Source organism: Notolepis coatsorum (genome assembly GCF_963971535.1).
Source record: "Notolepis coatsorum genome assembly, chromosome: 13".
Taxonomy (NCBI): domain Eukaryota; kingdom Metazoa; phylum Chordata; class Actinopteri; order Aulopiformes; family Paralepididae; genus Notolepis; species Notolepis coatsorum.
Window position 1 is genome coordinate 26,765,972 of NC_140177.1, and position 144,179 is coordinate 26,910,150.

The 144,179-nt window shown below is 44.1% G+C and overlaps 2 protein-coding genes and 1 pseudogene across 3 annotated transcripts in view; all 3 read left to right on the forward strand.

Annotated features, from left to right (window-relative positions):
* The window catches only part of LOC311239301 (small ribosomal subunit protein eS8-like), a 16,346-nt pseudogene extending 14,735 nt beyond the window's left edge, over window positions 1-1,611 (forward strand). Inside the window, exon 6 of the transcript XR_014621099.1 lies at window positions 1,421-1,611. The product of XR_014621099.1 is annotated as a small ribosomal subunit protein eS8-like (transcript). The remainder of the gene's footprint in view (window positions 1-1,420) is intronic.
* A 4,925-nt stretch (window positions 1,612-6,536) lies between these two features.
* acadm (acyl-CoA dehydrogenase medium chain) lies at window positions 6,537-34,859 on the forward strand. The gene is made up of 12 exons (XM_084328005.1): window positions 6,537-6,618; window positions 9,324-9,429; window positions 9,519-9,616; window positions 11,917-11,986; window positions 20,847-20,947; window positions 23,683-23,763; window positions 23,875-24,005; window positions 26,997-27,105; window positions 31,387-31,527; window positions 31,622-31,717; window positions 33,687-33,935; window positions 34,463-34,859. The coding sequence occupies exons 1-12, from the start codon at window positions 6,604-6,606 to the stop codon at window positions 34,532-34,534; spliced, it is 1,269 nt and encodes a 422-aa protein (XP_084184131.1). The 5' UTR covers window positions 6,537-6,603; the 3' UTR covers window positions 34,535-34,859.
* A 914-nt stretch (window positions 34,860-35,773) lies between these two features.
* On the forward strand, window positions 35,774-69,242 carry rabggtb (Rab geranylgeranyltransferase subunit beta). Its single transcript, XM_084328084.1, has 9 exons — window positions 35,774-35,829; window positions 36,179-36,286; window positions 36,482-36,679; window positions 59,371-59,476; window positions 65,977-66,029; window positions 66,184-66,294; window positions 67,008-67,133; window positions 67,504-67,653; window positions 68,321-69,242. The coding sequence occupies exons 1-9, from the start codon at window positions 35,827-35,829 to the stop codon at window positions 68,459-68,461; spliced, it is 996 nt and encodes a 331-aa protein (XP_084184210.1). The 5' UTR covers window positions 35,774-35,826; the 3' UTR covers window positions 68,462-69,242.
* Window positions 69,243-144,179: the final 74,937 nt, after the last annotated feature.

Consider the following 144,179-nt stretch of genomic DNA (forward strand, 5'->3'; position numbering starts at 1 on the left):
GAGGGAGAGGTAACAAATTAACAAACATAGTGGACAGACACAACATATACATATAAAGTGAGAGTTAGTGGTTGAAGGCCAGGTTGAAGAGGTGGGTTTTGAGCAGTTTTTTTTAAATGAGTCCAGAGTTGGGGCGGTGCAGAGTTCTGCGGGGAGGGAGTTCCAGAGGGTGGGAGCTGCCACACTGAAAGCTCTGTCCCCGAACGTCCGTAGTCTGGTTCGGGGGATGGAGAGCTGACCAGTGTCCGTGGATCGCAGGGACCGTGACTGAGTGTAGGGGTGGAGGAGGTCAGTGAGGTGCCAGGGCGTGAAGGGATTTGTAGGTGATGCGGGATTTGATGGGGAGCCAGTGGAGGTGGATGAGGATGGGGGTGATGTGCTGCCAGGGTTTGGTGCGGGTTAGAACCCTGGCAGCTGAATTTTGAACATACTGGAGCCTGTCCAGGCTTTTGCTTGGGACCCCGGACAGGACCCCGTTGCAGTAGTCCAGGCGGGAGGTGACGAAGGCGTGGATGAGTGTCTCGGCTGTGGTGTCGGAAAGTGATGGTCGGAGTCTGGAAATGTTTCGGAGGTGAAAGAAGGCGGATTTGGTGAGGGAATTGACATGGGATTGATAGGAAAGGGTGGAGTCCAGGATAACGCCCAGGTTGCGGACCTTAGGGGATGGGGAGATGGAGCAGCCGTCGATGTTGAGGGTGAGATCCCCAACCTTCCGGAGCAGGGCCTTGGGTGCCACAACCATGAGCTTGGTTTTATTGTTGTTGAGCTTGAGGAGATTAGATGACATCCAGGTTTTTATTTCGTGAAGGCAGTTGATAAGTGAGTGTGGGGGGAGATGGGTGGATGGTTTGGTGGAGAGGTAGAGTGTCGTCGGCATAGGAGTGGAAGCTGAGGCCATGGCGGCGGATGATCTGACCGAGGGGGAGCATGTAGATGGTGAATAGGATTGGGCCAAGTACGGAGCCTTGGGCGACGCCTTGGTTGACTGGGGCCGGGGAGGAACTGCAGTCGCCGATGGTGATATACTGTGTCCGGGTGGCTCTTGCTTGTCAGTATTTACTCGCCATACTAAGGCTAATATGCTATGCTGAATTACAGCTCTCGTTCAGTGTAGCTGCGTGGAATGAACAAACAACATCCGGTTAGTTGTGCACGTTATATTGGGGCCGGGGGGGGGGGGATTTAAGTTCCGCAAAAAAAGGTTCCATACCGTTGCAATCGCTCGGTGCACAGCGCATACTGTACAGAGGACCACATTGAGGCGGTACAGTACGTATCCGCGTACCGTTGCACCCCTAGTAGCCATGCATTATAAAAGTGTAGACTATGGAAATGCAGCCTGTTATATGGAGTGACTTTACTGCAGATGTTTTTCTGGTTACTTTATTAATTTAAATGTTCCCTCTCCCCCACCTTGCAGCCTGCATTGCCTCCAGACCTGGTCAGTGTGGCAGAGCAGACGGCTACGTCCTTGAGGATAAAGAGCTGGAGTTCTACCTGAGGAAGATCAAGGCCAAGAAAGGCAAATGGATGTACAGCTGTTTGATACGTCAATAAAACTCAAACGTCCCAGATCTGTGTGCTGTCCTCTCTTTTAGCCTCTTGTTGTTTATTGGTGTTGGGTCTTCAATGATGTACAACTTTGGCCAAAGGTGTTCTGGTGACTACGGTCACTGCACTGTCACTGTGACTGGTCTGCCCATCTGTGGCTTTCAAGTCTTATTCCAGTGCTACAAAAACCTCCGTCAGCAGAAGGGCTGAGCTATATCAATGGCTCCTCCCTTTCGAAGGCTGAGAACAAATTGTGAAATTCTATTTGATCCTTTTTTTTTTCACAGGGGAAAGTGTATAAAAATAAATGTATTAAAATGAACTGGGTGTTGGGTCTTCATTGATGGCCAAATGTGTTTGGGTGACTACACTCACTGTTGTGTCCGGACTGCCCTTCCCCTGGCTATATGGTCTCATTCCAGTGCTACAACAACCTCTGTCAGCAGAAGGGCTCAGAACAAAATGGAAATTATATTTTACATGATCAATGAAACACACTGCAGGGAATCTTGGTGTAAAAGTTATTGCTGTGGGTTGAAATGGTAACACTTCCTCGTTGCTGAGGGTCAAGTTAGGTTGTGGGTATAATGACTCATCTAGAATTGAAAATGCTGATGGCACCTTCTACTATTGCAGCTTTAGTTGCCTCAATCTAGGTATACAATATATCTGCAGATCGCCATTAATTGGATCACTTCAAGTATCATCTGAATATTCCATCTGCAAAACATTAGCAGGACATTGTTATTTGGCATGTAACAATTATGGCCTTTTGATGTATTTATACAAATGTATTATTGGCTCAAATGTAATTTATTAAATATAAGTTGTCATACAGCATATGGAGATGCACTATAAACTGATGTCAAAATTTAACCTAGCACTGTAAATTAATTTATAAGGGCAACCGAACAACAAAGATACCAGTGAGGGATATGGTACGAAGCTCTTTCCAACGCGTGGTGCTGGTTGATAGTAAATCAGGTCTTCTCTTTTGAAAAGTTTTATTTTTGCTTGCAGGGTGGATAAAGCATAACATAACTGTTTAAAATCAAATTGTTGCAAAATAAACCTGAAACTAACTCATCAACTGAAAACAAACCAGCTAATTGTCGGTCTCAATGCCTTCACAATAACAGCACCTTCATAGAATAAAGTAACCGTGGTAAAATCATCAAATTGGCTACAACACATTACATGACTATCAATAAAGCCACATATGAAGTGAACTTGTCATGTGTTGTGCTGTTTTTGGAAGTGACGGGAGTATTGAGTGGCCGTTTGTCACCGATAGACGTGACCCTTGTATTGTGTCACCTCCAGAGACCGGCCATATAAAACCATGTATTACTCTGGTACCATTTAATACCATGCAGTACCCTGTATTATGCACCTTATAGTTGTAATAATTAATTTAGTATTTGGTCAGATTTGACTGGAAACACCACAGATGGACAGTTTGAATAAAACATTTAAAATGTAATTGCATTCAGATGACTCGTGAGGATTTCCAGGAGCCCTGGCTGGGTCAATCATTTGAAAGAAACTCATGTTTTTGGTGGAGGGAGGTTGTACGGGTATGGGCATGGTGTAAATACAGGCCATACAATTATAGTACAGTAAAATAAGCAGTGTAAACTATAATTAACTTTAATCTAAATATATTATCTATATTATACTACGTATGTACTATGAAGCAGGACTACTGAATATGAAGTAGCCAGTTATGCTGAAATTACACCAGTATTGGTAGGTAATGAGCAGTACTACGAAGTAATGCTTTGTTGCTTTGCACCACTGACACACTGTGGTAAACCTGTATATGGAAGTCGTTGTGTGCCTATATTTATTGTAACTTATAATATAACCGATATGGCATACAGACCCTCATCTGCACCTTTGTTTACACTTTATTTTTCTAATATATTCAGTTAATTATATTGTTTACACTTTCTCATATTTCTATATTCAATTATCTATCAAATTTTTTATCTAATTGTATTGCCTATATTTATGTCTTTCTACTATTACCCTGCCCATACCTCCCCTCCCCCATGCTGTGATGATGCCCGAATTCCCCCAATGGGATCAATAAAGGAATATCTTATTTTCATTTTAGATAACTTTACTTTTACTCCATTTCAAAGGAAATTGTGTACTTTTTACTTCACTACATTTATCTGAACCCATCAGTTACTTTGAAGAAAAAGATTTTGCATAGAAAACGTGACAAAAATGTATGAAGTTTGTGTACTTTAACATTTGAAGCCTGCCAACTTCAAGAGGATGTAATCAGAGCAGCATAACTGGACCACATACCACTTTAACATAATCTTTAATCAGAGCAGCATAATTGGACCACATAACACTTTAACATAATCTTTAATCAGAGCAGCATAACTGGACCACATACTACTTTAACATAATCTTTAATCAGAGCAGCATAACTGGACCAGGTACCATTTTAAGAACATAACCTTTAGAGGTAAATGGTTTGAGGATTGGACGCTTCTCTAGCACTGGAATAAACACAAACATGTAGAATGTGTACTTTTACTTTTGATACTTAAGTACATCCAATATGGAATACTTCTGTACTTTTAGTTCAAGTTTCTTTATTAGTTGTCATACAGAAGTACAGAATACTTTTATACAAAATGCTTCTTTCTGTTACGCTCCAGAGACTGTGCTAGACAAAAATAGATAAGTACAAAATAAAATAAGTATAGCAAGTAAAAAATAGAAGTCACGTACGTGGACACAAGTGTTCAGTATGTACATATGTACAATGTTCAATGCAGAGTAGAAGTAACTGAGTTACCATACAATATACTAATAAACAATATACTATATAGTGCAAAGCAGAAATGGGATGAGGTACAATTTACAGTAAGGTGTAATGAGGTATGGGTTGTAGTGCAAATTCTTGACCAATAAATATAAAGTGTGTTTAGGTATTCTAAAGTGTGTAAAGTGGGTGCTGCAGTGAGTTGTTTGTTTAAGTGAGTGTGTGCTGTGAGTGCATTTGATGGTTCTTGCATAGTGTTATTGTTTGTTGAGCATCCTGATCAGGGACGTGCACAGGACTTTAGAGGGGCGGGTGCTCAAAGGCTGAAAAGGGCACTACACTTGTGTGTATATATTAACCGAGCGCGCGTAGCGCGCGAGCACGATTTTTAAGGGCCCTTTTCGGGCGGGGGGCCTCCTTTTTATGCTTTTTTGGGGGGTTTTGGTGATCAAATATTGAATATTGAACTATAATAATCAGTGCAGGAGCTCACTTATCCTTGAAAGACACTTGTATCACTGACTTAAAAGGCCCATACATCTCCATAAATGTCCAGGGGGGAGGGAATAAGTGCCCTACAGCCCCAAGAAGTGCTGTATATTCTGTATTGTTTAATATAAATGCATTTTTTATTCCAATCCCGATTTGTATTTGAGATTCCCAAATCCCATCGGACTTGACTTCTTCGTGTCCCTCAATGAGTGTAATACCAGCATTCAACTGTATGCGCCACAGCGGTTTCTATCATCATCATCATCATCACCACCCACGCTATGCATAAAATATATAGGTCCGCGGAGGAGGCCGTGCAAACTGCAATGGAATATGGGGCATCTCTCTCTCTGTCCCTAATATTTTGATTCTATCCTGACATTTTTCAGTTGGTGCGTAACGGTAAAAAAAAAAAAAAAACATTATTATTATTTTTTTCTCAAAAAGGGCACTTTTTTGATGAGGCTCAAAAAGGCAGGTGCTCAGGCACCCCTTGGCCTCTATGTGTGCACGTGCCTGATCCTGATGGCCTGGGGATAGAAGCTTGAGTCTTTCTGTGCTTGCCATGAGACTCCGGTATCGCTTGCCTGACTGCAGCAGTTCAAAGAGGCAGTTGTTTGGGTGGCTGGAGTACCAGAGTACTATTCTATCTGGGTATTTCTACTTTCACTTAAGCAAAGCAACTGTGTACATATCCCACCACTGCAGAGTCTAAAGTGGAGAACAGAGAATGGGATGATATGGAAAATAAGCTACTTTTTTAACCCAGGTTTGTAAATCAGAATATAGATATATTTTATTCCAGTGTTCACAAACATTTTACAGCCACAAGAGATGCAACAAATACAGTTAATAACTCGTCTAGTGTAGTCCTTGTATCAAGAGCTCATTCAAAAACAAAAACATCTCCATTGATTGATTGATTGATTGGAAACTTTATTAACAGATTGCAGAATGGGTACAAAGAATACAGTACAGCTCAATACACACAATTGTTAAGGGGGTGCAGACCAGAGAAATACTTTCGTCTTGTTTACATCAGGGTCCCCCATTTTCAATTCATCAGGACATTTATGACATACGACATACATAACATTTATGGCATAGGGACATACATGACATACAGGTATTTAGTACTGTTACATTTGTGACATACGATATGCAAATATACAGTACTGTTACCCATAGATCCTGACAGAGTATATACATATGATGGGGAGGGGACTGTACATTAGGAGGGCTTTATTTTAATGTATGTATTTGATAAATGTGAAACATCTCTGATTCATTCATTCATCCATTGAGTCTGAATGAATGAATGAAAACTTTATTAACAGATTGCAGAATGGGTACAGTACAGTACAGCTCAATACATAGAATTGTTAAGGGGATGCAGACCAGAGAAATCTGGGTCAGGGTCCCCCATTTTCAATTCATCATAACATGACATACTACATGACATACAGATAGACAGTACTGCTATATCTATACATTTATGACATACCAGATTTGCAAATACAGTACTGTTTGTGATACGAAAAGAGTCCAGAAAAAAAAGTATATACATTTGACGTAGAAACTGTACATTGGAGGAGGTTGGGTAAAGGTTAACTTGACTTTAGCTCAGAAAGTGGGGCAAAAGTCAACTCCCGGATGACACGTAACACCACGTGGTTGAATTGACTCCTGTGATTGGTTGGAAAAATCTAGGACAAAAGCTGGTAGTGGCGTTCGCGCATTTCACCACAGCGTCTTCTGTAACGTTAACAACAATGCTCTTTAATAAGGTAAATATGAACGAAATCTGCAAACATATTTCACATTCTTAAATATATATATATTCGGTGTCCTAACATTATCTTTTGGGCTTATTTCTCCTTTGACTGCGTGCTAATCAAGATAATGCTGTTAGCGACGTCAGTGTGTTGGCTCAGTAGGCTAACTGTTACCTGCTGACGCGGATTGTGACCCAGAAGCAATGACACTTGACAGCATTGCAATTCTAGACAGTTCTACAATAACTCGTCGTTACTTTATTCACTACCGCCAACACCCGTTATGCAGTTCAAAAACGTTGTTAGCGATATAGCTGCTGTCAGGTAAACAATAATTAGCGTGTAGTGTCGAAGAATGATGTCTTGTACTTTACATTTTTATGTAACCCCTTTCGTGACTGTGATGCACGCAACAGGGTTATTCAGGGTTATTACCACAGTCACGAAAGGGGCTACATTTTATGTTCTATGTTTGATGTGTAGGAATTACTGACTGTCTCAAAATGTTTCTGTCTGCTGTAATGTTCCCTGAAGCTGTTTTGATTGATTGATTGATTGAAAACTTTATTAACAGATTGCAGAATGGATACAATACAGTACAGCTCAATACAAACAATTGTTAAGGGGGATGCAGACTAGAGAAAGACTTTCGTCTTGTTTACATCGGGGTGTATTGTGTAAATTGTGCAACCAGCCCAGCCCTAGAATGGCTGATATGCCATACATTCTATCATCTGTGTATTCCATATACAGCCATAGGACGGTTCATGCAATTTGTTGTTGGGGAATTCTAATTTGTGAATCCTCTCACCCAATAATTAATTGCTAAGACTCTGTCACCTCTTGTCACATAGAATGAAATTCCTTTGAAAGTTCTGGCAAAAAACATATCTACATTTCCACGAGATTCACACGGACCACATTCTGTGTAACGCGACGGGATGAAAGCAATTGGTTTTGATAGTTCATCAGTGAGCTGGATGCAATCCTACCTGGAGGGGAGAGAACGGATGGTAGAGGTAAACGCCCCTCCCAGTGAGCTGTGGTGTTCCACAAGGAAGCATACTAGGACCGTTACTGTTCCTAATTTATGCAAATTACATGTCATCAGCTTGTGACTGCAACTTGTTCCTGGTCTCTGACAAGTTGCAGGTTGAAAAAGCCCTCGGCTCTGAACTTGGCAGAATCTGCACCTGGCTCGCTGATAACAAACTATCATTACACCTGGGTAAAACAGAGTCCATTCTCTTTGGATCAAATAACAAACTCGGCAAGACCGACGGCTTCTCTGTTACAGTGGGTGACAATATTGTCACAAGGAAAGATGAAATACCTGGGTTCCATCCTAGAGGCAAATCTTTCCTGTGACAAAATGGCAACCAATGTAATCAAAAAAGTCAACCAACGAACAAGATTCTTCTACCGGATCTCCTCTGATTCCAGAATACATTGAAGACTCTAACAGGAGGACTCATTCAAGGGTAATACGACTATGCTTGCACGTCATGGTACCAAAGCACCACAAAGGCCCTAAAACAAGACTACAAACATCACAAAACAAACTGGTCAGGCTATTGCTCGACCTTACTCTTAAAACCCACCTCACCCCTGCCCATTTTGACAACCTATGATGGCTTAGAGTAGACGACAGAGTACAGCAACTATTGCAATGGGCCTGGTCTACAAGATGCACTACACCACTAGGTTACCCATGTACATGTCGAAATACTCCCCAAAGGTCAGTGAATACCACGATCACAACACCAGAGGGACTTCCACAAATCATGTTCAACCCAGATTAGGCTCAAACAAGGGACTAAACACGTTTAGCAATTATGCCACAACAATGTGGAACGACCTACCCACAGCCGTAAAATAATGTGAATCCCTTCCCTACCCTCCTTCAAAACGGCTCTCAAAGAGCACCTACGAGAGGCTGCAATTCGAAACTGGCCCCGGTAAATGGCCAACCCCCCCCCCCCCCCCCCCCCCCCCCACCATCCACCCACCCAACCCCCTCCAATGTACACTTTCTTTCCCCTCAAATGTATATATTTTCTTTTATAATCTGTCTCTTAAACAGTACTGTATATTTGTATATGTTGTATGTCATAAATGTCTGGAATGGATGTAACAGTACTGTATATCTGTATGTCATAAATGTCATGATGAATTGAAAATGGGGGACCCTGATGTAAGTAAAGACGAAAGTCTTTCTCTGGTCTGCATCCCCTTAACAATTGTGTGTATTGAGCCGTACTGTATTGTACCCATTCTGCAATCTGTTAATAAAGTTTTCAATCAATCAATGACAAACACAGCAGCACCAAACCAATCACATGAAAACCTCCGTTGATGAGCCAGGTGCATTTACAATATTTGTGATTAACGGAAGTTTTCATGTGATAATTGTTTGCCATCCTGTCCTGTACACAGAATGGACAACAAGTGGATATATTTGACTAAATATACCTTTCTGTCATAACTTTCAAAGGAATGACGAGAGCTTACCCTAAATCTCGCCAATTAAATGAGTTAATTATTACACAAATTGGAATGCAAATTACATGGAGCGTTCTATGGCTGTATATGGAATCCATGCAATGCATGGAATATCATCCATTCTAAGGCTAGCCCTGCTGTTTGTGACCCTGTCACTTGAAGGTCAGGCATAGGATAGTTATTGATTTGCTCTTTTCTTACTCTTCCTCCTCAAGGTGCTGAGAGCCGGCGTGCAGACTGGCATCAGGCTCCAGAGTTCCGCTGCAACCAGTGCGAAGGCAGCTGCCAGCACCCAGAAATCATCACAGGGCTTCTGCTTTGGTGAGTACTAGGCTGCGAAGCATCAAAACCTGCATGTTATTTTTAGACCGAGGGAGAGACTCACAGGGCCTCACTGCTGTTGTCAACAGAGCTGACTGATCAACAGAAAGAGTTTCAGGAGCTGGCGAGGAAGTTTGCCCGTGAGGAGATAGTTCCCGCTGCCGCGGCCTACGACAGGAGTGGTGAAGTGAGTTATTGCAGCCGCGGGGGGAGACACGACGTATCTTTTGTATATAGAGCTCGACCGATTAATAGACTCGGCAGCAATGTCTGCATGAGTCTCATAGCAAATGGACTGCATTTATATAGTTATTTTATCCAAAGAGCTTTTCAACTTATACCTCACATTCACCCATTCACTCACATATTCATATGCCGACTGCAGAGGTAACCATGTAACGTGCCAACCTGCTCATCGGGAGCAGTTAGGAGGTTAAGCTAGATCCACAAAGAATGGATTGCACGGAGCAAGTTGCACCCTTAAGGTGCTCCCATAGTCGAGCAGACTGTACACAGAGCAGACTCCGCGGAGGTCCGCGCGGCTCTTTGAGCTTTCATAGTCGAGCAGATCTCAGCGGACGTCCGCGGTCTATTTCCTACATTTCTCGCACCAGTTTTACTACATTTCCCACAAAAAAAGTTTTACGCACTTGAATAACAGGTATATAGGCAGCGAGATGCAATGTACCGTATAGGCTTGAGGTGGACAGCGCGTGGTGCTGAAATGAAACACTCATTGCATGAAATAAAAGCACCAGTTTTATTTAAAAATATTGGTCCGTTTCCAATATTTCGAAATAAAACTGGCAATTTTACACACTTCATTTAGAAAAGCCATTCAAACATCTCTCTTGGCACGGAGCGAGTGGTCAGAGTAAAATGCAGATCGGCGTCACATTAAATGCAGTTTGATGTCAACCAAAACGCCGAGCAGCGTTTTGTGTGACACCAAGTCAGCGGCGCGGATGTCCGCGCGTCAGAAAATAGTAGCTTCGCACCTGTGGGTCTGCTGTCCGCTGAGATCAAAGCTCAAAGAGCCGCGCGGACCTCCGCGGAGTCTGCTCTGTGTACAGTCTGCTCGACTATGGGAGCGCCTTTACTTACAATTCATTATTAATTGAAAATGGGGGACCCTGATGTAAACAAGACGAAAGTCTTTCTCTGGTCTGCATCCCCTTAACAATTGTGTGTATTGAGCCGTACTGTATTGTACCCATTCTGCAATCTGTTAATAACATTTTCATTCAATCAATCACCGTGCAGATTGATTGATTGAATGGAAGTTTTATTAACAGATTGCAGAATGGGTACAATACAGTACGGCTCAATACACACAATTGTTAAGGGGATGCAGACCAGAGAAAGACTTTCGTCTTGTTTACATCAGGGTCCCCCATTTTCAATTCATAATTAATTGTAAGTAAGGGTGCAACTTGCTCTGTGCAATCCATTCTTTGTGGATCTAGTAAGTGTCTTGCTCAAGGAGTCAGGACACTTCGACACGTTGCCGGGAGGAGACGGAATCGAACTGGGAACCTTCAGATTACCAGGCGACTGCTCTACCTCCTGAGCCACTGTCACCCCTAGCTTGATAGAGTTGATAATAATGTGGTTTAAAGTTAGTAGAGAGGACATCAGACATCTAGCTTGATAGAGTAGAGAATATGTGGTTTAAAGCTATTGGGAGAGGACATCAGAGATCTATCTTGATAGAGTAGAGAATATGTAGTTTAAAGTTAGTAGAGGACATCAGAGATCTAGCTTGATAGAGTAGAGAATATGTGGTTTAAAGTTAGTAGAGGACATCAGACATCTAGCTTGATAGCGTAGAGAATACATGGTTTAAAGTTAGTAGAGGACATCAGAGATCTAGCTTGATAGCATAGAGAATATGTGGTTTAAAGTTAGTAGAGGACATCGACATATAGCTTGATATAGCATAGAGAATACATGGTTTAAAGTTAGTAGAGAGGACATCAGATGTTTTGCTAGAGACATTCATTACAATCTGTTACCTAAATATAAAGATAAATTCATCATTAGTGAACATTAAGCTATTTAAAATAGAATATAGAATATAACATGCAATGCAAACTATTTGTTTCCATGTTTCCAGCTCAAATCTTTCAGTTAATTTCTCACCCTTTTTATTTATTTATATATATATATATATATATATATATATATATATATATATATATATATATATATATATATATATTATGGATGACTGAGGGTGGAAGGGGTAAAGTGTGGGACTACATTTATAATAAGTAAATAGAATCAATATTGGAATATTTTACTATATTACGGCATCAGTGCTTAAAATCAGTTGGGCTCTAGTTTTCTAGTGGTCTAGGTAAAAAATAGCTTGACGGATGAACATTGTTGGAAATGGAATGCCTTAGTAATGGATTTCTATATGGGGAACTGTCCGTGACCTAGCATCGACAAATGGATCTAGAATTAACTGTATTTTTATTGCAGTATCCCTTCCCCATCATCACGAAAGCATGGGAGCTCGGCCTGATGAACTCTCATATTCCAGAGGAATACGGTACGTCTTTTGCCTCGCTCAATTCCCAATGGGCTTTTTCACATGACCTGTTACCTGTACATTAAGATTGGTCCCTTGGGGGAAATTCAGGCATCATAGCAGTGTGGGGAGGTACAGGTATGGCCAGGGTAATAATAGATGATAATAGTGTAAACAATATAATTAACTCTGTGTAACTGAGGGGTACAATTCCCTGACTGTATTACTAGATATGATACTTACTACCACTACCTTTGTACTTAATATTCGGCCACCCAGTACACGGCATAAATATATTATCATGAACACTCTCACGTAGATGAAACGGATCCAACACAAATGTACGAATTAGAAACAGGTCTTTATTTCCTACACAACGATGGTGTGTAGAATAAGCACTTAATCACTTAATTACATTTATGAATTGAAATAGTATGCTCTTTTATGGCAAGGAGTATTCGTCGGTATATCAATAGATAATGTCCAATCTCTGAAGGCGCAGGTGGTAAATATACGACCTGGAATAGTTAAGGAATAACAGCAATGATACTTTAATGATTATAGGCTGGATACACTAGAGGGGGTTAATCCGGTCGCTTGTAAGCCGACAGGAGTAGGAGGGGGGGGGGGTAGAATCCAGCTGCCTCGTCCGGCCAAGGGTATCCCAGGAGAACCCACTGTAGTGCCGTTCAATGCGCCGGCGATCCTTGGACCACAGATGAAAGCAGGTGGACTCTTTGTGGGCCGGCTCTCTCCGGTCCACGGGGGAGAGATGTGGAGAGACCTCGTCTTGCAGAGCGTCTCCTCACCTTGCGTCCTCTCCAGGGGGGGGGGTTCCAACACACGGTAGTGTCGGGGGTCTTTATCCATAGAATAATCAAAGTATCCAAAGCATAATCCGTGCCTGGGAAGGCGGGCTGTCGTCGGTAGAATAATCCGGTATACAGGTCCACTCGCTCGTCGGCTCTGGGGCTCCTCGGGTGCAGCTTCACATAGGGTCAACCACCCTGGGTAAGCAGCCAGTTCTCTGCCCGAAACGATGGGGTACTGACTACGGTAGTATTCTCACCGCACGAAGCACTATATATTAACAGACTATTATTAGCTTAATAGACTACGTCCAACTCGACGATATAGTGCCAAATATGACTATTCAAATATTAATATACACGATGTCTCAATACCGATGGTAGGTCGAACTTGGCCTTACTCCCACACGTGGCATCGCGGGGAGGCTTTACGTCTGTGACTCTATTGGAGGGTAAGAAACTGGACTGAAAAGAAAGTCCTACTTTAGTAGCGCAGTATATATACGCACTATGAACAAATAGTCCCATTAGTGGTGCGGTAGCCAAATTCCTACGCGGAACTAGGACTTGTTCGTACATGTCGAGCGGTACGTTTGAACTGGGTCTGAGGGGTATGGCAGCCTGGCACCAAGGTCTCGACCAATAGTAGAATGGAGACTATTATGGGATGTTCAGTAGGCTAGAATGGATATTCAATGCATATTGTACAAGGAATATACAAGGGATATCAGGGAATATTAGAGAATATACAAATACAATTAAATATATATATATAAATAAATATATATATTCGGTTTAATCTGGCCCTTCACAACAGCCACCCCCTGAATAGGTCCCAGACCTAATCAGTTAAACGGAGACAGATTAATCGCGTTGTCTATTTACACATAAGGGTTTGCTGTAGGGGTCAGTCAACTTCACAAAGTCATAGGGTTGTAGGGTCATGGTCATCATCGATTGTGTCTGGGAGTCGAGGCAGTTCTATGAGCCTTGCCACGGGACGGGTGTAAGTGCGACCCTGGACGAGCACTTCAGCTGCTCGGACCTTGCCGTCGGCACCGGTGATCACTTTGCTTACGCGGCCGGCCGGCCACATAGCTCTGGGCAGTGATTGATCAATAATCATGACGACTGTTCCTTCTGTCAAATTGTCTCTCTCCTTTACCCACTTCTGGCGGGTCTGTAGAGACGGTAGGTAGTGCAGTAGGAAACTGTTCCAAAACTTGTCGGCTAATACTTGGCTGTACCTCCACATTCGTCGGCCGTTCGCTTCTTCAGGCCGGTACATTGTCTGGGGTAATGTGGGATCTAGCCGCCCCATCAGGAGTGTGTTGGGGGTAACTGGGTCGATATCCGCCACATCACTGGAGACATATCCGAGGGGCTTCGAGTTAAGTACTCCCTCAATCTCCGTGAGGACTGTCATTAGGACTTCTTCCGCCACAGTCTGGGCCCCAAGTACTGCGTACAGGGCTGTCTTTATGGAGCGCACTTCTCGTTCCCAAGTGCCACCGAAGTGGGGTGCGTTTGGGGGGTTGAATTGGAAATCAACCTGTGCTGGAGCGAGGTGGGTCTTAAGTTCTGGGCCCATAGCTTGGAAGCTCTCTCTCAGCTCTCTTTCGCCGCCTTTAAAGTTTGTCCCATGATCGGACAATAGGGTAGACGGTCTTCCTTTCCGTGATATGAATCTACGGAAGGCCATAAGGAATGAGTCTGTGCTCATGGTCGGGAGAAGCTCGATGTGTATCGCTCTGGTGGTCATGCATTTGAATACAATACCCCACCGCTTCTCGGTTCCTCTTCCTTTCTTTATGTGCAGCGGGCCAAAGCAGTCCATACCCGTTGAGTGGAATGGCTTGTCACCGATTCGGAGGCGACATGGAGGAAGGTCAGCCATCCTTGGTATGCTGGGCTGCGCGCGCCACTTGCGGCAGTCTAGACATGTTCGTTGGAAGCGTCGTACCGCCTCTCTTCCTTGTAGGATCCAGTAACGACGTCTGATTTCCGCGAAGACTCTTTCTGCTCCTGCGTGATGTACATCCTCATCGTATTTCTTTATAATCAGCTCTGTGACCTTGTGTCGGCTGTTCAATACGATCGGGTATTTAATGTCATCCGGTAGATTGGGGGCTCTGCGTAGGCGACCACCCACTCTGATGAGGGTGTGAGCGTCGCTCTCGGGGGCCAGGTGAATTAATCTGCTGTCGGATGGGACGGGCTTTCCTCCCTGTAGACAGGCCAATTCATCGGGGAACGAGTCTCTCTGGGCTCGCTGTAGTAGAAGCAATTCTGCTTCCTCGTAGTTAGCTGCTGACATATCAGCGGGGGACTTGCACTCCGGGTGGTACCGCAGGAATGTTCTTTGTTGTGCACTCTCTATGGACGTGCAATCGTTTATGTTAGGGTCGGTGGAGGCTACGGTGCTCAATCCACAGAACACAGACTTCTTAATTTCCACCTCCTCTGGACTTGCTTCCCTCGGGATAGGCATGGGCCACTGTCCTTCCGGGAGTCTTAGGAATGCGGGGCCGTCACTGTAGACATTGCGACGGGTGAGGTCATCCAGGGGCATCCCCCGGGTGATGACGTCAGCTGGGTTCTGTTTTGTATCAACGTAGCGCCACTCTGTTTCTCCGGTTAACTCTTCGGTTAAGTCTTGAATCTCGGTGACTCTGACTCCCACGAAGACTTTGTACTTGCATGAGTCCGATTTGATCCAGGCGAGTACCGTCGTGGAATCTGACCACAGGATTGTTCTAGACACCGGTATGGTGAGCTCACGTTGGATGAGCGTGGCTAGGTGCGCTCCGGCTAGGGCTGCGCAGAGCTCTAGACGTGGGATAGATTGTTGCTTGCGTGGGGCTATTCTCGAGCGGGCGAGGACAAATGCTGTGTAGATCTCTTCGTCCGCTGCTGGGTCCTCTGCTACATGTTTCTGTAGTGCAAATGTCGCACAGCAGGGGCTGCACGTCGTTCCGAAGGGGAGGACTTCCCATTGGTAGATGGCTGGGTGCTCATCTCCTGGCTTCTCTCTCCATAGGAACCGTAACAGGGGCTTGTCCGCCTCTACTAATCTCACCTGCAGGAACATTCCTTTAATGTCCCCGCTGATGGCCACCTTTTCCTGGCGGAAGCGGAGTAGAACGCCGAGTAGGGAGGGGCCGAGTGTGGGACCGGGCAGTAACTCTTTATTCAGATTTTGGGATCCGATCTGGTAGCTGCAGTTAAATACTATGCGGTCTTTACCGTTGTGATGGACCTTGTGGTGGGGCACGTACCACGATTCAGTGGTCTGGTCAGCCTCTTTAATGTCCATCTTTGTGACGTGTCCCGCTGTGATGAGCTTCTCAATCTCAGCGCGGTATACACTCTCTTGGGCGGGGTTCTTGGCTAAGCGCCGCTCCGTGTTCAGCAGGTACCGTTCTATGGCGTCTGTCTTGGCGTGGAAAGTAGGCATTCCTTCTCGCCGCAGGAGTGGCGTGGCGTATCTCAACACGCCGTTGACCGGGACTCTCTTGGTCCCTGTCTCGAGGAGGTGAATGGCGTAAATGTCATCTTTAGAGCGAATGTCTTTCTTTCCATTCTTAAAGGGCATTTGTTCCAAGCTCCATAGCCGCTCTACGTGTTGCAGGAGTGCGGTTTCTCCCTCTGTGACTCGGGAGTGGAGACATCTAGTGGCTGTACTTCGGTTGAGAGATTTGGCGAGCGGGCCTTGGAGAGTCCATCCCAAACGGGTCTCGACTGCTGCAGGACAGCCTCGGGGTCCGGTATGAACCCGGTCTATCGGGACAATGAGGTCTGCATGGTCGGAGCCTATTAACAGGGTCGGCATAGCATTGTCTATGAGCGGGATCGGTAACTTGCGCAGATGTGCATATTTCTCCATCAGCTTGGCGACGGGGTATGTGTACCGCGACAGTCCTATTTCTTGGCTGGTGAAAGCGTCTGCAATCTGGTACCGTCGCTCAGGCTGGCCGCTTGCTGCGATAGAGAATGAGACATTCTCGCCCTTTATCGTCTTCAAATCTCGTCTTATTGTCCGAATTGTCATTTGGGTTTCGCTTCCCCGCAGCCCTAGCTGGGCCGCAGCGGAGGCGAGCAGCAGGGTCTTCTCTGACCCGTCATCGAGGACGGCGTAAGTGTCCAGGACTTTATTCTGGTAGCTTAGTGTCACACGCACTACTTTTAGGAGTACTCGGGCTCCACTGCTGCTGGCGGGATCGATGTACATGACGCTCGCTTTGCGGCTGGATGGTGCAGGTGAAGGGCGCCGTCTGTTACTGTTGTGAAGTATGTCCAGATGGGCTCCATCGCACTTGGTGCACCTTTTCTTTAAGCGGCATTCGGCTGCCATGTGTGAGCGCGCACAGCGAAAACAGCGCTTGTTGGACTTTATCCATTGACCTGCTTCCTCCGCGTTCAGCTTGGGGAAGGAGTCACATTGCGCTAGCCAGTGTTCTTTCTCACAGTAGGGGCACACTATCTTCCACTTCTCCGTTCTGGAGGGGGTACTGTGGCTCCTGCTGCTCGGTACTGACTCCGATTGGTGCATCACAGTCACCGATCTTCTTCCATCATTTAGTCGTCTGGTTCCTTCTCTGGAGCCAGGGGTGCTCCGTCCGAATGTATCTAGCCGTAGGCTGCTGACTTCTCTCGCCAGGAAGTCTGCTAGATCGAGGAGGTTCGGTTCGGGGCCATTCGGGTCTCTGTGGTCCCTCTGCCGCCTAAAGCGCTCCTGACGAGCGGGCGGCAGCTTCTCCAGGATCCTTTCCACATTTGAGTTGGCGTAAAGTTCATACTTCCCCTTCTCTCTTTGCGCTCCCAACATCCCTACCAGGGACTGCACTCTGATGGACAGGTCGTCCAGTGCTCGATTGTCTATTGCTGGGGGTAAGCGGTCGATGTGTCGGATCTCCTGGATCACGTAATCCCATATGCGCCCATACCTCTGGTCCAATGCTACCAGCGCTGCTGTGTATGGGGTGGTGGAAGTCGCGTAGGCGAGCGCTATATTATGTGCGCGGGGCACCTTTAAGTGCTGCAGTAGGATGGCGTATTTGTGGCGTTCATCCAATACATCCACCAACATGGTCTCCAGACACATGCGGAGTTCTGTATACTGGGCCCGGTTCTCTTGGGTGAAGTCGGGTACCATAGGCGTGCCAATGTATGACGCTGACTGTGGATACATCGGCGAGCGTTGGGGGGGAGGCCTCCTAGGCGAGTCTCCTCCCGCTCCTTGGTATGGGCTGGTACCGGCAGTGTACCATGGCCCGCTTGTCCAGGTGCTGTTCCTCGGTGCGGGTCGTGCGTCGTGCTCACCCGTGTATAGAGTCGGGGGTCTGTAGCGCAGCTCCGCGGGAGTATAGCCTGGGCTGTACCGGACCTCCTGGTCCGGTAGAGTACTGTGCTGTCTTCGGGCGCGGTTCTCCTCCTCTTCCTCTTCGTCTTCAGTTAGGTCATCCAGTGCTTGTAGTCTCTGGTTTAGCCTCTCCACAGGATATGCTGCTCCTTCCCGGTTGCTAGGTCTCGCTTGGACCGGTGGGGGGAGGTGGTCTGTGGGGGGTATAGACCTCGTCTGTTGGTCAAGTTCAGGGTTGTTTACTCGGCTAGGGGATGCCGCCCTGGAGGTGTGTCTAGACGAGTTCCTGGAGCCTCTGGCGGAGGGAGAGGGTGTTGTCCGTCTGATCAGCTGTTCTATTAGTTGCGCTTGCTGTCTGTTGCGCGCTGCGTCCCGTTGAGCACCGGCTCGTTCTCGGGCCACATTCTCTTCCATCTGAATGCGTCTTATTTCTAGACGTATCTGCTCGTGTTCGCTTCGCTGCTGGATCTGCAGTCGGTCGCGTTCAGCAGCGGCGTTCAGGCTGATGAGGAAGGCCTGCTGTAGGGTCCTCTCTGCCTCGCTGGGAGAAGGCGGTTGTATAGGGGAGCCTTCCCTCGGGGTACTCCTTGCGGAGCCTTGGAGCTCTATCTCCACGGTGCTCTCCCCGTCTTCTTCCGTGCCGAGTTCTCTCTCGGTAGCGTTGTATTCCTCCCGGGACTCATCGGGGACTACTTCTTCAGTACTGGCGGGGTGTGAAGTCATGTCTGGTTCCCACTGGTCCCCACCGTGAACTTGGTCAGTTACATTAGAGCCCGTAGGGGCCTCTATGGTCGGGGTAGTCTGGGCGTTGGGGTTAGACATACTTTTACTTTCTAGTTTTACCGCGTTTACTGTTAGTAGAAGACTAGGTTGTTGACTGACAGCGTAAGCCTCTAAGTACTGAGGGAGCCGTCGTTCGCGCTGCGGGCGTTGGTTAGGAGGATCGTTTCGTGGAGTGTTCATCATAGGCCATTTCAATATTAATAACACTATATTAATATTACACTAATTACCATCCGGCTCGAAGGACCAATTGAGCACCGGGGTGTACAATTCCCTGACTGTATTACTAGATATGATACTTACTACCACTACCTTTGTACTTAATATTCGGCCACCCAGTACACGGCATAAATATATTATCATGAACACTCTCACGTAGATGAAACGGATCCAACACAAATGTACGAATTAGAAACAGGTCTTTATTTCCTACACAACGATGGTGTGTAGAATAAGCACTTAATCACTTAATTACATTTATGAATTGAAATAGTATGCTCTTTTATGGCAAGGAGTATTCGTCGGTATATCAATAGATAATGTCCAATCTCTGAAGGCGCAGGTGGTAAATATACGACCTGGAATAGTTAAGGAATAACAGCAATGATACTTTAATGATTATAGGCTGGATACACTAGAGGGGGTTAATCCGGTCGCTTGTAAGCCGACAGGAGTAGGAGGGGGGGGGGGTAGAATCCAGCTGCCTCGTCCGGCCAAGGGTATCCCAGGAGAACCCACTGTAGTGCCGTTCAATGCGCCGGCGATCCTTGGACCACAGATGAAAGCAGGTGGACTCTTTGTGGGCCGGCTCTCTCCGGTCCACGGGGGAGAGATGTGGAGAGACCTCGTCTTGCAGAGCGTCTCCTCACCTTGCGTCCTCTCCAGGGGGGGGGGTTCCAACACACGGTAGTGTCGGGGGTCTTTATCCATAGAATAATCAAAGTATCCAAAGCATAATCCGTGCCTGGGAAGGCGGGCTGTCGTCGGTAGAATAATCCGGTATACAGGTCCACTCGCTCGTCGGCTCTGGGGCTCCTCGGGTGCAGCTTCACATAGGGTCAACCACCCTGGGTAAGCAGCCAGTTCTCTGCCCGAAACGATGGGGTACTGACTACGGTAGTATTCTCACCGCACGAAGCACTATATATTAACAGACTATTATTAGCTTAATAGACTACGTCCAACTCGACGATATAGTGCCAAATATGACTATTCAAATATTAATATACACGATGTCTCAATACCGATGGTAGGTCGAACTTGGCCTTACTCCCACACGTGGCATCGCGGGGAGGCTTTACGTCTGTGACTCTATTGGAGGGTAAGAAACTGGACTGAAAAGAAAGTCCTACTTTAGTAGCGCAGTATATATACGCACTATGAACAAATAGTCCCATTAGTGGTGCGGTAGCCAAATTCCTACGCGGAACTAGGACTTGTTCGTACATGTCGAGCGGTACGTTTGAACTGGGTCTGAGGGGTATGGCAGCCTGGCACCAAGGTCTCGACCAATAGTAGAATGGAGACTATTATGGGATGTTCAGTAGGCTAGAATGGATATTCAATGCATATTGTACAAGGAATATACAAGGGATATCAGGGAATATTAGAGAATATACAAATACAATTAAATATATATATATATAAATAAATATATATATTCGGTTTAATCTGGCCCTTCACAACACTCTGAATATAGAAAAATAAACAATGTAATGTTACAATAAATATAGGCAATAAAGAATTTGAATCTGAACATATCCTATGAGTGTTGTGTGGCGTAACCCTTTATTGCTCTTGTGTTCAGGTGGAATGGGGGCGTAACCCTTTATTGCTCTTGTGTTCAGGTGGAATGGGGGAGTAACCCTTTATTGCTCTTGTGTTCAGGTGGAATGGGGGAGTAACCCTTTATTGCTCTTGTGTTCAGGTGGAATGGGGCTGTCCATCTTCGACGCCTGCCTCATCACAGAGGAGCTGGCCTACGGCTGTACAGGAGTCCAGACAGCCATTGAGGCCAACTCTCTTGGCGTGAGTTAAAGTTGCTCGTCAGGGTTACGTTGAAATCCTAAAAATGCATTGTATTATTTGACTTTCTTTGCAATTTGTGCCATGTCTCAGGATAGGAAAAAAGTGTTTGATGTTTTTCAAAAGAATGATGTTTAGAAAATGGGCTAGAATGATATTCGATTAAAATGTATTGGCATTATATTGGCAAAAGTACAGTACAATGGAAAGAGGTTTGGCATCCAACCAGAGTGCAAATGTAGCAGTAAAGTGCAGTAGTACTATACAATGTACAGGTGATTTAAACTGGGTATAAAATATATAAATTGGTACTACTGAGTAATAGTGCTAATCAGATGTATGTACAGAATTGTAGTATTAATATGTACAGTGATACAGGTATAAAGACATTCGTAGTAAGTAGACACTATGGTATTGGTATGACAAGGATGAAACACCCAGTGTTCTCATGGAAGAAACACTAGGACACAACAGACAATTGACTATATTCGCACAGCATTTTGCTCTTATGCCTTGTTCAGGTTAGGTTCCTTTCCAAGCGACCCAACCTGAGCATGACATAAGAGCAAAATGGCCACTGTGTGAATATAGTCACTGTCATTCCTTGCAGTGTGATCTGTTTCCCAGTGGTGGGAAACAGAATCCATCTTTGAGTTCTGACCTCACTGACCTATCCGGGTCTTATCATTCAATGTTAAAGGTCAGATTGTGGCATAACTGATAAATCCTATGTGGCTGAAAGCCAAAGCCAACATAGTCAGTGGAAGGTGTTGATTTAGTAGAGCCATACGTCATAATGATGCATATCTCTCTACGCTCACTCATTTTAGAAGAATTACAATGAGCAGGTAATATGAATGTCCTGAAACCTCAATAGCCTGTTTCGATCAGCTTCTACGCCTGGTAACAGGAGTAACCAGAAGTAAACGTTCAGCCCCTCCCCTCCTTGTGTGTGTTTGGTATGAGTGCAATCTCCCTTTTTAACAAGCTATTTCTTGAGAGAATCTGAAGAATAGATTTACACATGCAGAATACAGGAGTCTGGGTGGCAGGTTGTAGCCTTTAAACAGCCTTGATCAAATATATTCTTTATTTTTAAATGTATTTTTTTTATCTTTTCCCCCCTCCTTTTTCCTCAGTTTTTCTCCCATCCCAATGTTAGTCGTTATGCCAATTCCCAATCCCCTTCCTGGTCGCTGCGCACCTACCCCCTACGGTCGGTCTGGGAGAGTGGAGGCTATCGCATGCTTCCTCCGACACATGTGTAGCCAATCAACCGCTTCTTTTCACCTGGCAGCGCGGACTCTCACTGAGAGGGTGTAACGTGTGGAAGGATCACACTACCCCCCTTAGATCCTTTCCTCGCTGAGCAGGCGCCCCGACCGAACTGTAGGAGTCGCTGTTTACAACGACCAGGACCCACCCACCAGCTTTCCCACCCCTAACAATTGTGTTAGTATGAACGACCAGCCAAGCTGGTAGCAATGCCGAGAGCTGGGCTCGAACCCAGCATCTCCTGCACTAGTGGTGAGCGCCTTGCCCACTGCGCCACTTAGCCGCCCCTGATCAAATATATTCTAACAATACAGGCACCGGATTTAAATTCTTTAACCAGACAAGTTGACTAAGGTACGTCCTATTTGAATAAAATATTTAGGGGAAGAGTTGTCGATACATTCACACTAGTGGTCTGCAAGGGCCTTGAAATAAAGCCCGAGCCCTGCCCGAGCCCGTGAACTTCAGGCCCTGCCCGAAAATAAGCCTGTCTGTAAATAATATTTTAAGCCCTAGCCCGCGTGAAAACCCGAAAAAAATTATTATTATTATTAAAATATAATTTTTTTTGTATTTGTTTTAAATATTCGAAACACTGTTTTATATGAACGTAATAAATAAACAAAACTAAGAAGCATTTACATAGCCTGTTTCGCAATGCCGTCTCTCCCAGTGCTCGCTTATAGACTGACTCGCACATCAGCCTCGTAAAACGTATTGAAGGCTATAGAATCTTCTTTGACACACACACACACACACACACACACACACACACACACACACACACACACACACGACACACAATAGCCTACTCAGTCAAACAAACAAACAGAAAACAGAAATCAGATTTCGAGCAGAGCAACGTAATGAAAAGCACAACAAAACAGGTAGCGAGTCGACCCAGCAAATAATAAACATCACTCACCACGACGTCAGCAACGCGTTGAACACCGTTAACAAGACTTCGCCAACCGGCTACATACATCCCAAGAACAAATTAAAACGTTCGCCAACTGGCTATATTCCAACACAACCAATCGAGTTGAACTTGTCCCCTGAGTTCTCCCTGCGCGCTGCGGTAATTACATCCAAATGTTTCTCTGGCGCAAAAGAGAACGCTAATCTTAAAACGAAGGTTATCCTATAACCCTAGTTACATGAAAAAAAAAAAAAAAAACGCATTAAAAAATTAAAAACGCCGGTGCCCGGGCCCGGCCGAGCCCGAATTATTTATTAAAAAAAAAGCCCTACCCAGCCCGAACCCGCCGGGCCGGGCCCCGTCGGGCCTGGGCAAGGTTGCAGTGCACTAATTCACACCAGGAAGCCATATTGCAATATGCAGTCATATCCATGTTCCTAGTCTCCAGATGATGCCTCCTCAACACCACATGTGCACGTTCATACCATGGTTATAGTGGTCCATATTTTGTTTTGATTAAGTGTTTACATCTTTGTTCTTACAGCAAATGCCGGTTATTATAGCTGCCAACGATGCACAGAAGGCAAAGTACTTGGGGAGAATGACAGAGGAGCCACTGATGTGTGTAAGTATTTACTCAGCAGCACAACGTCACCTTGTCTTTTCTTAATTCCTTTTAACAAGTCATCCTGTATCAGATGGGCGAGGTGTGAACTCTGTGTGTGTCTCATGGCAGGCATATGCTGTAACGGAACCAGGGGCAGGCTCAGACGTGGCCGGCCTCAAGACCCGCGCCGTGAAGATGGGGGACGAGTACGTCGTTAACGGACAGAAGATGTGGATCACAAACGGCGGGAAAGCCAACTGGTGTGTAGACTCACGTACTGCTACAAACCACAAGCTGTCACTGCTCTGTGTACCAACCACAAGCTGTCACTGCTCTGTGTACAGACCACAAGCCATCACTGCTCTGTGTACAGACCACAAGCCATCACTGCTCTGTGTACAGACCACAAGCCATCACTGCTCTGTGTACTAACCACAAGCCGTCACTGCTCTGTGTACAGACCACAAGCTGTCACTGCTCTGTGTACAGACAAGCTGTCACTGCTCTGTGTACAGACAAGCTGTCACTGCTCTGTGTACAGACCACAAGCCATCACTGCTCTGTGTACAGACCACAAGCCATCACTGCTCTGTGTACAGACCACAAGCCATCACTGCTCTGTGTACTAACCACAAGCCGTCACTGCTCTGTGTACAGACCACAAGCTGTCACTGCTCTGTGTACAGACAAGCTGTCACTGCTCTGTGTACAGACAAGCTGTCACTGCTCTGTGTACAGACAAGCTGTCACTGCTCTGTGTACAGACAAGCTATCACTGCTCTGTGTACAGACAAGCGATCACTGCTCTGTGTACAGACAAGCTATCACCGCTCTGTGTACAGACAAGCTATCACTGCTCTGTGTACAGACCACAAGCTGTCACTACTCTTACTGTGTGTACACTACAAAGAAAGAGCTTAGTTAAGAGCTTAGGACAGACTAAAGTACCTACAGGGTATCTGCGTGGTATTAAAACGTCTTTAATTCTCAATAAAAAAATCTTAAATTACATTTTGGGGAGGGCAGCCTGGCTGTCGGGAGATGAAATAATATTAAATATATGAAATGTCTTTGTATTCAAGTTGTTGTTTTTTTGCTGGGCTACTTGGTGCGTCTGGCGAGAGCTTGTATGGAACGCGCTAGAATTTATGTTACTTGTCCTTTCGGACAAGTTATGTTTTTGTAGATTTTTTTTTTTTTGATCCACTTTTTCTCCCATTTTTCCATATTTTCTCCCATCCCAATTTCGTATCATCCAATTCAACCCTCCCCTGTCACGAACGCTGTTTCTTGCCTCCCACAAGCCGGCTGCAATGTGGACTAAGTCATACATAGCACAAGTCCCCTCCGGTACTTGAGGTAACAGCAGTCGCATCTTTTCACCTGCGCAGCTCGATCTCTCAGTGTCGAGGAGTAACGCGTGGGAGGCTCACGCTGCCCCCGACACTTCCTGATTCTACTGCGCAGGCGCACCAACCGACTTGTAGGAGTCGCTTGTTCACAACGTTCGATCCCCACCCTTCAGTTTTTCCCTCCCCGTAATACGGCCAATGTGTATTACTGCGGACGACCAGCCAAACTGAAAAACAATGTGGAGAGCTGGATTCGAACACGCGAATCCTAGCGTCTCCACACTGGTGGCGAGTGCCTTCGACCACTACACCACCTAGCCGCCTTATGTTTTTGTAGATTTTTATTGGGTTTTTACTACCGGGCAGTCCGGTAGAGAGAGAGAGAGAGAGAGAGAGAGAGGAGGAATGGGAGACACAGCAGGGGAAGACATTTGGCAAAGAACGGCGGGTCCGGGAATCGAACCCGGGTCGGCCGTGTTGCGGCGCAGCGCATTACCTGGTTCGCCACTCGGGCGCCCCGGAATGAGCTAGAACATAGGTGTCAAACTCACGGCCCGCGGGCCAAATCCGGCCCGCCACGTCATTTGATGTGGCCCCCCAAGAGCTCAAAAAAAAAAAAAAAACGTTTTTTTTTTTTTTTTTTTTTTTTTACATTAATATTGGGTTAAAAAATAGCAGTGTTAAAATAATTGTGGGTTAATGCGTTAATAAAGCTTTAACTTTGACAGCCTTAGTTATTACACATTCTTACACATACATGTATGTTGAACATCTGAGGTAACAAAGGAAAAAAGCCAAAAGCACTTACTCCTCAGACATTCTTTGACAATTTTACAGCCCAAAATACAAAAAAGATCCAGGCGGAATAGGTAACAAAGGGTTGAAGAAATATTGTCTGAACTGTCGGATGCAAACTGGCTGTGTGACATAACCGAGCATCTCGCTCAATTGAATAAGAAGCTGTAGGGACGCAAACAAATCCCACCCAAAATTTTACCAATATAGTTGTGAACTGAGACAACCCTTATTTTGTTATTTTTGAGTACAGTTACAGTTGTGTGTTCATGCAGACACATAATAGCAATTTCATTACGAATTGAAAATGGGGGACCCTGATGTAAACAAGTCGAAAGTCTTTCTCTGGTCTGCATCCCCTTAACAATTGTGTGTATTGAGCTGTACTGTACTGTACCCATTCTGCAATCTGTTAATTAAACTATCTTCCATTAGTTGGATGTATGGCCTCTGCAAGGTTGTGTGCAGCCATTTGTTTTTGTAACATCTGCTACATCTGTCCCACGTGTTCTTTGCAGCTCACAGTTGTTAGTTCTGCCCCTCTTGACTGTGACAAAAAGGTTTTGAACAAACTTAATGTCATAGCTTGTATTTGATGATATTCTTCTTTGTTATTTACTTGAATGGTTTGATCATTGATTGGTGGAGTAATATGGGGTTCTGATAAACTAAAATTATTTGTTAAAATAACATAAGCTAACATATATTTTTTTACATTTATGCAAATTAATATCCAATATGTATAACTTGAATAAGTAATAAATACAGAAACACCATGTTTAACAATATGTAAATGTGTAGCTACATTTATTTTACATTACATTAACATTTATACGGTCTTTGGCCCTTTGAGGGCAACCATAATGCTGATGTGGCCCTCTGTGAAAATGAGTTTGACACCCCTGAGCTAGAATTTAAATTGGCGTGCAAGTGCAGCCGCCAGTTCAGTATTGCGCTGTTTTTATTTTTTTGCTAGTATGCTTGTGAAATTGGTATTAGATTTTGCTCTAAGTGGTATTAAAAAGGTCTTAAATGTAACTTGTTGAAACCCGTACCTTATCTAACCAGTGTGTTCAAAGGTAAATAACGTATTGTATTTCCCAGGTACTTCCTCCTGGCCCGCACTGACTCAGACCCTAAATGCCCCACCAGCAAGGCTTTCACCGGCTTCATCGTCGATGCCGACACTCCAGGAATCCTAGTGGGCAGGAAGGTGAGAACTAGTTGAATTGACCAAACGTATGTTTTTAAAACTGCAGTGGTTGTATTATATGCCCACGGGACCCACATTTAACCTTTTCAAGTTATGATCTATTGTATTAAATGGCTAACATATTATATTCATTTTTCTTTTTTTTATCTACTTTTTCTCCCCCTTTTTCTGTATTTTTCTCCCATCCCAATTGAGTCATTATGCCAATTATCTTCCCTCCCTTCCTGGTCGTTGCGTGCATTTGCCCCCCACTTGCCGGTCTAGGGAGGGTTGATAGATACTATCACATGTCCCCTCTGATACATGCGGAGTCAGCCAGCCGCTTCTTTTCACCTGGCAGCGAGGACTCTCACTGGGGGAGCGTAACGCGTGGGAGGCTCACACTACCTCCCCCAGTTCCCTCCCTCGCTGAGCAGGCGCCCCGACCGACCTGTAGGAGCCGCTGTTTACAATGACCAGGATACCCACCCCACCGGCTTCCCACCCGCTAACACTGCCAATTGTTAGTATGGCGACCGACCAAGCCGGAGGTACCGCTGACAGCTGGATTCGATACCAGTGTCTCTGCGGTGGTAGGCAGGCGCTTAGTCTGCTGCGCTACCCAGCCGCCCCAACATATTATATTCTTGTAAGAAAAATATATTGAAACACGAATACCTCTGCCAAATAATGAATCTTTTCTAGCAATACCTAATGCATACATATTGAAGGTTCACGGTAGTCCCAAAATTGCCTGCACAAACAGTTTAGGTCCTGGCATCTGTTGCAACCAGCAATGTAGACTGTTTCACTGGAATTCTGTTGCTAGGGAACAGTTTAGACCCAAATGTATTTCCTGTCAACTATTGCATTAGCAGCGGCTGGGTGGCGCAGCGGACATTGCGCTCGTCACCAACGCAAGAGACACCGGGTTCGACTCCGGTTGTCGCCGTTGCCTCCGGCTTGGGCCAGCCGTCATACTAACTCAATTGGCAGAGTTAGCGGGTGGAAGTCGATGGGTGGTAATCTGGACGTTGTGGACAGTGACTCCTACAGGTCGGTTGGGGACGCCTACACAGCAGAGACAGGAAATGGCGGGGGTAGTGTGAGCCTCCCACACGTTACACCTCGCCAATGAGAGTCCGCGCTGGCAGGTGAAAAGATGTGACAGGCTGCCTCCTCGTGATCGGAGGGGACACGTGATGCAAGGCTTCTATCCTCCCTACAACCGGCCAGTGGGGGGCATATGCAAGCAACGTTCAAGACGGGGGAGGGGAGAATTGGCACAGTGGAATTGGGATGGGAGAGAAATAGAAAAAAAAGAGTGTATTAAAAAAAACGATTGCATTAGCAAACATCGCAAAGGTAAATAAACTTGGGTCCTTTTTTTACGTTATTATTGTCACTTTGAAACTGTCCATAAATATGTGATTTGTTTGTAGTAGGGCTGGTCGATATGGCCTAAAAATAAAATCTCAGATTCTTTCACACCACATCCGATTTATGATTTTAATAGATTTTTTTTTCTTAAAAACTAGAAACGCCAAGGAAATCATTCAAATAAGCTTTGTTTTTATTTGACACAAAAATGATCAAATCCAGATGAATTTCCCTATTGGGATTGAAGTGCAAACCTAACTTTCACCAATCTTCACTTTAAAAAAATTCAATAATAATATATATAAGGTTACTCTTGATCAAACAAAGATGAATGTTCCTATTGGGATTAATAGTGCAATAACTTGCTTTTTTCACCAAACTTCACTTAAAACAAAGGTGCCTCTTGATCATCAAACAAGAATGAATTTCCCTATTGGGATTAATAAAGTGCAAATCTAACTTTCACCAAACATCACTTCTTGTCAAATAAAAGGTGACTTAAAAAAAAAAAAAAAAAAAAAAAAAAAAAAATGTTTTGAAAATCGATTTCCATTTTTTTTTTAAATTGTCCTAAATCATGAATTCGAAAAAATCGATTAATCGCCCAGCCCTAGTTTGTAGGCACATGTCCTTTGGGAGAAACTACTCTTCTGTGTAACAGCATTAGATAACATGTCCTTTGGGAGACGCAACTCTTCTGTCTCTATAACAGCATTAGATAACATGTCCTTTGGGAGACACAACTCTTCTGTCTCTATAACAGCATTAGATAACATGTCATTTGCTAGACACAACTCTTCTGTCTCTATAACGGCATTAGATAATATGTCCTTTGGGAGAAACCACTCTTCTGTGTCCATAACGGCATTAGATAACATGTCCTTTGGGAGAAACCACTCTTCTGTGTAACAGCATTAGATAACATGTCCTTTGGGAGAAACCACTCTTCTGCCTAACAGCATTAGATAACATGTCCTTTGGGAGACACAACTCTTCTGTGTCTTATAACCACATTAGATAACATGTCCTTTGGGAGAAACCACTCTTCTGTGTCTATAACGGCATTAGATAACATGTCCTTTGGGAGAAACCACTCTTCTGTATCTTATAACCGCATTAGATAATATGTCCTTTGGGAGAAACCACTCTTCTGTATCTTATAACCGCATTAGATAACATGTCCTTTGGGAGACACAACTCTTCTGTCTCTATAACAGCATTAGATAACATGTCATTTGCTAGACACAACTCTTCTGTCTCTATAACGGCATTAGATAATATGTCCTTTGGGAGAAACCACTCTTCTGTGTCCATAACGGCATTAGATAACATGTCCTTTGGGAGAAACCACTCTTCTGTGTAACAGCATTAGATAACATGTCCTTTGGGAGAAACCACTCTTCTGCCTAACAGCATTAGATAACATGTCCTTTGGGAGACACAACTCTTCTGTGTCTTATAACCACATTAGATAACATGTCCTTTGGGAGAAACCACTCTTCTGTGTCTATAACGGCATTAGATAACATGTCCTTTGGGAGAAACCACTCTTCTGTATCTTATAACCGCATTAGATAATATGTCCTTTGGGAGAAACCACTCTTCTGTATCTTATAACCGCATTAGATAATATGTCCTTTGGGAGAAACCACTCTTCTGTGTCCATAACGGCATTAGATAACATGTCCTTTGGGAGAAACCACTCTTCTGTGTAACAGCATTAGATAACATGTCCTTTGGGAGAAACCACTCTTCTGCGTAACAGCATTAGATAACATGTCCTTTGGGAGAAACCACTCTTCTGTGTAACAGCATTAGATAACATGTCCTTTGGGAGAAACCACTCTTCTGTGTCTAACAGCATTAGATAACATGTCCTTTGGGAGACACAACGCTTCTGTCTCTATAACGGCATTAGATAACATGTCCTTTGGGAGACACAACTCTTCTGTGTCTTATAACCACATTAGATAACATGTCCTTTGGGAGAAACCACTCTTCTGTGTCTATAACGGCATTAGATAACATGTCCTTTGGGAGAAACCACTCTTCTGTATCTTATAACCGCATTAGATAATATGTCCTTTGGGAGAAACCACTCTTCTGTGTCCATAACGGCATTAGATAACATGTCCTTTGGGAGAAACCACTCTTCTGTGTAACAGCATTAGATAACATGTCCTTTGGGAGAAACCACTCTTCTGTGTCTATAACGGCATTAGATAACATGTCCTTTGGGAGAAACCACTCTTCTGTGTCTAACAGCATTAGATAACATGTCCTTTGGGAGACGCAACTCTTCTGTCTCTATAACAGCATTAGATAACATGTCCTTTGGGAGACACAACTCTTCTGTCTCTATAACAGCATTAGATAACATGTCATTTGCTAGACACAACTCTTCTGTCTCTATAACGGCATTAGATAACATGTCCTTTGGGAGACACAACTCTTCTGTGTCTTATAACCACATTAGATAACATGTCCTTTGGGAGAAACCACTCTTCTGTGTCCATAACGGCATTAGATAACATGTCCTTTGGGAGAAACCACTCTTCTGTATCTTATAACCGCATTAGATAATATGTCCTTTGGGAGAAACCACTCTTCTGTGTCCATAACGGCATTAGATAACATGTCCTTTGGGAGAAACCACTCTTCTGTATCTTATAACCGCATTAGATAATATGTCCTTTGGGAGAAACCACTCTTCTGTGTCCATAACGGCATTAGATAACATGTCCTTTGGGAGAAATCACTCTTCTGTGTCTATAACGGCATTAGATAACATGTCCTTTGGGAGAAACCACTCTTCTGTGTCTTATAACAGCATTAGATAACATGTCCTTTGGGAGAAACCACTCTTCTGTGTCTACTCTAACAGCATTAGATAACATGTCCTTGTATCTGTCCATGTTGCAGGAGCTGAACATGGGCCAGAGGTGCTCAGACACCCGGGGCATCACCTTCGAGGACGTGAGGATTCCCAAGGAGAACGTTCTGATCGGAGAAGGCGCCGGCTTCAAGATTGCCATGGGAGCCTTCGACAAGACCAGGCCGCCTGTATGTAAGCCCTTCAGAAATCAATATTCCTGTAGATTATGTGATGGAGTGTTCAGAGGTGTTGGTGGTGAAAGTGTTGATTCCCGTCACGCAGGTGGCGGCTGGAGCGACAGGCCTGGCGCAGAGGGCTCTCGATGAAGCCACCCGTTACGCCATGGAGAGGAGAACGTTCGGCAAACTCATCGCTGAGGTAGGTGACCTTACTCAGAAGTTGGGCCTATTACAATATAAAAGGTGAGGCATCGTTGTCGACAAATATTTAGTTTATGTAATGATTGTACATTGTAGCAGCAGGGCTCGAAATTGCGACCGAATTGGTTGCATATGCGACCGAAATTGTATCTGTGCGACATCAAAATATAATTGGGAGCATTCGTGCGAGTGCAAATAATTGTTCTGGTGCGACCATATTGCGATGCTCTTATTTTGAAAATCCCGTGGAGAGTCGTATCCGCTCGGCTCACAGCACAGCAGTAGCGTCTGGAACGCGGACATTGCAACAGAGCAAGGCTAGTGTGCCTAGTATTTTGTGACTCAAAACAAGTCCCTGCTGTTTTATTCTGCAACAGGTCAAATGCATCTAACATGCTTTGCAATCCTCGCCGTTCCTTTATGCCCACGTTGCGTTAAAGACCGAAATTAACGTTACGTTAGTGTAAGCTAACAAGCTAATCCTGATCAGAGCGATAGACAGAGAGAACAGCAGAGGGGACTGGGGAAGGGGGGCCCCTTCCAGGCATTCTCCCTGTGTGTGTGCGTGTGCGTTTGGAAAGACCAGATGAAGTATAGTATATTTATAGTAAATGTACTGAGGATGGACAGATAATGTTGATATTTAAACATAAAAAATACAATACATAATAAATTTATTCATGATCATCATGCAACATAAAACAATTGCAGGAGCGGTTTGGGAGAGGAAGGGGGTTTTAGGTTGCGTGTTGTGAGTTCCAAAAACATTTACTTAAAGTTTAAAGCTCAATATATCAAAATGTGGCACTTTACAGTGAACAGGAGGTCTATTTGTATTAAAAACAATAGATTGTTTTTCATTTAAATGTCTGGAAGAGCTCAAAAATAAAAATGTCATTATATTTCCGTTGCCTTTTTTGAGTTGATCTAAATGTTACTGATTGTGTTAAATGGTCATATAATATCGTCTCATATCGATCGCAGGCACCTGAATTGTATCGTATCGTATCGTGGCAGACTTTGTGATATCGGCAAATATCGTATCGTTGTCCAAAGAATCGATATTGTATCGTATCGTGATGAAACTGGTGATTCCCACCCCTAACTAGGTCTACACTATACTATAGTTTAAGGCTACTTTCACTGTTTTACTGCATTACAGTACTGCTAATTCGAACCAGACTTGATATTCAGGATAATTGCACGCGGCCGCCTCACCTGAAAAGACAGCAGGTGTCGATCACAGAAATCCTGATTTTCTAACGGCATAACTTATATTGTAGTTTTTTTTTATCAATACAAAAAATATATTACATACCGGTATATATTGTTGGTGCTCCTTACATTTTGGTGGGTGCTCCTAAATTTTCAAGTTGGGAGCACCAGTGCTACCAAGTAAAAATGTTAATTTCGAGCCCTGGTAGCAGTATTGTAAAGTATTCACAAGGGCAATTGGATGAGAATCTACCATAACACCATGAAATAAATGGAATAAAAATAAATGGATACAATCCTAAAAGAAAAACCAAGTACTGTTACACTGTGAAAGAAAATATAAGATATACACTTGCTCTGTCCCTCTCTCTCTACACTGAAAGAAAAGATGAGATGTATACCTACTTATACACCTGCTCTGCCCCTCTCTCTAAACTGTGAAAGATAAGATATATACCTACTTATACACCTACTCTGTCCCTCTCTCTCACTCACTCACTCATGTCCTGCTCCTAGGCTGCCAGTACACACACACACACATATTCACACACTGCTTCACACACAGTATGCCCCCGCCCCCCCCAGGTTTGATGCTAAATCACCCCCTCTCCTCACCTGCTCTGTCAATACCTTCCTTCTGTCACTGGTATGGGCAGGGTAAAGTATGCTTTAGCTGATGAACACTTGGTTAAATGATGTACTTTCCAGAGACTGGAGGTTTCACCAGGTCCTCATTGTCTCTCTCCCTATAGCACCAGGCGGTGTCCTTCCTGCTGGCTGAGATGGCCATGAAGGTGGAGCTGGCCAGGATGGGCTACCAGCGCTCCGCCTGGGAGGTGGACGTGGGCAACAGGAACACATACTACGCCTCCATCGCCAAGGCCTACGCCGGAGACATCGCCAACCAGGTCGCCAGCGATGCAGTGCAGGTGTTCGGAGGTAACGGCTTCAACAGCGAATACCCAGTGGAGAAGCTGATGAGAGACGCCAAGATCTACCAGGTTGGTGGTGGTGTGTCCCCCCCCCCCCCCCCCCCTGTGTTATTGATATTATATGAAAGATGTTTGGAAAATCAATGAATTACCAGGGTATCACTATCTACGTGGTATTAAAAAAAGTATTACATTCATAATTATCAATTTAAGGCCTTAAAAGGTATTAAAGTCTTAAATTTCATTTGCACAGGTATTAAATTTTTTATGGGGCAGCCTGGCTGTCGGGAGATGAAATAATATTAAATATATGAAATGTTTTTGTATTCAAGCAGTTATTTTTTGCGGGGCTACCGGGAGCTTGGTGACGAGAGCTTGTATGGAACGAGCAAGAATTTAAATGGCCACCGACAGTTCAGTGTCGCTATGTGTTTTTTCGCTAGTATGAAATTGCTATAAAATTGAGCTCTTAAGTGGTATTAAAAAGGTCTTAAGTCTTAAATGTAACTTATTGAAACCTGCAGATACCCTGTCTTACATGAACCATGTTTGGAAAATCAATGAATTACATACTATTTACATTTTCTGCTTTGTAGATCTACGAGGGTACCGCCCAGATCCAGAGACTGATCATCGCTCGTGAGCACTTTGGAAGATTCAAGAAATGAACCCCTGAACAAACCTGTCCTTATTGAAATGAACCCCTGAACGAACCTGTCCTTATTGAAATGTCCTTCCTGTTGTCATATCTTTATTTTTTACATGAATGGAAATATAACTGATCAATGCAGCTCAGGATTCAATACAAATCGGTTGCCTTAACGTCCTTCATATTATTTTATCTTTTTGTTCCTTCAGTTGATGGAGGAGGTGATGTCCTGGTGTGAGGATTGTTAACTGATCAAATAAATGTAAAATAGAACAGCAACGCCTATGTGAACATTTTCTGTCTCTACTTATTAAATCTAATAAACTATTTATACAAAGTGGGAATTGTTTTATGTATTTTATTTTTTTATTATTTTTTAAACAAACACATAAACAAACATGACAACACACGATAAGATATACAAGCATTAGTTGACAGTGCACATCCAATGAAATCACATTTTAGTTAATTGTCTTATACAGGATATACCCTTAATACCTGTTATCTAAAAACCTACCTGGGAATTGTTTTATATATTTTTTGCTGTACTATCAAATTGATAATTAATACATACCTAACATAAATTTATAATTAGTACATGGCTAACATAACGTGTAACTAAGTTGTGTGGTCTTATAATGGTAGCCTGCCTAGTTGAGCGAATGCGGTGACCTGGTAGTTTTTTAAGATGGTTGAAATGTCTTCCCTGTACACGATGATAAGATGATGAGATGGATCTTTATTTTTCCCTGTTGAGAAATTGAGGTGTCAAAGTATCAACGGGAGAGGGAGAGGAGGGGTGCAGGCAGGATAATTCAAATAAAATAAAAATATTTTATGAGAAATAAACAAATAAAAGATACTGACTGGCCTATGATTACATGGGCAAATAGTTACTGTACCCAACTGTTCAAAGAGCATTACGTTTGGGGGAAATATATCTATGTACCCCGAGACTGAATAGCTTCACCGATGTTTAACCCTTTTAAATATGCCTGTAGGATTTAGAGACGATATTTAGAAGATATTACATTTAGTTTATTAATCTGAATGGCTCACGTTAATACGTTTACAGTTACGTGTGTACAACTTTGACCAAAGACGTCTATCATTTGAGAAAGCTGAAACCTTGAAAATCTGACATCAGACATGCGCCCCAAAATAGAATATTGTAATCCTATTTTAATCCAGTAGTCGGCGGTAATGCAACCTTTTGGGACGCCAACCGCCTCTAAAAAAAATCGCCCAGAAAGAACCCCACGCCAATGACGTCAAAACTGTGCGACGTTGGCTCATTCGAGGAATTCCAGAATGGTAGCTAACACACTTTATTGCTGTGTAATACACCGTATGTTTATGTCTAGGTTTACCCGCTATATCGCAGACCTTGTTGACTTTATCGCCCACCTACAAGTGATCTAACATGTGCCATATATTCACTGCTAATCTGGAAAAAACAGCGAGGTGGCTAAGAAATAGCTAGCGTTAGCTCTTAGCTCGTTTACAACATTGAGAATCAATTAGCTGATGTGTTTTAACTTCTTACACAACTAACGTTAGATAGCTCTTAAACGGCGTCAGTGTATCCATTTTCATAATGTCCTATCCTATCACACCAATGTAATGTCATTCATATCTTAGCTAACCATGTTGTACATTTTAGGGTACCCAAGTGAAAGATGTTGTCATCAAATCTGACGCTCCAAGCACTCTCCTCTTGGACAAGCATGCAGACTATATAGCTGCATATGGCACCAAAAAGGACGACTATGTAAGTAAACATGTAACGGCATCATCATAAGCCCAGAAGGTTTTTTTTTGTCTGGGATGTCAAGAGAACACACGTCTTTCTCTGGTCTTCATCCCCTTAACACTTTTATGTATTGAGCTGTACTGTACTGTACCTATTCTGCAATCTGTTAATAAAGTTTTCAATCAATCAAACACCGGTCCTCTCCTCCCACAGGAGTACACGCTGTCGGAGTACCTGAGGATGAGTGGGGTCTACTGGGGCCTGACGGTGATGGACTTGATGAGCCAGCTACCCAGGATGAACCGTGAGGAGATAACAGACTTCATCAAGGCCTGTCAGCACGAGTGTGGAGGCATCAGCGCCAGCATCGGACACGATCCTCATCTGCTCTACACCCTCAGTGCAGTGCAGGTGATGGCAGCAGCTATGGTTTCTTATTTTACCTGTTGACTCAAAACGACGGTCAGGATGATGCTCATTCAACAAACAATTTAATCTGCGTTGTCATCCATTCCAGTCTAATACACTTGTTTTCATTTAATTTCAAACCTTTATTTATTTTAAACTTGAAAGGCAACAGAGGTTTCCCCCTCATTTACAGTCACGTCGAGTGTACATACAGAAATACATCAAATAAAAATAAAACAAGGCGAGGGAAAAAGCAAGGATAACAAATAAATTAAAACACGTATAACTTGATTAACAAAGGTTGGACATCAAGGTCTTAAACTGCAACAGAGGGGAGAATATCAAGCTTTAATGACTGTTGGAGTTCATTCAATGAGCTAGAGGCATCGTAGCAAAGTGCAGCTTTACCCCTCTAGAGAGAGAGAGAGAGAGAATAAAATAGTTCTGTTTCACAATCCCCCCCCCCTCAGAAGTGCAAGTTATTATTTTAAAATATCATCATAACCTATCCCTGTGTGTTTTTAACTCTGCTAAACAATTTAATTAATTAAATTTGGACTATTCTTAACACTTTGAATGCCCAAAACGACATAACACGTGTTATCAGCCCGCCCCCTGAATGCCCACCACGACAATTTGCGTGTTATTTTTTTAATAGCGCTCTGAATTCATATTTCATCAACGGAGTCTCCTGTTGGTAAACCAGCCCCATCAGGAGCTCAGATGTGAAAAAACTGCCCCCTATCGTCTCCCAGATGGTAATGCACCCCTTTGGAATGGACTCAATGAAAATGGATGAGAAAAGAAAAATCCGGAATCCACATTTTACTTCTCAGGCATGTACCCCGAGCCGATCGGATTCATTGTGGACCATCAGAACAGCGTGGAATATGTGTTTACAGTATGTAGCGTTGGATCAATAAAAGCGATTGATTTTTGGAATGGCGATCAGGAATTGGAATGATCTTTTTAGATAACATCTGATCTCAGTTAACACTTTGAGCGCCACACCTGGTTTTCCGTTTTACCGGCTGAATGCCACCATCGGCGCCAATGTTAACGTTAATATCGCCTAATCTATGTTTTAAATTATGGCTATGTGTCTAATCTGCCCATCGCATTATCAAAGACTATTTTCCAGTCAGTGCTGTCAAGGCAGATTGTTTTTTTATCGCGTCGTTTCCGTTTCAGAGCAGTTAGAAAAGCCCCCGTTTGATATAAAAAACAGCTCATTCTGGAGCATTCTATGAAAATCGTCTTTTAGTGGAATATTCCACAACGTTGATATTCGTCTGCCTTTTTATGAATCGTTTTCAAATAAACGCTAGATGATCAATATTATACGTGCACGCAAGCACATTACGGCCGCGCACGGATAATCGCTCCGTTGATTTCCTCACGGACTTTTACAGTGAAACCGAAAGAAGACATTTCACAAAACAGCTTATAACTTCATCAAACTTACTCTGATTATCCTAACACTGATAACATAGAGTCCTTACCTGACATCAGATGGTATCCAACTGGTATATTCCAATTCCTGATCACCATTCGAAAAAACGATACGTGTATGGATCCAACGTGATACTGTAGATCTCCATGATCAGCGGGGATCTGAGGTTCCAGAATGAACTGTGGTAACCCCGGCTGGATCAGTGAACTGGAAAATGTGGAGTACCGGATTTTTTTCCCCATTCATTTTCATTGAGTCCATTCCAAAATCACTTATGTCATCTGGGAGACGACAGGGGGCGCTTTTTTCCACAGTGATCGCCGGCGCCGCTCGGCTATACTCGGGTAGGCTCGGGTGATGCAATAATTTTTCAGATCGCTAAAAAAAAAAAATTCAGAGAAATCTCGTGAGTGGCTAGCAACCACCTATAAAAAACCCGAGAAATCTCGTGAGTGGCACTCAAAGAATCTATTTCACCAGTCTTAGGATAATCAGACCTGTTTTCACGGAGATATAAGCTTTTCCCCTATGTGTGTGTGTGGCTGTGTGGCTGTGCGAGCGATCAGGAACTAAGATAATTGATTTTCAGCTTGCGGCCCCAGCGTGCATACGTACACATATACTATCGATAATCTAGCGTTTATTTGAAAACGATTCATAAATAGGCCGAAAAATGACAACGTTCTAGAATATTCCAGTACAGGGCGTTTATCACGGAATCTTTTTATTTTCCTTGAAAACGAGGGCTTTTCAAAATGCTATAAAACGGAAATGAACCGATAAAAAAAACAATCCGCTTCGACAATGTTGACTGGAAAATTAGTCATTGATAAGCGACAGGCAGATTAGACACATAGCCATAATTTAAAACATAGATTCGGCGTTATTAACGCTAACATTGAAGTGGATGCTGGGCATTCAAGCACTAAATCGTGCGCCCCCTGCTGGCGCTGAAAGTGTTAATATTGTATCTACTGTATTGACAGTTTTCAATATGCTACAAACAAAACAATGGTGTGTTGTTAACTCATTCAGCGCCGGAGCTTAATCCGCGAGATGGCGCTAGTACGCCACCGCTGTAAGTCAATGGGAGGACTGCAAGATTTGCGAGTGCTTAAAATATATCTTAAATTATAGCTATGGGTCTAATACACCCGTCGATTATCAGTGAGTTGCTTCCAGTCAACATGTACGAAGTGGATTGTTTTTTCATCTGCACATTTCCGTTTTATACTGTTTTGAATATGAGTATAGTTTGGGTGCTTCTGAGTAATTCCAGAGAAAGACGCGATAATAGCGTTTTAGTGGAATACACTAAACGGGTTGTAATTTTTCGCCTGATTATCGATTATCCACCAACGGCACACAGCTCAGACCCATTCCCAACGATAACATCAGGCTGGATGGATGAAAATTAATGGATATCGCTAATAAAAGAAATAACAATTAAAACCTGACTATACTCGTGATTGGCGCTCAAGCGATGGCGAGTTAACCCGACTATCATCGTGACTGCCGCTGAATGAGTTAATAGCTTCAGCTCTGACATGTTGCACAAAACATGCATGCAAAATGCGTATGTAGTTTTGTGGATTAAAAAGAAGGAAACAAATTTAAAAAAAGAAAAGAAAGTAAGAAACCTTTACAGTATCAAGCCTGGCTTGAAATTAACTGCTGTTCCAGGTAACAAAGATGCACCACATGAGAAAACATGGAAGTGACAATGAAATGTTTTTGAGGGAATATTGTACTTCCATTCCCTGCCGGAGACCAAAGATAACAAGAAATCTTACATTCATTTTTACAAATATGAAAGTGCCATTTTTGCAGTATTGCATTATGCCTCCTACCCTGCATTATGCCTCTAATCTACATTATGTATCCTACCCTGCATTATGCCTCCTAACCTACATTATGCCTCCTAACCTACATTATGCCTCCTACCCTGCATTATGCCTCTTACCCTGCATTATGCCTCCTAACCTACATTATGCCTCTAACCTACATTATGTCTCCTACCCTGCATTATGCCTCTAACCTACGTTATGCCTCTAACCTGCATTATGCCTCTAACCTACATTATGCCTCTAACCTGCATTATGTCTCCTACCCTGCATTATGCCTCCTAACCTACATTATGCCTCTAACCTGCATTATGCCTCTAACCTGCATTATGCCTCCTACCCTGCATTATGCCTCTAACCTGCATTATGCCTCTACCCTGCATTATGTCTCCTACCCTGCATTATGCCTCTACCCTGCATTATGCCTCTAACCTGAATTATGCCTCCTACCCTGCATTATGCCTCTAACCTGCATTATGCCTCTAACCTGCATTATGCCTCTAACCTGCATTATGCATCTACCCTGCATTATGCCTCTAACCTACATTATGCCTCTAACCTACATTATGCCTCTAACCTGCATTATGCCTCTAACCTGCATTATGCCTCTAACCTGCATTATGCCTCTACCCTGCATTATGTCTCCTACCCTGCATTATGCCTCTAACCTGCATTATGCCTCTAACCTGCATTATGCCTCTAACCTGCATTATGCCTCTAACCTACATTATGCCTCTAACCTACATTATGCCTCTAACCTACATTATGCCTCTAACCTGCATTATGTCTCTAACCTACATTATGCCTCTAACCTACATTATGCCTCCTAACCTACATTATGCCTCTAACCTGCATTATGCCTCTAACCTACATTATGCCTCTAACCTGCATTATGCCTCTAACCTACATTATGTATCCTACCCTGCACTATGTCTCTACCCTGCATTATGCCTCTACCCTGAATTATGCCTCTAACCTGCATTATGCCTCTAACCTACATTATGCCTCTACCCTGCATTATGCCTCTACCCTGAATTATGCCTCTAACCTGCATTATGCCTCCTAACCTACATTATGCCTCTAACCTACATTATGCCTCTAACCTACATTATGCCTCTAACCTACATTATGCCTCTAACCTGCATTATGCCTCTAACCTACATTATGCCTCCTAACCTGCATTATGCCTCTAACCTGCATTATGCCTCTAACCTACATTATGCCTCTAACCTGCATTATGCCTCTAACCTACATTATGTATCCTACCCTGCACTATGTCTCTACCCTACATTATGCCTCCTAACCTACATTATGTCTCTAACCTACATTATGCCTTTAACCTGCATTTATGCCTCTAACCTGCATTATGTCTCCTACCCTGCATTATGCCTCCTAACCTACATTATGCCTCCTACCCTGCATTATGCCTCTAACCTACATTATGTATCCTACCCTGCATTATGCCTCTAACCTACATTATGCCTCTAACCTACATTATGCCTCTAACCTGCATTATGCCTCTAACCTGCATTATGTCTCCTACCCTACATTATGCCTCTAACCTGCATTATGCCTCTAACCTGCATTATGTCTCTAACCTGCATTATGCCTCTAACCTACATTATGTCTCTAACCTGCATTATGCCTCTAACCTACATTATGCCTCTAACCTGCATTATGCCTCTAACCTACATTATGCCTCTAACCTACATTATGCCTCCTAACCTACATTATGCCTCTAACCTGCATTATGCCTCTAACCTGCATTATGCCTCTAACCTGCATTATGCCTCTAACCTGCATTATGCCTCTAACCTGCATTATGCCTCTAACCTACATTATGCCTCCTAACCTACATTATGCCTCTAACCTGCATTATGCCTCTAACCTACATTATGCCTCTAACCTGCATTATGCCTCTAACCTACATTATGTATCCTACCCTGCATTATGTCTCTACCCTACATTATGCCTCCTAACCTACATTATGTCTCTAACCTACATTATGCCTTTAACCTGCATTATGCCTCTAACCTGCATTATGTCTCCTACCCTGCATTATGCCTCCTAACCTACATTATGCCTCCTACCCTGCATTATGCCTCTAACCTACATTATGTATCCTACCCTGCATTATGCCTCTAACCTACATTATGCCTCTAACCTGCATTATGCCTCTAACCTACATTATGCCTCTAACCTGCATTATGCCTCTAACCTACATTATGCCTCTAACCTGCATTATGCCTCTAACCTACATTATGCCTCCTACCCTACATTATGTCTCTAACCTACATTATGCCTCTAACCTACATTATGCCTCTAACCTACATTATGCCTCTAACCTGCATTATGCCTCTAACCTGCATTATGCCTCTAACCTACATTATGCCTCTAACCTGCATTATGCCTCTAACCTACATTATGCCTCTAACCTGCATTATGCCTCTAACCTACATTATGCCTCTAACCTGCATTATGCCTCTAACCTGCATTATGCCTCTAACCTACATTATGCCTCTAACCTGCATTATGCCTCTAACCTGCATTATGCCTCTAACCTACATTATGCCTCTAACCTACATTATGTCTCCTACCCTGCATTATGCCTCTAACCTGCATTATGCCTCTAACCTGCATTATGCCTCTAACCTGCATTATGCCTCTAACCTACATTATGTCTCCTACCCTGCATTATGCCTCTAACCTGCATTATGTCTCCTACCCTGCATTATGCCTCTAACCTGCATTATGCCTCTAACCTGCATTATGCCTCTAACCTGCATTATGCCTCTAACCTACATTATGTCTCCTACCCTGCATTATGCCTCTACCCTGCATTATGTCTCCTACCCTGCATTATGCCTCTACCCTGCATTATGCCTCTAACCTACATTATGCCTCTAACCTGCATTATGCCTCTAACCTGAATTATGCCTCTAACCTGCATTATGCCTCTAACCTACATTATGCCTCTAACCTGCATTATGCCTCTAACCTGAATTATGCCTCTAACCTGCATTATGCCTCTAACCTACATTATGCCTCTAACCTACATTATGCCTCTAACCTGCATTATGCCTCTAACCTACATTATGCCTCTAACCTACATTATGCCTCTAACCTACATTATGCCTCTAACCTACATTATGCCTCTAACCTGCATTATGCCTCTAACCTGCATTATGCCTCTAACCTGCATTATGCCTCTAACCTACATTATGCCTCTAACCTACATTATGCCTCTAACCTGCATTATGCCTCTAACCTACATTATGCCTCTAACCTACATTATGCCTCTAACCTACATTATGCCTCTAACCTGCATTATGCCTCTAACCTACATTATGCCTCTAACCTACATTATGCCTCTAACCTACATTATGCCTCTAACCTACATTATGCCTCTAACCTGAATTATGCCTCTAACCTGCATTATGCCTCTAACCTACATTATGCCTCTAACCTGCATTATGCCTCTAACCTGAATTATGCCTCTAACCTGCATTATGCCTCTAACCTACATTATGCCTCTAACCTGCATTATGTCTCTAACCTACATTATGTCTCTAACCTACATTATGCCTCTAACCTACATTATGCCGCTAACCTACATTATGCCTCTAACCTACATTATGCCTCTAACCTGCATTATGCCTCTAACCTGCATTATGTCTCCTACCCTACATTATGCCTCTAACCTGCATTATGCCTCTAACCTGCATTATGTCTCTAACCTGCATTATGCCTCTAACCTACATTATGTCTCTAACCTGCATTATGCCTCTAACCTACATTATGCCTCTAACCTGCATTATGCCTCTAACCTACATTATGCCTCTAACCTACATTATGCCTCCTAACCTACATTATGCCTCTAACCTGCATTATGCCTCTAACCTGCATTATGCCTCTAACCTGCATTATGCCTCTAACCTGCATTATGCCTCTAACCTACATTATGCCTCCTAACCTACATTATGCCTCTAACCTGCATTATGCCTCTAACCTACATTATGCCTCTAACCTGCATTATGCCTCTAACCTGCATTATGCCTCTAACCTACATTATGCCTCTAACCTGCATTATGCCTCTAACCTGAATTATGCCTCTAACCTGCATTATGCCTCTAACCTACATTATGCCTCTAACCTGCATTATGTCTCTAACCTACATTATGTCTCTAACCTACATTATGCCTCTAACCTACATTATGCCGCTAACCTACATTATGCCTCTAACCTACATTATGCCTCTAACCTGCATTATGCCTCTAACCTGCATTATGTCTCCTACCCTACATTATGCCTCTAACCTGCATTATGCCTCTAACCTGCATTATGTCTCTAACCTGCATTATGCCTCTAACCTACATTATGTCTCTAACCTGCATTATGCCTCTAACCTACATTATGCCTCTAACCTGCATTATGCCTCTAACCTACATTATGCCTCTAACCTACATTATGCCTCCTAACCTACATTATGCCTCTAACCTGCATTATGCCTCTAACCTGCATTATGCCTCTAACCTGCATTATGCCTCTAACCTGCATTATGCCTCTAACCTACATTATGCCTCCTAACCTACATTATGCCTCTAACCTGCATTATGCCTCTAACCTACATTATGCCTCTAACCTGCATTATGCCTCTAACCTGCATTATGCCTCTAACCTACATTATGCCTCCTAACCTACATTATGCCTCTAACCTGCATTATGCCTCTAACCTACATTATGCCTCTAACCTGCATTATGCCTCTAACCTACATTATGTATCCTACCCTGCACTATGTCTCTACCCTACATTATGCCTCCTAACCTACATTATGTCTCTAACCTACATTATGCCTTTAACCTGCATTTATGCCTCTAACCTGCATTATGTCTCCTACCCTGCATTATGCCTCCTAACCTACATTATGCCTCCTACCCTGCATTATGTCTCTAACCTACATTATGTATCCTACCCTGCATTATGCCTCTAACCTACATTATGCCTCTAACCTACATTATGCCTCTAACCTGCATTATGCCTCTAACCTGCATTATGTCTCCTACCCTACATTATGCCTCTAACCTGCATTATGCCTCTAACCTGCATTATGTCTCTAACCTGCATTATGCCTCTAACCTACATTATGTCTCTAACCTGCATTATGCCTCTAACCTACATTATGCCTCTAACCTGCATTATGCCTCTAACCTACATTATGCCTCTAACCTACATTATGCCTCCTAACCTACATTATGCCTCTAACCTGCATTATGCCTCTAACCTGCATTATGCCTCTAACCTGCATTATGCCTCTAACCTGCATTATGCCTCTAACCTACATTATGCCTCCTAACCTACATTATGCCTCTAACCTGCATTATGCCTCTAACCTACATTATGCCTCTAACCTGCATTATGCCTCTAACCTACATTATGTATCCTACCCTGCATTATGTCTCTACCCTACATTATGCCTCCTAACCTACATTATGTCTCTAACCTACATTATGCCTTTAACCTGCATTATGCCTCTAACCTGCATTATGTCTCCTACCCTGCATTATGCCTCCTAACCTACATTATGCCTCCTACCCTGCATTATGCCTCTAACCTACATTATGTATCCTACCCTGCATTATGCCTCTAACCTACATTATGCCTCTAACCTGCATTATGCCTCTAACCTACATTATGCCTCTAACCTGCATTATGCCTCTAACCTACATTATGCCTCTAACCTGCATTATGCCTCTAACCTACATTATGCCTCCTACCCTACATTATGTCTCTAACCTACATTATGCCTCTAACCTACTATATGCCTCTAACCTACATTATGCCTCTAACCTGCATTATGCCTCTAACCTGCATTATGCCTCTAACCTACATTATGCCTCTAACCTGCATTATGCCTCTAACCTACATTATGCCTCTAACCTGCATTATGCCTCTAACCTACATTATGCCTCTAACCTGCATTATGCCTCTAACCTGCATTATGCCTCTAACCTACATTATGCCTCTAACCTGCATTATGCCTCTAACCTGCATTATGCCTCTAACCTACATTATGCCTCTAACCTACATTATGTCTCCTACCCTGCATTATGCCTCTAACCTGCATTATGCCTCTAACCTGCATTATGCCTCTAACCTGCATTATGCCTCTAACCTACATTATGTCTCCTACCCTGCATTATGCCTCTAACCTGCATTATGTCTCCTACCCTGCATTATGCCTCTACCCTGCATTATGCCTCTAACCTGCATTATGCCTCTAACCTGCATTATGCCTCTAACCTACATTATGTCTCCTACCCTGCATTATGCCTCTACCCTGCATTATGCCTCTAACCTGCATTATGCCTCTAACCTGCATTATGCCTCTAACCTACATTATGTCTCCTACCCTGCATTATGCCTCTACCCTGCATTATGTCTCCTACCCTGCATTATGCCTCTACCCTGCATTATGCCTCTAACCTACATTATGCCTCTAACCTGCATTATGCCTCTAACCTGAATTATGCCTCTAACCTGCATTATGCCTCTAACCTACATTATGCCTCTAACCTGCATTATGCCTCTAACCTACATTATGTCTCCTACCCTGCATTATGCCTCTAACCTGCATTATGCCTCTAACCTACATTATGCCTCTAACCTGCATTATGCCTCTAACCTACATTATGCCTCTAACCTGCATTATGCCTCTAACCTACATTATGCCTCTAACCTGCATTATGCCTCTAACCTGCATTATGCCTCTAACCTACATTATGCCTCTAACCTGCATTATGCCTCTAACCTGCATTATGCCTCTAACGTACATTATGCCTCTAACCTACATTATGTCTCCTACCCTGCATTATGCCTCTAACCTGCATTATGCCTCTAACCTGCATTATGCCTCTAACCTGCATTATGCCTCTAACCTACATTATGTCTCCTACCCTGCATTATGCCTCTAACCTGCATTATGTCTCCTACCCTGCATTATGCCTCTACCCTGCATTATGCCTCTAACCTGCATTAGGGCCCGCGTCCACCTAGCGCATATTTAGGACCGCACGCGTCTGTTTTCAATGTATTACAATGGGGAGGGAGCGCATGCGGCCCCATGCGGCCGCCTCTAGGAAGTGCGCTGCCGTCGGCTTCTTTTTTCAGCGCCTTTATGCGGCCGCACAAGCCAGAGAGTTGAAACTGGCTGAACTTTTCTAGAGCGGTGCGCCGAGCGCATATTCAAACAACCAATCACAGCCAGTCATCTACCACTCTGCTTGTAACCTGACACCGGAGCTGCCTGCCTGTCTGGCTGTCTCCACACAGACCATTGAGATCCGCGACAAAACTAATAATAATAACTACACGAATACACTACTAAAAAGCTAATAAAAAGCAAAGGGCGAACTGTGGTGTCAGGCAATAACTATATATATAATTAATATACAATAAAGTTATTCAAATATGCTATAATATGTGCAAAACCGCGGCATGGCTGTAGATTTCTTTCTGTCATCTACAAGATGCGCGTCAAGCCAGCTCTGCCGGCGCACTCCCAGCATGTTTCACGGAGAAATATGCGCTAGGTGGACGCGGGCCCTTATGCCTCTAACCTGCATTATGCCTCTAACCTACATTATGTCTCCTGCCTGCATTATGCCTCTACCCTGCATTATGTCTCCTACCCTGCATTATGCCTCTACCCTGCATTATGCCTCTAACCTACATTATGCCTCTAACCTGCATTATGCCTCTAACCTGAATTATGCCTCTAACCTGCATTATGCCTCTAACCTACATTATGCCTCTAACCTGCATTATGCCTCTAACCTGAATTATGCCTCTAACCTGCATTATGCCTCTAACCTACATTATGCCTCTAACCTACATTATGCCTCTAACCTGCATTATGCCTCTAACCTACATTATGCCTCTAACCTACATTATGCCTCTAACCTACATTATGCCTCTAACCTACATTATGCCTCTAACCTACATTATGCCTCTAACCTGCATTATGCCTCTAACCTGCATTATGCCTCTAACCTACATTATGCCTCTAACCTACATTATGCCTCTAACCTGCATTATGCCTCTAACCTACATTATGCCTCTAACCTACATTATGCCTCTAACCTACATTATGCCTCTAACCTGCATTATGCCTCTAACCTACATTATGCCTCTAACCTACATTATGCCTCTAACCTACATTATGCCTCTAACCTACATTATGCCTCTAACCTACATTATGCCTCTAACCTACATTATGCCTCTAACCTGAATTATGCCTCTAACCTGCATTATGCCTCTAACCTACATTATGCCTCTAACCTGCATTATGCCTCTAACCTGAATTATGCCTCTAACCTGCATTATGCCTCTAACCTACATTATGCCTCTAACCTGCATTATGTCTCTAACCTACATTATGTCTCTAACCTACATTATGCCTCTAACCTACATTATGCCTCTAACCTGCATTATGTCTCTAACCTACATTATGCCTCTAACCTGCATTATGCCTCTAACCTGCATTATGCCTCTAACCTACATTATGCCTCTAACCTACATTATGCCTCTAACCTACATTATGCCTCTAACCTACATTATGCCTCTAACCTGCATTATGCCTCTAACCTACATTATGCCTCTAACCTACATTATGCCTCTAACCTACATTATGCCTCTAACCTACATTATGCCTCTAACCTACATTATGCCTCTAACCTGAATTATGCCTCTAACCTGCATTATGCCTCTAACCTACATTATGCCTCTAACCTGCATTATGCCTCTAACCTGCATTATGCCTCTAACCTGAATTATGCCTCTAACCTGCATTATGCCTCTAACCTGCATTATGCCTCTAACCTACATTATGCCTCTAACCTACATTATGCCTCTAACCTACATTATGCCTCTAACCTGCATTATGCCTCTAACCTGCATTATGCCTCTAACCTGCATTATGCCTCTAACCTACATTATGCCTCTAACCAGGGTTCGAAATTAACGGGGGCTTGGGGCATAATGCCCTTGAAAATGGATAAAATGCCCTCGAAAATCAGTTAAGGGGGGCACTTAATGCCCCCGACAGTTTACTAATTATATATATATATATTTATCCGGTAATGGAGCGTCTGTGTATCGTATACGGTTCAGATGACGCGCAAATAAAAAAAAATCATTTGGCGGAGCCGGTGTTCTGCACTGGCTGCAGCAGCAGCCAGGTGCTAGTCAGTTTGTGTAAAAATGGCACGCACAATATAAATCAATCTTCATTACGACTTTAAAAACATAGCCATTAACATTACATAGGCCTACACACATCTTGCCATAGCGTTAGCAGTTTGTACAATGTTTGTAGCTGTTAGCTAGCTAGCCCTTCACAACAACAGCTAACACCGTAGCTACTAGCTACTGTAGCAGAGGAGGAAATGGGAGTCTGAGAGGCGGGGTGTTTAAAGACAATGATAGGCGTTTATTCAACATCCAAGAAGGCTAACATACAACTGTGTTTTACTAACTCCAACCGGGACTATTGCCGCTTTCGCGCTGCTTGTTGACGTTATGAACTGCTCCTAACGTGACCGGAGCTGAAGGTGGCGGTGCCACACGCTAAAATGTCCGTGGGGACCCGGCGCCAACCCATAGATAGTTCCAACTCACCGAATTACGTAATCCACCACAGTTGCACTCAATATTTAAATAATGTTAGTCTAAATATATGTAGACAGAAACATAATAATTTCAAGCAGAAAACGAATCTTTCCATTAAGAACTGACAAGCAGGGAATTTAAACATGGTTGACATTGTTTTTGTGTGTTTATATTAATTAAAGAAAGGAAAGTCTAGTGCTGGCTGAGCATATTGTTTGTTTGCACTAAATTAATACTTTGACAAATGTAGCCTATATTTTTCAGTCAGTTCGGTCTTTGTGTGCCAAACATTATTTAAGGCTGTAAACACTGTAAACCTTTTATTTTATTTTTAATAAATGAGAAACATGTTTAGATTTGAGTGTTATAGAAAAAGAAAGCAATACGCTTGGACCAGCACTCACAGATTTTGGTATATTTAATTGCAGCCTGAAACAAACATGTTTCGGAACGATTATGTTCCGAAACATGTTTGTTTCAGGCTGCCATTAAATATACCAAAATCTGTGAGTGCTGGTCCAAGCGTATTGCTTTCTTTTTCTATTATACTCGACGGGATTTCAGCACCCAGTGTTATAATTTGTGAGCGCAGTCTATCTTGACTTTTAGATTTGAGTGTTAAATTTTTTTAATAAAAATTAACGTATATCGAACTGAAAACCGTGACCCCAAATTCGTGATATGAACCAAACCTTCCATTTTGTGAACCGTCCCACCCCTACCGTTTATCAAAAAAATTCAGTGCCCCCGAAATACAAAAAAAAGCCCCCGAAAATCAATTAAGGGGGGCAAAAAAAGCCCTTGAAAAAAAATGTTAATTTCTAACCCTGCCTCTAACCTACATTATGCCTCTAACCTACATTATGCCTCTAACCTACATTATGCCTCTAACCTACATTATGCCTCTAACCTGCATTATGCCTCTAACCTACATTATGCCTCTAACCTGCATTATGTCTCTACCCTACAGTATGCCTCTAACCTGCATTATGCCTCTAACCTACATTATGCCTCTAACCTACATTATGCCTCTAACCTACATTATGCCTCTAACCTACATTATGCCTCTAACCTGCATTATGCCTCTAACCTACATTATGCCTCTAACCTACATTATGCCTCTAACCTGCATTATGTCTCTAACCTGCATTATGCCTCTAACCTGCATTATGCCTCTAACCTACATTATGCCTCTAACCTACATTATGCCTCTAACCTACATTATGCCTCTAACCTACATTATGCCTCTACCCTGCATTATGCCTCTAACCTGCATTATGTCTCTAACCTGCATTATGTCTCTACCCTACATTATGCCTCCTAACCTACATTATGCCTCTAACCTGCATTATGCCTCTAACCTACATTATGCCTCTAACCTGCATTATGCCTCTAACCTGCATTATGCCTCTAACCTACATTATGCCTCCTAACCTACATTATGCCTCTAACCTGCATTATGCCTCTAACCTACATTATGCCTCTAACCTGCATTATGCCTCTAACCTACATTATGCCTCCTACCCTGCATTATGCCTCTAACCTACATTATGTATCCTACCCTGCATTATGCCTCTAACCTACATTATGCCTCTAACCTACATTATGCCTCTAACCTACATTATGCCTCTAACCTACATTATGCCTCTAACCTGCATTATGTCTCTAACCTGCATTATGCCTCTAACCTGCATTATGCCTCTAACCTACATTATGCCTCTAACCTACATTATGCCTCTAACCTACATTATGCCTCTAACCTACATTATGCCTCTACCCTGCATTATGCCTCTAACCTGCATTATGTCTCTAACCTGCATTATGTCTCTACCCTACATTATGCCTCCTAACCTACATTATGCCTCTAACCTGCATTATGCCTCTAACCTACATTATGCCTCTAACCTGCATTATGCCTCTAACCTGCATTATGCCTCTAACCTACATTATGCCTCCTAACCTACATTATGCCTCTAACCTGCATTATGCCTCTAACCTGCATTATGCCTCTAACCTACATTATGCCTCTAACCTGCATTATGCCTCTAACCTACATTATGCCTCTAACCTACATTATGCCTCTAACCTACATTATGCCTCTAACCTACATTATGCCTCTAACCTGCATTATGCCTCTAACCTACATTATGCCTCTAACCTGCATTATGCCTCTAACCTACATTATGTATCCGACCCTGCATTATGCCTCTAACCTACATTATGTATCCTACCCTGCATTATGCCTCTAACCTACATTATGCCTCTAACCTACATTATGCCTCTAACCTGCATTATGCCTCTAACCTACATTATGCCTCTAACCTACATTATGCCTCTAACCTACATTATGCCTCTAACCTGCATTATGCCTCTAACCTACATTATGCCTCTAACCTGCATTATGCCTCTAACCTACATTATGCCTCCTACCCTACATTATGTCTCTAACCTACATTATGCCTCTAACCTACATTATGCCTCTAACCTACATTATGCCTCTAACCTGCATTATGCCTCTAACCTGCATTATGCCTCTAACCTGCATTATGCCTCTACCCTGCATTATGCCTCTAACCTACATTATGTATCCTACCCTGCATTATGCCTCTAACCTACATTATGTATCCTACCCTGCATTATGCCTCTAACCTACATTATGCCTCTAACCTACATTATGCCTCTAACCTGCATTATGCCTCTAACCTACATTATGCCTCTAACCTGCATTATGCCTCTAACCTACATTATGCCTCCTACCCTACATTATGTCTCTAACCTACATTATGCCTCTAACCTACATTATGCCTCTAACCTACATTATGCCTCTAACCTGCATTATGCCTCTAACCTGCATTATGCCTCTAACCTGCATTATGCCTCTACCCTGCATTATGCCTCTAACCTGCATTATGCCTCTAACCTACATTATGCCTCTAACCTGCATTATGCCTCTAACCTACATTATGCCTCTACCCTGCATTATGCCTCTAACCTGCATTATGCCTCTAACCTACATTATGCCTCTAACCTGCATTATGCCTCTAACCTGCATTATGCCTCTAACCTGCATTATGCCTCTAACCTACATTATGCCTCTAACCTGCATTATGCCTCTAACCTGCATTATGCCTCTAACCTGCATTATGCCTCTAACCTGCATTATGCCTCTAACCTACATTATATCTCCTACCCTGCATTATGCCTCTAACCTGCATTATGCCTCTACCCTGCATTATGTCTCCTACCCTGCATTATGTCTCTAACCTGCATTATGCCTCTAACCTGAATTATGCCTCTAACCTGCATTATGCCTCTAACCTGCATTATGCCTCTAACCTGCATTATGCCTCTAACCTACATTATGCCTCTAACCTGAATTATGCCTCTAACCTGCATTATGCCTCTAACCTGCATTATGCCTCTAACCTGCATTATGCCTCTAACCTACATTATGTCTCTAACCTGCATTATGCCTCTAACCTGCATTATGCCTCTAACCTGCATTATGCCTCTAACCTACATTATGCCTCTAACCTGCATTATGCCTCTAACCTGCATTATGCCTCTAACCTACATTATGCCTCTAACCTGCATTATGCCTCTAACCTGCATTATGCCTCTAACCTACATTATGCCTCTACCCTGCATTATGTCTCCTACCCTGCATTATGTCTCCTACCCTGCATTATGCCTCTAACCTGCATTATGCCTCTAACCTGCATTATGTCTCTAACCTGCATTATGCCTCTAACCTGCATTATGCCTCTAACCTGCATTATGCCTCTAACCTACATTATGCCTCTAACCTGCATTATGCCTCTAACCTGCATTATGCCTCTAACCTACATTATGCCTCTACCCTGCATTATGTCTCCTACCCTGCATTATGTCTCCTACCCTGCATTATGCCTCTAACCTGCATTATGCCTCTAACCTACATTATGCCTCTAACCTGCATTATGCCTCTAACCTGCATTATGCCTCTAACCTACATTATGTCTCCTACCCTACATTATGCCTCTAACCTGCATTATGCCTCTAACCTACATTATGCCTCTAACCTGCATTATGCCTCTAACCTGCATTATGCCTCTAACCTACATTATGCCTCTAACCTACATTATGCCTCTAACCTACATTATGCCTCTACCCTGAATTATGCCTCTAACCTACATTATGCCTCTAACCTACATTATGCCTCTAACCTGCATTATGCCTCTAACCTGCATTATGCCTCTAACCTGCATTATGTCTCTAACCTGCATTATGCCTCTAACCTGCATTATGCCTCTAACCTACATTATGCCTCTAACCTGCATTATGCCTCTACCCTGAATTATGCCTCTAACCTGCATTATGCCTCTACCCTACATTATGCCTCCTACCCTACATTATGCCTCTAACCTACATTATGCCTCTACCCTGCATTATGTCTCCTACCCTGCATTATGCCTCTACCCTGAATTATGCCTCTAACCTGCATTATGCCTCTAACCTACATTATGCCTCCTACCCTACATTATGTCTCTAACCTACATTATGCCTCTAACCTACATTATGCCTCTAACCTACATTATGCCTCTAACCTGCATTATGCCTCTAACCTGCATTATGCCTCTAACCTGCATTATGCCTCTAACCTACATTATGCCTCTAACCTACATTATGCCTCTAACCTGCATTATGCCTCTAACCTACATTATGCCTCTAACCTGCATTATGCCTCTAACCTACATTATGCCTCTAACCTGCATTATGCCTCTAACCTGCATTATGCCTCTAACCTGCATTATGCCTCTAACCTACATTATGCCTCTAACCTGCATTATGCCTCTACCCTGCATTATGTCTCCTACCCTGCATTATGCCTCTACCCTGCATTATGCCTCTAACCTACATTATGCCTCTAACCTGCATTATGCCTCTACCCTGCATTATGCCTCTAACCTGCATTATGCCTCTAACCTGCATTATGCCTCTAACCTGCATTATGCCTCTAACCTGCATTATGCCTCTAACCTGCATTATGCCTCTAACCTACATTATGCCTCTAACCTGCATTATGCCTCTAACCTGCATTATGTCTCCTACCCTGCATTATGCCTCTAACCTGCATTATGTCTCCTACCCTACATTATGCCTCTACCCTACATTATGCCTCTAACCTGCATTATGCCTCTAACCTGCATTATGTCTCCTACCCTGCATTATGCCTCTAACCTGCATTATGCCTCTAACCTGCATTATGCCTCTAACCTGCATTATGCCTCTAACCTACATTATGTCTCCTACCCTGCATTATGCCTCTACCCTACATTATGCCTCTAACCTGCATTATGCCTCTACCCTGCATTATGCCTCTAACCTGCATTATGCCTCTAACCTACATTATGCCTCTAACCTGCATTATGCCTCTAACCTGCATTATGCCTCTAACCTGCATTATGCCTCTAACCTACATTATGCCTCTAACCTGCATTATGCCTCTAACCTGCATTATGCCTCTAACCTACATTATGCCTCCTAACCTACATTATGCCTCCTAACCTGCATTATGCCTCTAACCTACATTATGCCTCTAACCTGCATTATGCCTCTAACCTGCATTATGCCTCTACCCTGCATTATGCCTCTAACCTGCATTATGTCTCCTACCCTGCATTATGCCTCTAACCTGCATTATGCCTCTAACCTACATTATGCCTCTAACCTGCATTATGCCTCTAACCTACATTATGCCTCTAACCTACATTATGCCTCTAACCTACATTATGCCTCTAACCTACATTATGCCTCTAACCTGCATTATGCCTCTAACCTGCATTATGCCTCTAACCTACATTATGCCTCTAACCTGCATTATGCCTCTAACCTACATTATGCCTCTAACCCAGGGGTGTACAGTGCGACATATATCTCGCACGTGCTACAGCAACAGCTGTCTGTGCGATGGATGGATTTACTTCAGTAGCACTGGTGCGATAGGGATTCGGTTCATATAGATACTCTTATTTTGAAAATCCTGTAGCGGGTCTCATTTCTGCCCACGCGCAGCTCCAGCTAGGCTCCGAAAGCTAGCAACGTTCAGGTGCATATGATACTCTTATTTTGAAAAAACTCTTGTGACAACTCGACGAGTCGTATCCGCCCTATCCGTGCCACTGCTTCTGCAAGCAGAGCAGCGCGTTGGTCGGTTGCTGCGTTAACACAGCAGTGCGCCTACACGTCCCGAAATAAGTCCGTGGTGTTTTTTCTTTCTCGCAACGGGTCAAATGCATCTACATGCTTTGCACCGTCGCCATTCCTTTATGCGCACATCGCCCGAAATTAACGTTTATGTACCATTACAATCACTACAACGTTAGCAAGCTAACAAGCTAATCTTGATCACAGGCAGAGCCAGCAGACACAGTGTGGAAAGGGAAATGGGGGGGCACTCTCTCCCCTTCCCTGTGTGTGTGTGCGTGCGTGCGTGCGTTTGGAAAGACGATGAAGTCACTAGTCAAGACTCAGGACAGGAGTATATTATAGTAAACTGAGGATGGACAGATAATGATGATATTCAAATACAAGTTTCGAGAGGAGTGGAAGTTTGAAGACAGACTAGACTACAATATGATGCGGGGGTGGTGAGTTGAAACAGTGTGTGTGAATGAATGAAAACTTTATTTAACAGATTGCAGAATGGGTACAGTACGGCTCAATACACACAATTGTTAAGGGGATGCAGACCAGAGAAAGACGTTTGTCTTGTTTACATCAGGGTCCCCCATTGTGTGTGTGTGTGTGTGTGTCCCAACCGACCCCACTTCTATGTTTCAATAAATTATTTGCATTTAAAACTATTAACACTGACTCATTCCTTCAGTCCACTCAAAATTATGCTAATATTCCTTATGTTGTTTATGATATTAATTTAAAATAGCATATGAGAGTATCATAGTAATAATAACACATGGCGATATACTAAATGACAGCCAAACATGGCACTGCAACTAAATAACACAAATACAATAGGCACATTTGTGACTGTTACAAATATAACACGTTTTATACTTGTGCTACAAGATTTTGGCCTGTGCTACAAAACTATCAACCTCTGTAGCACCAGTGCTATGTGCAAAAAAAGTTAACGTACAGCCCTGCTCTAACCTACATTATGCCTCTAACCTGCATTATGCCTCTAACCTGCATTATGCCTCTAACCTACATTATGCCTCTAACCTGCATTATGCCTCTAACCTGCATTATGCCTCTAACCTACATTATGCCTCCTAACCTGCATTATGCCTCTAACCTGCATTATGCCTCTAACCTGCATTATGCCTCTAACCTACATTATGCCTCTACCCTGCATTATGCCTCCTAACCTACATTATGCCTCTACCCTGCATTATGCCTCTAACCTACATTATGCCTCTAACCTGCATTATGTCTCCTACCCTGCATTATGCCTCTAACCTACATTATGCCTCTAACCTACATTATGCCTCTAACCTGCATTATGCCTCTAACCTACATTATGCCTCTAACCTACATTATGCCTCTAACCTACATTATGCCTATAACCTACATTATGCCTCTAACCTGCATTATGCCTCTAACCTACATTATGCCTCTAACCTACATTATGCCTCTAACCTGCATTATGCCTCTAACCTACATTATGCCTCTAACCTACATTATGCCTCTAACCTGCATTATGTCTCTAACCTACATTATGCCTCTAACCTACATTATGCCTCTAACCTACATTATGCCTCTAACCTGCATTATGCCTCTAACCTGCATTATGCCTCTAACCTACATTATGTCTCTAACCTACATTATGCCTCTAACCTACATTATGTCTCCTAACCTACATTATGCCTCTACCCTGCATTATGCCTCTAACCTACATTATGCCTCTACCCTGCATTATGCCTCTACCCTGAATTATGTCTCTAACCTACATTATGCCTCTAACCTACATTATGTCTCCTAACCTACATTATGCCTCTACCCTGCATTATGCCTCTAACCTACATTATGCCTCTACCCTGCATTATGCCTCTACCCTGCATTATGCCTCTAACCTGCATTATGCCTCTAACCTACATTATGCCTCTACCCTGCATTATGCCTCTACCCTGAATTATGCCTCTAACCTGCATTATGCCTCCTAACCTACATTATGCCTCTAACCTACATTATGCCTCTAACCTGCATTATGCCTCTAACCTACATTATGCCTCTACCCTGCATTATGCCTCTAACCTACATTATGCCTCTAACCTGCATTATGCCTCTAACCTACATTATGCCTCCTAACCTGCATTATGCCTCCTACCCTGCATTATGCCTCCTAACCTACATTATGCCTCTAACCTACATTATGCCTCTAACCTACATTATGCCTCTAACCTACATTATGCCTCTAACCTGCATTATGCCTCTAACCTACATTATGCCTCTAACCTACATTATGCCTCTAACCTACATTATGTCTCTAACCTACATTATGCCTCTAACCTACATTATGCCTCTAACCTACATTATGTCTCCTACCCTGCATTATGCCTCTAACCTACATTATGCCTCTAACCTACATTATGCCTCTAACCTACATTATGCCTCTAACCTGCATTATGCCTCTAACCTGCATTATGCCTCTAACCTGCATTATGCCTCTAACCTACATTATGCCTCTAACCTACATTATGTCTCTAACCTACATTATGCCTCTAACCTACATTATGCCTCTAACCTGCATTATGTCTCTAACCTACATTATGCCTCTAACCTGCATTATGCCTCTAACCTACATTATGTCTCTAACCTGCATTATGCCTCCTAACCTACATTATGTCTCTAACCTACATTATGCCTCTAACCTGCATTATGCCTCTAACCTGCATTATGCCTCTAACCTACATTATGCCTCTAACCTGCATTATGTCTCCTACCCTATATTATGTCTCTACCCTGCATTATGTCTCCTACCCTGCATTATGTCTCCTACCCTGCATTATGTCGCCTACCGTGCGTTATGTCTCCTACCCTGCATTATGTCTCCTACCCTGCATTATGTCTCCTACCCTGCATTATGTCTCCTACCCTGCGTTATGTCTCCTACCCTGCATTATGTCTCCTACCCTGCATTATGTCTCCTACCCTGCGTTATGTCTCCTACCCTGCGTTATGTCTCCTACCCTGCGTTATGTCTCCTACCCTGCATTATGTCTCCTACCCTGCGTTATGTCTCCTACCCTGCGTTATGTCTCCTACCCTGCATTATGTCTCCTACCCTGCGTTATGTCTCCTACCCTGCGTTATGTCTCCTACCCTGCGTTATGTCTCCTAGGCTACATTATGCCTTGTATTACTGCGGTCTTGCAGTTATTGTTATCACCCTGAATACCGCTGGTATTATCCTTGTTGTCATTTTATGTAAAGTCTCCCAATTCTGTCACATATTCACTAAAACCCAGTTCATCATAACTTCAGAACGAGCAGAAAAAGCAACTAAGATCAACTAAATTCTAGATTTCGAATGTGTTATGAGCCAGGTCATCTGGGGGAAAAAGAATAAAATCTATGTGCCCAGAAGAATCTTAATTTGTCACCCTGTCAGCGTTTATGTCCACAGAAGAGTTTGATTTCTCCTCTGATGTCGGAACCTTTTGGGCTTTTGAATGTGCTTTAATATCTGGATGTATTCTAATTGTTAAATGTTTGATCTGGCCCCCAGATCCTGTCCCTGTACGACAGCGTCGGTGTGATCGACGTGGACAAGGTGGTGGAGTACGTCCGGGGCCTGCAGCAGGAAGACGGCTCGTTTGCTGGAGATAAATGGGGTGAGCTGACGATGCAGCCTGGAACCTGATTAAACTAATGTTCTAATTCCCAGCTCTTCTGAGTTTGACATTTTACGCAAAGAAAAGTCTTGTTGTTGTTCAGCCCCAATTCACACTAATGGACTGTTTTGAATTTTTATATAGAGCTTTTATCCAAAGCGCTTTACACATTCAGCCTCACATTCAGCCACTCACTCACACAGCGGTGGCGGAGGCGACCGTGCGAGGTGCCGACCTGCTCATCGTGGGCAGTCTGTGGCTACAGTGCTAGAGCGGTCGTCTGGTAATCGGAAGGTTCACGGTTCGATTCCCGCTCCTCCCGGCAGTGTGTCAGAGAGACTAAGGCTCAGCTTCTTCCCCCAGGACATCAGAACACTGAACACTGATCTCTCCACACACAAGCACACATGAGCACACACATACACACACACAACACAACATTCTGCACTCTCTCACACACAAACGCACCACAAGTAACTTTAAACACATAAGAAAAGGACACTTTTAACACATTGAGTGCCATGCCCCTTTGACCATATAGGGCTAGAGTGCCAGCACTGAAGTCAATGGGAGGTCGGGGAAATTTGCGAAGGCTTAAACTATATCTTAAATTATGGCTATGGGTCTAAAACACCCCTCGCTTATCAATGACTTGCTTGCAGTCAACATGTACGAAGCGGATTGTTTTTTCATTGGTACATTTCCGTTTTATACCGTTTTGAATACGAGTATAGTTTTGGAGAGTCCTAGTAATTCCAGAGAAATTCCGCGATAATAGCTCTTTAGTGGAATACACAAAACACGTTGTAATTTTTCGGCTGATTTATGAATCGTTTTTCAAATAAACGCTAGATTATCGATAATATATGTGTTCTTATGCACGCTAGAGAAGCCGGCTGAAAAATCTATTATCCATGACCTGGTCAGCGCTAACGTCATACACACACGCTGAGAAAAAAACATCTGATTAACCCAATACTGGTAAAATAGAGTCCTTACCTCACATCAGATGTTCTGAAAAAAGATGAATCAAATTCCTGATTGCCATTCCAAATATTGATCGCGTTTATTGATCCAACGTTATAGCACCAAAACACATAATCGACGCTGCTCCGAGCCTTGCCAGTGAATGTGATGACACGATACTCCTTGCCAGAGAAGGGAAAACCCCGGACCAGACTTTTTTTCTGAGGCACATGCCCACCCAATCCAATCCAATGATGTGCATTACCATCTGGGAGACGATAGGCGGCGGTATTTGCCCTTTTCGAGCACAATGATAATGTCAGGCTGGATGGATGAAAAATTACTGGATATCGCTAATAAAAAGAAATAACGATTAAAAGACGAGAACTCGTCATTGGCACTTAACGCATGGCGAGTTAGCACGACTAATCTCGTCGTTGGCACTCAATGTGTTAAAGGAAGGGGGGAAAAAAGAAGGTCACTTTAAGGAAAGAACTTGTTGTGATTATAGTTAGTAACATCAAGTATAGCATAGGGACATAAAGTAAAACTGTATAGTTGGGTCAAGAACCAACATTCTGTGACCATTCTCTGGCTAAGATGTTTTGATGATTGATTTGACTTCTATGGACCTTTTATAAAATATTTAGCCCCCGTGTCCCTCCGAAAAATCCCGGCATTTTTTGTCAGATGGCCAAATCCAAAATACCTGCTGACGCCATCTTGAAAAATTAACTTTTGATCCAGAGCACCTAGAATCATGTATGAATACACTTTATTGTGTAAGTCAACCATGACGATTCCAATTCTGACATCAGTTTGACTCTATGACATCAATTTGACCCAGAAATCCAAGATGGCCACCATATAGTAGAGCGAAAATGTAACTTTTAATGTCAAAACCAATTTTACCATGGTACTGCTGTACTTTAAACAAACTACCTTCATAAGGATCTCAGCAAAATAATTGATGAATGTACAGTATGATAAGATAACTAATTATACTTCAAAATACGCTCTCTTAAATATCTGTAACTTGAACAGATTAACAATGAAACCTTTTTTTTTTTTTTTTTACTTTATAGCATTTTCAGCTTTTTCTGGCCACGCAGGACCGATAGAGGGAGAGAGGGAGAACGGGAGGAGAGGTAGGGAAGACATGCAGCAAATGGTCGCCGGGACTGGGAAACGAACCCGGGACGACCGCTTCGCGACTCAGCACGCTATGTGGTGTGCTACTGGAGCGCCCCAACAATGAAACCACTTTAAACATGTCATGATCAGTCCGAATCAGAGCATTCTGCCTCACTAGATTCTGAATCATCAGATTCCAATGAATCACCCCTCCTCACATCATCATCTCCCTTCTCATCATCATCCTCCTCACTCTCCTCTTCCTCACTTTCTTCAGCTGGCCCTGGTGCAGGTAGATGTGATGGGAGAGCAGGTCGTGTGTGGCAGACAGGGCGACAGCGACCACCCACCAGCTCCCAGCCATGTCCGAGTGGCGAAGGGTGTCGCTTCAGGGAGGGGTGGCGCACTAGATATGCCAAGTAGTTGGCACGGAGGCAGTGTTGGCGTAGGCTATCTGCATCTGGAGGGAGATTGATGAATGATTTGTTCTTCATTCTCTTCCACTTTGTGGCACGGGCCTCAGCCATGGTGCTACTCTTCTTGTCGCCATAAATAACATGTCGTGTGAACTTGAACAGCTCCTCTAGCACCTCCTCCTCAAGGTCAAGGCTATCTCCACACCGCGAGAGCAGCCGTCGTGCCATAGGGCTCTTTGCCACCTTGTCATAAACAGACGACTTACCCTTGTCATAGAAGCTGAATTGGCATCACAGCCTGTAATGCAGTGTAGCTGCACAATACAATCTGCCATCTCCTCAGTAACCAGGCCACGGCAGAAGACCGTGTTCTGCTTTCTCTTGATGCAGAGCATACCGGGCAGCTGTTGAGAGATGACCGCTGCCATGACATAGGCATCGGTGTCGGCTGCATCAATGACCACAGGGCCACTGTAGCCTGACTCACGTAGAACTGTGTAAGCAGAGAAGAGGATGGTGTCAGCCTCAGACTGGTCAAAGCTGTAGTTCTGCATTGGTTGCTGGGTTGACAAGTTGGTGCAGTGGGAGCCAACAGAGTAGACGATCTCTGTATCTACACCCTGTGCAACAAGGTCAGTCAGATAGCTGCATATTACTTTTTGTAGCCGCTCCTTGTTGCTGACGCTACACAGCAGTATTTTGAACTCTCTGGCAGAGGGGAAGGGGTCACCCAGCTTCATGTAGGTGTTGGGGACATGTACCTTACCTTGTACCCGCAGATCTCGCTCATCATCTTTAGTTGAGTATGCTACGTCGTACGGGTCATTTACACAGAAAACACGGTCAGCATCACCATGGCGGGCAAGGATGATGGATGCTACCTTGTGGACATAGTCCAACCACTTGTATGGGGTGCCATCTTGTGTCTGCCGATCTTCTGCTGATGGGGTTGCCATCCTCCAGATCATGCCCATGTCGACAAGAGCGGTGTAGGGTTCTTGCAGATCTACAGATTGGAGAGAGAGCTTCTGAATGAGCTTGTTCTTCTGTGTCTTCCTATATGTGCCATTGGAGTTGAATAAGGCCACACATTCCTCGACAACACGATGTTCCAGCAACTCTGAGAGATTCACAAGTTGACTGACCTCAACCAGGTTGATCACTGCCTTGAGAGCACTCCGCTCCATCTCAGCAGCTCTTGCTTTGAGTTCCTCCCCGGGCTTCTCCATGCAGGGCTGCTTGGCAAATGTCAAGCGTTTGCTCAGAGGGACAGGTGCATGGAGGGAGGTTTTCTTACTGAACACTCTGTCTTGCAAGAAGCTGGTCAACTTCTCCTCTCCCACAGCATAGGCTGAGTTGAAGTCCGCGATGAGTTCATCAGAGGCAGGCATGGCTGACTGTAGGGTGCAGAGGGTGGGTGAGGCTGGATCAAATGGGAAGGAATCAAACTCATGCATGCATGCAACCAGGTCCTGCACACGCTGCTCATCTTCTCTCATCCTTTTCGGACCACATTCTATGTGCTTCCTCTTGGCTTTTTGTGTGTGGCCAGGGCATTGTGAGCCACCCGGATCTTGGCCAAATTGTTCACATTTCTGGAGTGCACCAGCAGCTGCTTCTCATTCTGGAGGATGGAGAGCCAGCCAGACTTCATTTTGCTGCCCTTGTTCATTGTACACTCGATCCACATGTCCCAGGCCATGTTGGAGTAGGGGTTGCCTGTGATGGACTGAGTGAAGTCAGTATGAAGGAAGGCGACCTGATCAGCAGGGAGAGCTGTCAGCATTGCCCAGAAGTCAGGCAGCCACCTTCCATACCTATTGTTGTCGTACACTACCATCCATTGCAGCATGGCACGCAGAGAGCTGACATACTCATCCAAGTTGCAGATATGTACTGCATGCACATTCTGCATGAGTGCATCCGTCATAGACAGGAAGTCCCTCCAGTAGTCCGCCATGTCACTGGCCTCCACCTGGGTGAAGAAATTGGTGATGAGGCTCTCGAGGTCAGTATCATCCTCCAGTGCCGCATGTGCAGCTGCACGGGGTTCTTGGGAGAGACTCATATCTCTCAGAATCTCAAGGTTCTCCCTTGTCTCATCAGCCAGGTTGGGCATGAGCCTCCCCTTTACGAGCTGACTCATGAGTGCCTCATATATGAGCCTCAAGCAACGCAGCCCCCTCTTGTAATGCTTGCCTTTCAGTGCACGGTCGACGGAGCCCTCTGCAATAACTCCTCCTGCCACAAGTACATCTCCTAGCTCACTCCCCTTGTAGCGCTTGTAGATAGCGCTCATCATCACACACTGTGTATGGAAGGGACCAAGAAAGGGTACAATGTCATGGTACTTGTTTGGGTTCTCGGCCTTGAGCAGAGTGATGAGGACGTACACAGGATGATCTCCCACTAAGAAGGCGAAGGGCATGTGCTTAGTTGCGATGATGGTAGACAGCTTCTCCATGATGTCATTCACAACTGACTTGTTGGGCGGTTTATTGTAAGATGTATGAAAATAAGCCTTGCTCTTCCTCTGCTCCATATTCAAGCCAGCGTGAAACCCATTGTATGAAGGGATAGTGCACGCACGTACGCACACACACATGTGCACACGCACGTATGCGCACACACACACACACACTCGCAGTCTATTGAAGAAGAAGGCCTGGATGAGCGAGGTCAACAGGAGTTCTTCATGTCAAGGAATGGCGAGGTCCAAGATACCTTTTGAAACAGAAGGCTGAGCACAAGCTCAGAACATCATCAAAATAACTCCTGAAAGAAACAGCTTTCGAACACAACACAAGGGTTAACAAACCCCAAACACAGGGCTACAATGACTATATTAGCTAACTAGTTGTTGTTGCTAGCTAGCTAGCTATTGGGAAAGTTGTTAGTCTGAAGCCCTGCCCAAACACCAAATCTTACTTTCCCATTCAAAAGTTACATTTTCGCTCTGCTGTCTCTTTCTACATTTTTGCTCTACTGGATGGTGGCCATCTTGGATTTCTGGGTTAAATTGATGTCATAGAGTCAAACTAATGTCAGAATTGGAATCGTCATGGTTGACTTACACAAAAAAGTGTATTCATACATGATTCTAGGTGCTCTGGATCAAAAGTAAATTTTTCAAGATGGCGTCAGCAGATATTTTGGATTTGGCCATCTGACAAAAAATTCCGGGATTTTTCGGAGGGACACGGGGGCTAAATATTTTATAAAAAGTCCATAGAAGTCAAATCAATCATCAAAACATCTTAGCCAGAGAATGGTCACAGAATGTTGGTTCTTGACCCAACTAGTATATTGTATAGTAGTGTACATAGGACCCATTGCCTTTAATTCGTAGCTCAACATTGTATTGCTTTTATCTCAGGATTTATTACATGTCTATTTTATGATGTCTATTTTATGTCTACTTTATCATCTTCTACTTATTTTATTACTATTGTATTCTTGCACAATCGAAGCGGGCATGGCCAACCGCATTTCACTGTATGCCCTGGTATGTAATGTATGTGATAAATAAACCTCTTGAATCAAAGTGTCCTTGAGCTCCAGATGAGCAGGTTGGCACCTTGCACGGTCGGTCGCCTCTGCCGTCTGTGTGTGAATGGGTGAGGAACTAATTGTAAAGCGCTTTGGATAAAAGCACTATATAAATGCACCATTTACCATTTACTTCGACACGCTGCTGGGAGGAGCCAGAATCAAACCGGGAACCTTCAGACAGTTGTTGATCCATTATCACACAAGACCTTGGATTTTGAAATGTAAAATGTGTCTTTTAAGAGTTGTGTCTAATGTATACCTGCAAACTAGTCACCTTTTTCATCCCAAATTAGGCCACTTAAGTGAATGATTTCTGAGTGTTTTTCACTCACTGAGTTTGCAGCTATGCTGATGATAACGTGTTACTGGACTATAGGACATGGCAACAGTGTGATGCTGTACTTCAGTAAACATTTGGTGTCCTTTTCACAGGGGAAATCGACACACGCTTCTCCTTCTGTGCTGTCGCAACACTCGCCTTACTGGTACGTTCACACTTAACTATATGCGTCGTATTGCTTTGACTTGCATCATATTTTCCTAGACTGCCTGCTTCTAAATTCAATATAGTTATGTATTTTTTTGTTGTTTTTTTACATGGCAAGTAGAGACCTTGTATTGTCTTTCGTTCTGTTCAAGGGCAAGTTGGACTTGATAAACGTGGACAAAGCTGTGGAGTTTGTCTTGTCCTGCATGAACTTCGACGGAGGGTTTGGCTGCAGGCCTGGCTCCGAGTCTCACGCCGGCCAGGTATGTTGCTGCTCCTCCACTTCACAACTGAAATATTCTTCTTCTACTTCTTCTTCATGTGTACGGTCTTCTATAGTGCGGTTGCTGCTCCTCCACTTCTTCTTCTTCATGTGTACGGCCTTCTATAGTGCGGTTGCTGCTCCTCCACTCCTCCTTCTCCTTCTCCTCTCCTCCTTCTTCTTCTTCTTCTTCTTCTTCTTCTTCTTCTTCTTCTTCTTCTTCTTCTTCTTCTTCTTCTTCTTCTTCTTCTTCTTCTTCTTCTTCTTCTTCTTCTTCTATGGGCATGGTAATAGTAGAAGACATAAATATACAGGCTATAAAATTATAGTACAGTAGAAAAGTTAAAATAGGCAGTGTACACAATATAATTAACTCTGAATCTAAGCATATGAGCAAGTAGGCGGTGTGATCAAAGGTGCAGATGAGGGTCTGTATGCCCTATCAGGTTCCACCTGTGTCGGAAACCGGAGAGTTAATCATGCGCGTAGTAGAATCTTCATGGTTGATACACATTTATTGTAACATTACTAATCAAATGCAATTTAGGTTAGAAGTATATCTTAAGAAGTATGAAACACGTTCTACAGTGGCTTTACGGAGTAACGTTCATACGAATGTCCAGCTGATGTATCTATGAAGCAACATGCATGAGTCACAGGAACACATCACATCCCTAACAACCAAAATGTCTGTTGTTTTGATTTCCTCCCCAGATCTACTGCTGTACAGGGTTCCTGTCCATCACAGGGCAGCTGCATCAGGTGAACGCGGACCTGCTGGGCTGGTGGCTGTGTGAGAGACAGCTGCCCTCTGGAGGCCTCAACGGTCGACCTGAGAAGGTCAGTACCAGACGGTTCACCATCTTCCTCCCAGGACCTACTTTCATAGGCTTGTCTTTACCCAATGTGTCACCGAATGTGAGGACCTCTACACCGCTTGAGTATTTTATTGTATTTTCTACTTTATTTTACTTTAGATTTATTTTATTTTATATTATACTATTTTATTTGGATTTATTTTATATACTTGTTTTTATATAAAAAAACAGATTCTGTTATTCTTTATCATGTATAAAAGTACATTATTACATATTGTTACGATATTACCAAAATGCAATGGAGCAATTAATGGAACTCTTGGAGCAGTTTCTCAATTTGAATAAATGATTTACGACTGGAAGAACTCTCTCCCCTCTCGTGTCTCTCTCAGCTCCCAGACGTGTGCTACTCGTGGTGGGTGTTGGCCTCGCTGAAGATCATCGGCAGGATCCACTGGATAGACAAGACCAAGCTGAGCTCCTTCATTCTGGCCTGCCAGGACGAGGAGACCGGGGGGTTTGCTGACAGGCCGGGAGACATGGTGAAGCTCCCCTCTTCTCTCACGTAGCGACACGGAGGAGACCTTTATCCTCCTCTTTGTCTGTAGAAACGGATACACCCGCCCTTTATATTTATTCATATTTTCCATTAACTTGTTTTTCTCTTGTTCTGAAACTAATTCTATTTTCTCACCCGTTTTCACTCCTTTTAAGCAAATACGATTTTAAGACTCAATACATGATTCATTATTATTTAAAGTATAGATTTCCACTCTTAATATAATTACTATAGTCTACCCATATACTCTGTATAATGGCATGTACAACAATATTTTAAACATTTACCGCATATATATATGTCTGAATACACCTGCACATAACCCATAACTCTGTATGATAGCATGTACAATAATGCTGTATATACCATATATATATATATTTATTCTGATTAGCACTACACTGTAGCACTAGTTTATATATTTTATACCCAGTTTAATCACCTGTACATTGTATATTACTATTGCACTTTACTGTTACATTTGCACTCTGGTTGGATGCCAATCCTGTTTTCGTTGTACTGTACTTGTGCTGTATGATGACACATACATTTGAATCTAATCTAATCTAATATTTCTCTCTCTCTCTCTCTATCTCTCTCTCTCTCTCTCTCTCTCTCTCTCTCTCTCTCTCTCTCTCTCTGTCGTGCAGGTGGACCCGTTCCACACCCTGTTCGGAGTGGCTGGTCTCTCCCTCCTCGGCGACGAACAGATCAAGATGGTGAACCCTGTGTTTTGCATGCCTGAGGAGACCCTTCAGAGAATAGGTCTATGTCCAGACCTCCTGAGCTAGCCCTCTGACACCAGTGCCACCACCACCACCACCACCCTGCCAAGCACCCATCTGCCACACAGACTGCACCACGAGCCAGGCAGGGTCGTCGGGGAGCAGGGAGAGGACCACCTTGCATGTTAAGGTTTAGCCGAAACTAGAGACTCATTTTAGACGCAGGTTTGCTTTGCTGTCTTGACGTTGAAGACGAGCCCATTCACACGCTTCTGATGTGATTCTACTGAGCCACGCAGGTGCCCTTTCAGTCTGTCCTAACTGTAACGAAAGTAACCAAGGGGTGATACAAATTAGAATGTCTTGGTGTCATAACCAGGTCATAATAACCAGGGATGAATAGGATGTGAGAGGTTTTAGAGTTTAGCCATTGAAGTGAAAGTCCAGATGCCGGTGTGTTCCGTTCCTTAACATTCTAAACAGCTACCAAACTGTTGTTAAATAATTACTTTCTTGGTAGTTTTAGATGTAATGGTTCTCAGAGAAACAGTTACCAAACTGTTGTTAAATAATAACTTTCCTGGTAGTTTTAGACGTAATGGTTCTCTGAGAAACAGCTACCAAACTGTTGTTAAATAATGACTTTCTCTGTAGTTTTAGATGTAATGGTTCTCTGAGAAATGGCTACCAAACTGTTAAATAATTACTTTCTCTGTCGTCTTTCCCCTCTCCTCGCTCTGTTACAGCCTGTCTGTGTTTAAGTGAGCTAGCAGCGGGAGTGCCATCGTAGTCGCCCTGGCTTCATAGTTTGTTGTTTTGAATAAGGAACGCTATGATATGAATATTTTCTGTGATATTTGGGGGGGGGGGGGGGGGGGGGGGGGGGGGGTTGGAAGATGTTACGATAGTGTAGGTCGGTTCATTTGAAAAACAAACAAGTACAGAACAAAAACAAATAGCCAATTGTTACTTCCTTCCGGCCCCTTCTCCTACTCCCACGTGGCCGGAACCGCTGTGGGGCTCTACTGCCTTGACTTCAAGTGAAGACAGACGAAGGCTAATGACGCTCCAGTGTCAGGTGTGTAGCACAGAAACAACCCCTCGATTTATTGTTGATAAGTTTGCTCTTCAGTGAATTTGTATGAAGCACCAAATCTCTCTTATCGTTCCCTTTTGATCTGCCTTTTCTCCTGCTCCTCGTCAGAAGCTTGAGGTTCTCACAGAGGGAAGCCAGCAGCTTGTCCAGGGCCACGCTGCCCGTCGCTCTCTGTTCTCACTAGCGTTGAAAACGGATGAATCACTGTGCAAATATAGAGCCTCGCCAACTAGAGACGTGACTGGGGACTCATTGCAAACAATATCTAGAATTCTTTCTTTTCTTTCTTTTTGTTTGTTTGATATCTTTGTATATTTTAATAACCGAGTTTGCAATGAGTTTTTTCACAGGAATTCCTGAGGCTGATGTGGTTTTGTGACTGGAAAACACATAGTAGCAGCATCATCTCCCGGTGCCTAGCATAACATTTGATGTTTTATGCACAATCATAACAACACTATTTATTGGTAAAGTGCTTTTTCCCTTTTTTTTTTTTTTTTTACATTGCCATGCAACAGCATTCCCTTTAGAAGAATATATATTTGTCCCAGGCACTTGCATGTATAAATTCATACAATATATTAAATCTTATTCTATAATGATCTGCAGGGTGTTGATCTTTAAGTTGTTCATATGATTAAATTAAATGAACATACAGAGTGAAATATTAACTTTTATTTCTTCTTGTGCAAATAATCATGATGAGATGGTAACAAACTGTATTGTCTATGTCAGCTTGTTGCACTGTTGTTTGAATGTTATCCACTTGACTTACTGAATGGAAGTTCTATGTTCTCTTAGCTACAGTATTCATTATTGACATGGTCTGGGAGAGGAAATTAAGCCCATTATGACGGTATCAATTCTAGGGCTGTCCCGACCAAAGAAATTGTCAACTAAATTTGTCAGAGGGAAGCAACAGTTGTGATTGGAGGATCAAGAAAGAGGACAGGGCTTGAGGTGGGTCAATTGTCATAGAATTTTGTTGACCAATCGATGTAGTTTGTTCAATTGAGAAATCTATAAAATTGCCCTCAATACTGTCCTGCAAATTCCAAATTCAGTGATGCAAAATGACCACTTTAGACTTTTTATTGAAGACTAGTGCTTCCTTATAGAAGACTAGCGCTTCCTTATAGAAGACTAGTGTTTACTTATAGAAGACTATTGCTTCTTTATAGAAGACTAGTGTTTACTTATAGAAGACTATTGCTTCCTTAGTAAGACTAGTGCTTACTTATAGAAGGCTATGCTTTTGTGGTGCCAGGGGTGTGCTTATCGTTTTCCAGGAAATGTGTTATTCAGGCCTTTTATGTGAATAATCATTAAATAAATAATTAAAAGTGACTTATCCACTAAGACTTGGTCAACTTGGAGCCTGGCAAGCTCTAATCAGTTCCATAGAAACATAGAGCCCAACTAGCTCTAATCAGTTCCATAGAAACAGCCCAACTAGCTCTAATCAGTTCCATAGAAACATAGAGCCCAACTAGCTCTAATCAGTTTCATAGAAACGTAAAGCCCAACTAGCTAGACTAGTGTCTGGTTTTATGTAAAATAAAAAAGGAAAAAAATAAAAAACACCCATTCACAAAAAAAAAAGCCCAACTAGCTTTAATCGGTTCCATAGAAACACATAGCCTAACTAGCTCTAATCATGTATAAATTCATACAATATATTAAATCTTATTCTATAATGATCTGCAGGGTGTTGATCTTTAAGTTGTTCATATGATTAAATTAAATGAACATACAGAGTGAAATATTAACTTTTATTTCTTCTTGTGCAAATAATCATGATGAGATGGTAACAAACTGTATTGTCTATGTCAGCTTGTTGCACTGTTGTTTGAATGTTATCCACTTGACTTACTGAATGGAAGTTCTATGTTCTCTTAGCTACAGTATTCATTATTGACATGGTCTGGGAGAGGAAATTAAGCCCATTATGACGGTATCAATTCTAGGGCTGTCCCGACCAAAGAAATTGTCAACTAAATTTGTCAGAGGGAAGCAACAGTTGTGATTGGAGGATCAAGAAAGAGGACAGGGCTTGAGGTGGGTCAATTGTCATAGAATTTTGTTGACCAATCGATGTAGTTTGTTCAATTGAGAAATCTATAAAATTGCCCTCAATACTGTCCTGCAAATTCCAAATTCAGTGATGCAAAATGACCACTTTAGACTTTTTATTGAAGACTAGTGCTTCCTTATAGAAGACTAGCGCTTCCTTATAGAAGACTAGTGTTTACTTATAGAAGACTATTGCTTCTTTATAGAAGACTAGTGTTTACTTATAGAAGACTATTGCTTCCTTAGTAAGACTAGTGCTTACTTATAGAAGGCTATGCTTTTGTGGTGCCAGGGGTGTGCTTATCGTTTTCCAGGAAATGTGTTATTCAGGCCTTTTATGTGAATAATCATTAAATAAATAATTAAAAGTGACTTATCCACTAAGACTTGGTCAACTTGGAGCCTGGCAAGCTCTAATCAGTTCCATAGAAACATAGAGCCCAACTAGCTCTAATCAGTTCCATAGAAACAGCCCAACTAGCTCTAATCAGTTCCATAGAAACATAGAGCCCAACTAGCTCTAATCAGTTTCATAGAAACGTAAAGCCCAACTAGCTAGACTAGTGTCTGGTTTTATGTAAAAAAAAAAAAGGAAAAAAATAAAAAACACCCCTTCACAAAAAAAAAAGCCCAACTAGCTTTAATCGGTTCCATAGAAACACATAGCCTAACTAGCTCTAATCAGTTCCATAGAAATATAGAGCCCAACTAGCTCTAATCAGTTCCACTGTACAGGATTCACACATGACATACTGTGAGCCGTGACAACACTTGTGTTATTTTATTTGTTGCCTGAGCTCTCGTCTTTGCACAACCCAGAGGCCAACGAACATCCGTACAACATAAGCCATCATCTGTACTTCAAGACTCCTTACATATTAGTTTAATACACGAGGACACACCACTGCTGAGGAGACCTACCTCACCAGGTAGTGTGTTCCTTGGATGTTGGACTTTGGATTGGAGATGACACCTGATGGCCTGTAGTGGGATATATGTCACTAGGTGGCAACCTTGCCACTGTAAAAATTTTTAGATCTTATGTTGGGAAAAGACAGGAGTGTACAGGGTGTCTAAAAAAAAGTATTAAAAGGTCTTAAAGGGGACATGCATTATAAATGGCCTTTTTCAGTGTTTAGCATTGTTTTATAGTAATAGGGGTTAGTATCAATGGGTCTGTCTCTAAATACCATATTGGCGGATTACTCTCATTCAGTTGAGACAATTTCCTCCAGTGAATTAGGTCATTCTGATTTGACTCGCTCGGTGACGTAACTGGGAGCTGGTGGAGCTGATTGTGATCTGATTGGCTCTGTGGTTGTAGCGCATAGTGAAACCCAACACTTCCTCAAACGGGAGAGGCAGAGAGTGAGAGAGGGAGAAACAGAGAGAGAGGCTCATACGCTGCGTTTCTCTGAGCGATCTCTCCTCAGCTGTCTGCCCCTGCTTACACACACTCGCGACAGAGCACACATACATTCTCTGAGCGATCTCTCCTCAGCTGTCTGCCCCTGCTTACACACACTCGCGACAGAGCACACATACATTCTCTGAGCGATCTCTCAGCGGTCTGCCCCTGCTTACACACACTCGCGACAGAGCACACATACACATGCGCATCGCGCTGTCGTCTCTCTGTCTGTCTCTCTCTCCCTCGAGTCGGGAGCACTAGCATATCACTGTAATATATTTGCGCATGCCCGTATTCCGATCCGTACAATAATAATCACAGAGGTATATATTGTCATTTGAAACAAGTTACCAATGCATTGTCCCGTGGGATTATGCCCCCCGTGGCAAAATTAATTAGTATCCCCCGCAATCTCTCTCTATCTCTCTCTGTACCAGTCGCAGACTGCGTGGATGACTGTCACTCAAAGTGCGTATGGGCAGAGCCAGGCCAATACAGCCTGAAATCCAAAGGGAGAAAAATTATGCTTTTGAGTACTTGATTAGAAATATAAAATATAAAAATGTTTTTTGGAAAAAACCTTACAGATGTGTTCAATAGACTCACAGGAATTGTGTAAAGTTTCCCAAATAGTGCAAGGAATAGCAATGCACGTCCCCTTTAAATTTCATTTGCACAAGTGTTAATTTTTTTTGGGAGGGGCAGCCCAGCTGTCAGGAGATGAAATAATATTAAATATATGAAATGTTTTTTGTATTCAAGTCGTTTTTCGCGGGGCTACCAGGAGCTTCGTGTGTCTGGCGAGAGCTTGGATGGAACTTGCGAGGATTTAAATTGGAGCGTAATTGCAGCCGCTAGTTCAGTGTCATTATGTGTTATTGTTCTTTTTGCTAGTATGGTCGTGAAATTGGTATTAAAATGGTCTTACATTTTACTTGTTGAGACCCTGGTGGAGCCTATTTTACATGCCACACCATCCATGCTTTAATGTATAACATGCATTACATTACAGCGATAGCTCAACTCAAGTAATGTTCCTGACGCTTCAGATATGACACAACTGATATAGTAGGCCTATGTTGTATCACTAGTGCTTAATGCTTATAATAGGGGACTGTAGAAGAAAGATTGATGTGCTACTCGCATATAATTGGCACTTGTTTGTTTGGCAGTAATGCTTTCCATCCTATTTTTCATTTAAGAGATAACTACTATGTCCCTGCATTGTGAGAGTAACTGATCTAAGCTTTCACAGAATGTAAAACGTGTTCTAGTAATGGTGTTCTGCCACAACTATGGAAATTCCAGAAATTCCACACTCGGGGTGCCGCCAGAGATTTTGGGCCCCATGAAAGGTTTTCACATTGGGGCCCCACCACCACAGGCCACCACAACCCTGCACATTTGCTTTAACCACCTCCAGAACCCAATCGAACTGTTCAAAGCTTTAAATAACTCCACCCTTGGGCGGCTACGTGGCGTAGTGGGCAATGCGCTCGCCATGAAATCTGGAGACGCTGGGCTCGCCTGTTCGAGCCCAGCGCTCCACATTTGCTTTCAGTTTAGCTGGTCGTCCGTACTAATACACATTGGCCGTATTAGGGGGTGGGAAACTGATGGGTGGGGATCGGGCGTTGTGGACAGCGACTCCTACAGGTCGGTTGGTGCGCCTGCGCAGTAGAATCAGGAAGTGTCGGGGGCAGCGTGAGCCTCCCATGCGTTACTCCTCGACACAGAGATCGAGCTGCGCAGGTGAAAAGATGCGACTGCTGTTACCTCAAGTACCGGAGGGGACTTGTGCTATGTATGACTTAGTCCACATTGCAGCCGGCTTGTGGGAGGCAAGAAACAGCGTTCGTGACAGGGGAGGGTTGAATTGGATGATACGAAATTGGGATGGGAGAAAATATAGAAAATGGGAGAAAAAGTGGATAAAAAAAATAAAATAAATAACTCTGCCCTTGAAGACTTGAAACTTTCTTGTAGTCCAATACTTACTTGTTTCCAATATTTACTGATGGTGAGCTATGAAAATATGTATAATACTGTGAAGATATGTATACAATATTCTGTGGTTTATCTTTTTTTTATTGGAAGAATTTATGCAAATGTGTACATTTCAGTTATAATTTCAAATTATACATCTTCCATTTCCTTCCCTGTTCCTATCCCCTAACCACACCCCATCCCACCCAAGGAGGGCTACAACAAACATACTTCACATAAATAAAAAATTTAAATAATTAAAGGGGAACTATCTTATAAATGGCCTTTTTGAGTGTTTAGCATTGTTTCCTAGCTATGTGAACTTATATTAATATGATCTATGTCTCTAATTCTCATATTGGCGCATTCTTCCAATTCTCCTCTCACAATATTCACCCTCACTGAACTGAGTCATCTGAAAATGTGATGATTTGTGATGTCAGAGAGACACAGCTGCATGATAATGTGGCTGTGTGGCATCAGGCTCATGATGAGCTGCACACAGTGGTTGGAGCCCAGCCTCAAAACGGCTCGAGATCTTGAGGTAGAAAAATGCTGTTTTTGAGGACTTGATTAGAAATACAAAACAATGAATAAAAGAAAATAAAAAATTACAGAGGTGTTCCATAGACTCACAGGAATTGTGTAAAAGTGCCCAAATAGTGAAAGAAATAGTAAAATAGTTCCCCTTTAAACATAAATACAGATGTGACAAAAAACTACACAAAGACATTTAAATTTAATTTAAAAAATTTAAATAAAAAACAGTAATAATAATATATAATGTAAGTAATACTCTCCATTTTGGTAGCATAATTTCCAGATAGTTATATTAAAAAAAAAATGGAAAGTAAATTTAACACCCTCAGCTAGACCACCACAATGCCATCTCCCCAGCCATACGTGGACTAGCAGTGTCAGAAAGGTAGGTGGGGGAAGGAGGGGGGTCATGGGGTGACGGGTCCGAAGTTTGGAAGGAGAAGGGACTTAGGTCATATGGGTTTTGAAATGAAGTAGGAAGGGCTGCCATGTTTTGTGGAAAGTATCTGTGTGGCCTTGTGTTGTGAATCTGATTTTCTCTATATGTATGAGAGACATAACTATATATGTATTGAATAGAATATGTATACAATATTCTGTATACAGTGGAATTCACTGTGGTGCAAGACTGTGATGCCCTCTATGAGAAATGTGCTGAAGGCTCAACATTTCAACACTCAATATTTTCTGTCTATTAATAATGGATAGGCTAAACATGTTTTCAATCTCACTTATTCAAATTATGAAAATGTTTGAGTGTTGAGGAGCTTGGGAAGTTATGTTATTTATCTATAATTACTATTCCCTTGCTCAATTAAGCTATGTCTAATAAGTTGCTCCAGCTATTTGATACCATTAGTTACAGCATTGGAGCAGAACATTTAAAAATAATTGCCATAAATTCTCCCCAAAAGACAATATTACACCGGACACACAAACACACTGACCGCTCTCCTTATAGTTATTAGCATTAACATGTTAACAAACACACTGACCGCTCTCCTTATAGTTATTAGCATTAACATGTTACAAACACAGACCACTCTCCTTATAGTTATTAGCATTAACATGTTAACAAACACACTGACCGCTCTCCTTATAGTTATTAGCATTAACATGTTACAAACACAGACCGCTCTCCTTATAGTTATTAGCATTAACATGTTAACAAACACACTGACCACTCTCCTTATAGTTATTAGCATTAACATGTTACAAACACACTGACCGCTCTCCTTAGTTATTCGCATTAACATGTTAACAAACACACTGACCACTCTCCTTATAGTTATTATCATTAGCATGTTAACAAACACACTGTGAGGTTTCTGTCCTTGCCTTCTCACTCGTTCTGTTCCTTTAACCACCCTCGCTTTGTTTTCATTCATTTTTTCTGTCAAGTATTTCAATTCCCTCGTTCACACGTTTCTCCCCGCTGACGTCATCTGAGACGTCGCTGATTGGTTCCCTCACTTCCCCACGCTTTTCAATCACATTCCCCAGCTGTCACTGCCTTTCAATCAATCGATCCCTCATTATTTATACCCCGTTTTCCCCACCCTAAGTTGTTGGTTCGTCTTGATTTGTCGCTGGATGTTTTTCCCCGTTGCTTCTGTTTCACTGTGCTATTCTCCAGGAATTCCTAGAAGCCTTCGCTTGGATACCTGCTCCGTGGCGCGCGCTCGCCTCCACTGTTGTTCCTGTTCCTTTACGCAGCTCGTCTGGGTGAGTTTTTCTAGATTGACTGTCTTGACCTATTTCCGATTTTCGTGTGTAAACCTTTACACTGAAGTCTACCACCTTTTTGTCAGACAGTCACTCACCCAGCCATTATCGTTTTTGCTCTTTCCTTTTTTGGAATAATATTTTGGGGATCTTCCACCTCCCACTGTGTATTGACACGAAGATATTATTTCACATTTGGACTGTGTTTGGATTTTTGCTCACTGTGTATTTACACGAAGATATTGTTTCACATTTGGACTGTGTTTGGATTTTTGCTCACTGTGTGTTTACACGAAGATAGTATTTCACATTTGGACGGTGTTTGGATTTTTGCTCACTGTGTGTTTACATGAAGATATTCACTTGGGCTGTTTTTGGAATATTGCACATCACTGTGTTGTTTAACACGAAGAATATAACACCCTGTCCTCCAGCTCGTTTCAAGTCTGCTCTGTCACTGACCCGTTCCCTCTCTCCCTCTCTCGGTCTTACACAACATCTGAGAGGTCCGCCGTGAGAGTCTGCAGAGCGGTACAGAGGTCTGCTCCTGCTTCCCAAGACTACCCTTCCGGGAGAAGCTGCAGAGCAGCAGAACTTTGCCCCTTGTTCATTGTACCTGTTCTTGTTGACCTGCTTTCCCTGTTTCACTTATTCCTATTATCAAATAAACAAGCCCTCGTATTTGGCAACTCTGAATCCAACTCTCTTGTGTCGTTAGCGTTTGGGGTCGGTGTCAAACCATAACACACACTGACTGCTCTCCTTATAGTTATTATCATTAGCATGTTAACAAACACACTGACTGCTCTCCTTATAGTTATTACCATTAGCATGTTAACAAACACACTGACCGCTCTCCTTATAGTTATTAGCATTAACATGTTAACAAACACACTGACCTCTCTCCTTATAGTTATTAGCATTAACATGTTAACAAACACTGACCACTCTCCTTATAGTTATTAGCATTAACATGTTAACAAACACACTGACCACTCTCCTTATAGTTATTAGCATTAGCATGTTAACAAACACACTGACCGCTCTCCTTATAGTTATTAGCATTAGCATGTTAACAAACACACTGACCGCTCTCCTTATAGTTATTAGCATTAACATGTTAACAAACACTGACCACTCTCCTTATAGTTATTAGCATTAACATGTTAACAAACACACTGACCACTCTCCTTATAGTTATTAGCATTAACATGTTACAAACACACTGACCGCTCTCCTTTTTTTTTTTTTTTTTTTTTTTTATTATTGCAAAACAAAACTTATTAAAAGTCAGTACTCAACACACAATGTATAATGAAACTTTCAGTAAAGGTGGTTAAAATATATGCAAGTACAGAAACAGGATAAAACAAAAATAGTCAATAATAACATTTTAACCGTATACCGTGTATATCCAGCGAAGTTACAATTATATAAATGTTAGTATATAATATACCCCTAATACCTATTTTCTAAAACCCTACACACATATGCTCCAGCTCAAACCCCCCCCTCCCGGACCCCCTCTTGGATAGTACCTCCATTATCCCTCACTCCTAACCAGACATCACCATTATAGGCTAGCTTTTATTCTCTCCACCACTTCTAACCACATTAACATTTTGGATTCATTGAGCCCCAGAATTCTTGCTGTAGATATTTCTTGATATATCACATCGAGATATGTAAGAAACCACACTTTCCGGCACATTTTTTCCGGTTGAAACCAACGTGATGCAATCAGTTTTTTAGCTACTGTGATACCCGATAAAACCAATCTTTTTAGTTGTGGGTTCACTGCAAACTCAAAAACATCATTCAATAGCAATACCGCGGGGTGTACAGGTATATTCCAAAATACGAGTATTGATAATTGTTGGGACACATCTTTCCAGAATGCCTTAACTGGTGGGCAGTCCCAATACATGTGCATAAATGTTCCTTCGTCCCCAAAAGACAATATTACACCGGACACACAAACACACTGACCGCTCTCCTTATAGTTATTAGCATTAACATGTTAACAAACACACTGACCGCTCTCCTTATAGTTATTCGCATTAGCATGTTACAAACACACTGACCGCTCTCCTTATAGTTATTCACATTAGCATGTTAATTGACAAACACTGACCGCTCTCCTTATAGTTATTAGCATTAACATGTTACAAACACACTGACCGCTCTCCTTATAGTTATTCGCATTAGCATGTTAATTGACAAACACACTGACCGCTCTCCTTATAGGTATTAGCATTCGTTTCAAGTTCAAGTTTCTTTATTAGTTGTCATACAGAAATACAGAATACTTTGCATGAAATGCTTCTTTCTGTTTTGCTCCTGAGAGTCTGCTAGATAATAACAAGATAGTATAAAATAAGTATAATATAAGTATAAAATAGAAAGTCAAGTACGTAAACAAGTGTAAACAACAACATTTTTCAGTATACCTATATACAGTATGTACAGTATATACAGTGCAAGTACAGTACAGTGTAGAAATGGTGAGGTATAGCTTAGCTTGTGGTGGTGAGGTGCAATGAGGTGCAATAAGGAATGAGATTGATGTGCAATTTCCTTACCAATAATATAAATATAAAGTGTAAAGTGTGTTAGTGTCTAAAGTGGGTGCTACAGTGTGTTGTATATTTAAAGTGAGTGTGTGCGTGTGGATGTGTGTGCTGTGGGTGTATTGATGGTTTGTTATTGTTCATTGTTCATTGAGCATCCTGATGGCCTGGGGATAGAAGCTCCTTCTGACTCTCTGTGCTTGCCATGAGACTCCGGTATCGCTTGCCTGACCGCAGCAGTTCAAAGAGGCAGTTGTTTGGGTGGCTGGAGTCTTTGATTATTCTCTTAGCTTTACCCATGCACCGCTTGTTGTAAATGTCTTGGAGAGTGGGAAGCCCACCTCCAATTGTGCGTTCGGCTGAACGGGCCACTCTCTGTAGTCTGCTACGGTCTTGTGCAGTGCTATTCCCAAACCAGGAGGTGATATTGCCAGTCAGGATGCTCTCTATTGTGCATGAGTAGAAGTTCTTGAGGATCATCTGACTCACGTTGAACTTCCTTAAGTGCCTAAGGAAGTAGAGGCGTTGCCGTGCCTTCTTTACTACACTGTCAATGTGTGTGGTCCATGTCAAGTCCTCAGATATGTGGACTCTGAGGTACTTAAAACTGTTCACTCTCTCAACCGGTGCCCCATCGATGCTGAGGGGGCTGTAGTCCCTGACCCCGACCTCCTAAAGTCCACAATCATCTCTTTTGTTTTGCTGACGTTCAGGGAGAGGCTGTTCTCTTGACACCATCCCGCTAGAACCTTTACCTCTTCCAGGTAGGCCCTCTCGTCGTTTGCAGAGATCAGGCCCACAACTACTGTGTCGTCAGCAAATTTGATGATTGTGTTGTTGTTCCGCTGTGCCATACAGTCATGTGTGTACAGGGAGTAGAGGAGGGGACTCAGAACACAGCCCTGGGGGGCCCCTATGTTGAGAGTGATGGATGAGGAGGTGCAGTTGCCTGCTCTCACCACCTGGGGTCTGCCCGTCAGGAAGTCCAAGACCCACTGGCAGAGGTCATAGTTCAAGCCCAGGTCCCCGAGCTTGGCTATGAGTTTGGACTATGGTATTGAATGTTGAGCTGTAGTCGATGAATAGCATTCTCACATAGTTCCCCTGCCTCTTGTCCAGGTGTGATGCTGCTGTGTGCAGCACATGGGCTATGGCGTCCTCCGTGGACCTGTTGGGGCGATATGCAAATTGCAGGGGGTCCAGGTTGATGGGGAGGGAGGAACAGATGTAGCCCTTCACTAGCTTCTCAAAGCACTTCATGGCTATGGAGGTGAGAGCTACAGGGCGGTAGTCGTTGAGGCAAGCAGGCTTGGATTCTTTGGGTACAGGGATAATGGTGGACTTCTTCAGACAGGTGGGGATGACAGCTTGTTCTAAGGACAGGTTAAATGTGTCAGTGAATACCGGGGCCAGTTGGTCGGCACAGACTTTTAGGACGCGGCCGGGGATACCGTCCGGTCCTGCTGCCTTCCTGATATTCACCTTCTTAAAGGTCCTCCTCACCTCATGTTCTGTTATCCTGAACACTGAGTCTCCATCAGCAGTGCCCCCCCTCTATTGCAGTGGTTTGTAGGCTGGTGTTGTTATTCCCAGCCTCAAACCTTGCATAGAAGGTATTGAGATAATTTGCCAATTGGATGTCACTGTTCAGCTTGAGGGAGGTGCCTTTGTAATCTGTCATCGTTCTGAGGCCCTGCCACATACCTCTAGAGTCAGCCTGTTCATATTGAAGTTAAATGTTATCCCTGTAGCGCCGTTTTGCCTCTATTACTGCTTTCCTAACGTTGTATCTCACCACCTTGTGGTCATTCATGTTGCCTGTCACAAGTCCGTCGTTGTATGCTGAGGTGCGCGCTTTCAGAGCCTCACGGACGGATTTGTCCACCCAGGGCTTTTGGTTTGGGTAAACTCTAATTGTGGTAGAGGGGATTGTTTCTTCTACCAAAGTACAAACAAAGTCCAGCACTGTTTCCGTGTAGTCATTAATATAGTCAGTGTTGTCGCGGAACACACTCCATTCTGTACATTCAAGTGCAGACTGGAGCGTCTCCACCGACTCCACAGTCCAGCGCTTAACCTCTCGCGATACTACAGGGGCGCGCTTGAGACTTTGTTTATACTGCGGTAAAAGGAAGATGGTCTGATTTTCCGAAAGGACTAGCAGCTTGAGACTTGTACCCGCTCTTAAATTGCGAGTAGCAATGGTCTAAAATATTCCCGCCTCTGGTGGAACAAGTCACATGCTGATAGAAATTTGGCAACACTTTTCTCAGATTAGCGCTATTAAAATCACCCGCAACCACAATAGCAGCGTCAACATTGGCTGTTTGGAGTTTGTTTACCTCGTCGTGAAGAACTGAAAGTGCCGCTCCCGTGTTTGCGTGGGGGGGAATATACACTCCAATCAAGATGACCGACGTTAATTCTCTCGGGAGAAAGAATGGTCTGCACTTTATGGCTATGTACTCCAGGTTTGGGGAGCAGTGGTTCGAAAGCTCCTTCACGTTTCATGGGTCACACCAGTTGTTGTTAATCATGAAGGCTATTCCACCCCCTCTTTTTTTTCCGGATTTTCTGTGCGATCCTTTCGGTGAATGAAAAAGTGGTTGGCCGGTTGAATGGCGTGGTTTGGGACGTCCGGCGTCAACCACGTCTCGGTGAAGCAGAGAACATTACAGTCCCTAATGTCTCTTTGGAATTCGATCCTTGCTCTGATGTCGTCCAGTTTATTTTCGATTGATTGCACATTGGCCAACAATATGCTGGGCAATGGCGTTTTGTGCCTCCTGGATCTCAGTCCAGGAGCGTTTTTAGGGTTAGAAAACATTGGTGGCTTTAGCCCCCCCCCCCTTTTTTTAACACAGAAATACGCAATTTTTGAGTAATTAGAGACGAATACTGAAGAACTAGATTAGAGGTTCTCAAAGTGAGGTCCAGGTCCATGAGAGGGATCTGGGCAGTCCCCATAGAAAATTCAAAGTTAACAGGACCAAATCATCAGTTTCTTATTTATTTATTTAACCTTTATTTAGCCAGATAAAACATTGATCTGGTCCAAGAGGCCCCAACAGGAGTACAAATATACATATATACACATATATATACATATATATATAATATATATACATATACTGTACATACATACACACATATACACCAATAACAAAATAAAAACACACAGAAGAATCATACACATAAGCAAATAAACAAACAAACATATGCACAGCCTATGTACAAAAGAAATAAACAGTTAATCTCTAGTTTTTACAGTTTTCTTCAATTGCATAAACACTCAAATCAAAAGTATTACACAATTATCAAAACCTTACACTCAATGAGCAAAACATAGGCCCAGATTTGCACCCCTAAGCACAATGTCAGCCTCACACTTTTTGCAAAACAATACACACAGTGATTTGCAAAACACTAAACACACTTGCATTACATTAGATACAGAATGTGAAATTACCACACATATGAGCCAATTGGTTAAACACAGCCATCAGATGCACAAACACACCATTGCTTAATTGTAGATACACCAATCAGGTTTAAGCACTATAAAATGCAGCAGGTGAGTTCACCTATCTTCAACCAAAATGGAAGGAGAGTGAAGTACTGTACACAGAGAATGTGAAAATATACAATACATTCATCAAACACTACACAAGACAACCAATGATGCAGACTGATGAAAATACATTTTCTCTCCATATACCCAAATCAGTCAACATGGAGAATCACAACAAAAAATTATCTTGCCAGATCCAGCTAGGCAAAGAGATAATGTCTAGTATTTTCTGTACTCTATTTAATTTTTTTTCAATTTTAGTTTTAGTTTTACTGTAATTTTAACCTGTACTGGATACAGTATTTTATGTTTGTCTGATATTTGCTGATCTTACAGTGTTATGCACATAGTAGCATGAAAACTGGGACATGTTCTGTTGTGATTCTCCATGTTGAAATGTTGATTGATTTGGTTATATGGAGAGAAAATGTTTTTTTCCCCCATCAGTCTGCATCATTGATTTGGGTATATGGAGATAAATAAATTATATTTTCATCAGTCTACAGCATTGGTCTTGTGTAGTGTTTGGTGAATTTATTTATATTTGCACATTCTCTGCGTACTTCACTTACAGTACTCTAATCACTGAGAAGTAGAATTGCTAAATGTGTTTTAGGTTAAGCACAGCAGTGTGTAACTGGTTCAAACAGAATTAAGTCATATGAAACATGTTTCATATGGTAACAAAATGTAGTTTTTATAAATTAATGTATGGTTTTGACAAGTGTTTAATTTAGCAAAGGATCTGAGGTGTTCTGATAATTGTGTGTGTGGTTGTGCTAATTGTGTGTTTTGAAACACCGGGCCCCGTTTTCAAAATCATGCTTAACACATTCCCTGCCATTGGTTATATCCATCAATATAGCCAGTCTGCCACCACTCTAAGCCTATGGAGATGTTCACGTTCTTTGCAGGGCTATAACTTTTTAAATTGTATTGCTAAATTGACATTACTATGGCCCATTCAACATCGATTATCTATCGTTCAGGATGTAGGAACGTTATACTTTTTCATTCAAACATTCATACAAAAATACCTTCTAGAATATAAGTATGTTTTTATCGTTTTCTGCAGTAATTCCTAGAATGTGAGTTATAGGCCTAAACGCATATATTATCGCTTGCCATTTATTCCCGATACACGCTATATTAAAAAATTTAACTGTTTATAATTCCGTGATCGTCAGTAAATGCTTTATGTAGTATGGGTGATATATTGATCAGATCGGTTTGCAGTGAAATGAATAAACAATTGGGCTGAAAATAACGTTAGCGTCCTCTTACCGTTCGCCAATGAGACTGGCGGTGAAAGATCCCAGGTATAGGACGTCGATCGCCTAGGTCCATTTCCGGTTTGTATGTTGCAATAAACGCCGAAATCATATCGATTATTAAGTTTATAAAGCGATCCATTATGTACATAGTGTCTGTCGGGAGCCTTGCGACAATATCTGACAGCCGGATGAATTTAATCGACGCACACCTCTCACTTCCTGTTGTTCGAGTGTAGCTCGCCCGACCATCCACCAGGCGGCGGTATTGAGCCGTCGTTGTATTGAGCCGTAGGGTCCAGCTGCAGCGCCGGAGGTGTATATATGAATTATGAATGCCATGGTGAAAAAATGAAATATTGATCTCAATATCGCTGTACAGCGTGGTGTGGCAGACAACCCATGGCGGGCAATAACGCTGTACAGCGTGAACGGCGGTGGATGTTTTAAGCAATCGGAAAAAAAACTGTATTGTGTTTCATTATATACATATGTTTCAGTCTTCTCATAAAAAAAATATTAGATTTTTGGGTATTTTCCTGCCTTTGGTCCGCTTTGCATTCACATCTCAAATGAACCGCAGCAGGGTTCACTTGCAAGAGTGAATGAGCTTTCACACCACCCCAAACCAACCGGACTATCCGAGGAAATGAACCAGGGTTCGATTAAAGCTTATTTTTTTTTATCTACTTTTTCTCCCATTTTCAATTTTTCTCCCATCCCAATTTCATATTGTCCAATTCTACCCTTCCCTGTCTCGAACGCTGTTAGGCCATGCCTCCCACTGGACGGCTGCAATGTGGACGAAGCCTTGCATCACGTGTCCCCTCCGGTACACGAGGAGGCAGCCGTCGCATCTTTTCACCTGCACAGCGCGATCTCTCAGTGGCGAGGAGTAGCACGTGGGAGGCTCACGCTGCCCCCGTCTGCGCAGGCGCACCAACCGACCTGTAGGAGTCACTGTCCACAATGTCTGATCCCCACGCACCAGCTTCCCACTAGTATTAACGACCAGCCAAGCTGGTAGCAATGCAGAGAGCTGGGCTCGAACCCAACATCTCCTGCATTAGTGGCGAGCGCCTTGCCCACTGCGCCACTTAGCCGCTTCCGATTAAAGCTTATTTCTTTTTTGATCTACTTTTTCTCCCATTTTTCTATTTTCTCCCATCCCAATTTCGTATCGTCCAATTCTACCCTCCCCTGTCTCGAACGCTGTTAGGCCATGCCTCCCACAAGCCGGCTGTAATGTGGACGAAGCCATACATTGCACGAGTCCCCTCCGGTACTCGAGGTAGCAGCCGTCGCATCTTTTCACCTGCACAGCGTGATCTTTCAGCGTCGGGGGTCTGCGTTTGGAGGGCACGCCGCCCCCGTCGCTTCATGATTCTACTGCGCAGGCGCACCAACCGACCTGTAGGAGTCGTTGTCCACAACGTCCGATCCCCACCCATCAGCTGATAGCAATGTGGGGAGCTGGGCTCGAACCCAGCGTCTCCTGCATTGGTGGTGAGCGCCTTGACCACTGCACCACCTAGCCGCCCCGATTAAAGCTTATTATAGTTTATCACAGTATCATGAGCATGTCTTTGTCAGTGGACACTGGACATGGGTATGGATGGCTCCAGGTGCTGCTGTGTTAAAGTGCACATCTTCAATACCTATCTGTACTATTTAAAAGCACAGTGCAGGACACACTCAAAGGTTATCGCACATCAGAGATGGCAGTGGACATGTATGACAGGACAAAGGCCATATGTAATGGCCTTGGGATTGAGGAACATACTACCAGCCAAAGGAGGAAGCAGAAAAGGATGGACGAGTATGTAGTTGAGTCATCTTGTGGCACAAGCTCAGACCTCAGCTCAGGAGATCAGTTGAGACAGAGACTGTTCTATCCAGTCCTAGACAGAATGATGCAAGAGCTTGAGAGCATGTATAACAACTTATGGCATACAGGCATGTTATCCAGCCTCAGAGCAGTTTCTCTCAGTGGAATTGCTGCAACCCCTCGCCACACATTACAATATCCAACTACTGCCAGAGGAGATTACAGTTGCAAAGTGTTTCCTGGTCAGGACAGGCAGAGATGCAGTCCCTACTATCCAAAGTGTCTTTTCCCTCCTGGATGATAATAATAATAATAATAATAATAATAATAATAATAATAATAATAATAATAATAATAATAATAATAATAATAATAATAATAATAATAATAATAATAATAATAATAATAATGCATTTTATTTATAAGGCGCCTTTCAGGACAATAAAAAAAAAGTCCACAAATCGGTGAATGAAAAAATGATAGGATCAAATGAAAACTACTTACTAAAAATGGATGTTTAAAAGTACTAAAAACCAACAGAAAATACCAAACACTAACAAACATTCAGCACAGACAATGGGGATGCTGACATCTAAAAAAAATAAAAGTAAAAAAAAATGATAAAAAAAATAATGTAAACTATTTATTAAAAAAAAGAAATGTATGCTCCGGGAAGCCCAGGGCTAAAGCCCCGGAAGCCCAGGGCTAACCACTGTTTCGGATGCCTGCTCTCTTTCCTCGCCTTCTCCCCCCTTCCTTGCGCGGGCTGAGATCTGGTCCATGTTCTACTCAAGATCTCAGCAGGCCATTGTTGTTGTTCAGCGAGCCGATCCAGAGAGCAATCCAGTTGGTAAGTCTTCCTTAATCCAATGTCGATGAGTGACTGACGGTCATACACATTAAATGCACCAACAGCTGGTACAAACAAAACTCGTAAAACTATAAATATTAACAAAAGTAAGCACAGTCTCGTCGGAGCACACAGATAGGCAGCCGGACGTAGCAGCGCCAATTTGAACATGTTGTTATGTAATGCTGCAGTTAATTGTGTGTCCTGTGTTCCAGGTAGATTGGTAGCAATCAGCCAATTGAGAAGCTGCCTGCAGTGTGCTTAAAAGGCCCTTCCCCGCCTGCACACTCTCTCATTTTGCCAGAAGACACTGTTGGAGCAGTGTCTTCTCCAACCACCGCACTTTACCCCTTATTCCCAGTAGTTGTATTAATAAAATAAATATGTAATTTTTGAATCATCAGTACTTCCAAGGGTCCGCTACTTTTGTTGTTTTGCCTTTTTTATTTTGAGGTAATCCAGGGTGGAGGATTCAGTCTCTGTCGAGGGTACACGTTTCAGACCTTTTGCCTTAGGTCATGTCCACACGTATATGGATATTTTGAAAAACTGATCTTTTCAGGCTCTGTTTAAAAATAATATCCTCGTCCACACGGCAGGGTTTTCCAAGAAAAACACATATAAATTGCTCCAACAAGCATGCCGGGCTAGTAGGTGGCAATAAGCGATATCTCAAATACCATAGAACAACAGTCTGAGCATGCGTAGTGAGCTGATTTTCATTGGCGGCAAAAACTGAAAAGTTTAAATAATGTAGTGACAGAAAATCAAAATAAGAACTTGTTGGCGGTGTGAAAATATGCAGACAAACATTAAATATCTTTGGAGGGTGCTCCAGTAGCACACCATGTTACCGCGCTGCGTCGCGGGACTCCGTGCTGCGTCACGGATCTGGTTGACTCCGAGTTCGATTCCCGGACTCGCCGTCATTTGCCGAATGTCTCCCCCTGCTCTCTCTCCCGTTTCACCCTACAACTGTCGGTCATGCTTGACCAGAAAAGCGATAAACGCAAAAAAATAAAGTTTAAAAAAAAAAAAAAAATCTTTGGAACCGTTTGTGTTAAATTGTATCTGAATCGGGAGATCTTCTCTCTGTAAACATTTTAATTGTATATCTCTTTTGCATTAACTCATTCTGTGCCAAAAACCTAATATCTCGTTTTTAGATCCTTTGTTAAAACGACCCCCCCCCCCCCCCCCCTTGATGATTTTGTGTTGTCCGCTTATTTCTTGCCACATATCAAAGCTGCATCATTAGTTGTGGAAACAAATTAATCTGACCACGCTGAATTAAACCCTCTACTTTTATTTTTTATTTATTTATCCATGGTTAACTTACTGGGGGGTCCGAAACTCAAGATTAGCCACCTGCAGATGGCAGGGCAGGGAAAGGCGCGGGGTGTGACGTATATTTTAGTTGATTTATTTATTAAACAATTTATGAAATTAAATAAAAAAATAGCCGTTATTTATTGTTTGTTTGTTTTTTTTGGGGGGGGGGGGGGCATGGCTTTATTATTTTAATAAAAAATAGTACAATTCCACAACAATAAACAACAAAACAAGACGGGTTCATCTTGCAGGGCGGTAGAGCTCCTGGGCTCTGGTGAAACCAACCCTTCCTCCAACGCCTGCTGGGCCAGGATGCTCTGGCAGGACACCAGAGGACAGCTCCAACAACTCTGAGAAGCCTCCTGACAGAGGTCCCCTCCCTCTAACTAAGACAGGAAACCAGTACCTTTTGACTATTGTGTGTGCAGCGACCCGTTTTCCTGAGGCCATCCGTTTACGCAAGATCACAGCCCCAGCTATATCCAAAGCTCTGGTTAGGTTTTTCTCAACATTTGGCCTACCAAAAGTTATCTGATCAGGGGTCTAATTTCATATCCCGTCTCTTTGCTCAAGTCCAACTGTTGTCTATATCTAGCATTGCCCTTCCTCTGCCTACCATCCAGGGGGCGCTGGAGAGATTCCACCAGACTGTCAAAATGATGCTGCATGTATGGAAGCAAATGAGTGCCATAAGTATTTGAATTTAATCAGACACCGCATTTATAACATTGAAAATAATTACTTTGAAAACATGTATAATAACTTTAAATTCAAATACTTATGGCACTCATTTGCTTCCATATGCATGCATATTGTATAAGGAGTTTGAAGGAGTTAACTTCATACTGAACATCTATTTGAATGGGCATCGGTGGAAACAATTTATTTAAAATTAAAATACTTGTCTTGTATCTTTGAAAAAATGTAAATGAAAAAATGTATCTGTGGAAAAATGCTTCCAGGATTCACGTCTCTGGCCTGCTGTCTGGCCGACGGAGACGTGCATCCTGGAAGCATCTTTTCAAAGATAAATTTTTTGCTCCATCCACCACAGCCTTAGTACAATAGTTGGCGAGAGTGGCTCCGGATTGGCTTGGCCTGGTAGAGATAACAAGGCGTGTGGGCCCCTGGTGTCTGGGTAGACGCAAACATGGTCGTTAGGCTACTGTGAAGCCCCACAGGCTCTCATTAGTGCAGGGCTGAGAGAGGAAACACAGAGCTGGGTCGTGACTCTCACTGTTTAGTCTTGTTTGTTTGCTGGGAAACTACAACTAATCTTCCCTCCACTTCCTCCTCCTCCTCCTCCTCCTCTCAACCTCCTCATCCAACGGCATAAAATACTGAGGATTAATTTAGTACCGTATAAATATGCCACAGGAGAATCATCTAACTGCATGCACAGCTGCCAAACGCATATTAAATGCTTTATTACACCAGTGTAGATCTTGTAATTTTCCTTAAACGTCCTCCAGGAAGCGCTTGTTAAATCGTAAATTGGTGCTTAATGTGAGTACAACTAAGTTCATGCTGTTTACTACAGCCAGATATATTGAGTTCAGTGGTTTATCCACTGTATGGCTCTAGCATTGAGCGAGTCACTGGGTATAAATATCTTGGCATCTGGCTCGATGAGACATTTACATTTAAATACAATAATACCATCTGTGAGAATGGCTGCAACAGGAAATTGGCTTCTTGTACAGAAACAGCTTTCCTTTGATTAGTAGGGAAAGGATTGTTGAGGCAGTTTTGGACTATTGATGTAATTTATAGACATGATGCTGCTTCCACTCTTAAACCACTTGACTCTGTCTATCACTTTGCCCTCAGATGCATTACTGGTGATGGGTATGATACTCACCATCGTCTCCTGTATGATAAGGTTGGTTGGTCTTCTCTTGCAGAGAGGTGCAATAATCATTGGTATTTATTTATATACGACTGGCTTGCACTTAAGGTCACTCAAGCTTGTTATGACATTGGAGATGATGTATTTTCTTGTAGAACTCCAGGTATCCAAAGCAGGCAACAGACAAAAAGAAAAAGGGCAAACGGTTGATGAATGGCCAAATGGAAAATACACTGGTGTCCTAAGCGAGGGGTTGTGGGTTTGAGTCCTGCCTGCAAAGTTATATAGCAGAGTGGCACAGTGGAAGCTGGCTGGGCCCATAACCCAGAGGTTGATGGATCAAAACCAACCTCTGCTAAGCATGAATTCAGCCCATGTTGCTAGAAGTAGACATCAGCAAACAACTCAGTGTTAAATAACAACAGTTCTATTACAAACAACTACTTCCCAACTACTTCCAAAAACAAACTCCAAAGAATAATCAATAAATCCTCCAAAATAATCTGCACCCCCCTCCCATCTCTCGAATCACTCCACCGCCAAAGCACAATTAGAAGAGCTAGGAAAATTATCTCTGACCCCACTCACCCAGCACACCACATCTTCCAGCTGCTGCCCTCCGGGAGGCGCTACAGATCCCTGACCACCAAAACATCCTGCTTTAAAAACAGCTTCTTCCCCACTGCCATACGGACACTGAACTCCCTGTAGCACCCCCCCCCCCTGCAACCCCCCCTACCTATGCTGCTATGGACATAAACTCTGAACGTCTTGTAATTGTGTATTTATGTATTTAACTGCATGTAGTATGTACGTAATGTAAGTGATGTTATATGTTTTTATGTTCTATGTTGGAACAATGCTGTAACATGCTGCACTGAAACCAAATTCCACCAGCCTGGCTGGGTGGTCATTAAAGATAATTAATTAATTAATTAATTAATTAATTAATTAATTATTCACTCTAAAAAATACAAGTTGTCCAACTAACAACACGTTGAAAAGGTTGTTCAACTACACTTAGATGCACTGTGATACCCTGTATCTGTTGGTACTAAACACACTATATCAGCCCCAGTGGCCTAATGGTGGCAGAGGTCTGTACTTTGCTGAATGCATTCAGCTCATTGTAACTTTGCCTGTTTTGTTTTCAATCATTAAAGGCCCAATCTGTGAAGATAATATGAAATGGGCCGCCACGCTACCAGATATGAAGGCAAACAGAAACGTTCTACTCAAGTGAATTATCAATTTCAGCTGATAGTCAGCAGCAATAATGGATTCACTGATGTGACCTTGCTTGTAGGGGGCACTGGGAGTTGAACCCAGGACCTCTTGATCTGAAATGCTCTACCCCTGAGCTATACCCCCTCTCCTATAAAGACGTGAATTAAGTTGACCGTTGTCCTATTCTCGGTTTGCGATAACGATGACGGTGTCTTTTCTTGTAGAACTCCAGGGCCCTCATTCATCAACGTGGCATAGAAAATGTTCTATTTCCACACGTAAGCACAGAATTTAGAATCAGTGCACGCACAAAAAAAACGGGATTTACCACACGTGCGTACGCAGGTTCTACGCACACCTGTCATGATAAATATCACCTTGGCCCTGCGCCGAGGCTCGTGCACACTTTCACGTATTTGCATACCAAAACCGCCCCGATTAACCATATACGGTAATGGGCACCCCCATGAAATGTGGAAGAATGGACTAAACCGAGGGAAGCGTGTTATGAGACAGGCTGACAGACGTGTACACGTACGGTGATGTCGGATATGATATCTATTAACCATTGCTGCCTGGGCAGCGCAAACACTAATAAAGACCGTGCTGGAATATGACTGCCTTTTTCCGTTTTGTTTGATTAATACCCAGGGATTAAAGTTCTCCTCAATTCTATTCCAAATCGCGACGGATTTTCCGTCAATTTTCTACCTGCTGCATATGATTTCTAGAGTCATACAATCTATTTTGATGTCAGTATTGGGTAGCCTATATAAACAATAATACGAGAGCATATACAAGAACAATGAATCTCACTGCCAATGATGTAGCCTATACGCCATGTGTAGCCTGCCTATATGTGATCAATACAAACTTGAACTTGAATTCCATCATGTCTGTGTGCGGGTCACTGCGGGAACTCACAAGGCTGTTGTCACAATGTAAATAAGAACGTGCACTGAAAAGTTACAGTATGTAGTTGGTTGATTATTTGTATGACAGTCAGTAAACCCTTGCAAAAAGTATCCGTTTTATTTAATGAATTGAAAACATTCAGCATCGCCTTCCTCCCGGCATGCAGCAACAACATGTATCAGGCAAATGCGCATCGCAACATTGACTTAGTGGAATCCCTTTCTATTCACATAACTGCATTTGTGATGGAGCTTTGACAGCTACAGTAACAGTCTATTGCTCGATCCATCTCCAATATCACGATGGACCGTGCCGGTGGCAAAGACCCGAGGGTGGAGAGGATCTTGAATGAATTCCATCATCATATTTATATGTTGTGTGTCTGTCCACTATGTCTGTTACTTTGTTATTCCCCCCCCCTATCTATGTAAAGCGACCTTGGGTCTCTTGAAAGGCGCTATATAAAATGAAGCTATTATTATTATTGTTATTATTATCACATCTGAGCGGGAGCTCACAAATAGACTGTTAGTCTCAGTGAAGTTTCAACGGAGGTCATCTATTCTAATCAACAAATTGAAGTAGAAAGCATTTCGTGACCAATCTTATTTGGAAACATGAAACACAAAATAATTCACTTTTTATTTAAAACAATATTTAATCGCGTTTGGAGGTTGGTGTTTTGCGTCTGCCCCCCCGTGCCAAACAAGCAGGCCAACCTCTTGTTCGCGTGTGAGCCCGTTATAATTACACTACTGTCGCTATTTTATAATGAACTATAGTGAATTACGGGTCATACAGAAGTTGAACACTAATGCACGGAAGCTTATTTCCGCCTTGAAACTAATGCAGAACTGAGGAGCGCTTATGCCGTAGTAACGATGTTCTACCACTGGGCGTCAGCTAAGTGTGCTCCGAGCTGTGCGTACACATAAGCACGAAGTCAAGTTCAAGTTGAAATTGATGAATCCCACTCTTTGCTTAGGAATGGTCGTACGCACAGGTTAAGTACATATATGTGCGTAAGTCAGGTTGATGAATGAGGGCCAAGGTAACCAAAGGAGGCCACAGACAAAAAGAAAAAGGGAAAACAGTTGATAAATGGTCAAATGGACACTGGTCTCCTAAGCTTGTGGGTTTGAGTCCCGTCTGCTGTGGTATGTAGCAGAGTGGCGCAGCAGAAGCGTCCGGCGCCCGTAACCCAGAGTTCGATGGAGAGAAACCATCCTCTGATAAGCATGATTTCAGCCAAGGTTGTTAGAAGTGAACATAAGCAAACAACTCGATATTCACCGTGTTGAAGAAATTGAGCCGTACCCATTCTGCAATCTGTTAATAAAGTTTTCAATCAATCAATCAGTACACTCCCACACTCTAGATATGTTCTAATCAGCGGTACACTCCCAGAACACACTTTCTTGCCATCACAGTGAGGAAATGCTTAATGTGAACATCCAGCTGATGGTCCAGATAGAAACCCAGGTATGTTGTACTTATCACAACAGGAACAACCTGTCCACAGAGGATTAGAGGGGGTGGCTGGCGAGGGTCCTCAGCCAAGCATCACAGCATACATTTTCTTGGTGTCTTTTTTTTTTAATTACCATTTTAATGTATTCTTGACCATGTTTATCAATTCTCTAGTGGTCAGAAATGGTTACATTTTGCACCAAATCTGTGTAACAAATGGTATCAACTCAAGAATTGCAGCAACAACTTATGAGACATAATTGAGCATGGGAATGGCCACCATATGCTTCCATCATAATGATAACATTTTCCAAATTTTAATAGGCACCTAACCAAAACACAATGTTTACATATTTATGTAACTTGACAGTGCTGAGATGCAACAAACACTGGTATTTATAAATTTTTAAGACCTTCTGTCAAATGAGCCATACTATTGTCTCCATAGCTATAATATAGAATATACAATAGTGTCCGCAAAGATCGTGAAATATAGCGAAAATGGTCATGAAAAGCTGGCGCTAGACAGTGAAGGATGGGGGAAGCTTATGGCGCTTAATGTGTTAAGGTCCCCAGAGTTTGCTCTGAACAGGGTAAATCGATAGGTTATGTGTATAACCTAGTTATATTAGTATTGGCTGAGCGTCCCGCTCTAGCCTATTGAGATACCCCTTATCTCCTATGGTACCTAATGTACCCCACAAACAACTAAATGCACCCCACCTGAGGGCCCCGCCTCTATGGAGGCGTAGCCTATATAACCATGACTCTGGTCACCAAACACTCTTCCTCGCCAAATCTCGTTCCAGCAAAAGATCCCTCAAAAGGGAACTCAGGGCCGCGTAGAGCGGGACGCTCAGCCAATACTAATATAACTAGGTTATATACATAACCTATCGTTATATATCGTATGGCTATCGCGTCCCGCTCTAGCCTATTGAGATATGGGTTAGAGCGGACGCGAGACCCGACAGATGTACCCCCTGAGGACCCGTAAGCCCACATCAAGGGGTGCGGGGAGCCCTGTCACCCCATCCTTCCTAGTGAAGGGGGGGCGCAGTCAACTCCACCTGAATGCGAACAAGAGGGAACCAGAACCCCTTGAACACACCGCACAGGCGGAACCACGTGTGACTCAACACACTGTGGCCCAAACCCACACACTCCTGCTACCCTACCAAAGGACGGGAAGCAGGGAAGGCCACAGACCCCAGAACCGCCTGGGAGACAGAACCCCCGGTCATGTCCATGAGGTAAAACCTTACAAAGGGGCCCGGGGAGGACCATGAAGCTGCAGCACAGATGTCCTCCACCGAGGCCCCACCCAGGAGAGCGGCAGAGGCAGCCACCCCACGATCGGAGTGCGCCCTGACACCCCAGGGGGATCCTGCCCAGCTAACGTGTAGCAGAGGGCAATGCCCTCGCACAACCAATGGGACAGGCGCTGTTCGATAGTGCCTTACCGGCATGAGAACCACCGTGACAGACAAAAAGCTGAACGGTGACCCCGAGGTCCTGAGTACGGCTGAGGCAATTCCCAAAGCACGGACCGGACATGACAGGTGAAGGCCCGCATCTAACTCACCACCGTGAGGAGGCGGATGAAACGCCTGAACCACAATATCCCTGGAGCGGAAGAACTCCGGATATTTACAGGCACGAAGGCAGGATTAGGCCGCAGAATGGCACCGCAATCGGAACGAAAGACAGGCGTACCGAGAGAGCACAAAGCACACCCACGCGTCAGCGGAGGTGACGGCCAGCAAGAACGCGGTCTTGAACGACAGCTGTTCCAACGGCGCCTGCTCGAGCGGCTCAAACGGGGCCAAGGACAATCGACCGAGGACCAGTTGAAGATCCCAAGTCGGAGCCCAGGAGCGTTGCACCAGCTTAACGCGTCGAGCGCCAAGCAGGAAACGTTTCACAAGAGGGTGGCTGAACAAGACATCCCCTCAAACCCCTCATGATAGGAGGATATAGCTGCTGCATATACCCTCACCGTCGAAGCCGACAGTCTATCAAGGAGAGACTGGAGGTAACTAAGGACAGCATCCAGGGGGCAGGAGACTGAGTCCCGGCCCCCCGCCTTACACCACACTTGGAACATACGTCATCTACCCGCGTAAGCGCGACAGTGGAGGGAGCATGCGCATTCCGGATGGTAACACCATCAGGATCAAGAACCTGCGCCCCTCAACGTACCCGTCTCAACAACTGACCTAACAGATGTATGGGGAAGAATCCCTGGCGGCACGGCATCGGTCCCAGACCTGCCTGGCTATGTCCAGACGTAATCCTCACCCGTCAGGATGAGGACCGCCCCGCGACAGTACACCTGCACCCACATTCTCCCTGCCGGGGATGTGGGGAGCCCTCAGGCCGCGCAGATGGAGGACGCCCATAGCCAGCCGCCCTGCCGCCTGGTGCAGACAGGGGGAGCGTACTCCTCCCTGTCTGTCGATACACGACACTGACGTCGTATCGTCCGTCCTGATCAACACCATTTGTGGACCAGAAGGACCGCTTTCAACACCAACACATTGAACGTAGCGCAGACCGGGCAGCATGGTTTGCCAGCTGCCCCCTACTGCGTTGGCCCGACACGTCACCAGCGAGGGAGGCGTCGGTGAAAACGCGACGTGAGACAGCGCCGTAACCGTCCTAGGACAGAACCTTGACAACACGCTCTGAGAGGGATGTCCATAGCCCTCCAACCGTTGACTGGGAAGAGGAGTACTCTACATCCAGTCTACAGCAACCCCAGGCTGGTAGAGACCATCTGGTACGAGACCTGACGATCCACCTTGACCGCGAAGGACCAGAACGTCATCAGGGCAGAACACTCCGTAACCCCTGACGACGTAGAGGCCCCAGTGCGGCCTCCACGCACTTGGTGAAGATGCGGGGAGCCAGAGAAAACCGAACGGCAGCCTCTGGTACTCATACGCTAACCCTGCAAAGGAAGCGTAGGTAAGCCCTAGGATGGAAGATCGGAGATGCGCATATGCATCCTACAGGTCTATGGAGGAGAACCAGACCCCCACCTGACAGTGTTCAACAGGTAGGAGACAATCCAAAAAATGCTGAACCTTCCCATGGGACAGGTCCAGCCTGGGTCTTACACCCCTCCCTCCCGACTTCTCAGGCAGAGAACACCGGGAGGAGAACGCCACGACGATGGCTTGCTTCGTCCACAGAGATTGGATCTCGTTGACCAGAGCTGTCACTGCTGGAGACCCTGACAATAGGGTCTGTACCAAACCTGAAAACGGGTGGGGTTGTGTAAACACAAGTCCCCGCCTCAGCGTTCTCTCCATCCACCTCGACATATGGTACTGCCGTAGTCATATGTGATGACACTCCCAACGCACCCGCCGTCACGTGGCGCAGGTCCGCCAGGAACTGTAGATAGTTGGCCCGGTCCCCCCGCTGTGCGTAGCCAACCCTGGAACCGTGCGAGCAGCGCGTTCCGTGTCGGGACATCTGACCCTGACACCACCCACGAGGCAATCGCACCCAAGGGGGGACCCCGACAGAAAGGGCCGGTCTGATACGGGGGGCTTCCGATGAAACTGAACACCCCTCCAGAACATGCTGAAGGAGTTGTTCTGCAGCCGGACATGCAAGGTGTAAGGACCCCATGGGTTCCTACACACCGTAGCCCTGCAGTGATATTACTACCACCCCAAATCACGCGTGCCTGCGACCACTGCCAATATTTCAGGAGTGGGAGGCACCAACATGATACCTGGCCTGGCGAAGGCGAGGCCGGGGAAGCCCGCACTGTGTGCCTCAAAAGGTTTCGAGCCCCCCTGCTGACAACACTTAAGTTGACAGACGTAACACCAGGCTCAACCAACACAGCTTATGGTGTGGGAGCCGCTTGACAGCACAACATTCTCACGGACAGACCCAGGCTCAGCCATCAACTGGTCAAGTCAAGTCAAGTCAAGAGTTTTAATTGTCACGGCATACAGGTATACAATGAAATGCGGGTGGTCTTGCCCGCAACGATGTGCAATACAGTGGTACATATAATAGAATCAAAGAAGAAACAACATTGTGCAGTAACAGATAGCAGGTAACATGGAGTGACATCTCGGTATCTGTACATAGTTATTTACAGCGCATGTGTGACATGCTAGTTAGCTTTGGTAGTGCAATACACTGTTCCTGTTATTCTAATTTAAAGTGTCCTTTCCTTTGGCCATAAGTGTGCGTGTGTGCGACATGAGTGTGTGCCCGCTCATGTTAAAGTGTTAAGTGGCTGCTCGGCTGAGCGCACCACTTTCTGTAGGGCCTTCTTGTCCTGTGCCGTGCTGTTTCCATACCAGGCAGTGATGTTTCCGGTCAGGATGCTCTCTACAGCTCCTGAGTAGAAGGACTGGAGTATCTTCCCCGATACTCTGAACTTCCTTAACTGTCTCAGGTGGTAGAGACGCTGTTTCGCCTTCTTTACTACTGTGCCTATGTGTGTTGACCATGTCAGGTTCTCTGAGATGTGGACCCCCAGGTACTTGAAGCTGCTCACCCTGTCCACGGTAGCCCCGTTTATCATCAGTGGTGTGTGTGTCCCCTGCTGTCCTCTCCTATAATCCACGATCAGTTCCTTGGTTTTGCCAATGTTCAGGAGCAGGCTGTTGTCCTGGCACCAGCGTTCCAGTACCTCCACCTCCTCCCGGTAGGCCTTCTCGTCGTTGTCCGAGATCAGCCCCACCACCACCGTGTCATCTGCGAACTTCACTATGGAGTTGGAGCTGAACTTGGCCACACAGTCGTGTGTGTAGAGTGAGTACAGCAGGGGGCTCAGAACACAGCCCTGGGGGGACCCGATGCTCAGGGTGATGGTGTTGGAGGTCTGACCCCTGTCAGCCCCTGTCCCCATGAGAAGCGAAAGGGGGGCCGCCCGCGCTTCAACGAAGGCACGCGGCCCGCAGCCAAAGGAAACAATCAGAGCCCACTTTTTCCGCTGGTGTTGGGGAAGGGAGTGATCGGAGAGCGGGCTGCTCGCGGCAGGACGGTGACGGCTTGTTTGTTCAAGCCGAACCCATCCTACATGGCCGATCCCTCGGCCGCCAAGGCTGTCGGCCTTGTGGACACCTGTCGAATCAACGCCCAGGATACCTCCGGCGGGGGAAAACATGGCCGCCTGTCGAGGGCCTCGTCATCGCCGCTGACGAGGCCGTGCTCTCTCTTCTTCTGGCTGCGCCGTGTGAGGCGGTGTAGGGCCTAGGACAATACCGCCCGCGCTCCAGCAGAAGACCAAAATCCCCTGCGGAGAGGGGAACCCTGAGCGGTTATAGCTTGCGGCTGGGTCAAAGCTAATAACGTCAACAACCTCGCGCGATGTGTCGACGTCGGCTGGCCCTCAAGGCCCCGCCACCAGACACAATTTTCTTTTATTTTTTTTAATAGAAAAAAACAGCAATTCGAACACAGTTCTAATCGCTGCCAATTCCATACCGTGGCGGTACAGGCTTTAACAGCCCACCAGCCACTCGCCAGGCCGACCCACCCATGGCGTCGGCCGGGCGGGGCACTGTTTCAATATGTCAAAAACAAAGGACTGATGTTAACACGGAGCACAGCAACCTCCACTGTGGTGTGCACCATGAAAGGTTTAAATGAATAAAAGAACTAAACCACAAAATACTGTAGAATGAGCAAACCCATATACACAACGTTAAGGGGAGGCGGACCAGAGCGAACTAGTCCCGCCTTCATTCAAAATATTCACAACAGCACACCAGCCCTAGCTTAGCCCATTTACCAAAAAAGGTAAACAAAGCCCCCCCCCGCACTACTCCCCCAGTATACCGATTGACCGTCAGTATGAATGGTTGAGAGGAGAGAAAGCTGTAGCAAGACAGACCTTCTCATAGCAGAGTGACAGAACGAAACAATAGCCCACTACACAGGGCCGCCTCAGGGGGTGGGGGGCCTTGCGTTTAAATTCGCACAGGGCCTCACATTTCTCCCAGGCGGCCCTGCCCCTATACTACTACAGCCTAGCGTGAGGCGATGTGGAACCCAGATCAACAACCGCCTGCGCACAGACACGCAACATGTTTACCATGTCGGCTGGACCCATAGCCCCACTACCCGACGCCAATGTGGATAGGAACTAGCCAGCTGAGCCATAACCCGCCGTTAAGTCCCATCCTGCAGTAATATAGCTCTACTGCTACACCGCCGAGCTCACGCAACGGCCCCAGATGGGGACACCGTTCCATAGACCCCGCCGGAACACAAGGTAACATACCTGGCTAGGCTACCTAGCCACGGCCTACCCTGTTGTCAACCCATTTACCCGAAAAAAGGTAAATAGGACTCAGCAAAAAAACCCACAACAGCCACCGACTGACCTTCATTGATGAACCGGGCAAGAGGAGGGAGAAGTGACAACATCTCACGGCGGAGACATTAGAACAGCAGAGCAGTTTAGTATGTAGCAGTAGTGGTAGCATGTGGCATTAGCGATAGCATGTAGCATAGCATTAGATGTTTAGCAGCACGCCCAAGACAGTTTGGAAACCGTTCACTGCAGTGAACGTTCACCAAACCATCCTGCCCCCGGCGCCAACACACAACATGGTTGTGTAACAAAACAAACCAGCATTACTAACACTAATACCCATGCCTGAAGACACAGGGCCTACCTGGGTACAAGCTGGCCCGACAGCCAATCTTGTACAGCTGAACCTTGATCTGCTGTCATCAGACGAGGAACATCAACATAGGCCCGTCGTGTCGCCGAAAACATGCTTCGAAGATGCCAGGGGGCCAGCAACCTCCGGTAAGCTTTCAACATTATGACTCTGATCTTCTTCATCCTGCTAGTTACGTATGGTGCACGCAGCCGATACGATGGAACGAAAATAGAGGAAGAGTGTTTGGTGACCAGAGTCATGGTTATATAGGCTACGCCTCCATAGGGGCGGGGCCCTCAGGTGGGGTGCATTTAGTTGTTCGTGGGGTACATTAGGTACCATAGGAGATAAGGGGTATCTCAATAGGCTAGAGCGGGACGCGATAGCCATACGATATATAACTGCATTTAGCTATGATGCTCCTAGCCTAGCTCATGGAATTAACTCCAACAGTCCTTAAAGCTTGAGATTTTCCCCTTTCAGTTTAAAACCTTGATCTCCAACCTTTGTCAATCTAGTTGTACGTGTTTTAATTGATTTGTTATCCTTACTTTTGTCTCACCTTGTGGTCAGGAATTTATATGCCTTGTGATTTTATATGCCTTTTTTATTTCTTTTGCTTATTTCTGTATGTACACTTGGCGTGACTGTAAAATGTAAATTCAAGTTTAAATAAAGGTTTGAAATGAAAAGCTGCATCTCAAAATAATATTGTGCCATCTACTGTTGACCTGCTATCCCCCTAAAGATATCCTGTCAGTCCTCCCCCAAAAAATTCTCTATGGTGGGTCTCTTAACTCATTGGACACCACAGACTTGAGCATCTTTTGTTCCTACCACGCCAACGCTCTAAGAGATAGGAATAAGTGGCTGTGTTTGCTATATTTATATTCTATATTATAGCTATGGATACAATACTATGGCCCATTTGACATCAACTATCTAAATTGATGTTAAAAAGAATACATTTTTCCATCCATACATTTGCATGTTATACAGTGGTGAATATAAGTATATAGTTTTAGAGTGATCCTGTCTAATCCCAGAAAACGGCGATATTTAGCAATCTGTTGGCGTAAAAAGCGTTGGCGTTTCTCACCTGGACACGGTACTATTTCCTAATCAAATGTATAGAATAGGTATTATGTTTCATCATGAATGCATGAAAAGGGGGGGGGGGGTCGTCTTTTGATGCTTTGATCGTCACCAACGGCATACGTTGTGGAGTAACGTTACACACACCCGTTGCGATCGAAATCATGGTTGGATCAAAGCAGGGTTGATATCATTTAGTCCTTACCTTCACTAGGAGGTACCCCAAAAAGAATATTCCAATTGTCTGATCGCGAGTCCCAGTATTGCTGTCCATCGTGTCGCCAACATAATCCACCACAAAAGATAAAAGGGGGCATTTGACGCTTCTCAATGCAATCGGGATAACCGCTCCACTCGCCTGCCAAAGAAAACTGCGCCCGGAGACATTTGAACGTTACACAGGCCAAGATATAAGGTTTCAAAGGGTGCTCGATACTGCCACTTGGGAGGATGCGGCCGGTATTGCACTTTGGCGATCTCAGGATGATTCCCCATGTTAACCCCGAGTCCGTGTGCCTGTAATGAATAGAAATATCGAATAAAATAAATAGCGATGAAAACCCGACTATACTCGGGTCTGGTGCTGAGCGGTCGGCGAGATAACCCGACTATCCTCTGGTCTGGCACTGATTGAGTTAAGGGTTAACCCTTTGGTTGCCGTTCACGAGAATTTCATGCATCCATGATGAAACATAATACCGATAATCTAGCGTTGATCTCAGATTGATTATTGATCCAGGCGAGGAATGGCACGATTTATAGTGAAATGCAGTAAAGCGCTGTTTGGCTGCGTTTCCTGGGATTACACAGAATCGCTCTGGAACTATGCTCGTATTCACCACGGTATAAAACAGAAATGTATGGATGAAAAAATTATCTGTTTTTTGCATGTTGACCGGAAGAAATTCACTGACAATCGACTGTGTTATTAGATCCATAGCTATAATATTTAATATAGTTTTAGCACTGCAAACACCGGCATTTATCCCCATTGAACAAAGCGCTGGCACTCACGGCCCACAGCGCCCTCTGGTGAACGGCACTGGATGTGTTAATAAAACCTAATATAAAAGATGTTAAACCTACTGTACGTACTGAACAGATGTCCTCTCTTGAATGAAAATGACACAAATAAATATAATGTGTAAATAAAACACTTAGTTAATTGTAGCTCTCTGGTATCCAGGTCCAATAAGGCCCCCTTCAAACACCCACACCCAATGGGAATTGAATCTTCTGCCCTCAACGTTGATGCGTATGATTATTTTTTGTTTATCATGGCTATCTATGAAATGTACATTTCTATTTGGCTCAGTTTGGTAAGCCGTCAGTGTTTGTGTCAAATGAAGGCTTCGAACAGAGTATAGGCTACTTTATAAATAATAGCAACAGCCCACCAAGTAAATAATGTCATTTTAATTTCAATGTCAAATACAGAGTTCCGCTCTCAGAACCTAGCCCACTACTGGAGTGAGTGTAACGCTAGCGGTCGATGGATGTAACAGTAAGAGATTTGCTGAATTAGCCCCAAAGAACTTTAATGATTGACACTAATGAATGGGAAAATGCACTGATAGAAAGTCAGTTACATGTGTTTTGTAATAATAATAATAACAACAATAATAAATCTTATTTGTATAGCACATTTCATACAAAGTGCTTCACAGCAGTAAAAAAAAAAGACAAAAATAGACATAAAATGCAGTAAAATGTATTAATTTACAATACAATAATTACAGCGTGGAAGTAATCTAAGTCTAAGTTTATGTGTTTGTATGAGAACTGTATATGATTTATATTACTTCCATCATGTGGCAAATACAACTCTGAATCTGAAATCTTAAAGTCGCATAATATCTATTATATGTATGCTTTGGTAAAAAAAAGAAAACGAACCTCCTCGCTGTCTTTTAATATTATGCACTTTACTACTATCTACTATCCCTATAGGGGAGACTGGGGTAAATTGAGCCACATTTCATATTCAGGATCACTACATGAAGGCAATTATAGTTTTGTTGCCAACTGATATATCAGCATATATTTCAGAATGTTACAGACAATCTGAATCAGGATGAACATAACTGTTTTGATAATATAGCATGTCCAAAAAAGGTCTCGTGGCACAACTACCCCATGTATGGGGTAATTTGAGCATAGGAGCGGGGTAAATTCAGCCATCTCCCTCCTTCCTCCCCCCGCCCTCCCCTTCCAACACCCCTCCCATATACCTCCACCTCCTCCCCTCCCTGGATTAAGATATTCCACAGTTATACATGTCTGTACTGAATGAAATAACAGTCACTACTTCAAATCTGTATGTATTTTTATTTATTATACACAATTCAACCTAGCTTTGTTTTATTATTGCATTTGAAACCATTTCAACATAGGCCTGAGAATGCCTTAAAGTGCGGTCTGAAAGAAAATGCTAAATCTGAATTTGAACTTGAAAAATAACAAACATCTGAACATTCTGAACTGAAACACTGGCTCAACATGCCCCTGGCCAAATGGCTCAACTTACCCCAGAGATACCATATGGAATGAATTAGCTCCAACAGCTAAAATGGTGCACTTTCATGCTAGGTTTACTACCTCATGTTGCAGCTTATACCCCAACTGAGGTATAAAACAAATGAACAAAAAGTATCTATGTTGGTTTAAACACAATCCTCATGAAACTGATAGATTAAATTCACTTTCATGAGTGTAAATAGTTTTTTTGGACATACCTGTTTACTAACCACTTTAGCCATGTGGCTCCCTTCATAGACGCTGGCATCTTCCTCCAAAATTTCGGGTCACAGAACACACTTCTTTTTACGGTTTCCTAGAAACAAGGGGTGGCTCAACTTACCCCTATGCTCAATTTACCCCAGTCTCCCCTATACTACCTACTATGCTAACATGTCTATACTACTATCATGCACTCAGAGTGTAACAAGTTATACAGTTTTGACAGCCAGAGATGTACTCCTGCTGTATTGTCAGCTAAATGTAACAATTCCATCCCCTGTGGGATTCTCTCGACTGCACAACTTTGTTTCTGTAAGTTTCTTATTAAACACATCAACTTGTGATCTCAAGGCTTTTTGTCTTTGTTTTTCGATACACTCCATACTTCTAGGCATATTGTATTCCTGGACGAGCGTTTTCAGGGCCTCTTTAACCGCGCTTTTGGACAGGTGCGTTTTTACGCGCGTCTCCACGGAGGTCACCTCCAGTTCAGCTTGGTGTGGTTTATTTGCTTTCCCTCTCGTCGGACATGTCGTGCTAATTGTTGTATTACTACTAGGGACTACATATTTATGAAATGGCCATTCTGAACAACGGGTCAAATGATCAGACAAAGAATAGTTATTATCTCCAAGTGAGACGCACGTCTTCCCAGCAGCCGCGCTGTCTCTCCGGATGCGGTTCTGACCACCGTCGTCCATCACATCTTCACGGCCCTCCTCTTCTTCACCTTTTCCGAGCGAAGTTGTGAAACCTGCGCTTGGATCCGAGCCGGTTTCCATTAGGTGACAATACCCGCTAGTCATCTTAATATCCCTTAAATTCGTTGTCACGTTTCGCATTTCCTTGTTGATCAAAAACACTGAACGATAGTGTTCTTTCTCCATTTGTTTCTTTTCGAGTTCATGTCGTTTCTTTTCGTGAATGTTTTTCTCGTGTGCTTCAATCATTGTCGACTCTTGAATTGTTTTCGCCGCTGCGGTTCAGCTCGATAATAATCACCACCGGGTCCCACGGCTGCACCTGTTTCCCTGCTGCCACTGGGCCTCTGGGCCACTGGGCCTCTGGGGGCCACCTGTCAGGTGATCAGGCACTGGGTAGGTAGGCTGCATCTGAACGCAGTTGAAGGTACTGTAGGATATGAACTGTTACTTATTATATGGTATTAAAGGTGCTGTAAATTAAGATTATTGATAAGTGTTAAATAGCTCTACGTTCCAACAACCATAATAGAGTGTCTGGTCAGTAACATGGGTCTCCCAGTCCCTCCTGCTCTGCAGTAAACATAAAATAAATGTTCTGGTATCCCTTCCCACTTTATCCAATCAGGAGAGAGAACCCCCTGGGTATTTTTACTTATTTCAAGAAATCTTGCCAAGCCAGATTTGCTTTCAGATTTGCTTTCTTTCAATACATGAAAGAAAATATGATTTGAGAGACATTTGTAAATTTACTGTTCAAAAAGCTAATGTAGACACCTGAATATGTCTAACAATAATTCAATGTGTCTAACTCTAATTCCTTGTACTCTACTGTGTTCACGATAACGTTGTGTAACTCGCTGACCCGTCTTGATTCTCCATATCCTAATATTGACATTTAGTAGTGGGACATGGCGCTGGACTGTCGCCAGGGGGAGCTGGTGCGACGTTGGGCTGGCAAAGGACAGGTGAGGAAGAGACTGGCATGAAGGAGGAGCTAGATACACGGGACACTCTCTCATCATCACCAGGACACACGAAATACGACTCCGGCCACATTGTGGGAAAGTAACGTCGTATGCGAAAGTTTAGCTTACCAGTATAGTGATTAGGGTAAGTTTGAACCAAGAAGACAACGTACGACAGCCGGACTGCACTGTTGATCCTCCACGTGCTGCGTTTAGAACGTATAGTCGGGAGAATAGTTTGGTCACACTGACTAAAGCTTAGCTTCAAGTATAGGTCTGTTAGCCCAGTTAGCTCACGCGTCGCTGCCCGGCACCAGTGCATGTGAGCGGATCGGAGCGTGAGCAGCGCGGGGAGCGGAGCGGGCGGTTTTGACGTGAGCGAAGAGTGGGTTTTAAAATGGGTCGGCGCGACGTCCGGAGCGAGAGTTCTCCTCCACTCCAATCCGCTCCGGGCCGCTCACACAGTGGTTTAACACTGATGTAATATACATGTAGTACAATGCCAAAGCAACAGATGGCGATGTACAAACATGAAGGCCATTTTCAACCAATGAGAAGGGTGAACCTGTGATATCCTGTTCAGGCTTTGTCACTCACATCCTGTTAGAAAAAGTTTTGACGCCATTGTTGTTGTCGTTAGCTTACATGCTAACGTTAATGGCAGCGACCATAGCATTGTGGCTAGGCTAGCTATCATCGCTTAATAGAGCTAGTGAATGGATAAACAACGTTATTTAACATTGCAGAATGGGTACAATTACAATGCGGCTCAATACAAACAATTGTTAAGGGGCCCAGGGGGTGTAGACTGTTGTAGTTTGAGCTAATTTACACCATGCTCCAATTTTTTTTTAAATCTGCCGAGCGATGTGGCGCGGGGAGCGGGGAGCGCTCGATTCAAGGTGAGCGGTGAGCGACTTGGGGGCGGGGTCAACATGAGCGTTTAGCGGATCGGACCAAGCTTTAATGAGCGAAGAGCGGATTTCTCGTCCGCGCCGATCCGCTCACGTGGCCTGCCCGGCACGCCTCCCCCGAGGTAAAAGAAGAAGAAACAGAAGCGATGAGGGACTTGACCGCACAGGTGGAGGCTCTGAAGGACCGATACCACAACCAGGCAGGCCTCCTGGACCGACAGGCCCCCAAGCAACCCCCTTGACTGTGTATGTCCAACGGGACCGAAAATGCAGCGAGTTCGGAGGGTGAAAAGAGCGGGGAGAGCTGTCGGTCAAGGACTGGATCCGGGCGATGAAGTCGCACTTCCGAGCTAGCAAAGTGCCAGCCGACGACTGTGAGACAATTTGCGTACAATTTACAAGAGATGCTTCGGCGTCTACAGAGGCGGGCACCCACACCGTTGCTAAAGGAGCAGTTCGTCCTAGGCCTGAGAGACGACGCGCTGCGACAAGAGATGAGACGGTATAAAAGGGAGAAAGGGACGCTGACGTTCCTCGAATTAATGCTGGCAGTGATCAACTGGTCCGAAGAGGAGGAGGCCCTGTCCACCACTAAGAGTTCCGCCCGGGGCACGATACACGCCGCCGCCGCGGAGGGACGCGAACCCCCTCTTAGCGTGTCCGCACTACAGGAATCCATCCGACAGCTGGTCGCGGGCCAAGAACAGTTCCTCCGGGCCCTGCAGCAAGAGCGAGACGTGCCCCAAAGAAGCTTCACCGGACGCCGACCAAGGGGAGACGTGCCCGCTACCCCGCGTAGACTACCCCGCCGGAGCGAGGATGGGAGACTGATCTGTTACGCCTGTCAACAGCCGGGACATATCAGTAGAGAATGTCCACTCCAGACCGGTGGACCACGCCCAGTACATTCCCCCGCGCCCGAAGCTCCGGGCCCACAGGGGCACCCCACTAGAACACGAGGGGCGATCGACGCCGTTGCGGCAACAGCCGCCGACTCGGTAGCCGCGGGCCTAGAGGCCCAAGATTTATACGGGGGCTGTTACATCCTAGACGTGCAGATAGACGGCGTCAAGACCTGCTGCCTCTTAGACACCGGATCCGAGGTTGCCACCATGACCGAAACCCATTTTAAGCAGCAATTCAAGAAGAAGAGACTGTCCTCCGCCACCTGGGTCACCCTCACGGCCGCCAACGGCTTAGAAATCCCAGTGGTTGGGTGCCTCTTCGCTGACGTGGAATGTCTAGGGAATGCCCCGGAAAATGTGTGTTCATAGTAAAAGACGACCCCAACTGCATCTCCGCGGGAAACACCGTCCCGGGCCTTCTGGGGATGAACATACTCAGCGGGGTGTACGACCTCTTCGCCGGAATGGAGGGGATACGCCCAACGGGTCGTCATCGCTCCGACGCAGGGAGCGCCGCCCTGCGCCGCATCGGATTCGTCGCTGCCGTTTCCCACGAGAAACAGGGGTGCACCGCCCTGGGGAAAATGGGGTACGTGAAGGTGGCCGAGACCCGGTGGTCATTCCCCCCCACAGTATATGGTCGTCCAGGGCCGCTGCGAGACGTCGGCGAAGATACAACGCCTTGTAATGCTCGAGAGGACTCCGAGTGCCAACCTACCGCCCGGCCTACTGGTGGCCAATGTAGTGGCGAACGCCCTAAATGGGAGGGTGCCCGTGCGGCTATTAAACCGGACCGACACAGCCATCGTGCCCCGGTCCCGACTGCCGGAACTCCACCGCCCCGTCAAATACTGCCCAAGGAGAGGGTGACCGTAGAAGAACTTGCCGGAGGATTGAGGGTGACGGCGATTGAAGCCGGAGACAACCCGACCCCTGCGGTCGCCGACGGGAAGACCCGACGACTAGCCGTGCCCATACAAGCGAACCTCCAAGCACTCACTCAAGTGGACCGACTGAACCAGGTATTGGAGAAACACAAGACGGTGTTCTCCATCGACGACGGAGACTATGGATACACTACCATGATCACTCACTACATCCCCACCAGGGACGCACATCCCATCAAACAACGGCACCGCCGGATACCGCCTCACATCTTTCAGGAAGTGAAACGACACGTGCAGGACCTGGTCGCTCAGGGCGTCCTAGTGGAGTGCTGTAGCCCATGGGCGTCGCCCGCACTGATCTTATCTTCTTATCTTAGGCCTTTAAATTCCCAAAGGAACATAGGCCATCGACGAAGCTCCTCCATTCTATTCGGTCTTGTGCCCTCCGCTCCAGATCTTGCCAGGACAGCCCTTCTTTCTTCATTTCCTGTTCTGTGGTTCTTCTCCAGGTGGTTTTTGGTCTGCCTCTCTTCCTCCTGCCCTGTGGGTTCCATGTCAGTGCCCGCTTTGTGATTGATTTCTTTCTTCTGAGTGTGTGACCTATCCACTTCCACTTCCTCCTCCGGATTTGAATTTCTATTGTGTCCTGTTTGGTGAGTTCCCACAGGTTGGCGTTAGAGATGGTGTTGGGCCAGTATAATCCCAGGAGGCGTCTGATAGTGATAGTGTGATAGTGATAGTGATCAATAAAGACGGCTCCGTGTGATTCTGTTGCGACTACCGTCGACTAAACAATGTGACACACCGAGATGCGTATCCTCTACCCCGTATAGAGGAGTCCCTAGACGCCCTCGGGCAGGCCAAAATCTTCTCATCCCTCGACCTCACGGCTGGCTACTTCCAGGTGGCGGTGAAGGAGGAGGATCAAGAAAAGACGGCCGTCACAACGCCCTTCGGCCTCTACCAGTGTACCCGTATGCCCTTCGGGCTGTGCAATGCGCCGGCAACGTTCCAGCGGTTGATGACCGCGGTGTTAGGGGACCTGGCTTTCGATGTCCTGTTGGTCTACCTGGACGACGTGTTGGTGTTCTCAAGGGACTTCGAGAGCCACTGTCAGAAGCTGGACCTGGTGTTAGGACGCCTCCGTGAACATGGCCTCAAACTCAAGCCCCGGAAGTGTTTCCTCCTCAAGGCGGAGGTAAAATTCCTGGGACACATTGTCTCTGTGGCCGGGGTCCAAGTCGACACAGACAAAGTAAGGGCCCTGGAGGACTGGCCGGCACCACGCTCGGCGAAAGAAGTGAGACAAGTGATTGGATTCATGTCGTACTACCGGTGATTCGTGCCCCATTTCGCCCATGTGGCGCAACCACTGCATGCCCTCATGGAAAAAGAAAAGAAAGGGTTCGCTAAAGGCCGGACCGAGCCCTTCCAATGGACTCCGAAGTGTCAGGAGGCCTTCGATCACCTGCGGGGGTGCCTAATGACGCCACCGGTGTTGGCATATCCGGACCTCCAACTCCCCTTCTTAGTGACCAAGGACGGAAGCAACTTGGGGCTGGGAGCCGTGCTGAGCCAGAAGCAAGAGGGCGTAGAGCGCGTCATCGCCTTCGTAAGCAGGGGCCTACGAGGGTCCGAAAGAAACGACCAGAATTACAGCGCCTTCAAGCTGGAGCTCATCGCCCTGATCACCGAGAAGTTCAGAGAAGTTCCGAGACCTCCTGCTCTACTCCCAATTCACAGTGGTCACCGACCACAACCCTTTGCGGTACCTAGACACGGCCAATCTGGTGGCGGTGGAGCAGCGCTGGGTCGCCCAGCTGGCCGAATACGACTTTGTAGTACATTACAAGCTCGGCCGACTCAACCAAAATGCAGACGCCTTGTCACGCATCCCGATGAGGCAAGAACCAGAGGTAGTGGACACAGAAAAGGACTTTCTAGCGATCACAGCGGAAGGCGTTCGTACTCGGCTGGGCCCCGAGGAACGGACTGAGCCGCCGGAAGTCCCAGCGATCGGCCCGAGGCAACCGGGCAAGGTGGTCCCGGCGGAAGGAGTCCGTGCTCGCCTGAGCCCCGAGGCGCGGACCGGCGCGGGCCCCCGCCCTAGTCGCAAGGCCAACCGACGAGGCGAGTCAAAGCGAAGGCTTCGTAGTGATCCCGGCGGGAGAAGTCCGGGCTCGCCTAGGCCCCGAGGACCAGACCGAAAATGGTTTGTATAGCTATTTTTGAAGATTACAAATGTGAATACTTTTTTTGTTATTTTCTTTTAGAATACTGTTTTGGAGTCTTAATTTTGTTAAGAATATAGGACAGGCATATATAAGCATTATGCTTCAGTCCGAACCTTTTCAGTCACTGCCTGAATCAAAGATAGTTAAATGATTGTGTATATTGTATTGTGTGATGACTGAATAAACTAAACTCTATTACTACTACTACTACTACTACTACTACTACTACTACTACTACTACTACTACTACTAACTACTACTTACTGCACTGGTAGATTATTTTACTTGTTTCAATGACACATTTTCTTAAAACAAAAACATTTCTTATTTTTGTCAGACCATTTTTACAGTGTGGAGTTCTCCTGATTGATTGGACACAGTGGGAAGGTCTACCAGAAAATGTATACTTACTGCAGAGCGGAGGGACTGAGACACCCATGTTACTGACCAAACACTCTATATCAGTGATGGCTGTAGGAATGTAGAGCTATTATTTTAACGTGTCGAAAAAATACCACCTTTGTTAAGACCCTTGTGGAAATCCAGGTGTCAATTACATCTTTAACCCCCCCCCCCCACGCACACACACATACACACTTCATCCGTCTTTTATGTTGATCAAAATTATAAATCAAGTTTATCCTAGTGAATGGACTGTGCACATTCTCATGAGGACTTGACTAGTGCTAATCATTTCAACGTATTGACACGACCACTAGGGGGCAGTAGAGCATAAACATTTGACTACAACAAAACATAGCCACGATGACGAGATACCAAATTCATTTAGGCTGTCAAAGCTGATCCGCGGAGCTTTATTGCAGCGTTCTCTTGGCTCACCCCCTCAGGGTAATACAGTCTGTGTATTGCTGGCGAAATGACCATTACCCATTACCTGCTCACTGACTTCAATCATACACAACTGAGGAGTAATTGCTTTCCCGAGAACATAAGTAGGGCAAGTTCAGTCTGCAACGTGAATACAAATAGGTTTTTGGATTTTCAGAATGATAATGAGTGTAAGAAGAAATAGAAAGAAATAGCCAGGGATTGGAATATGGTAATGACTTGATGTTTTATTCCCTTGGAGGTAGAGTGCAGTCATAATAATGCAGAAATTATGCACACTTGCCTCACGGTGGCCTATAATATCTGGGAGGTTATTTTTTTTTAGATGTAATTTGTTGCAGATTACAGATTGCCTTCTCCAAAACTGTAGTCGGTTACGTGAACCACAGTACTACTAAAACTATACTAACTCAGTGTGAAATTATGTCTGTGTTAATAATTTCTTTTTTAATTGCATTTAAAAAAAGGTTATTTTCTAAGTAAACCATGGATTGAGCCGTGGTTTCCGAAGTATCTGGAATGTGATTATTTATTTATTACTTCTTATAGTATATATAATCAATAAATTATCACATTCCAGATACCTCTGAAATGTGTATTTTTCCTCAGATTTTCTCCCATCCCAATGTTAGTCGTTATGCCAATTCCCAATCCCCTTCCTGGTCGCTGCGCACTTACCCCCCACAGTCGGTCTGGGAGAGTGGAGGCTATCACGTGCTTCCTCCGACACACGTCTAGCCAATCAACCGCTTCTTTTCACCTGGCAGCGCGGACTCTCACTGAGAGGGTGTAACGTGTGGAAGGATCACACTACCCCCCTTAGATCCTATCCGCGCTGAGCAGGTGCCCCGACCGAACTGTAGGAGTCGCTGTTTACAACGACCCGGACCCACCCCGCCAGCTTTCCCACCCTCTAATACTGCCAATTGTATTAGTGTGAACGGCCAGCCAAGCTGGTGACAACGCCGGAATACTATTTTATTTTTATATGTTTTCAGAAAAACGGATTACAGTATTGTATGTAATCATATTAATGTAATTGTGCAACATTCACCACGATGACCAGTGAGGCTTCTTCAACCCAGAGTGGCCCTTAGGGGTCAGAGTTCATTGTTTGGGATATATATTATAACTCTTGGTACATTCCCTGTACAGGGAGCTAGTCTGTCACAAGGCCTGCAAAAGTAAGGGCCAAATACCCCCCCCCCCCTGGCCCTACCACTTGACCCTACCATTTGGCCCTACCACTTGGTCCTACCACTTGGTCCTACCACTTGGCCCTACCATTTGGCCCTACCACTTGGTCCTACCACTTGGTCCTACCACTTGGCCCTACCACTTGGCACTATCACTTGGCCCTACCACTTGGCCCTACCACTTGGCCCTACTACTTGGCACTATCACTTGGCCCTACCATTTGGCCCTACCACTTGGCACTATCACTTGGCCCTACCACTTGGCACTATCACTTGGCCCTACCATTTGGCCCTACCACTTGGCCCTATCACTTAGCCCTACCATTTGGCCCTACTATTTGGCCCTACCACTTGGCACTATCACTTGGCCCTACCACTTGGCCCTATCACTTAGCCCTACCATTTGGCCCTACCACTTGGCCCTACCACTTGGCCCTACCATTTAGCCCTACCATTTGGTCCTACCACTTGGCACTATCACTTAGCCCTACCATTTGGCCCTACCATTTGGCCCTACCATTTGACCCTACCATTTGGCCCTACCACTTGGCCCTACCACTTGGCCCTACCATTTGTCCTACCAGCTACCACAGATATTGAGGGAAAATACTGAATTGTGTGTCTTTTTCTCTCCAGACGCAGTGTTCCAAAGATTTCAGTTCCACTACATTTCAGTTCAAATAAAAATAGTTTTAATAAAATGAACACGCTGTAAATAAACTGCTGTGTTTGATACATACAATACAGACGTAGGCCTATCATTATTATAAGTAACTGCACTGTAGCTTACGTTTCTAGGCCCTGCAAAAAAAAAATAGGCTGATACATACTTGTCTCACTACAGAAATATATAAGTCCTTTACGTTATTTTACTACTGATGACTAAACAAGGGGTGTCCCATTTCCTAGGTAAAGATGTCAACTCCTACCCCTTGTAGCTTTCTTTTGAAGGGCCACTACTCAGCCCAGGGCACTCTAAAACCAAGGGGGTAGGGCCAAGGGAAGGGAATTGGGGTAGGGCTCAAGAATCCAAAGTAATTTTACATTTTAGGAGGCACTTCACCAAAAAAACTATTATTTTGCATGTAATCTCACACGCATCCAAAAACAGTTTTGCACACATTTGTTTATTTGACAGTTATTGCATTCAGTAACTTAATGTAATGAAGTGTCGGACTGTGAGGATATGCCAGACCTCACAAAGAGTCGCTTGACCATCGATTATGGAGATCAGGGGCGGATTTAGGATTGTAGGAGATCCGGGGCTTAGCCCAGATGGGCCCCCCCCCCCTTTTTTTTTTTTCTTTTTTTTTAATTTTTTTTCTTTTTCTTTTTTTTGGCAGGCAAGGGGTGGTTTGGAGGGGGTCCGGCACAACCCCCTCCACGACAGATTTTCTTTGAATTTAATGAACCTGTACGTGCAATTTCCTGCAATATAGAGCCTTCAATCTTGACCAATAAAGCTGCTCTTTTCACTATAAAACTCAGTTAACCATAACGTAGTTATGGTTAGATTTATATATTGGGGGGGGATATATCATATTTTTCATATAATCAAAAAGTGGTGGAGCAAGATCATACCTTTGCTCCCCCAAGTTCAATAGTGGGAGAGCAGAGATGCTCCGAATGCTCTTATGGCCAGGCGTCTATGATTCACTGATACAAAGTAAAATAGTGCAGTGCAATAAAATAGTTAGTCAAATAGAATAAAATAATGCAATAGTGCATTGCAATAAAATAGTTATCATCGTATTTTTTCGGGAGGCCGGTAAGGAGTGCATTACAGTAGTCGAGTTGGCTTGAGATAAAGGCATGGATCTGGTTTTCAGCGTCCTTTTGATTTATAAATGGCCGTACTTTAGCTATGTTTCTAAGGTGGAAGAATTAAGTTTTTGTCAACTTGTTGATTGTGATTTAAAGCTTAGGTCTGAGTCTACCATAACACCAAGACTTAACTCACTCAAATACAGTTAGCAGCTGGATAGACCACAGATGGAAATTAGCTTCTGCTAAATCTGGTGCAAACATATTTTCATGTAACAATGATGAATTGTAAAAAAAAAAAAAAAAATTAATTTAATTTTAATTTTTTTTAAATAGATTCGGGGCTTTTCAGAATACATCCGGGGCTTGAGCCCAGGTAGCCACCCCCTAGCTCCGCCCCTGATGGAGATCCTGTTGTTTACTGTCTGTGTGATGTCTGGAGGCCACCCCGTCTCCAGACAAGGTAAAGGAAAGTCACCAAGGCACCGTTTGGACAGGGAGGAAATTAGTGTTTGGAGATGGAATCCTGACCAAACAATTCCACCCGTTGCAGATCAGGTTGCAGCTCCTCCCTACGCCAGAGAGATCCACGGCAGTGAGGAGTCCCATGTTCACTGGCGGCTGTGATGTTTTGTAATTGTTAATCAGAGGATTTCTTAACTCTTCTGCCCCCTTAGTGACTATTTTGTGTTTTTTGCCTATATTTTTTTGTGTTTCTGTGTTGATTATTGGCTGTGTTGATTATTATGTCATGAAATTGTGTCCGTTTGCTTATTTTTTTGTGTTTCTGTGTTGATTATGGCTGTGTTGATTATTATGTCATGAAATTGTGTCCGTTTGCTTATTTTCCATATATTCACAGAATTTGAAAAGATTAGATTTTGAAACCCTCTAACACAAAAGTTAACAATATTAGCTTTCAAACCGTCCATAGTGGTTTATTTCTTGCCATTAGGGGGTTAGGGTTAGGGTTAGGGTTAGGGTTACCCAGACAGAAAGATTAGGAGAAGGTAAAATCTCATCCCTGTGCCCGTGCCCACCCCAACACTTGCTCAACAGTCCCCTAACCCTAACCCCAACCCTAACCCCAACCCTAACCCCAACCCTAACCCCAACCCTAACCCCAACCCTAACCCTAACCCTAACCCTAACCTCAACCATAACCCCAACCCTAACCCCAACCCTAACCCCAACCCTAACCCCAACCCTAACCCCAACCCTAACCCCAACCCTAACCTCAACCATAACCCTAACCCTAACCCTAACCATAACCCTACAAACGGAAATATTTGGAATCTTTGATAGATATGTTGAGCAGTGGAGGCTGCTGACCAAATTTTTAGGTGAAGCACAAATTATTATATTATATTATATATTAAATTATATTTTTAAAACATCCCCCACTGTGTGTCAGTGGTCAGTGGACACAGATGAAAACATATTAACATTAGGTGACAGCGCACCTGACCAGATGAAATCATATTAGGTGACAGCGCACCTGACCAGATGAAATCATATTAGGTGACAACGCACCTGACCAGATCAAAACATATTAGGTGACAGCGCACCTGATCAGATCAAAACATTTTAGGTGACAGCGCACCTGACCAGATCAAAACATATTAGGTGAAGGTGACAAGGAAGCCACAGACTCATACCCCCCCGACACTCAACTAACCGCCTCGGACAGTCCTTCATACCAGTGGCCATCAGGCTCCACAACAGTTGGCAGCAACTGCTGCCAGACATCGACCTAGAACTAATAGGAACCCAAGTAGGACAATAACACTACCTTATGCATACTGCACCTTATGTGGATACTGTGATACTGTGAATAATGAATAATGTATATTTCAGTTAGTTAGATAGTCAATTATAACACTACCTTATGAATACTGCACCTTATGTGACACTGTGAAAATATATTTCAGTTAGTTAGATAGTAAATTATATTGACCTATTTGTTTACACTGCTTGTGTTGTTTTCACTACCTGTACCCCCCCCCCCCTTCCCCCATGCTGCTATGATGCCTGAATTTCCCCAAGGGGATCAATAAAGGAATATCTTATCTTATCTTAAAAGGAAAGATGAAATTCCCTACCTGGGTTCCATCCTATAGAGGCAAATCATTCCTGTGACAAAATGAGATCCAATGTAATAAAACTAAGTCAACCAACGAACTAGATTCCTGTACCGGATCTCCTCTCTGGTAAACAAGAATACCTTGAAGACTCTAACAGGAGCACTCATTCAAGGGTACTACGACTATGCTTGCACCTCATGGTACCAAAGCACCTCAAAGGCACTAAAAACAAGATTACAAACATCACAAAACAAACTGGTCAGACTACTGCTTGACCTTACTCCTAAAACCCACCTCACCCCTGCCCACTTTGACAACCTAGGATGGCTTAGAGTAGACGACAGAGTACAGCAACTTGCAATGTTCCTGGTCTACAAGATACACTATATGACTAAGGTACCCATGTACATGTCAAAATACTTCCCAAAGGTCAGTGAATACCATGACCACAATACCAGAGGAAGCTCAACAAATCATGTTCAACCCAGATAAAATAATTTAAAAAGTAAAAAAAAAAAAAAATGTAATAAAAAGAAATAGTCATAACTTAGAAATGAGATTGCATAGGTCTATGAATCGATATCGCGATTCTGTTTTGATTAATTGCCCATCCCTACAGTGTGTACAGTAAGTTAGCTTGGTGATTATCATTGTGATGTAGGCTAAGCTGGCTAGCTACTGTTAGCATACAAGCTTTTACAAACACTGTAGCCTACTTACTTTTTCATCCACAACGTTTTTTCTGATCCAGATGCATAAGTCCACTTCTTCATGTTGCTCAGTTGCTGGTTTATACTTCGGTCCTAATGTTGGCGCAAAGTTTAATTTAGCCTGACTTGACTTGTTATAGCTGTACAGCTTACTTCTACTAAACAACAACTAAACTACTACCTTGCTCTTTCAAACAGTCAAAATGGGTCCATCTGCAGGGTCGGAGGTTAGGTTTAGCTCTGGCCAATCTCAAGTTTCTTTATTAGTTGTCATACAGAAGTACAGAATACTTTTATACAAAATTACATTACATTTTGTATAAAAGTATTCTGTACTTCTGTATGACAACTAATAAAGAAACTTGAGAAACTTGAGATTGGCCAGAGCTAAACCTAACCTGCAGATGGACCCGTTTTGACTTTGCAATGCAGCAATCTCTGATTGGATTTGCAAGGCTGCCAATCATATTCAACCTCTGTGTATTGGATGTCAAGGGCTGTCAATCATTCAATCCTCCATTCAAAGGCAAGAGTTTAACTGCACAGACCGTGCTTAGACGAAGTTAATAGCCTATTTAGTACTCTGCCAGTGCCACTGCCAGTACTCTGCCAGTGGGTCTTGGACTTCCTGACTGGCAGACCCCAGGTGGTGAGAGCAGGCAACTGCACCTCCTCATCCATCACCCTCAACATAGGGGCCCCCCAGGGCTGTGTTCTGAGTCCCCTCCTCTACTCCCTGTACACACACGACTGTGTGGCTCAGCGGAGTAGCAATACAATCATCAAATTTGCTGACGACACAGTGGTGGTGGGCCTGATCTCTGCCAACGACGAGAGGGCCTACCTGGAAGAGGTCAAGGTCCTGGCGGGATGGTGCCAGGAAAACAGCCTCTCCCTGAACGTCAGCAAAACAAAGGAGATGATTGTGGACTTCAGGAGGTCGGGGGTCAAGGACTACAGCCCCCTCAGCATCGACGGGGCACCGGTTGAGAGAGTCAACAGCTTTAAGTACCTCGGAGCCTACATATCCGAGGACTTGACATGGACCACACACATTGACAGTGTTGTGAAGAAGGCACGACAACGCCTCTACTTCCTCAGGCGCCTAAGGAAGTTCCAAGTCAGTCAGAAGATCCTTAAGAACTTCTACTCATGTACAATAGAGAGCATCTTGACCGGCAACATCACCTCCTGGTTCGGGAATAGCACTGCACAAGACCGAAGCAGACTACAAAGAGTGACACGTTCAGCCGAACGCACAATTGGAGGGGGGCTCCCCACCCTCCAGAACATTTACAACAAGCGTTGCAAGGGCAAGGCTAAGAGAATCATTAAAGACTCCAGTCACCCGAACAACTGCCTCTTTGAACTGCTGCGGTCAGGCAAGCGATACCGGAGTCTCAAGGCGAGCACAGAAAGACTCAGAAGAAGCTTCTATCCCCAGGCCATCAGGCTGCTAAACGAACAATGAACACTACACAACAACAACCACCAAACGCACATAGCACACACATCCACACGCACACACTCACTTTAAACAAACACACTGTAGCACCCACTCCACACACTTTATAGCACACACCCACTTTAAACAAACACACTGTAGCACCCACTCCCCACACTTTATATTTATTGATGAAGGATTGCACTACAACCCGTACACCTTACTGTAAATTGTACCTAAATTGTACCTCATCCCATTTCTGCTTTGCACTATATAGTACTGTACATTAGTACACTGCATAGTATTGTATATTATATGGTAACTCAGAACATTGTACATATGTCTATACCGAACACTGTGACCTCATTTTCTTCTTCTAAATTACATGCTATACTATGTTATTTGATACTATCTTCAAGTTCAAGTTCAAGTTCTTTAATAGTTGTCATACAGAAGTACAGAATACTTTCATACAAAATGCTTCTTACTGTTACGCTCCAGAGACTGTGCTAGACAAGATAGTATCAAATAACATAATAACATAATATAGCGTGAATTTAGAAGAAGAAAATGAGGTCACAGTGTTCGGTATAGACATATGTACAATGTTCTGAGTTACCATATAATATACAATACACAATACTATGCAGTGTACTAATGTACAGTACTATCTAGTGCAAAGCAGAAATGGGATGAGGTACAATTTTAGGTACAATTTACAGTAAGGTGTACGAGTTGTAGTGCAATCCTTCATCCATAAATATAAAGTGTGGGGAGTGGGTGCTACAGTGTGTTTGTTTAAAGTGGGTGTGTGCTATAAAGTGTGTGGAGTGGGTGCTACAGTGTGTTTGTTTAAAGTGAGTGTGTGCGTGTGGATGTGTGTGCTATGTGTGTTTGGTGGTTGTTGTTGTGTAGTGTTCATTCATTGTTCGTTTAGCAGCCTGATGGCCTGGGGATAGAAGCTACTTCTGAGTCTTTCTGTGCTCGCCTTGAGACTCCTGTATCGCTTGCCTGATGGCAGCAGTTCAAAGAGGCAGTTGTTCGGGTGGCTCGAGTCCTTAATAATTCTCTTAGCCTTCCCCTTGCAACGCTTGTAGTAAATGTTCTGGAGGGTGGGGAGCCCCCCTCCAATTGTGCGTTCGGCTGAACGTGTCACTCTTTGTAGTCTGCTTTGGTCTTTTGCAGTGCTATTCCCAAACCAGGAGGTGATGTTGCCGGTCAAGATGCTCTCTATTGTACATGAGTAGAAGTTCTTAAGGATCTTCTGGCTGACTTGGAACTTCCTTAGGCGCCTGAGGAAGTAGAGGCGTTGTCGTGCCTTCTTCACCACACTGTTAATGTGTGTGGTCCATGTCAAGTCCTCGGATATGTAGGCTCCGAGGTACTTGAAGCTGTTGACTCTCTCAACCGGTGCCCCGTCGATGCTGAGGGGGCTGTAGTCCTTGACCCCCGACCTCCTGAAGTCCACAATCATCTCCTTTGTTTTGCTGACGTTCAGGGAGAGGCTGTTTTCCTGGCACCATCCCGCCAGGACCTTGACCTCTTCCAGGTAGGCCCTCTCGTCGTTGGCAGAGATCAGGCCCACCACCACTGTGTCGTCAGCAAATTTGACGATTGTATTGCTACTCCGCTGAGCCACACAGTCGTGTGTGTACAGGGAGTAGAGGAGGGGACTCAGAACACAGCCCTGGGGGGCCCCTATGTTGAGGGTGATGGATGAGGAGGTGCAGTTGCCTGCTCTCACCACCTGGGGTCTGCCAGTCAGGAAGTCCAAGACCCACTGGCAGAGGTCATAGCCCAAGCCCAGGTCCCTGAGCTTGGCTATGAGTATGGAGGGGACTATGGTATTGAATGCCGAGCTGTAGTCGATGAATAGCATTCTCACATAGTTCCCCTGCCTCTTGTCCAGGTGTGATGCTGCTGTGTGCAGCACATGGGATATGGCGTCCTCCGTGGACCTGTTGGGGCGGTATGCAAATTGCAGGGGGTCCATGTTGATGGGGAGGGAGGAGCAGATGTAGCCCTTTACTAGCTTCTCGAAGCACTTCATGGCTATGGAGGTGAGAGCTACAGGGCGGTAGTCGTTGAGGCAAGCAGGCTTGGATTTTTTGGGTACAGGGATAATAGTGGACTTCTTCAGGCAGGTGGGGATGACAGCCTGTTCTAAGGACAGGTTAAATATGTCAGTGAATACTGGGGCCAGTTGGTCGGCACAGACTTTTAGGACGCGGCCGGGGATGCCGTCTGGACCTGCTGCCTTCCTGATATTCACTTTTTTAAAGGTCCGCCTCACCTCATGCTCTGTTACCCTGAACACTGCGCCTCCATCAGCAGCCGACCCCCCCCCCCCATTGCCGAGGCTTGTGAGCTGGTGTTGTTATTACCAGCATCAAACCTCGCATAGAAGGTATTGAGGTCATTTGCTAAGGAGATGTCACTGTTCAGTTTGAGGGAGGCGCCTTTGTAGTCTGTCATCGTTTTGAGCCCCTGCCACATAGCTCTAGAGTCAGCTTGTTCAAACTGGAGTTCAATTTTATCCCTGTAGCGTCGTTTGGCCTCTGACACAGTCCTCCTTACGTTGTATCGCGCCACCTTGTGGTCATTCATGTTGCCTGCCTCTAGGCCGTCGTTGTATGCTTTGGTGCGCTCTCTCAGAGCTTCACGGACGGATTTGTCTACCCAGGGTTTTTGATTTGGGTAAACTTTCATTTTGGTAGTGGGGATTGTTTCTTTCACCCTAGTACAAACATAGTCCAGCACTGTCTCCGTGTAGGCATTAATGTTATCTGTGTCGCGGAACACATTCCAGTCTGTGTTGTGAAACACTGACCGGATCGTATCCTCTGACGTCACATCCCATTTCTGCACCTCTCGCGAGACTACGGGAGTACTTTTAATTTTCTGTCTGTACTTCGGTGTAAGAAAAATTGATGCGTGATCTGACTTACCGAAGCCACTATCAGAATGAGCCTTGTAGCCACCTTTAAATTGCGTGTAACAGTGATCTAGGATGTTACCGCCTCTGGTGTTGCAAGTCACATGCTGATAGAAGTCGGGCAATACCTTTCTCAGATTGGCGCTATTGAAATCTCCCAGAACTAAAATGGCGGCGTTAACATTCGCCTCTTGGATTCTGTTTACCTCGTCGTGTAGTCTGGAGAGCGCAACCTTGTTGCTGGCTTCAGCTTGCGGTGGAATATACACTCCGACCAGGACGATCGCCGTTAACTCCCTCGGGAGGAAGAAAGGACGACACTTGATGGTTATATATTCCAGTTCTGGGGAGCAGTGGTTGGATAGTTCCTTCACGTTCGTTGGGTCACTCCAATTTTTGTTAAACATGAAGGCAATACCCCCTCCACGTTGTTTACCGGACTCTGATGATGACCGATCCTTTCTATGGATAAAGAAGTGATCCGCTGGTTGAATCGCGTGATCTGGAACCTCCGGCGTCAGCCATGTTTCGGTGAAGCAAAGGACATTGCAGTCCCTAACGTCTCTTTGATATTGAATCCTTGCTCGGATGTCATCCAGTTTATTGTCTATTGATTGTACATTGGCTAGCAATATACTGGGAAGTGGTGTACGATGGCGTCTGGATCTCAGCCTGTTTCGGATCCCAGCCCTCTTTCCTCGTCGTCTTTTCCTGGGCTCTGGGAACAAAGGGTCTGGTCCTAATCTCCGGAGGATTTCTTCAGGCCATTGATGTGGTTCGGAAAGCTGATCCAGCGAGTAATCCAGTTGGTAAGTTTCCCGTAATCCAATGTCTATGAGTGACTGACGGTCATATACATTAAATGCACCAACAGTTGGTACGCACAAAACTCTAAAAACTATAAATATTAACAAAAGTAAACACAGTCTCGACGGAGCGAACAGAGAGGCAGCCGAACGGGGCGGCGCCATCATCCAATCATCTTGTCTAGCACAGTCTCTGGAGCGTAACAGTAAGAAGCATTTTGTATGAAAGTATTCTGTACTTCTGTATGACAACTATTAAAGAAACTTGAAACTTGAAACTTGAAACTATTTCGATTGGCTGTTATTTATTATTTATATAACATTGGGTCACACCTGTGAAGTTTTCTTCACGAATAATTACTGCAGTCATTACTGCAGTGCAGGCCTGCTCAGAGCTGTCAATTTTGGCCATTTTTGAAAAAGAAAAAATTCACTGGCATTTTTTTTACAGAGGAAAACATTTCTAATAAAAAAATATAAAATAATAATAATTAAAAAAAATATTTTTTTATATATATATAAATAAAATAAATGTATATATATATGTAAATTAATAATAATTATGAATTATGAGTGAATTTGTGTTTCACGTGTTGTCATAGAGAAACCTCCACTGATGTTGAGTTAGGTTCATAGTGGTATTCATGAAAAAAGAATTGGAACGAAATATTACAAATTAAGTTTTTTATGACCTTGAACGTGATAACTCTGTCAGTTACTTAACAAGGCACAAGGGTTAAACCAACTTGATCCACAGGTTTCTCCCAGGAAAGAGTAGAGAGAGGCAGCTGTTTCGGGGGACTGGCTGAGTTTCGGGTGGCGCCTGACTCGGCACGGAGAGCGGTGTGTCACTGCCCTGGAATGAGATGGATGGATCCACGTCAGCTGGGAACAACGTCCCCACTTAGGATCCTGTATGATCGGTCCCGCCCCTTCTCCCAGAGCGGAGCAGAGGGGATGCTGCCGGAGGGGCCGGGCCTTTCAGCTCTGTGGCTTCTCCTTCAGCGGCTGTGTGTCACCGGGGTTGCTGGGGCTTGTTGCATGTGAAGGGGCTGCATGTCCAGACAGGCCAATCAGCCTGTTGTTATCAGAGGGGGGGGAAGTGCCTGCGGCACCTGGCTGGCGTCTCAAGACTGGGTTTTATGTGTTTATCTACCAGACACACAGAGATCTGACCACAGCTATGAGATTTGGTGAAATGCAAATAGTATTCATTTGCGGGACAGTTGTGTGGGAAATTAAATTTGAGGGATTCTTTTTTGATAAACAAACAAACAATGCTATGGCTATTAGTCGACTAAGAATTTCTTGAGTAGAGGACACCAACATTCCTAGCAGTAGAGGACACCGAGATCCCTAGCAGTAGAGGACACTGTCATCCCTAGCAGTAGAGGACACAGACGTCCCTAACAGTAGAGAACACTGTCATCCCTAGCAGTAGAGGACACCGAGATCCCTAGCAGTAGAGGACACTGACATCCCTAGCAGTAGAGGACACTGACATCCCTAGCAGTAGAGAACACTGTCATCCCTAGCAGTAGAGGACACCGAGATCCCTAGCAGTAGAGGACACTGTCATCCCTAGCAGTAGAGGACACTGTCATCCCTAGCAGTAGAGGACACCGATATCCCTAGCAGTAGAGGACACTGACATCCCTAGCAGTAGAGGACACTGACATCCCTAGCAGTAGAGGACACAGACATCCCTAGCAGTAGAGGACACAGACATCCCTAGCAGTAGAGGACACAGACATCCCTAGCAGTAGAGGACACAGACATCCCTAGCAGTAGAGGACACTAACATCTCTAGCAGTAGAGGACACTGTCATCCCTAACAGTAGAGGACACAGACATCCCTAGCAGTAGAGGGCACTGATGTCCCTAGCAGTAGAGGACACTGATGTCCCTAGCAGTAGAGGACACAGACATCCCTAGCAGTAGAGGACACTGTCATCCCTAGCAGTAGAGGACACTGTCATCCCTAGCAGTAGAGGACACCGACATCCCTAGCAGTAGAGGGCACTGACATCCCTAGCAGTAGAGAACACAGACGTCCCTAGCAGTAGAGGACACTGTCATCCCTAGCAGTAGAGGACACCGAGATTCCTAGCAGTAGAGGACACTGACATCCCTAGCAGTAGAGGACACTGACATCCCTAGCAGTAGAGGACACCGAGATCCCTAGCAGTAGAGGACACTGACATCCCTAGCAGTAGAGGACACTGACATCCCTAGCAGTAGAGGACACTGACATCCCTAGCAGTAGAGGACACTGACATCCCTAGCAGTAGAGGACACTGACATCCCTAGCAGTAGAGGACACTGACATCCCTAGCAGTAGAGGACACTGACATCCCTAGCAGTAGAGGACACATCCTGAGAGATTCCATTGCCTAAGCGATACAGTGTGACTTCAGGCAGTCCTGGTAGTTTATTAAAACCTGGTCCTGATCTCTGGAGTAAACAAACAGAGAACAGGCTCGAGTGTGAGACATTTCTGGGACGACAGCAGGTCTCCATTGAGTAAACGGTACTCCCCCCCCCTCACAGTGAGCTGTGGTGTTCCACAAGGAAGCATACTAGGACCGCTACTCTTCCTAATTTATGCAAATGACATGTCGTCAGCCTGTGACTGCAACTTGTTCCTGTTTGCGGACGACTCAGCCCTGCTGGTCTCTGACAAGAACATGTTGCAGGTTGAAAAAACCCTCAGCTCGGAACTAGGCAAAATCTGCATATGGCTCGCTGATAACAAACTATCATTACACATGGGCAAAACAGAGTCCATTCTCTTCGGTTCAAATAACAAACTCAGCAAGACCGACGGCTTCTCAGTTACAGTGGGTGACAATATTGTCACAAGGAAAGACGAAATTACCTACCTGGGTTCCATCCTAGAGGCAAATCTTTCCTGTGACAAAATGGCATCCAATGTAATAAAAAAAGTCAACCAACGAACTAGATTCTTGTACCGGATCTCCTCTCTGGTAAACAAGAATACCCTGAAGACTCTGGCAGGAGCACTCATTCAAGGGTACTATGACTATGCATGCACCTCATGGTACCAAAGCACCTCAAAGGCGCTTAAAACAAAATTACAAACATCACAAAACAAACTGGTCAGACTACTACTTGACCTGAACCCCAGAACCCACCTCACCCCTGCCCACTTTGACAACCTAGGATGGCTTAGAGTAGACGACAGAGTACAGCAACTTGCAATGGGCCTGGTCTACAAGATACACTATACGACCGGGGTGCCCATGTACATGTCAAAATACTTCCCAAAGGTCAGTGAATACCACAACCACTACACCAGAGGAAGCTCAACAAATCATGTTAAACCCAGATTCGGCTCAAACAAGGGACTAAACACGTTTCGCAATTATGCCACAACAATGTGGAACGCCCTACCCAAAGCTGTAAAGGAATGTGAATCCCTGCCCACATTCAAAACCGCTCTTAAAGAGCACCTACGGGAGGCTGCAATTCGAAACTGGCCACCGTAAATGCCCAAAACCCCCACCACCTCCTAATAGACAGTCTCCTCCCCACCGCATGTATATATTCCCTCCCCGCCGTATGTATATTTCTCTCCCACCCACCCACCCCCTCCTAATGTACAGTCCCCTCCCCATCATATGTATATACTCTGTCAGGATCTAGGGGTAACAGTACTGTATATTTGAATACCGTTTATGTCACAAATGTATCAGTACTAAATACCTATATGTCCCTATGCCATAAATGTCATGTATGTTGTGTATGTCATAAATGTCTATATGAATTGAAAATGGGGGACCCTGATGGAAACAAGACAAACGTCTTTCTCAGGTCTGCATCCCCTTAACAATTGTATGTATTGAGCCGTACTGTATTGTACCCATTCTGCAATCTGTTAAATAAAGTTTTCATTCATTCATTCATTCATTCATTCATTCATTCATTCATTCATTCATTCATTCATTCATTCGACAGACAGACAGACAGACAGACAGGCGGTCTCGAGCAGCAACGGGACCGGTGGGGGCACAGTCCCACCACGCTGCAGTGGCTGTTATCCCCCCCCCCCCCCCAAAACAATCTCCCCCCAATCTGGCCCACAATCTGGCCCACAATCTCAGAGACCAAAATCTCCAGTGGGCTTCTTTTGAAGAATAAGTCTCTCTTTTGAGTTTTGTGTGTTTGCAATAGACTTGCTTGGTTCTTGGTTCCCGATTCAGTGTGAGAAGTGATTATTGTTCAACTGGTTGAACAAAAGAATTCTTTCCAGTGTCCCGACCGAATGCAAACAAGATCAATCACACACTACACTCACATGAGTGTAATTTGCATTTCATATTTCAGCGACGGAAGAGGCCTCTTGGCAACATGCTTGATGCCCTGTATGCACTCTATTCTCTAATCTTTGTCACAGAGGCGTGTGATTGTCTCACCTGCCTGTCTGAACATCTGAACACCTGAGACACATTCTAACCATCAAGAACGCTTCTCCCCCATCTGTACCCTGGAGAGGTGCTGTAACAATGTTGAGGATGTGCAACTAAACAGAAACAAAGAACAACTAGAACTAAACAAAGAGAGTCTACAATGACATCACCCAGAGGAATCCTTTATGAACTAGACAGGACTGGCAGGTAGGGGGTCACCCTATATGAACTAGACAGGACTGGCAGATAGGGGGTCACCCTATATGAACTAGACAGGACTGGCAGATAGGGGGTCACCCTATATGAACTAGACAGGACTGGCAGATAGGGGGTCACCCTATATGAACTAGACAGGCCTGGCAGATAGGGGGTCACCCTATATGAACTAGACAGGCCTGGCAGATAGGGGGTCACCCTATATGAACTAGACAGGACTGCCAGATAGGGGGTCACCCTATATGAACTAGACAGGACTGGCAGATAGGGGGTCACCCTATATGAACTAGACAGGCCTGGCAGATAGGGGGTCACCCTATATGAACTAGACAGGACTGGCAGATAGGGGTGTACCTATATGAACTAGACAGGACCGGCAGATAGGGATCACCCGATATGAACTAGACAGGACTGCCAGATTGATTGAATTTATTGGACAATCTAAAATCACACACAATACTGGTACACAAAATGTACAGCCATCACATATAATTTAAAACCGTCGAGGATTGAATCACAATAAAACCTTACGGTTTATTTCTATTGTGGTCCTCAAAGAGGGGGGGGGGGAGACAAGATGACGAGTATGCACAAATAAGGCCCCGTTTAGACGAGCGTTTTGTGAACAGAAACCGCAAAAGTCATCTTGCGGTTTCACTTTTAATTTTACGTTTAGACGAGCGTTTTGGGATGGAATTCTGCGTGCAGACGACGCTGTAACGACTCGAGACGACGGAGCCCCACTGTCACACGATTGGCGCATATGTCACATGACGTGCTGTGAAGACCCGCCCTACTCTGCCTCTGATTCGCAGACTGCGGATGGGGAATGTGATTGCACCAAAGCAGAGTCACTCACAGACAGTGGGTCCACTCACGCCGCGGGACAGATTCTTGTGTATTTAACCCTTTCACTGCCACACGACAGCCGGTTGTGTGATAGTAAAGGGTTAACCTTCTGTCGTGTGGCAGTGAAAGGGTTAAAAGTACTGCCAATGTAGCCTTCAGGTGATCTCCGTTGATATAAGTCAGACATACTTGCTTTGTTTACGTCTCGGCTACTGGCGCATACCTGCTACCTGTGACGTAAGCAGTACGCGCGACCAGAGCCGTGACAAACCTTTCGTCATCGTTTTATCAGATTTATACGTTTTAACACGTTTAGACGAGAGCGCAAAGCTTTTGCGTTTCTAGGAATTCCACCCTGGAAGGTAGTCTCACTTTTTTGCGGTTTCACCCCGTAAAAACGCTGTTTCCGTATAAACGAAAGGCACATCCGAAAAAATATTTTTGCGGATTCACCTGCTAGCGTTTCCGTCTAAACGGGGCCTAAGACATGCACAAATTAAATTTTCAAGCATTGTAAATATATAAATATGAATAAAAAAATGCAATAAAACAAACAAACACAAAGTCTACAGCACACCTGCATATATCTTTCTTTATCCTGAGTGACTAAGCCATTTCTTCAAAACCTGTTTAAAATTTCTATCTGACTCAATACTTTTTATGGACACTGGCAGTTTATTCCACTCACTAGCTGCTGAGTACTGAAAGGTATTTCCCCCCATTGAGCTCTTGAAATTGCAAGAGCAATTACTCTAATCATTTTATTTTGGGCAGTCTGAAATTTATTTTTAATTCTCTGGGGTGCACTGATAGGTGGTCACCCTATATGAACTAGACAGGACTGCCAGATAGGTGGTCACCCTATATGAACTGGCAGATAGGGGGTCACCCTATATGAACTAGACAGGCCTGCCAGATAGGTGGTCACCCTATATGAACTAGACAAGACACGTTGTAATAATGTAAAGGTCCAGTCCGAATGCTCGTTTGTGATGTTTATTTCAAGCTGTCAAATGCAATACAGGTCCAATGCAACACACAGCTGTTACTCATTATACTACCTAAGTAGGAGCCTCATAGGACACTGCAGGTGAAGGTCTGACTGCCTGAATGAAAAGTAACCCACATTCACCCTATATGAACTAGACAGGACAAGTGGTCACCCTATATGTGGCGTCTTAGGCCCTGCTTCCATCTGGCATTAAGATCTGATCACAAGTGGACACCTCTAAGTACAGGTGGAAACGCACCCAAGACACATTGAGGACGCGTTGAGATCCGATCGCTCAGACCATGTAGGGGGGCCACATTCTGTTAGCACACATTGTCACATTGACGGACCGCCTAGTAAACTGTCTTTTGGAGTTGTGGATATTAACCAAGAGAGATAATGTCTTCTGGAATCATGGCTATTAACCAACACAGATAATGTCTTCTGGAGTTGTGGCTATTAACCAACACAGAGAATGTCTTCTACGGTTGTGGATATTAACCAACACAGAGAAGGTGAAAGTATCTCTCTCCCTTTCTTCCTCCTTTGTCTCATCTCCAGTTGGTTCTCAAATTGTGCAAGCTGTCTTTATCCATGATGCCCATAGGCTATATTAGGGCTACATTATTATATATTTTTTTAGCATGTAATGAATTCAAAGTAAAATGGAGTTTTAATGTAAGCTCGCCGCGCCCCTTCAGCAGCCTCATGCCTTTTCAAAATTGCAAGCACCAACAAAACAATTATTAGCGTAATTAGAGCCCTTTCCTTTGCAAATGGTTGCTCCACTGGCAGTTAATTGCGGTATAGCCTATATATGTTGAGACAACTTCCCAACTTGGAGTAATATTCCAGTGTCCCCCCAAAATCCACCCCTTATGCACTGGTTCTATGCCTCATCACATAATGGGAGAAAATAGCACTCATATAAATGTCAGACAAGCAAAAATATGCTGTTTTAGGCCTTCTATTAATATAGACAGTGTTAATTTTGGCAGCTATTTTCATTTTAGTTTTAGTCTTAATATGTGTCAAGTGCCCCTTTTTCGTTTTCATCATATTTAGTCATCTTCATTTATTTTTAGTTTAGTCAGTTTTAGTCAACTAAGGGTGTGTTCACACCTGAATGTCCGGGGATAGTCCGGACTTTCTGGTGGACCAAATGTGAAAATGATACATTGTTTGATTTTGGTCTGCGTTCACACTACCCTGTTTGGTGCGGATCTAATTTGTAAACAAAGGACATGCTGTCGCCAAGTCGTTCATAGGCACCTGTCACTCATTTGCTCTAGATTAGATACTATATAAAGTTCGTTTTGCGTTCACGCCAACAGCAAACGAACCATGGTCCACTTTGAAACGAACCGAGTCCCAACTTTTCAAGAGGACCATGGTTCGGTTGTTTGGTCCTCATTATAGTTCGGTTTGCGTTCAGACCTGTACAAACCAAACGGACTATTGATCTAAAGGGACCATGGTCCACTTAAAGTGGACCAAACAGGGTAGGTGTGAACGCGCCCTAAATGTCTGAGCATTTTAGTCTTAGTCAGTTTTTGTCTAAATTTTGTCTTTTTTGTTTTAGTCTAGATTTAGTCGACGAAAACGGATGACATTTTTGTCTATTTTTAGTTAATGGAAAAAAACTTGTCAGAAATAGTCAACATGGAACATTTTCTTTTTTTTATCTACTTTTTCTCCCATTTTCTATTTTTCTCCCATCCCAATTTCATATCGTCCAATTCTACCCTCCCCTGTCTCGAACGCTGTTAGGCCATGCCTCCCACAAGCCGGCTGCAATGTGGACAAAGCCTTGCATCACGTGTCCCCTCCGGTACTCGAGGAAGCAGCCGTCGCATCTTTTCACCTGCACAGCGCAATCTCTCAGTGGCGAGGAGTAGCACGTGGGAGGCTCACGCTGCCCCCGATACTTCCTGATTCTGCTGCGCAGGCGCACCAACCGACCTGTAGGAGTCGCTGTCCACAACGTCCGATCCCCACCCACCAGCTTCCCACCCCCTAATACTGCAAATTGTATTAGTATGAACGACCAGCCAAGCTGGTAGCAATGCCGAGAGCTGGGCTCGAACCCAGCGTCTCCTGCATTAGTGGCGAGCGCCTTGCCCACTGCGCCACTTAGCCGCCCAACATGGAACATTTTCTGATTTAAATTGCGTATTTATTTTTTAACCTAGGGGAATCTGAGTCGGCGGCACAAGTGATACACAGGAAGTATATATGTTGGTGTAGACATGGTCCAATGTATTGTTGCTCTTACAGTATATGTTGGTGTAGACATGGTCAATGTATTGTTGCTCCTACAGTATATGTTGGTGTAGACATGGTCCAATGTATGCATCAAAGAGAGCATTACGGATGTGGTGACGTTGTTTCTGACCAGAGAGACGACGCTGAACTCTGTCTGTCTTTCATTTCTCTCTGCCATGTCTGTCCTCTCTCTGCTGTGTCTGTCCCCTCTCTCTGCTGTGTCTGTCCTCTCTGTCATGTCTGTTCTCTCTCTCTCTCTGCTGTGTCTGGCAGCGGTTTATTCTATAACAACAGGATACTGTAAACTAAGTAAACAGAACACACAGTAGTACTAGTAGTAGTACACACTGATTGCAATCTGCTTGCATAAAAACATTATATAAAATCACATTCTGAGGTCAGTGTTAAAGTGCCACATGGAAGAGGTCTGGTTAGTGGTTAGAGTTAGAGGTGATCTAGGTCTGGTTAGGGTAACTTAGGGGTAGTTAAGCATTCATTATAATTTATTATTATTATTTAGATAGATGGATGTAAAGGGCTATACCAACTCTTAACCCCTATCCGGACGGGCGGCTAGGTGGTGTAGTGGGCAAGGCGCTCGCCATCAACGCTGGAGACGCTGGGTTCGAATCCAGCTCTCGGCGTTGCTATCAGCTTGGCTGGTCGTTCATACTAACACAATTGGCAGTGTTAGGGGTGGGAAAGCTGATGGGTGGGTCTTGGGCGTTGTGGACAGCGACCCCTACAGTTCGGTCGGGGCGCCTGCACAGCTAGGGTAGGATCTGGAGGGAGGTAGTGTGACCTTCCACCTGTTACACTCTCCCGGTGAGAATCTGCGCTGCCAGGCTGGCTGCCGGCTGGCTGCACATGCGTTGGAGGAAAGCATGTGACAGTCTCCGGCCTCCCGGACCAACAGTAGGGGGGAGTGCGCAACAACCAGGAAGGGGGTTGGGAATTGGCATAATGACAAAAAAACAGTGGGATGGGAGAAAAATCGGAAAAAGGAGGGGGGGGAAAGATTAAAAAAAAAAAAAAAAAAAAATCTATCCGGACCTAGACCACCTCTAAGGGCCCGCGTCCACCTGGCTCACAAAAACACTGATAGTGCGCCGGCAGCGCTGGCATGAAGCGCATCTTGTAGATGACAGAAAGAAATCTACAGCCATCCTTTTATCGTTTTTTCATGCCGCGGTTTTGCACATATTATAGCATATTTTAATAACTTTATTGTATATTAATTATATATATAGTTATTGCCTGACACCACAGTTCGCCCTTTGCTTTTTATTAGCTTTTTAGTAGTGTATTCGTGTAGTTATTATTATTATTTGTGTTTTGTCGCAAATCTCAATGGCCCGTCTACTGTGGGAGACAGCCAGACAGGCAGGCAGCTCCGGTGTCAGGTTACAAACAGAGTGGTAGATATGAATGGCTGTGATTGGTTGTCTGAAAATGAGCTCAGCGCATCGCTCTGAAAAGTTAAAAAAGTTTCAACTTTCGGCCGCACAAAAAAGCTGAAAAAAGAAGCCGACTGCAGCACACTTACTATAGGCGGCGGCCGCGGCGCATGCGGCCGCATACGCTCTCTCCCCATTGGGATACATTGAAAAAAGACGCGTGCGGTCATAAATATGAGGCAGGTGGACGCGAGCCCTAAGTCACAACCCTAACTTAGGGGTTAAAGTTAGAGGTGGTCTAGGTCTGGTTAGGGGTTAGAGTTAGAGGTGGTCTAGGTCTGGTTATACTGATCCGATACCAGTGCATACATAATTTTTATAATTTTTTTATATTATATAAATTATATATATTATATAAAACTTTTTTTTATTTTCTTTTTTACAGCTACTGTTTTATATATACTGTTTTTTAGTAATAACTAGAAAGTAATGGTATTTATTCAACAACAGGTGATTGTATAGATTAGTATTAGTATCATTAATTGACAACTAAGCTCAATGAGTTCACCCACGGAAAGGTTGTTGGCACATTGGTTCCGTACGGACGTTACACGTTGTTTCGCACTTCCTCCTATCCAGTCGGCTCCGTTTAGGTTAGCTACTGTAGTAGCAGAGGCTCTGTTGTGATTTTTTATGCAAAATAAATATTCAACATTCTCTTTTGAGACTCCGCCTCAGACTCTTATCATTTGGCACTAAAAGCTAAACATTGTCACCGGTATGGCTGTCTGCATTATGTCATTAATTGTGTGCGAGAAGTCAATCAGTGACCACGTTAGCATGAGCTAGCTTAGCCACTAGTTAACGCGAGCTAGATGGAAACAATGTAACGTTACTGGTGAAAAAGTGATTTACCTTACTCCTTTGCCAACTTGCTGTACTTTGCTTGCAGGTCTGCAGCTGGATTATGAATAGTCCCAACTTCAGCCAAGGTAACGTTAAGCTAAAACTAGCTTTTCAAATAGCTCTTCAGCTAATGCTAGAGCTCCCTGTCACACTGCTCTACTCGGGACGATGGCATTAAGAAAAGTTATAATTATTTTGTCTCGTCTTGTTTTAGTCAACAATATCAACATACATGAAGAGAAATTTCATCCTGGTTTTTGTAAATTACATTTTTGTGTCCTCAGTTGTGGTCAACGATATTTAATTAACTATTAGTCACATTAGCGTGACATGGTCTTCAATAACGTGACGTCACGTCTCGTTGTCGTCATGAAAAAAACCTTTGTCACCCAAACAACTGCCTCTTTGAACTGCTGTGGTCAGGCAAGCGCTACCGGAGTCTCATGGCCAGTACAGAGAGATGCAGAAGGAGCTTCTATCCCTGGGCCCAGGAGGGCCAAGACATTGAATCCCTATTTATTTATTTATTGATTGATTGAAAATGTTAATGAACAGATTGCAGAATGGGTACAGTACAGTACAGCTCAATACACACAATTGTTAAGGGGATGCAGACCAGAGAAAGACTTTCGTCTTGTTTACATCAGGGTCCCCCATTTTCAATTCATAATGAGTTGAAATGAATGAATACAAATCTGATCCAATCAGATAGGGATTACAAGTTTTGAACTCCTGGGCCCAGGCCATCAGGATGCTCAATGACTCTATGTAACAACCCATCATCTACACTCATTGCACACACATCCACATGCACACATTCACTTTTAAACAAACACTCACCTTATTAACACTCACTTTAGACACTTTAACACTACATTATATTTATCTATTAAAAGATTTGCACTACATTCATACCTCATTTGCATTTGCACCTTACTCTTTACAAATTTCACTGTACTTAGATTGTACTTAGGCTGTACTTTAGATTGTATATTGTATTGTATATAGTATATTCCTCTTTTACTAACTTTTTTACTTACTTTTTTACTGTATGAAACACACTCTCAGGGGCTCATACAGAACCAAGCATTTCACCGTAAAGTACATGTATTTTATTGTGACAACTAATAAACACACTTGAAACTTGAAAACAAACTCGACTGAAGGTATTCTGTTCGGTGTCGAGGAGCTCAAGCTGTGTTGAGTATTTCCTGTGGTTGCGGAGACAGGAAGCGCTCTCCGAAGTCGGATTTTTCTGTCTGTGTCTTGAGTTTCTCTGATTGCCTATGCTGCAGATGCCCTCTTGCCGAGTGAACAGTTTTTTGTAAGTGAAACCTAGCCTACACACGCGCCCGTCCTGAATTCTCAACGAATCGCCAGATCATGTCGGCCTCCAAAATGTTTCAGTGTTTGGAGTTTGGGGATTCCTATTTTTGGACTACTCAATGGGAAGGATGCCTGGAAAGTTGGAAACCGTGTCTGTGTTCTAAGAATGAAAATCAGCTCTAGGTGGAATAAAATAATCCTTTGTTAGTTTTACCTAAGCCGACTGGATATGAGGAGAAAGTTGAGAAGAAAGACGTTGAGCATGTTGCTGTCAGTGCTTTAGGCTACAGGACCTCTGCACCGGTCTGTTAACAGGAGTAGTTTGTGATGCACTTATTGTAGTTATTCTTTAAGGCTTAGCCAGTTTAATTACCTTCTGGCTGGCTGGCTTTCTGTCTGTCTGTCATTGAGGAGTGCACATCTTTGATGCAGCTTTCCCCCCTATAGCAATGGTAAATCACTCATCAAATAGCAATATCAGTTACAGTAAGGTCACAGGATGTTTGCAGAGCCACAATAGTGGTGTAGACCAAACTGAAAATACATGTTTAATCAATTATGATATCGAATACAATATTTTTACCGAATAGTCTCGTAAATCTTACGTCACCATCGGTTTCATTTGGATTTCATTCACTGATGTTCTTGTTCATGTTGACAGGCTCATTGAATGTGATGTTATTGTCCAGGCATGGATAGGTGTAGTTGCCTGAATACGTCTGTTGAATGATTGAGCACATAGTACTCCTGCTGGCTGTGACAATGATTTTTATTTCGGTCAGCGCGTTTGTGTGGTTTATCAAATCTCAAAAAGCATTAACTTCAAGGAAGTGAGCCAAGAAAACAGATATTTGGAGAGATATACGCCTCCATTGACACTTTCTTTCACATTCTGCAATGTGTGAATACAGCTTTCGTTTACCTTTGCAACACAGCTGGTTTTTATAGCTTCTGGCTTAACAGGCAGAGAAATGGCATAATGGAAGTTAGCCTGTTGTCAGACCTACAGTAGGTTTACTTGTGCTGTACTTCTAGAAAAGCCTCCAGTAATACGTTAGTCCTTTACATTATTTCACTACTGATGACGAAACGATGGGTGTCCCATTTCATATGTAAAGATTTCAACCCCTACTCCTTGTAGCTTTAAAGGGCCACTACCCAGTCGAGGGCACTCTAAAACAAGGGGTAGGGCCAAGGGAAGGGGATTGGGATTGGATTGGACCTAATAATCCAAAGTAATTTAACCATTTTAAAGGGGCACTTCACAAAAAAACAATACTAATTTATTTTGCACAAGATCTCACACACATCCAAAAACAGTAATTGAGAGTAAATTAGTTTGAATATGGCCGCCAGTGATGTCATCAGGGACATTGAATCCTTGTCTTGTGTTAATTACAGCTCAATGAAATGATAAGGTAGCAGTCCCTATAACTAAGGTATTGTTATGTTTTCCATCAACAGCATTCCATGTGATGTTACAAATCAGCTTTGACTTTGTAAACAACGATGGCAACTGATCAATTCACGGCAAGAAAGTAGACGCTTGGATACAGGTTTGAAAGTCAATGGCTTCAGGTTCTCAGTCGATTTATTCAGCAGGGCATCAGCGGTAGAATACAGCAAATTCACAGGATACAAAATAATCTCTCAGTGACACGGACAGTTTGGTTCTGTCGTCTGTCCTAATGTCGAGACTGCTCAGTATTTAAACACTTTCTCGAACCCCGTACCTGGTACTGGAGTCGACTGGTCCACATAGCATAATGACAATACATTTATTTGATCACAAAGGTTGACTTTCGTTCTAGACATTAACCCATTCTCCGCCAAAATCGCTGTTCAGCGTTATTGCCCGCCATGCATTGTCTGCCAATATCGCTGTACAGCGTGTTTCAAGTTCATATTTCATATTTTCGTCATGGAATTCATATTTCACCCACGGAGCCTTGTCATATGCTGCGGGAGCCATCACAACTCTGCAACGCTTCAATACCGCCACCTGGTGGCTGATCGGCGAGTTGCAACCGGAAGTGGATCTCTTGTGATACCGGTGCGTCTCCCTATTCCGTCCGGCCACTCGTTTATCGTCCCTGGACTCAAGACACACACCATGGATATAGATATTTGCCATAACTCAATAATCCACATGATTTGGGCGTATATTAGTATTATACAAACCGGAACTGGATCGTATCGATCCACATCACATAACTGGGATCTGTTTGCTCCACTCTCATCGCCCATCGCTACGAGGAAGCTGCCGTGAGTTTCAGCGTTTTTCTTTATCATTTTCGATACAAACTGCTCTGATCTATATATCACCCATACTACATAAATCATTTAACGTCGGTCACGGAATTATAAACGACCACCCCCCCCCCCCCCCCCCCCCCCTCCGTTCACCCGCGGATGATCAGTCATAACGCTTAGGACCATGTACAGTTGACATTTTTAATATAACGTTGATCGGTATCAAACGGCATTTGATAATCTAATATATGCATTTATGTCTATATCTCACGTTCTAGGAAATACTGCAGAAAACGATAAAAACATATTTATACTCTAGACAGTATTTTCGTATGAATGTGTGAATGAAAAAGTAAAACGTTCCTACATCCTGAACGATAGCTAATCGATGTTGAATGGGCCATAGTAATGTCAATTTAGCAATACAATTTAAAAAGTTATAGCCCTGCAAAGAAGGTGAACATCTCCATAGACTTATAGTACTGGCAGAGAATGGTTTAGGATGATCAAAGTGGTGGCAGAGAATGGGTTAACATGGTAATTCACTCATTCTGGCTCCTGTGTGGAGGGTAATCTTGTTCCACCGGTATGTGGGTCCTCAATGTTTTAGTTTCGTGTGTGTGTGTGTGTGTGTCACATGCATCTAGTGTGTGTCTCTCTCGTTCATCAGGTTTACAACAAAACTGGTTCCTGGGTGGGGGTGAGATAGTGTGTGGGTGTGTGTGTGTGTGTGCCAACTTAATCAGGTTTGCAAAGGTCAAGCCAAACTGTGGTCAACTAGCCATTCTGAATAATGCTATAATACTGTTGAAATAACTATTACTAATCAATCAAAAATACACTATAATATCAAATCTATTGGCCATATGAACATAAATTGTAACTTCACATGGTGCTGTAATTAACACAACACAAGGACTCAATGTACCAAATGACATCACTAGTGTTCATATTCAAACTAATTTACTCTCAATAATTGTCAAACTAAAGGAATGTGTGCAAAACTGTTTAGAGTTTTTGGGGTAAGATCAGGTGCAAAATAAAAGTTTTTTGGTAAAGTGCCTCTTTAAAATGTAAAACAACAGGGCGGCCAGGTGGTGCAGTGGGCAAGGCACTCACCACCAATGCTGGTTGTTTTCAGTTTGGCTGGTCGTCCGTACTAATACAATTGGCAGTATTAGAGGGTGGGAAAGCTGATGGGTGGGTCCTGGGCGTTGTAAACAGAAAAATACTCCTACAGTTCGGTCGGGGCGCCTGCTCAGCGAAGGAAGGATCTGGAGGGAGGTAGTGTGACCTTCCACACGTTACACTCTCCCAGTGAGAATCTGAGCTGCCAGGCTGGCTGCCGGCTGGCTGCGCATGTGTCGGAGGAAAGCATGTGATAGTCTCCGGCCTCCCGGACCAACAGTAGGGGGGGTGCGCAACAACCAGGAAGGGGGTTGGGAACGACTAACAGTGGGATGGGAGAAAAATCGAAAAAAAAAGAAAAGGAAAAAAAAAGATATAAAAAAAATAAAAAATGTAAAACAACTTTGGATTCTCACATTAGCAGGCCTTGTGATAGACCAATGTACCAAGAGTTCTGCTATGTATCGGAACGTACTTGTCATTGTTCTTTTTGGGTGAAATGGCCCTTTACGTTTCAAATACCTGCAATTACACAACCTGAGACGATATACCTCTTTTGTTTACAAGACAAACAACGTTCTGTGTGAGTTTGCTCCCCGACTCGTCCGCCACGATTTGGATTAACCCGGTTCAGCGATACTGTACTTCAGAAACTGGGCCACGCTCAGTGGCGTAACCGTATACGCTCAAGGTTCTCCGGTCCAGGACCGATCTCTCGTTCACCTTCTTGTTCGTCCATCTCTCTAATCTTTCCAATTCATCTAAGGATCCATCATTGAATCGCTCCCCCATCTACATTGTATGTAAGCTGAGTCTCTGGGGCTCTTGCAAAGGGCGACTTGTAGACGTCAGCTGGGAACCTCCACCAAGCCATTGTGTGCGTCTGTCAGCGCGGGAGGAGGGTTTCAGTACATGGGAGGGCCCATCACTCACTGGAGCTGACTAAAGCCTGGGACCCAGACCAACGTCGTTGACGGTCATTTCTCTCACTGGGGCTGACTAAAGCCTGGGAACCAGACCAACGCTGACTGGAACCAGACCAACACTTTATTAACAGATTGCAGAATGGGTACAATACAGTACGGCTCAATGCACACAATTGTTAAGGGGATGCAGACCAGAGAAAGACATTCCTGATGGTCATTTCTCTCACTGGGGATGACAAAAGCCTGGGAACCAGACCAACACTGATGGTAATGTCTCTCACTGGGGATGACTAAAACCTGGGAACCATATCAACGCTGATGGTCATAAAATCAAAGCACTATATCCCAATTTGTACACTTCAGACAATAGCTTCATGCAAATTGAAAAGGAACACACCAACAGTATAGGTAATGTGTTTACCGTGTTCTCCAGAGTCAGACAAGAAGATATATCAATGTCCTCTCTGTGCATTCAGTAGAAATCTCTCTCTTAGGTTTAAGATAGGCTAGTGGTCCGTCTCCGCTTCCATTTATTTGTGCAACCGGAGAGGAAATTGGTATCTATTTTCTTGTCTGACTGATATATATAAAAAAGAAAAACAATGCTAAAAACAGGGGAAATCACCTAAAACGTAGATAGAAATAAAGAAAATCAGGATAGAAATAAAGAAAATCAGCTAAAACAGTTACAGACTGATACACAGTGGTTAGTGATCATGGTTTTGAACTGTGCATTAGGTTGGGAGAGTATTGATCTTTAAAGTGTGTTGAAGGTGTTCTGTGAGTCAGGAGCACTAACGGAAAAGGCAAACTTTCCGAGCTCAGAACACGCTCGTGGGACCTTCATTTGAGCGAGTCAGATAGGGTCCAATGCCTCTCTGGATTGCGCCTCTCTGCGAGAAAAGACCAACCAACCTTATTATACAGGAGACAATGGTGAGTATCATATAGCTATCACCAGAAATAAGTCTGAGGGCAGAGTGATTGACCAAGTTAAGTGGTTTAAGAGTGGTCTATAAATTATATCACCATAGTCCAAAACGGATAAGAAAACTGCTTCAACAATCCTTTTCTTACTAATCAAAGGAAAGCTGGTTCTGTTTCTGTATAAGAACCAATTTTCTGTTGCCGCCTGCTGGCAAGGTTGTCTATATGGTATTTAAATGTAAATGTATCATCGAGCCAGTTGCCATTGAAGTGTCTTATCTTAGCTTCATTCATCTCTATCTAAGTTCATTGATCGTATAGTTTTCTATTTCACCCTTCTCTCTGCATTGGTTTAGGTATTTTCAGATGTTCGGTTTCAAGTAAGAGGAGACTGACGATATGGTCAAGATCAACGGGCGGCGGTGTTTATTAATACCACAGCTCAGGAATTAAAACAAGTACATCGTCTCTTTGGTTTCAATCTAATTGTCTCTTTCATGTGGCTTCTGGGTCCATTGCTCCGATCAGCTATAGTGATCAGAGTTTTCTTCTTCCTGTGCGGTTCTCTTAGTTGTTGTCCTGGTTTCCAGGCCAACACGCGTTCTCTCTAGTGGTCCGTGGTCTGGTTGTCACGGCAACCTCGCTTTCGGATCCTGGGAGGTTTGGGAGCGCTTGGTTTTCATCTACCCTCGGTGGAGTCTGCTATGAGCCTCGGCTTGGTCATCTGGTCTCAATCGCTCTCTGTGTCATCGGCTCTTCAGGGATCCTTCTCCGTCTCCTCTGAGTGTCATGCTCGGCTCTCGAGTTCTGTTTGATGATTCTCTCTCCGTCGGTGGAGGTTCAGCGCTCAAGCAAGGAGCGCTCATCTCCAGGTTCCTTCGCTCAGCCGGTGTGTGTGGCGTGTCTCTCCAGGTTCCTTCTGGTGTGAGTCGTCTCTAGTGTGTCGCCATCAGCCCTTTTTATCAGGGGGAGAGAGAGAGAGAGAGAGAGGGGGAGGGGGAGACAGAGAGCGAGAGGGAGGGGGAGACCCTGCCTGCCTATTCACGTCCATGATCTGGCTTATTTTGGTCACATTCCAGCAGAAACTTGTCTGATGGTGTCCTGTGACCACATGTTTCGCTGACACAACCGTTTGGGTCCTCTGACAACGGTTTTCACAGTTTGAATCTGCTGACACTTTAATCATTACTTAATGAGAGGGTAGTTTTTCACTGAGTAATACATCATCATGCTTGTGACAAAATGTTTACATAGTGTAACTAGGAAACAGACTACTTTCAGACAGCCCAGACAACAAACCCTATATATCCGTCCTTTAATAGAACACCTTATTTACTGATTAAATAATGTGACCAATATTTGTATAGTTTTACCTTCTAGTATTTAAGAGTTTCTATTCTTTATTGTGACTAAGTTATTCTAGTAGTTCTGTCCACATTTTGCAAATGGTCTAACCCTTCATCTCTGATATTTACCAATTAACTGCATTTCTTATTGTTTCTTCCGTTTTCTGATTTGCTAAACCTTGATGCATTTTGACCACTTGGCCTCACTTGAGTGCTGCTGACTCATCTATCTGAGAGGCTCTTTTTACAGTCCGATTCACTCTGTCCCCTGACCACTCTGCCATGTCGTAACTTGAAAGTCCTTACTTAGGGTAGGGGTCAGTTTTATTGTCTTAAGGTCAGCCATCTGTTTCTGGGGAGTCAACCTGCCTCAAGCCTAGGGTCTCAGAAATAACTTCACATGGTGTACCTAAATGGCCCTTCTCTCAATCAGCATTTTTGTCTTTCTAATCTTTTTCCTTGTACATTTCACTTGCATTTATTCATGTTTTCATTTAGAAATATACGACACCATATTTATACTCAGTGACTCTCTCAATGCTAGAACCACAACCACAGTGGATATATGCAAACCATTATATTAAATATTTCTGGCTCTAGTAAACAGCATGCATTTTGTTAAATGCTTCCTGAAGAAGTTAAGTTCTCAATGACCAGTTGTAGTCAGCAATACAATACACAATTGTGTCATCAGCATGAAGATGGGCTTGACAACCATTCAAGGAAGAGACAATATCGCTGATATAAATGGTGAAGAGGACGGGAGCCAAAATGTAACCTTGTGGCGCACCATTTGTTATTTTTTTTCGGATCTACTTTTTTCTCCCATTTTCTATTTTTTCTCCCATCCCAATTTCCTATATCGTCCAATTCTACCCTCCCCTGTCTCGAACGCTGTTAGGCCATGCCTCCCACAAGCCGGCTGCAATGTGGACAAAGCCTTACATTACGCGTCCCCTCCGGTACTCGAGGAAGCAGCCGTCGCATCTTTTCACCTGCACAGCGCGATCTCTCAGCGGCGGGGGTCTGTGTGGGAGGGACACGCCGCCCCCGTCGCTTCCTGATTCTGCTGCGCAGGCGCACCAACCGACCTGTAGGAGTCGCTGTCCACAGCGTCCGATCCCCACCCATCAGCTTTCCCACCCCTAACACTGCCAATTGTGTTAGTATGAACGACCAGCCAAGCTGATAGCAATGCGGAGAGCTGGGCTCGAACCCAGCGTCTCCTGCATTGGTGGCGAGCGCCTTGCCCACTACACCACCTAGCCGCCCTGTGCACCATTTGTTATTGAAAATAAATCTGACTGGCCATTTCCCAATTTCACACACTGTCGCCTTTCAAACAAATACATTTGAAACCAATCACAAACATTTCTATCCAAACCAATACTAGATACTCCTTGTAAGAGCAAGGGATGATCAACTGTAATCAAATGTTTTAGATAGATCTACAAAAAGGCCAGCACAGTGTTTCTTCCTGTCTAATGCAGATATTCTATCATCTGTACCGAGTGACTTGAAAGAAAAGACTTGAGTTGATTGTTTACCAAATATTCCGTGACTTTTGCTGAGCAAGGTAGTTTGGAGATGGGACCGTAATGATTTAAATCACGTCTATCACCTCCTTTATGTAAAAGAATCACACGGGCCAATTTCCAAACATTAGTTCATCTGCCCGTTGAGATGGAAAGATTAAATGTATGCGTTAATTGCTCACCATATGGTGCCCGTATGGTGTTAAAGGGATGGCACCTTGGCACGACCGGCTGGTGCGGACTGTCATCAGATGCAGTAAGCTGAACCCCCTCAGAGACAGTGATCTGAGACCAAAGGCTGGAAAATACCTCTTTTATCTGAGTGGCGTTGTGTTACCCTTCTCGGCTTTTCTGTGCCAGATAGCCCTTTATCGCATCTGAAAAGGTGACAGCCAGGGTATCGTCCGTGGCCTCTTAATGATTTATCTGTGATTTCAAACGCATTGTCCAAGGGTGACCTTGATTTTCTCCTCTATTCCGAGTATATGCACTCCGGTTGATATCATCCGAGTCGCAGTGGTCACAGGCCGAGGATTACCTTGTTTCATGCACTGTTTGAAAAGCCAGTAGAGAAAGAAGGATACACAGAGATTGTTTTTCTCATGAACCCAAAAGAACAATTGATTTGGAGCCAGGACGAAGAAACTCCCAGGTAGTTTAATCAATGCCTAGCTAGTAGCTAATGAAAAGAGTG

Excerpts from the sequence above, each read along its gene's own strand:
- acadm (XM_084328005.1), top strand. Across the intron at positions 11,987-20,846 it reads TCATATTCCAGAGGAATACG|GTGGAATGGGGCTGTCCATC; the intron begins GTACGTCTTTTG and ends TCTTGTGTTCAG. Across the intron at positions 31,528-31,621 it reads TCGACAAGACCAGGCCGCCT|GTGGCGGCTGGAGCGACAGG; the intron begins GTATGTAAGCCC and ends CCCGTCACGCAG.
- rabggtb (XM_084328084.1), top strand. Across the intron at positions 59,477-65,976 it reads GTTTGCTGGAGATAAATGGG|GGGAAATCGACACACGCTTC; the intron begins GTGAGCTGACGA and ends TCCTTTTCACAG. Across the intron at positions 66,295-67,007 it reads CCGAGTCTCACGCCGGCCAG|ATCTACTGCTGTACAGGGTT; the intron begins GTATGTTGCTGC and ends TTTCCTCCCCAG.